A 144,179-nucleotide genomic window follows, 5' to 3' on the forward strand; every position below is an offset into this window, starting at 1 on the left:
AGTGCCAATGATTGCTTATATAGTCACAAGGACTGCTGGGCTGTAAATGACACAAGCCCTCAAAATATGCCCTGGGGTAGGGAATTGGCAAGAACATTCAACACATGAGAAATTTCCAAGAAGTCAATAAGAGGAGGGAAGTTGTACTCACTCTTTAAAAAAAAAAGGAAAAGAAAAAAAGGACATGCCTAAAGCTCAGTATAAGGAATTATTAGCCACATGCAAATTCAAATTCAAAAAGGTTTCAGCTCACTCCAGTCATGACCATCAGCAAAAAGTCTACAAACTATAAATGCTGAAGGGGTTTTAGAGAAGTGTGTACCTTCTAGCTGCTGGTGGGATGTAAAGTGGTAACAGCAGTAACTCAAACTGAATCGAGCTGCTTGAAAAGGTAAAAATTGAGTTACCATATGGTGCGGCAGGGCACCTTTTGGGCCTATAACCTAAGACCACCAGATTCGGAAAGAGAGAGGCAGGCAAATGTGCATTGCAACAATATTGAAATAGCCAAGACATGGAAGCAAAAAAAAAGGTCCATAAACAGATGAATGGACAAAGACGAAGTGGGATACGTACCAAATGGAATAGTAGCCTCGGGAAAAAAATGAACAATGCCGTTTTCAGGACTACAGTTGAGCCTAGAAATAATCATATAAGGTTAAGTAAGTCAAAAGGGTATGACAAATATCCTATGACATCTTTTATACATGTTATCCTAAGATTGCTACCAATGAACATATTTCCACAGAAAAAGACACTCACAGACTTATCAAATAAACTAATGGCTAGCCAAAATGAAAGGTGGGAGGATGGGTAAATTAGGACTATGGGGTTAAAATACATATACTAATGTATGTTAAATGTATATAAACATATAACATATGAAATATATAAATTATATAATCACCAATACCTTTAAAATATACATTCTGTAATCACATACATGCTAACAGGTTCGAAGATGAACAGACATATGTATGAATCATTGAGCAGATTCTGTACAGCCAGAAAACCACAACACTCTAATCAAATTTACTCCGATAAGAAATAGAAATTAAATTTAAAAAACAAACATAAGTTAGGAGACATAAACTTCTGGGGGCTTGTCCCAGCACATTGCACTCTAATTTACAAGCTCGGAACACTACCTCCAGGAAGACTGTGTTGTCCTAGTAACAAGACTTGAGAACGTAATAATGCTGCCGCCTTGTGGCTGCTTCCCACAACAGTAGCTTTAAACCCAGTGCCAATGGTTGCTTATATAGTCACAAGGACTGCAGGGCTGTAAAAGACACAGGCCCTCAAAAAATGTCCTGGGGTATGGAATTGGCAAGAAAATTCAACATATGAGAAATTTTCAAGAAGTCAATAAGAGGAGGGAAGTTGTAGTCACTCTTTAAAAAAAAAGGAAAAGAAAAAAAGGACATGCCTAAAGCTCAGCATAAGGAATTATTAGCCACATGCGTATCCAACCTCCAAAAAGGTTTCAGCTCACACCAGTCATGACCATCAGCAAAAAGTCTACAAACTATAAATGCTGAAGGGGTTTTAGAGAACTGTGTACCTTCTAGCTGCTGGTGGGATGTAAAGTGGTAACAGCAGTAACGCAAACTGAATCGAGCTGCTTGAAAAGGTAAACATTGAGCTACCATATGATGCGGCAGGGCACATTTTGGGCCTATAACCTAAGACAACTGGATTCGGAAAGACAGAGGCAGGCAAATGTGCACTGCAACAATATTGAAATAGCCAAGACATGGAAGCAAAAAAAAGGTCCATAAACAGATGAATGGACAAAGACGAAATGGTACACGTACCAAATGGAATAGTAGCCTCTGGAAAAAAATGAACAATGCCGTTTTCAGGACTAGAGTTGAGCCTAGAAATAATCATATAAGGTTAAGTAAGTCAAAAGGGTATGACAAATATCCTATGATATCATTAATACATGTTATCCTAAGATTGCTACCAATGAACATATTTCCACAGAAAAAGACACTCACAGACTTATCAAATAAACTAATGGTTAGCCAAAATGAAAGGTGGGAGGATGGGTAAATTAGGACAATGGGGTTAACATACATATACTAATGTATGTTAAATGTATATAAACATATAATATATAAACTATATAAATAATATAATCACCAATACCTTTAAAATATACATTCTGTAATCACATACATGCTAACAGGTTCCGAAGATGAACAGATATATGTATGAATCATTGAGCAGATTCTGTACAGTCAAACAATAAAAACACTCTAATCAAATTTACTCCGATAAGAAATAGAAATTAAATTTAAAAAGCAAACATAAGTTAGGAGACATAAACTTCTGGGGACTTCTCCCAGAACATTCCACTCTAATTTACAACCTTGGAAAACTACCTCCAGGAAGACTCTGTTGCCCTAGTAACAAGAGTTGAGAACGTAATAATGCTGCCGCCTTGTGGCTGTTTCCCACAACAGCAGCTTTAAACCCAGTGCCAATGGTTGCTTAATAGTCACAAGGACTGCAGGGCTCTAAATGACACCTGCCCTCAAAAAATGCCCTGGGCAAGGGAATAGGCAAGAAAATTCAACACATGAGAAACTTTTCAAGAAGTCAATAAGAGGAGGGAAGTTGTACTCACTCTTTAAAAAAAAAAGGAAAAGAAAAAATAGGACATGCCTAAAGCTCAGTATAAGGAATTATTACTAACATGCAATTTCAAATTCAAAAAGGTTTCAGCTCACACCAGTCATGACCATCAGGAAAAAGTCTACAAACTATAAATGGTGAAGGGGTTGTAGAGAACTGTGTACCTTCTAGCTGCTGGGGGGATGTAAAGTGGTAACAGCAGTAACGCAACCTGAATCGAGCTGCTTGAAAACGTAAAAATTGAGCAACCATATGATGCGGCAGGGCACCTTTTGGGCCTATAACCTAAGACCACCAGATTCGGAAAGACAGAGGCAGGGAAATGTGCACTGCAGCAATACTGAAATAGCCAAGACATGGAAGCAAAAAAAAGGTCCATAAACAGATGAATGGACAAAGACGAAGTGGTATACGTACCAAATGGAATAGTAGCCTCGGAAAAAAAATGAACACTGCCGTTTCCAGGACTACAGTTGAGACTAGAAATAATTATATAAGGTTAAGTAAGTCAAAAGGGTATGACAAATATCCTACGATATCATTTATAAAAGTTATCCTAAGATTGCTACCCATGAACATATTTCCACAGAAAAAGACACTCACAGACTAATCAAATAAACTAATGGTTAGCCAAAATGAAAGGTGGGAGAATAGGTAAATTAGGACTATGGGGTTAACATACATATACTAATGTATGTTAAATGTATATAAACATATCACATATAAACTATATGCATTATATCATCACCAATAGCTTTAAAATATACATTCTGTAATCACGTACATGGTAGCAGGATCCGAAGATGAACAGACATATGTATGAATCATTGAGCAGATTCTGTACAGCCAGACAATCAAAACACTCTAATCAAATTGACTCTGATAAGAAATAGAAATTAAATTTAAAAAGCAAACATAACTTAGGAGACATAAACTTCTGGGGGCTTGTCCCAGCACATTCCACTCTAATTTACAACCTTGGAAAACTACCTCCAGGAAGACTCTGTTGCCCTAGTAACAAGAGTTGAGAACGTAATAATGCTGCCACCTTGTGGCTGTTTCCCACAACAGCAGCTTTAAACCCAGTGCCAAAGGTTGCTTAATAGTCACAAGGACTGCAGGGCTCTAAATGACACCGGCCCTCAAAGAATGCCCTGGAGTAGGGAATAGGCAAAAAAATTCAACACATGAGTGACTTTTCAAGAAGTCAATAAGAGGAGGGAAGTTGTACTCACTCTTTAAAAAAAAAGGAAAAGAAAAAAAAGGACATGCCTAAAGCTCAGTATAAGGAATTATTAGCCACATGCAAATTCAAATTCAAAAAGGTTTCAGGTGACACCAGTCATGACCATCAGCAAAAAGTCTACAAACTATAAATGCTGAAGGGGTTTTAGAGAATTGTGTACATTCTAGCTGCTGGTGGGATGTAAAGTGGTAACAGCACTAACGCATACTGAATGGAGCTGCTTGAAAAGGTAAAAATTGAGTTACCATATGATGCGGCAGGGCACCTTTTGGGCCTATAACCTAAGACCACCAAAATCGGAAATACAGAGGCAGGCAAATGTGCACTGCAACAATACTGAAATACCCAAGACATGGAAGCAAAAAATGGTCCATAAACAGGTGAATGGACAAAGAAGAAGTGGTATATGGACAGAATGGAAGAGTAGCCTCGGGAAAAAAATGAACAATGCCGTTTTCAGAACTACAGTTGAGACTAGAAATAGTCATATAAGGTTAAGTAAGTCAAAAGGGTGTGACAAATATCCTATGAAATCATTTATACATGTTTTCCTAAGATTACTACCAATGAACATATTTCCACAGAAAAACACACTCACAGACTTATCAAAAATACTAACGGTTAGCCAAAATGAAAGGTGGGAGGATGGGTAAATTAGGACTATGGGGTTAACATACATATACTAATGTAAGTTAAATGTATATAAACATATAACATATAAATGATATGAATTATATAATCACCAATCCCTTCAAAATATACATTCTGTAATCACATACATGGTAACAGGATCCGCAGATGAACAGACATATGTATGAATCATTGAGCAGATTCTGTACAGCCAGACAATCAAAACACTCTAATCAAATTTACTCCGATAAAAAGTAGAAGTTAAATTTAAAAAACAAACATAAGTAAGGAGACATAAACTTCTGGGGGCTTGTCCCAGCACATTCCACTCTAATTTACAACCTCGGAACACTACCTCCAGGAAGACTCTGCTTCCCTATTAACAAGAGTTGAGAACCTAATAATGCTGCTGCCTTGTGGCTATTTCCCACAACAGCAGCTTTAAACCCAGTGCAAATGGTTGCTTATATTGTCACAAGGACTGCAGGGCTGTAAATGATACAGGCCCTCAAAAAATGCCTTGGGGTAGGGAATAGGCAAGAAAATTCAACACATGAGAAATTTTTCAAGAAGTCAATAAGAGGAGGGAGGTTGTACTCACTCTCTAAAAAAGAAAGGAAAAGAAAAAAAACGGCATGCCTAAAGCTCAGTAAAGGAAATTATTAGGCACATGCAAATTCAAATTCAATAAGGTTTCAGCTCACACCAGTCATGACCATCAGCAAAAAATCTACAAACTATAAATGCTGAACAGGTTTTAGAGAACTGTGTACCTTCTAGGTTCCGGTGGGATGTAAACTGGTAAGAGCACTAACGAAAACTGAATGCAGCTACTTGAAAAGGTAAAAATTGAGTTACCGTATGATGCGGCAGGGCACCTTTTGGGCCTATAATATAAGACCACCAAAATCGGAAAGACAGATGCAGGCAAATATGCACTGCAACAATATTGAAATAGCCAAGACATAGAAGCAAAAAAAAGCTCCATAAACAAATGAATGGACAAAGACGAAGTGGTATACGTACCAAATGGCATAGTAGCCTCGGGAAAAAAATGAACAATGCCGTTTTCATGACTACAGTTGAGCCTAGAAATAATCATATAAGGGTAAGTTAGTCAAAAGGGTATGACAAATATCCTATGATATCATTTATACATGTTATCCTAAGATTGCTACCAATGAACATATTTCCACAAAAAAAGACACTCACAGACTTATCAAATAAACTAATGGTTAGCCAAAATGAAAGGTGGGAGGATGGGTAAATTAGGACTATGGGGTTAACATACATATACTAATGTATGTTAAATGTATATAAACATATAACATATGAACTATATAAAATATATAATCACCAAACCTTTAAAATATACATTCTGTAATCACATACATGATAACAGGTTCCGAAGATGAACAGATATATGTATGAATCATTGAGCAGATTCTGTACAGCCCATCAAAACACTCTAATCAAATTTACTCCGATAAGAAATAGAAATTAAATTTAAAAAGCAAACATAAGTTAGGAGACATAAACTTCTGGGGACTTCTCCCAGAACATTCCACTCTAATTTACAACCTTGGAAAACTACCTCCAGGAAGACTCTGTTGCCCTAGTAACAAGAGTTGAGAACGTAATAATGCTGCCGCCTTGTGGCTGTTTCCCACAACAGCAGCTTTAAACCCAGTGCCAAAGGTTGCTTAATAGTCACAAGGACTGAAGGGCTCTAAATGACACCTGCCTTCAAAAAATGCCCTGGGGTAGGGAATAGGCAAAAAAATTCAACACATGAGAAACTTTTCAAGAAGTCAATAAGAGGAGGGAAGTTGTACTCACTCTTTAAAACAAAAGGAAAAGAAAAAAATGACATGCCTAAAGCTCAGTATAAGGAATTATTAGCCACATGCAAATTCAAATTCAAAAAGGTTTCAGGTAACACCAGTCATGACCATCATCAAAAAGTCTACAAACTATAAATGCTGAAGGGGTTTTAGAGGAATGTGTACCTTCTAGCTGCTGGTGGGATGTAAAGAAGTAATACCACTAATGCAAACTGAATGGAGCTGCTTGAAAAGGTAAAAATTGAGTTACCATACGATGCGGCAGGGCACCTTTTGGGCCTATAACCTAAGACCACCAGAATCGGAAAGACAGAGGCAGGCAAATGTGCACTGCAACAATACTGAAATAGCCAAGACATGGAAGCAAAAAAAGGTCCATAAACAGATGAATGAACAAAGACGAAATGGTATACGTACCAAATGGAATAGTAGCCTCTGGAAAAAAATGAACAATGCTGTTTTCAGGACTAGAGTTGAGCCTAGAAATAATCATATAAGGTTAAGTAAGTCAAAAGGGTATGACAAATATCCTATGATATCATTTAGACATGTTATCCTAAGACTGCTACCAATGAACATATTTCCACAGAAAAAGACACTCACAGACTTATCATATAAACTAATGGTTAGCCAATATGAAAGGTGGGAGGATGGGTAAATTAGGACTATGGGGTTAACATACATATACTAATGTATGTTAAATGTATATAAACATATAACATATAAATGATATGAATTATATATTCACCAATACCTTCAAAATATACATTCTGTAATCACATACATGGTAACAGGATCCGAAGATGAACAGACATATGTATGAATCATTGAGCAGATTCTGTACAGCCGGACAATCAAAACACTCTAATCAAATTTACTCTGATAAGAAATAGAAATTAAATTTAAAAAACAAACATAAGTTAGGAGACATAAACTTTTGGGGGCTTGTCCCAGCACATTGCACTCTAATTTACAAGCTCGGAACACTACCTCCAGGAAGACTGTGTTGTCCTAGTAACAAGACTTGAGAACGTAATAATGCTGCCGCCTTGTGGCTGCTTCCCACAACAGTAGCTTTAAACCCAGTGCCAATGGTTGCTTATATAGTCACAAGGACTGCAGGGCTGTAAAAGACACAGGCCCTCAAAAAATGCCCTAGGGTAGGGAATTGGCAAGAAAATTCAACACATGAGAAATTTTCAAAAGTCAATAAGAGTACGGAAGTTGAACTCACTCTTTAAAAAAAAAGGAAAAGAAAAAAAGGACATGCCTAAAGCTCAGCATAAGGAATTATTAGCCACATGCGTATCCAACCTCCAAAAAGGTTTCAGCTCACACCAGTCATGACCATCAGCAAAAAGTCTACAAACTATAAATGCTGAAGGGGTTTTAGAGAAGTGTGTACCTTCTAGCTGCTGGTGGGATATAAAGTCGTAACAGCACTAATGCAAACTGAATCGAGCTGCTTGAAAACGTAAAAATTGAGCTACCATATGATGCGGCAGGGCACCTTTTGGGCCTATAACCTAAGACCACCAGAATCGGAAAGACAGAGGCAGGCAAATGTGCACTGCAACAATACTGAAATAGCAAAGACATGGAAGCAAAAAAAAGGTCCATAAACAGGTGAATGGACAAAGAAGAAGTGGTATATGGACAGAATGGAAGAGTAGCCTCGGGAAAAAAATGAACAATGCCGTTTTCAGGACTAGAGTTGAGACTAGAAATAATCATATAAGGTTAAGTAAGACAAAAGGGTATTACAAATATCCTATGATATTATTTATACAAGTTTTCCTAAGATTGCTACCAATGAACATATTTCCACAGAAAAAGACACTCACAGACTTATCAAATAAACTAATGGTTAGCCAAAATGAAAGGTGGGAGGATGGGTAAATTAGGACTATGGGGTTAACATACATATACTAATGTAAGTTAAATGTATATAAACATATAACATATAAATGATATGAATTATATATTCACCAATACCTTCAAAATATACATTCTGTAATCACATACATGGTAACAGGATCCGAAGATGAACAGACATATGTGTGAATCATTGAGCAGATTCTGTACAGCCAGACAATCAAAACACTCTAATCAAATTTACTCCGATAAGAAAGACAAATTAAATTTAAAAAACAAACATAAGTAAGGAGACATAAACTTCTGGGGGCTTGTCCCAGCACATTGCACTCTAATTTACAAGCTCAGAACACTACCTCCAGGAAGACTCTGTTCTCCTAGTAACAAGACTTGAGAACGCAATAATGCTGCCGCCTTGTGGCTGCTTCCCACAACAGCACTTTAAACCCAGTGCCAATGATTGCTTATATAGTCACAAGGACTGCAGGGCTGTAAATGACACAAGCCCTCAAAATATGCCCTGGGGTAGGGAATTGGCAAGAACATTCAACACATGAGAAATTTCCAAGAAGTCAATAAGAGGAGGGAAGTTGTACTCACTCTTTAAAAAAAAAAGGAAAAGAAAAAAAGGACATGCCTAAAGCTCAGTATAAGGAATTATTAGCCACATGCAAATTCAAATTCAAAAAGGTTTCAGCTCACTCCAGTCATGACCATCAGCAAAAAGTCTACAAACAATAAATGCTGAAGGGGTTTTAGAGAAGTGTGTACCTTCTAGCTGCTGGTGGGATGTAAAGTGGTACCAGCAGTAACGCAAACTGAATCGAGCTGCTTGAAAAGGTAAAAATTGAGTTACCATATGGTGCGGCAGGGCACCTTTTGGGCCTATAACCTAAGACCACCAGATTCGGAAAGAGAGAGGCAGGCAAATGTGCATTGCAACAATATTGAAATAGCCAAGACATGGAAGCAAAAAAAAAGGTCCATAAACAGATGAATGGACAAAGACGAAGTGGGATACGTACCAAATGGAATAGTAGCCTCGGGAAAAAAATGAACAATGCCGTTTTCAGGACTACAGTTGAGCCTAGAAATAATCATATAAGGTTAAGTAAGTCAAAAGGGTATGACAAATATCCTATGACATCTTTTATACATGTTATCCTAAGATTGCTACCAATGAACATATTTCCACAGAAAAAGACACTCACAGACTTATCAAATAAACTAATGGCTAGCCAAAATGAAAGGTGGGAGGATGGGTAAATTAGGACTATGGGGTTAAAATACATATACTAATGTATGTTAAATGTATATAAACATATAACATATGAAATATATAAATTATATAATCACCAATACCTTTAAAATATACATTCTGTAATCACATACATGCTAACAGGTTCGAAGATGAACAGACATATGTATGAATCATTGAGCAGATTCTGTACAGCCAGAAAACCACAACACTCTAATCAAATTTACTCCGATAAGAAATAGAAATTAAATTTAAAAAACAAACATAAGTTAGGAGACATAAACTTCTGGGGGCTTGTCCCAGCACATTGCACTCTAATTTACAAGCTCGGAACACTACCTCCAGGAAGACTGTGTTGTCCTAGTAACAAGACTTGAGAACGTAATAATGCTGCCGCCTTGTGGCTGCTTCCCACAACAGTAGCTTTAAACCCAGTGCCAATGGTTGCTTATATAGTCACAAGGACTGCAGGGCTGTAAAAGACACAGGCCCTCAAAAAATGCCCTAGGGTAGGGAATTGGCAAGAAAATTCAACATATGAGAAATTTTCAAGAAGTCAATAAGAGGAGGGAAGTTGTAGTCACTCTTTAAAAAAAAAGGAAAAGAAAAAAAGGACATGCCTAAAGCTCAGCATAAGGAATTATTAGCCACATGCGTATCCAACCTCCAAAAAGGTTTCAGCTCACACCAGTCATGACCATCAGCAAAAAGTCTACAAACTATAAATGCTGAAGGGGTTTTAGAGAACTGTGTACCTTCTAGCTGCTGGTGGGATGTAAAGTGGTAACAGCAGTAACGCAAACTGAATCGAGCTGCTTGAAAAGGTAAACATTGAGCTACCATATGATGCGGCAGGGCACATTTTGGGCCTATAACCTAAGACAACTGGATTCGGAAAGACAGAGGCAGGCAAATGTGCACTGCAACAATATTGAAATAGCCAAGACATGGAAGCAAAAAAAAGGTCCATAAACAGATGAATGGACAAAGACGAAATGGTACACGTACCAAATGGAATAGTAGCCTCTGGAAAAAAATGAACAATGCCGTTTTCAGGACTAGAGTTGAGCCTAGAAATAATCATATAAGGTTAAGTAAGTCAAAAGGGTATGACAAATATCCTATGATATCATTAATACATGTTATCCTAAGATTGCTACCAATGAACATATTTCCACAGAAAAAGACACTCACAGACTTATCAAATAAACTAATGGTTAGCCAAAATGAAAGGTGGGAGGATGGGTAAATTAGGACAATGGGGTTAACATACATATACTAATGTATGTTAAATGTATATAAACATATAATATATAAACTATATAAATAATATAATCACCAATACCTTTAAAATATACATTCTGTAATCACATACATGCTAACAGGTTCCGAAGATGAACAGATATATGTATGAATCATTGAGCAGATTCTGTACAGTCAAACAATAAAAACACTCTAATCAAATTTACTCCGATAAGAAATAGAAATTAAATTTAAAAAGCAAACATAAGTTAGGAGACATAAACTTCTGGGGACTTCTCCCAGAACATTCCACTCTAATTTACAACCTTGGAAAACTACCTCCAGGAAGACTCTGTTGCCCTAGTAACAAGAGTTGAGAACGTAATAATGCTGCCGCCTTGTGGCTGTTTCCCACAACAGCAGCTTTAAACCCAGTGCCAATGGTTGCTTAATAGTCACAAGGACTGCAGGGCTCTAAATGACACCTGCCCTCAAAAAATGCCCTGGGCAAGGGAATAGGCAAGAAAATTCAACACATGAGAAACTTTTCAAGAAGTCAATAAGAGGAGGGAAGTTGTACTCACTCTTTAAAAAAAAAAGGAAAAGAAAAAATAGGACATGCCTAAAGCTCAGTATAAGGAATTATTACTAACATGCAATTTCAAATTCAAAAAGGTTTCAGCTCACACCAGTCATGACCATCAGGAAAAAGTCTACAAACTATAAATGGTGAAGGGGTTGTAGAGAACTGTGTACCTTCTAGCTGCTGGGGGGATGTAAAGTGGTAACAGCAGTAACGCAACCTGAATCGAGCTGCTTGAAAACGTAAAAATTGAGCAACCATATGATGCGGCAGGGCACCTTTTGGGCCTATAACCTAAGACCACCAGATTCGGAAAGACAGAGGCAGGGAAATGTGCACTGCAGCAATACTGAAATAGCCAAGACATGGAAGCAAAAAAAAGGTCCATAAACAGATGAATGGACAAAGACGAAGTGGTATACGTACCAAATGGAATAGTAGCCTCGGAAAAAAAATGAACACTGCCGTTTCCAGGACTACAGTTGAGACTAGAAATAATTATATAAGGTTAAGTAAGTCAAAAGGGTATGACAAATATCCTACGATATCATTTATAAAAGTTATCCTAAGATTGCTACCCATGAACATATTTCCACAGAAAAAGACACTCACAGACTAATCAAATAAACTAATGGTTAGCCAAAATGAAAGGTGGGAGAATAGGTAAATTAGGACTATGGGGTTAACATACATATACTAATGTATGTTAAATGTATATAAACATATCACATATAAACTATATGCATTATATCATCACCAATAGCTTTAAAATATACATTCTGTAATCACGTACATGGTAGCAGGATCCGAAGATGAACAGACATATGTATGAATCATTGAGCAGATTCTGTACAGCCAGACAATCAAAACACTCTAATCAAATTGACTCTGATAAGAAATAGAAATTAAATTTAAAAAGCAAACATAACTTAGGAGACATAAACTTCTGGGGGCTTGTCCCAGCACATTCCACTCTAATTTACAACCTTGGAAAACTACCTCCAGGAAGACTCTGTTGCCCTAGTAACAAGAGTTGAGAACGTAATAATGCTGCCACCTTGTGGCTGTTTCCCACAACAGCAGCTTTAAACCCAGTGCCAAAGGTTGCTTAATAGTCACAAGGACTGCAGGGCTCTAAATGACACCGGCCCTCAAAGAATGCCCTGGAGTAGGGAATAGGCAAAAAAATTCAACACATGAGTGACTTTTCAAGAAGTCAATAAGAGGAGGGAAGTTGTACTCACTCTTTAAAAAAAAAGGAAAAGAAAAAAAAGGACATGCCTAAAGCTCAGTATAAGGAATTATTAGCCACATGCAAATTCAAATTCAAAAAGGTTTCAGGTGACACCAGTCATGACCATCAGCAAAAAGTCTACAAACTATAAATGCTGAAGGGGTTTTAGAGAATTGTGTACATTCTAGCTGCTGGTGGGATGTAAAGTGGTAACAGCACTAACGCATACTGAATGGAGCTGCTTGAAAAGGTAAAAATTGAGTTACCATATGATGCGGCAGGGCACCTTTTGGGCCTATAACCTAAGACCACCAAAATCGGAAATACAGAGGCAGGCAAATGTGCACTGCAACAATACTGAAATACCCAAGACATGGAAGCAAAAAATGGTCCATAAACAGGTGAATGGACAAAGAAGAAGTGGTATATGGACAGAATGGAAGAGTAGCCTCGGGAAAAAAATGAAAAATGCCGTTTTCAGAACTACAGTTGAGACTAGAAATAGTCATATAAGGTTAAGTAAGTCAAAAGGGTGTGACAAATATCCTATGAAATCATTTATACATGTTTTCCTAAGATTACTACCAATGAACATATTTCCACAGAAAAACACACTCACAGACTTATCAAAAATACTAACGGTTAGCCAAAATGAAAGGTGGGAGGATGGGTAAATTAGGACTATGGGGTTAACATACATATACTAATGTAAGTTAAATGTATATAAACATATAACATATAAATGATATGAATTATATAATCACCAATCCCTTCAAAATATACATTCTGTAATCACATACATGGTAACAGGATCCGCAGATGAACAGACATATGTATGAATCATTGAGCAGATTCTGTACAGCCAGACAATCAAAACACTCTAATCAAATTTACTCCGATAAAAAGTAGAAGTTAAATTTAAAAAACAAACATAAGTAAGGAGACATAAACTTCTGGGGGCTTGTCCCAGCACATTCCACTCTAATTTACAACCTCGGAACACTACCTCCAGGAAGACTCTGCTTCCCTATTAACAAGAGTTGAGAACCTAATAATGCTGCTGCCTTGTGGCTATTTCCCACAACAGCAGCTTTAAACCCAGTGCAAATGGTTGCTTATATTGTCACAAGGACTGCAGGGCTGTAAATGATACAGGCCCTCAAAAAATGCCTTGGGGTAGGGAATAGGCAAGAAAATTCAACACATGAGAAATTTTTCAAGAAGTCAATAAGAGGAGGGAGGTTGTACTCACTCTCTAAAAAAGAAAGGAAAAGAAAAAAAACGGCATGCCTAAAGCTCAGTAAAGGAAATTATTAGGCACATGCAAATTCAAATTCAATAAGGTTTCAGCTCACACCAGTCATGACCATCAGCAAAAAATCTACAAACTATAAATGCTGAACAGGTTTTAGAGAACTGTGTACCTTCTAGGTTCCGGTGGGATGTAAACTGGTAAGAGCACTAACGAAAACTGAATGCAGCTACTTGAAAAGGTAAAAATTGAGTTACCGTATGATGCGGCAGGGCACCTTTTGGGCCTATAATATAAGACCACCAAAATCGGAAAGACAGATGCAGGCAAATATGCACTGCAACAATATTGAAATAGCCAAGACATAGAAGCAAAAAAAAGCTCCATAAACAAATGAATGGACAAAGACGAAGTGGTATACGTACCAAATGGCATAGTAGCCTCGGGAAAAAAATGAACAATGCCGTTTTCATGACTACAGTTGAGCCTAGAAATAATCATATAAGGGTAAGTTAGTCAAAAGGGTATGACAAATATCCTATGATATCATTTATACATGTTATCCTAAGATTGCTACCAATGAACATATTTCCACAAAAAAAGACACTCACAGACTTATCAAATAAACTAATGGTTAGCCAAAATGAAAGGTGGGAGGATGGGTAAATTAGGACTATGGGGTTAACATACATATACTAATGTATGTTAAATGTATATAAACATATAACATATGAACTATATAAAATATATAATCACCAAACCTTTAAAATATACATTCTGTAATCACATACATGATAACAGGTTCCGAAGATGAACAGATATATGTATGAATCATTGAGCAGATTCTGTACAGCCAATCAAAACACTCTAATCAAATTTACTCCGATAAGAAATAGAAATTAAATTTAAAAAGCAAACATAAGTTAGGAGACATAAACTTCTGGGGGCTTGTCCCAGCACATTCCACTCTAATTTACAACCTTGGAAAACTACCTCCAGGAAGACTCTGTTGCCCTAGTAAGAAGAGTTGAGAACGTAATAATGCTGCCGCCTTGTGGCTGCTTCCCACAACAGCACTTTAAACCCAGTGCCAATGATTGCTTATATAGTCACAAGGACTGCAGGGCTGTAAATGACACAAGCCCTCAAAATATGCCCTGGGGTAGGGAATTGGCAAGAACATTCAACACATGAGAAATTTCCAAGAAGTCAATAAGAGGAGGGAAGTTGTACTCACTCTTTAAAAAAAAAAGGAAAAGAAAAAAAGGACATGCCTAAAGCTCAGTATAAGGAATTATTAGCCACATGCAAATTCAAATTCAAAAAGGTTTCAGCTCACTCCAGTCATGACCATCAGCAAAAAGTCTACAAACAATAAATGCTGAAGGGGTTTTAGAGAAGTGTGTACCTTCTAGCTGCTGGTGGGATGTAAAGTGGTACCAGCAGTAACGCAAACTGAATAGAGCTGCTTGAAAAGGTAAAAATTGAGTTACCATATGGTGCGGCAGGGCACCTTTTGGGCCTATAACCTAAGACCACCAGATTCGGAAAGAGAGAGGCAGGCAAATGTGCATTGCAACAATATTGAAATAGCCAAGACATGGAAGCAAAAAAAAAGGTCCATAAACAGATGAATGGACAAAGACGAAGTGGGATACGTACCAAATGGAATAGTAGCCTCGGGAAAAAAATGAACAATGCCGTTTTCAGGACTACAGTTGAGCCTAGAAATAATCATATAAGGTTAAGTAAGTCAAAAGGGTATGACAAATATCCTATGATATCATTTATACATGTTATGCTAAGATTGCTACCAATGAACATATTTCCACAGAAAAAGACACTCACAGACTTATCATATAAACTAATGGTTAGCCAAAATGAAAGGTGGGAGGATGGGTAAATTAGGACTATGGGGTTAACATACATATACTAATGTATGTTAAATGTATATAAACATATAACATATAAATGATATGAATTATATATTCACCAATACCTTCAAAATATACATTCTGTAATCACATACATGGTAACAGGATCCGAAGATGAACAGACATATGTATGAATCATTGAGCAGATTCTGTACAGCCAGACAATCAAAACACTCTAATCAAATTTACTCCGATAAGAAATAGAAATTAAATTTAAAAAACAAACATAAGTTAGGAGACATAAACTTTTGGGGGCTTGTCCCAGCACATTGCACTCTAATTTACAAGCTCGGAACACTACCTCCAGGAAGACTGTGTTGTCCTTGTAACAAGACTTGAGAACGTAATAATGCTGCCGCCTTGTGGCTGCTTCCCACAACAGTAGCTTTAAACCCAGTGCCAATGGTTGCTTATATAGTCACAAGGACTGCAGGGCTGTAAAAGACACAGGCCCTCAAAAAATGCCCTAGGGTAGGGAATTGGCAAGAAAATTCAACACATGAGAAATTTTCAAAAGTCAATAAGAGTACGGAAGTTGAACTCACTCTTTAAAAAAAAAGGAAAAGAAAAAAAGGACATGCCTAAAGGTCAGCAAAAGGAATTATTAGCCACATGCGTATCCAACCTCCAAAAAGGTTTCAGCTCACACCAGTCATGACCATCAGCAAAAAGTCTACAAACTATAAATGCTGAAGGGGTTTTAGAGAAGTGTTTACCTTCTAGCTGCTGGTGGGATATAAAGTCGTAACAGCACTAATGCAAACTGAATCGAGCTGCTTGAAAACGTAAAAATTGAGCTACCATATGATGCGGCAGGGCACCTTTTGGGCCTATAACCTAAGACAACTGGATTCGGAAAGACAGAGGCAGGCAAATGTGCACTGCAACAATACTGAAATAGCAAAGACATGGAAGCAAAAAAAAGATCCATAAACAGGTGAATGGACAAAGAAGAAGTGGTATATGGACAGAATGGAAGAGTAGCCTCGGGAAAAAAATGAACAATGCCGTTTTCAGGACTAGAGTTGAGACTAGAAATAATCATATAAGGTTAAGTAAGACAAAAGGGTATTACAAATATCCTATGATATTATTTATACAAGTTTTCCTAAGATTGCTACCAATGAACATATTTCCACAGAAAAAGACACTCACAGACTTATCAAATAAACTAATGGTTAGCCAAAATGAAAGGTGGGAGGATGGGTAAATTAGGACTATGGGGTTAACATACATATACTAATGTAAGTTAAATGTATATAAACATATAACATATAAATGATATGAATTATATATTCACCAATACCTTCAAAATATACATTCTGTAATCACATACATGGTAACAGGATCCGAAGATGAACAGACATATGTGTGAATCATTGAGCAGATTCTGTACAGCCAGACAATCAAAACACTCTAATCAAATTTACTCCGATAAGAAAGACAAATTAAATTTAAAAAACAAACATAAGTAAGGAGACATAAACTTCTGGGGGCTTGTCCCAGCACATTGCACTCTAATTTAAAAGCTCGGAACACTACCTCCAGGAAGACTCTGTTGTCCTAGTAACAAGACTTGAGAACGCAATAATGCTGCCGCCTTGCGGCTGCTTCCCACAACAGCACTTTAAACCCAGTGCCAATGATTGCTTATATAGTCACAAGGACTGCAGGGCTGTAAATGACACAAGCCCTCAAAATATGCCCTGGGGTAGGGAATTGGCAAGAACATTCAACACATGAGAAATTTCCAAGAAGTCAATAAGAGGAGGGAAGTTGTACTCACTCTTTAAAAAAAAAAGGAAAAGAAAAAACAGGACATGCCTAAAGCTTAGTATAAGGAATTATTAGCCACATACAAATTCAAATTCAAAAAGGTTTCAGCTCACACCAGTCATTACCATCAGCAAAATGTCTACAAACTATAAATGCTGAAGGGGTTTTAGAGATCTGTGTACCTTCTAGCTGCTGGTGGGATGTAAAGTGGAAACAGCACTAACGCAAACTGAATCGAGCTGCTTGAAAAGGTAAAAATTGAGCTACCAAATGATGCGGCAGGGCACCTTTTGGGCCTATAACCTAAGACCACGAAAATTGGAAAGACAGAGGCAGGCAAATATGCACTGCAACAATACTGAAATAGCCAAGATATGGAAGCAAAAAAAAGGTCCATAAACAGATGAATGGACAAAGAAGAAGTGGTATACGGACAGAATGGAATAGAAGCCTCGGGAGAAAAATGAACAATGCTGTTTTCAGGACTACAGTTGAGCCTAGAAAAAATCATATAAGGTTAAGTAAGTCAAAAGGGTATGACAAATATCCTATGATATCATTTATACAAGTTTTCTTAAGATTGCTACCAATGAACATATTTCCACAGAAAAAGACACTCACAGACTTATCAAATAAACTAATGGTTAGCCAAAATGAAAGGTGGGGGGATGGGTAAGTTAGGACTATGGGGTTAACATACATATACTAATGTAAGTTAAATGTATATAAACATATAACATATAAACGATATGAATTATATAATCACCAATACCTTCAAAATATATATTCTGTGATCACATACATGGTAACAGGATCCGAAGATGAACAGACATATGTAAGAATCATTGAGCAGATTCTGTACAGCCAGACAATCAAAACACTCTAATCAAATTTACTCCGATAAGAAATAGAAATTAAATTTAAAAAAAAACATAAGTTAGGAGACATAAACTTCTGGGGGCTTGTCCCAGCACATTGCACTCTAATTTACAAGCTCAGAACACTACCTCCAGGAAGACTCTGTTCTCCTAGTAACAAGACTTGAGAACACAATAATGCTGCCGCCTTGTGGCTGCTTCCCACAACAGCACTTTAAACCCAGTGCCAATGATTGCTTATATAGTCACAAGGACTGCAGGGCTGTAAATGACACAAGCCCTCAAAATATGCCCTGGGGTAGGGAATTGGCAAGAACATTCAACACATGAGAAATTTCCAAGAAGTCAATAAGAGGAGGGAAGTTGTACTCACTCTTTAAAAAAAAAAGGAAAAGAAAAAAAGGACATGCCTAAAGCTCAGTATAAGGAATTATTAGCCACATGCAAATTCAAATTCAAAAAGGTTTCAGCTCACTCTAGTCATGACCATCAGCAAAAAGTCTACAAACCATAAATGCTGAAGGGGTTTTAGAGAAGTGTGTACCTTCTAGCTGCTGGTGGGATGTAAAGTGGTAACAGCAGTAACGCAAACTGAATCGAGCTGCTTGAAAAGGTAAAAATTGAGTTACCATATGGTGCGGCAGGGCACCTTTTGGGCCTATAACCTAAGACCACCAGATTCGGAAAGAGAGAGGCAGGCAAATGTGCATTGCAACAATATTGAAATAGCCAAGACATGGAAGCAAAAAAAAAGGTCCATAAACAGATGAATGGACAAAGACGAAGTGGGATACGTACCAAATGGAATAGTAGCCTCGGGAAAAAAATGAACAATGCCGTTTTCAGGACTACAGTTGAGCCTAGACATAATCATATAAGGTTAAGTAAGTCAAAAGGGTATGACAAATATCCTATGACATCTTTTATACATGTTATCCTAAGATTGCTACCAATGAACATATTTCCACAGAAAAAGACACTCACAGACTTATCAAATAAACTAATGGCTAGCCAAAATGAAAGGTGGGAGGATGGGTAAATTAGGACTATGGGGTTAAAATACATATACTAATGTATGTTAAATGTATATAAACATATAACATATGAAATATATAAATTATATAATCACCAATACCTTTAAAATATACATTCTGTAATCACATACATGCTAACAGGTTCTAAGATGAACAGACATATGTATGAATCATTGAGCAGATTCTGTACAGCCAGAAAACCACAACACTCTAATCAAATTTACTCCGATAAGAAATAGAAATTAAATTTAAAAAACAAACATAAGTTAGGAGACATAAACTTCTGGGGGCTTGTCCCAGCACATTGCACTCTAATTTACAAGCTCGGAACACTACCTCCAGGAAGACTGTGTTGTCCTAGTAACAAGACTTGAGAACGTAATAATGCTGCCGCCTTGTGGCTGCTTCCCACAACAGTAACTTTAAACCCAGTGCCAATGGTTGCTTATATAGTCACAAGGACTGCAGGGCTGTAAAAGACACAGGCCCTCAAAAAATGTCCTGGGGTATGGAATTGGCAAGAAAATTCAACATATGAGAAATTTTCAAGAAGTCAATAAGAGGAGGGAAGTTGTAGTCACTCTTTAAAAAAAAAGGAAAAGAAAAAAAGGACATGCCTAAAGCTCAGCATAAGGAATTATTAGCCACATGCGTATCCAACCTCCAAAAAGGTTTCAGCTCACACCAGTCATGACCATCAGCAAAAAGTCTACAAACTATAAATGCTGAAGGGGTTTTAGAGAACTGTGTACCTTCTAGCTGCTGGTGGGATGTAAAGTGGTAACAGCAGTAACGCAAACTGAATCGAGCTGCTTGAAAAGGTAAACATTGAGCTACCATATGATGCGGCAGGGCACATTTTGGGCCTATAACCTAAGACAACTGGATTCGGAAAGACAGAGGCAGGCAAATGTGCACTGCAACAATATTGAAATAGCCAAGACATGGAAGCAAAAAAAAGGTCCATAAACAGATGAATGGACAAAGACGAAATGGTACACGTACCAAATGGAATAGTAGCCTCTGGAAAAAAATGAACAATGCCGTTTTCAGGACTAGAGTTGAGCCTAGAAATAATCATATAAGGTTAAGTAAGTCAAAAGGGTATGACAAATATCCTATGATATCATTAATACATGTTATCCTAAGATTGCTACCAATGAACATATTTCCACAGAAAAAGACACTCACAGACTTATCAAATAAACTAATGGTTAGCCAAAATGAAAGGTGGGAGGATGGGTAAATTAGGACAATGGGGTTAACATACATATACTAATGTATGTTAAATGTATATAAACATATAATATATAAACTATATAAATAATATAATCACCAATACCTTTAAAATATACATTCTGTAATCACATACATGCTAACAGGTTCCGAAGATGAACAGATATATGTATGAATCATTGAGCAGATTCTGTACAGTCAAACAATAAAAACACTCTAATCAAATTTACTCCGATAAGAAATAGAAATTAAATTTAAAAAGCAAACATAAGTTAGGAGACATAAACTTCTGGGGACTTCTCCCAGAACATTCCACTCTAATTTACAACCTTGGAAAACTACCTCCAGGAAGACTCTGTTGCCCTAGTAACAAGAGTTGAGAACGTAATAATGCTGCCGCCTTGTGGCTGTTTCCCACAACAGCAGCTTTAAACCCAGTGCCAATGGTTGCTTAATAGTCACAAGGACTGCAGGGCTCTAACTGACACCTGCCCTCAAAAAATGCCCTGGGCAAGGGAATAGGCAAGAAAATTCAACACATGAGAAACTTTTCAAGAAGTCAATAAGAGGAGGGAAGTTGTACTCACTCTTTAAAAAAAAAAGGAAAAGAAAAAATAGGACATGCCTAAAGCTCAGTATAAGGAATTATTACTAACATGCAATTTCAAATTCAAAAAGGTTTCAGCTCACACCACTCATGACCATCAGGAAAAAGTCTACAAACTATAAATGGTGAAGGGGTTGTAGAGAACTGTGTACCTTCTAGCTGCTGGGGGGATGTAAAGTGGTAACAGCAGTAACGCAACCTGAATCGAGCTGCTTGAAAACGTAAAAATTGAGCAACCATATGATGCGGCAGGGCACCTTTTGGGCCTATAACCTAAGACCACCAGATTCGGAAAGACAGAGGCAGGGAAATGTGCACTGCAGCAATACTGAAATAGCCAAGACATGGAAGCAAAAAAAAGGTCCATAAACAGATGAATGGACAAAGACGAAGTGGTATACGTACCAAATGGAATAGTAGCCTCGGAAAAAAAATGAACACTGCCGTTTCCAGGACTACAGTTGAGACTAGAAATAATTATATAAGGTTAAGTAAGTCAAAAGGGTATGACAAATATCCTACGATATCATTTATAAAAGTTATCCTAAGATTGCTACCCATGAACATATTTCCACAGAAAAAGGCACTCACAGACTAATCAAATAAACTAATGGTTAGCCAAAATGAAAGGTGGGAGAATAGGTAAATTAGGACTATGGGGTTAACATACATATACTAATGTATGTTAAATGTATATAAACATATCACATATAAACTATATGCATTATATCATCACCAATAGCTTTAAAATATACATTCTGTAATCACGTACATGGTAGCAGGATCCGAAGATGAACAGACATATGTATGAATCATTGAGCAGATTCTGTACAGCCAGACAATCAAAACACTCTAATCAAATTGACTCTGATAAGAAATAGAAATTAAATTTAAAAAGCAAACATAAGTTAGGAGACATAAACTTCTGGGGGCTTGTCCCAGCACATTCCACTCTAATTTACAACCTTGGAAAACTACCTCCAGGAAGACTCTGTTGCCCTAGTAACAAGAGTTGAGAACGTAATAATGCTGCCACCTTGTGGCTGTTTCCCACAACAGCAGCTTTAAACCCAGTGCCAAAGGTTGCTTAATAGTCACAAGGACTGCAGGGCTCTAAATGACACCGGCCCTCAAAGAATGCCCTGGAGTAGGGAATAGGCAAAAAAATTCAACACATGAGTGACTTTTCAAGAAGTCAATAAGAGGAGGGAAGTTGTACTCACTCTTTAAAAAAAAAGGAAAAGAAAAAAAAGGACATGCCTAAAGCTCAGTATAAGGAATTATTAGCCACATGCAAATTCAAATTCAAAAAGGTTTCAGGTGACACCAGTCATGACCATCAGCAAAAAGTCTACAAACTATAAATGCTGAAGGGGTTTTAGAGAATTGTGTACATTCTAGCTGCTGGTGGGATGTAAAGTGGTAACAGCACTAACGCATACTGAATGGAGCTGCTTGAAAAGGTAAAAATTGAGTTACCATATGATGCGGCAGGGCACCTTTTGGGCCTATAACCTAAGACCAGCAAAATCGGAAATACAGAGGCAGGCAAATGTGCACTGCAACAATACTGAAATACCCAAGACATGGAAGCAAAAAATGGTCCATAAACAGGTGAATGGACAAAGAAGAAGTGGTATATGGACAGAATGGAAGAGTAGCCTCGGGAAAAAAATGAACAATGCCGTTTTCAGAACTACAGTTGAGACTAGAAATAGTCATATAAGGTTAAGTAAGTCAAAAGGGTGTGACAAATATCCTATGAAATCATTTATACATGTTTTCCTAAGATTACTACCAATGAACATATTTCCACAGAAAAACACACTCACAGACTTATCAAAAATACTAACGGTTAGCCAAAATGAAAGGTGGGAGGATGGGTAAATTAGGACTATGGGGTTAACATACATATACTAATGTAAGTTAAATGTATATAAACATATAACATATAAATGATATGAATTATATAATCACCAATCCCTTCAAAATATACATTCTGTAATCACATACATGGTAACAGGATCCGCAGATGAACAGACATATGTATGAATCATTGAGCAGATTCTGTACAGCCAGATAATCAAAACACTCTAATCAAATTTACTCCGATAAAAAGTAGAAGTTAAATTTAAAAAACAAACATAAGTAAGGAGACATAAACTTCTGGGGGCTTGTCCCAGCACATTCCACTCTAATTTACAACCTCGGAACACTACCTCCAGGAAGACTCTGCTTCCCTATTAACAAGAGTTGAGAACCTAATAATGCTGCTGCCTTGTGGCTATTTCCCACAACAGCAGCTTTAAACCCAGTGCAAATGGTTGCTTATATTGTCACAAGGACTGCAGGGCTGTAAATGATACAGGCCCTCAAAAAATGCCTTGGGGTAGGGAATAGGCAAGAAAATTCAACACATGAGAAATTTTTCAAGAAGTCAATAAGAGGAGGGAGGTTGTACTCACTCTCTAAAAAAGAAAGGAAAAGAAAAAAAACGGCATGCCTAAAGCTCAGTAAAGGAAATTATTAGGCACATGCAAATTCAAATTCAATAAGGTTTCAGCTCACACCAGTCATGACCATCAGCAAAAAGTCTACAAACTATAAATGCTGAACAGGTTTTAGAGAACTGTGTACCTTCTAGGTTCCGGTGGGATGTAAACTGGTAAGAGCACTAACGAAAACTGAATGCAGCTACTTGAAAAGGTAAAAATTGAGTTACCGTATGATGCGGCAGGGCACCTTTTGGGCCTATAATATAAGACCACCAAAATCGGAAAGACAGATGCAGGCAAATATGCACTGCAACAATATTGAAATAGCCAAGACATAGAAGCAAAAAAAAGCTCCATAAACAAATGAATGGACAAAGACGAAGTGGTATACGTACCAAATGGAATAGTAGCCTCGGGAAAAAAATGAACAATGCCGTTTTCATGACTACAGTTGAGCCTAGAAATAATCATATAAGGGTAAGTTAGTCAAAAGGGTATGACAAATATCCTATGATATCATTTATACATGTTATCCTAAGATTGCTACCAATGAACATATTTCCACAAAAAAAGACACTCACAGACTTATCAAATAAACTAATGGTTAGCCAAAATGAAAGGTGGGAGGATGGGTAAATTAGGACTATGGGGTTAACATACATATACTAATGTATGTTAAATGTATATAAACATATAACATATGAACTATATAAAATATATAATCACCAAACCTTTAAAATATACATTCTGTAATCACATACATGATAACAGGTTCCGAAGATGAACAGATATAAGTATGAATCATTGAGCAGATTCTGTACAGCCAATCAAAACACTCTAATCAAATTTACTCCGATAAGAAATAGAAATTAAATTTAAAAAGCAAACATAAGTTAGGAGACATAAACTTCTGGGGGCTTGTCCCAGCACATTCCACTCTAATTTACAACCTTGGAAAACTACCTCCAGGAAGACTCTGTTGCCCTAGTAAGAAGAGTTGAGAATGTAATAATGCTGCCGCCTTGTGGCTGTTTCCCACAACAGCAGCTTTAAACCCAGTGCAAAAGGTTGCTTAATAGTCACAAGGACTGAAGGGCTCTAAATGACACCTGCCTTCAAAAAATGCCCTGGGGTAGGGAATAGGCAAAAAAATTCAACACATGAGAAACTTTTCAAGAAGTCAATACGAGGAGGGAAGTTGTACTCACTCTTTAAAACAAAAGGAAAAGAAAAAAATGACATGCCTAAAGCTCAGTATAAGGAATTATTAGCCACATGCAAATTCAAATTCAAAAAGGTTTCAGGTAACACCAGTCATGACCATCATCAAAAAGTCTACAAACTATAAATGCTGAATGGGTTTTAGAGGAATGTGTACCTTCTAGCTGCTGGTGGGATGTAAAGAAGTAATACCATTAATGCAAACTGAATGGAGCTGCTTGAAAAGGTAAAAATTGAGTTACCATACGATGCGGCAGGGCACCTTTTGGGCCTATAACCTAAGACCACCAGAATCGGAAAGACAGAGGCAGGCAAATGTGCACTGCAACAATACTGAAATAGCCAAGACATGGAAGCAAAAAAAGGTCCATAAACAGATGAATGAACAAAGACGAAATGGTATACGTAACAAATGGAATAGTAGCCTCTGGAAAAAAATGAACAATGCTGTTTTCAGGACTAGAGTTGAGCCTAGAAATAATCATATAAGGTTAAGTAAGTCAAAAGGGTATGACAAATATCCTATGATATCATTTATACATGTTATCCTAAGATTGCTACCAATGAACATATTTCCACAGAAAAAGACACTCACAGACTTATCATATAAACTAATGGTAAGCCAATATGAAAGGTGGGAGGATGGGTAAATTAGGACTATGGGGTTAACATACATATACTAATGTATGTTAAATGTATATAAACATATAACATATAAATGATATGAATTATATATTCACCAATACCTTCAAAATATACATTCTGTAATCACATACATGGTAACAGGATCCGAAGATGAACAGACATATGTATGAATCATTGAGCAGATTCTGTACAGCCAGACAATCAAAACACTCTAATCAAATTTACTCTGATAAGAAATAGAAATTAAATTTAAAAAACAAACATAAGTTAGGAGACATAAACTTTTGGGGGCTTGTCCCAGCACATTGCACTCTAATTTACAAGCTCGGAACACTACCTCCAGGAAGACTGTGTTGTCCTAGTAACAAGACTTGAGAACTTAATACTGCTGCCGCCTTGTGGCTGCTTCCCACAACAGTAGCTTTAAACCCAGTGCCAATGGTTGCTTATATAGTCAAAAGGACTGCAGGGCTGTAAAAGACACAGGCCCTCAAAAAATGCCCTAGGGTAGGGAATTGGCAAGAAAATTCAACACATGAGAAATTTTCAAAAGTCAATAAGAGTACGGAAGTTGAACTCACTCTTTAAAAAAAAAGGAAAAGAAAAAAAGGACATGCCTAAAGCTCAGCATAAGGAATTATTAGCCACATGCGTATCCAACCTCCAAAAAGGTTTCAGCTCACACCAGTCATGACCATCAGCAAAAAGTCTACAAACTATAAATGCTGAAGGGGTTTTAGAGAAGTGTGTACCTTCTAGCTGCTGGTGGGATATAAAGTCGTAACAGCACTAATGCAAACTGAATCGAGCTGCTTGAAAACGTAAAAATTGAGCTACCATATGATGCGGCAGGGCACCTTTTGGGCCTATAACCTAAGACCACCAGAATCGGAAAGACAGAGGCAGGCAAATGTGCACTGCAACAATACTGAAATAGCAAAGACATGGAAGCAAAAAAAAGGTCCATAAACAGGTGAATGGACAAAGAAGAAGTGGTATATGGACAGAATGGAAGAGTAGCCTCGGGAAAAAAATGAACAATGCCGTTTTCAGGACTAGAGTTGAGACTAGAAATAATCATATAAGGTTAAGTAAGACAAAAGGGTATTACAAATATCCTATGATATTATTTATACAAGTTTTCCTAAGATTGCTACCAATGAACATATTTCCACAGAAAAAGACACTCACAGACTTATCAAATAAACTAATGGTTAGCCAAAATGAAAGGTGGGAGGATGGGTAAATTAGGACTATGGGGTTAACATACATATACTAATGTAAGTTAAATGTATATAAACATATAACATATAAATGATATGAATTATATATTCACCAATACCTTCAAAATATATATTCTGTGATCACATACATGGTAACAGGATCCGAAGATGAACAGACATATGTGTGAATCATTGAGCAGATTCTGTACAGCCAGACAATCAAAACACTCTAATCAAATTTACTCCGATAAGAAAGACAAATTAAATTTAAAAAACAACCATAAGTAAGGAGACATAAACTTCTGGGGGCTTGTCCCAGCACATTGCACTCTAATTTAAAAGCTCGGAACACTACCTCCAGGAAGACTCTGTTGTCCTAGTAACAAGACTTGAGAACGTAATAATGCTGCCGCCTTGTGGCTGTCTCCCAAAACAGCAGCTTTAAACCCATTGACAATGGTTGCTTATATAGTCACAAGGACTGCAGGGCTGTAAATGACACAGGCCCTCAAAAATTGCCCTGGGGTAGGGAATAGGCAAGAAAATCCAACACATGAGAAATTTTTCAAGAAGTCAATAAGAGGAGGGGAGTTGTACTCACTCTTTAAAAAAAAAAAGGAAAAGAAAAAAAAGGACATGCCTAAAGCTTAGTATAAGGAATTATTAGCCACATACAAATTCAAATTCAAAAAGGTTTCAGCTCACACCAGTCATTACCATCAGCAAAATATCTACAAAGTATAAATGGTGAAGGGGTTTTAGAGATCTGTGTACCTTCTAGCTGCTGGTGGGATGTAAAGTGGAAACAGCACTAACGCAAACTGAATCGAGCTGCTTGAAAAGGTAAAAATTGAGCTACCAAATGATGCGGCAGGGCACCTTTTGGGCCTATAAACTAAGACCACCAAAATTGGAAAGACAGAGGCAGGCAAATATGCACTGCAACAATACTGAAATAGCCAAGATATGGAAGCAAAAAAAAGGTCCATAAACAGATGAATGGACAAAGAAGAAGTGGTATACGGACAGAATGGAATAGTAGCCTCGGGAGAAAAATGAACAATGCTGTTTTCAGGACTACAGTTGAGCCTAGAAAAAATCATATAAGGTTAAGTAAGTCAAAAGGGTATGACAAATATCCTATGATATCATTTATACAAGTTTTCTTAAGATTGCTACCAATGAACATATTTCCACAGAAAAAGACACTCACAGACTTATCAAATAAACTAATGGTTAGCCAAAATGAAAGGTGGGGGGATGGGTAAGTTAGGACTATGGGGTTAACATACATATACTAATGTAAGTTAAATGTATGTAAACATATAACATATAAACGATATGAATTATATAATCACCAATACGTTCAAAATATATATTCTGTGATCACATACATGGTAACAGGATCCGAAGATGAACAGACATATGTATGAATCATTGAGCAGATTCTGTACAGCCAGACAATCAAAACACTCTACTCAAATTTACTCCGATAAGAAATAGAAATTAAATTTAAAAAAAAACATAAGTTAGGAGACATAAACTGCTGGGGGCTTGTCCCAGCATATTGCACTCTAATTTACAAGCTCAGAACACTACCTCCAGGAAGACTCTGTTCTCCTAGTAACAAGACTTGAGAACGCAATAATGCTGCCGCCTTGCGGCTGCTTCCCACAACAGCACTTTAAACCCAGTGCCAATGATTGCTTATATAGTCACAAGGACTGCAGGGCTGTAAATGACACAAGCCCTCAAAATATGCCATGGGGTAGGGAATTGGCAAGAACATTCAACACATGAGAAATTTCCAAGAAGTCAATAAGAGGAGGGAAGTTGTACTCACTCTTTAAAAAAAAAAGGAAAAGAAAAAAAAGGACATGCCTAAAGCTTAGTATAAGGAATTATTAGCCACATACAAATTCAAATTCAAAAAGGTTTCAGCTCACACCAGTCATTACCATCAGCAAAATGTCTACAAACTATAAATGCTGAAGGGGTTTTAGAGATCTGTGTACCTTCTAGCTGCTGGTGGGATGTAAAGTGGAAACAGCAGTAACGCAAACTGAATCGAGCTGCTTGAAAAGGTATAAATTGAGCTACCAAATGATGCGGCAGGGCACCTTTTAGGCCTATAACCTAAGACCACCAAAATTGGAAAGACAGAGGCAGGCAAATATGCACTGCAACAATACTGAAATAGCCAAGATATGGAAGCAAAAAAAAGGTCCATAAACAGATGAATGGACAAAGAAGAAGTGGTATACGGACAGAATGGAATAGTAGCCTCGGGAGAAAAATGAACAATGCTGTTTTCAGGACTACAGTTGAGCCTAGAAAAAATCATATAAGGTTAAGTAAGTCAAAAGGGTATGACAAATATCCTATGATATCATTTATACAAGTTTTCTTAAGATTGCTACCAATGAACATATTTCCACAGAAAAAGACACTCACAGACTTATCAAATAAACTAATGGTTAGCCAAAATGAAAGGTGGGGGGATGGGTAAGTTAGGACTATGGGGTTAACATACATATACTAATGTAAGTTAAATGTATATAAACATATAACATATAAACGATATGAATTATATAATCACCAATACCTTCAAAATATATATTCTGTAATCACATACTTGATAACAGGTTCCGAAGATGAACAGATATATGTATGAATCATTGAGCAGATTCTGTACAGCCAATCAAAACACTCTAATCAAATTTACTCCGATAAGAAATAGAAATTAAATTTAAAAAGCAAACATAAGTTAGGAGACATAAACTTCTGGGGGCTTGTCCCAGCACATTCCACTCTAATTTACAACCTTGGAAAACTACCTCCAGGAAGACTCTGTTGCCCTAGTAACAAGAGATGAGAACGTAATAATGCTGCCACCTTGTGGCTGTTTCCCACAACAGCAGCTTTAAACCCAGTGCCAAAGGTTGCTTAATAGTCACAAGGACTGAAGGGCTCTAAATGACACCTGCCTTCAAAAAATGCCCTGGGGTAGGAAATAGGCAAAAAAATTCAACACATGAGAAACTTTTCAAGAAGTCAATAAGAGGAGGGAAGTTGTACTCACTCTTTAAAACAAAAGGAAAAGAAAAAAATGACATGCCTGAAGCTCAGTATAAGGAATTATTAGCCACATGCAAATTCAAATTCAAAAAGGTTTCAGATAACACCACTCATGACCATCATCAAAAAGTCTACAAACTATAAATGCTGAAGGGGTTTTAGAGGAATGTGTACCTTCTAGCTGCTGGTGGGATGTAAAGAAGTAATACCACTAATGCAAACTGAATGGAGCTGCTTGAAAAGGTAAAAATTGAGTTACCATACGATGCGGCAGGGCACCTTTTGGGCCTATAACCTAAGACCACCAGAATCGGAAAGACAGAGGCAGGCAAATGTGCACTGCAACAATATTGAAATAGCCAAGACATGGAAGCAAAAAAAGGTCCATAAACAGATGAATGGACAAAGACGAAATGGTATACGTACCAAATGGAATAGTAGCCTCTGGAAAAAAATGAACAATGCTGTTTTCAGGACTAGAGTTGAGCCTAGAAATAATCATATAAGGTTAAGTAAGTCAAAAGGGTATGACAAATATCCTATGATATCATTTATACATGTTATCCTAAGATTGCTACCAATGAACATATTTCCACAGAAAAAGACACTCACAGACTTATCATATAAACTAATGGTTAGCCAAAATGAAAGGTGGGAGGATGGGTAAATTAGGACTATGGGGTTAACATACATATACTAATGTATGTTAAATGTATATAAACATATAACATATAAATGATATGAATTATATATTCACCAATACCTTCAAAATATACATTCTGTAATCACATACATGGTAACAGGATCCGAAGATGAACAGACATATGTATGAATCATTGAGCAGATTCTGTACAGCCAGAAAACCACAACACTCTAATCAAATTTACTCCGATAAGAAATAGAAATTAAATTTAAAACACAAACATAAGTTAGGAGACATAAACTTCTGGGGGCTTGTCCCAGGACATTGCACTCTAATTTACAGGCTCGGAACACTACCTCCAGGAAGACTGTGTTGTCCTAGTAACAAGACTTGAGAACGTAATAATGCTGCCGCCTTGTGGCTGCTTCCCACAACAGTAGCTTTAAACCCAGTACCAATGGTTGCTTATATAGTCACAAGGACTGCAGGGCTGTAAAAGACACAGGCCCTCAAAAAATGCCCTGGTGTAGGGAATAGGCAAGGAAATTCAACACATGAGAAATTTTCAAGAAGTCAATAAGAGTACGGAAGTTGTACTCACTCTAAAAAAAAAGGAAAAGAAAAAAAGGACATGCCTAAAGCTCAGCATAAGGAATTATTAGCCACATGCGTATCCAACCTCCAAAAAGGTTTCAGCTCACACCAGTCATGACCATCAGCAAAAAGTCTACAAACTATAAATGCTGAAGGGGTTTTAGAGAAGTGTGTACCTTCTAGCTGCTGGTGGGATATAAAGTCGTAACAGCACTAATGCAAACTGAATCGAGCTGCTTGAAAACGTAAAAATTGAGCTACCATATGATGCGGCAGGGCACCTTTTGGGCCTATAACCTAAGACCACCAGAATCGGAAAGACAGAGGCAGGCAAATGTGCACTGCAACAATATTGAAATAGCAAAGACATGGAAGCAAAAAAAAAGGTCCATAAACAGATGAATGGACAAAGACGAAGTGGGATACGTACCAAATGGAATAGTAGCCTCGGGAAAAAAATGAACAATGCCGTTTTCAGGACTACAGTTGAGCTTAGAAATAATCATAGAAGGTTAAGTAAGTCAAAAGGGTATGACAAATATCCTATGACATCATTTATACATGTTATCCTAACATTGCTACCAATGAACATATTTCCACAGAAAAAGACACTCACAGACTTATCAAATAAACTAATGGCTAGCCAAAATGAAAGGTGGGAGGATGGGTAAATTAGGACAATGGGGTTAAAATACATATACTAATGTATGTTAAATGTATATAAACATATAACATATGAAATATATAAATAATATAATCACCAATACCTTTAAAATATACATTCTGTAATCACATACATGCTAACAGGTTCGAAGATGAACAGACATATGTATGAATCATTGAGCAGATTCTGTACAGCCAGAAAACCACAACACTCTAATCAAATTTACTCCGATAAGAAATAGAAATTAAATTTAAAAAACAAACATAAGTTAGGAGACATAAACTTCTGGGGGCTTGTCCCAGCACATTGCACTCTAATTTACAAGCTCGGAACACTACCTCCAGCAAGACTGTGTTGTCCTAGTAACAAGACTTGAGAACGTAATAATGCTGCCGCCTTGTGGCTGCTTCCCACAACAGTAGCTTTAAACCCAGTGCCAATGGTTGCTTATATAGTCACAAGGACTGCAGGGCTGTAAAAGACACAGGCCCTCAAAAAATGCCCTGGGGTATGGAATTGGCAAGAAAATTCAACACATGAGTAACTTTTCAAGAAGTCAATAAGAGGAGGGAAGTTGTACTCACTCTTTAAAAAAAAAGGAAAAGAAAAAAAAGGAGATGCCTAAAGCTCAGTATAAGGAATTATTAGCCACATGCAAAGGCAACGTGAAAAAAGTTTCAACTCACACCAGTCAAATGACCATCAGCAAAAAGTCTACAAACTATAAATGCTGAAGGGGTTTTAGAGACCTCTCATCCTTCTAGCTGCTGGTGGGATGTAAAGTGGTAACAGCACTAACGAAAACTGAATGGAGCTGCTTTAAAAGGTAAAAATTGAGCTACCATATGATGCAGCAGGGCACGTTTTGGGCCTATAACCTAAGACCACCAGAATCGGAAAGACAGAGGCAGGCAAATGTGCACTGCAGCAATACTGAAATAGCCAACACATGGAAGCAAAAAAAAGTTCCATAAACAGAAGAATGGACAAAGAAGAAGTGGTATATGGACAGAATGGAATAGTAGTAGCCTTGGGAAAAAAATGAACAATGCCGTTTTCAGGACTACAAATGAGCCTAGAAATAATCATATAAGGTTAAGTAAGTCAAAAAGGTATGACAAATATCCTATGATATCATGCGTACATGTTATCCTAAGATTGCTACCAATGAACATATGTCTACAGAAAAAGACAATCACAGATTTACAAAAGAAACTAATGGTTAGCCAAAATGAAAGGTGGGAGGATGGATAAATTAGGACTATGGGGCTAACATACATATACTAATGTATATTAAATGTATATAAACATATAACATATAAACTATATGAATTATATAGTCGCCAATACATATAAAATATATAGTGACAAAACACCTACCAAATACCAAGGGAGGTCTACTCAACATTCTGTAATAACATACAAGGTAACAGGATCCGAAGATGAACAGACATCTGTATGAATCATTGAGCAGATTCTGTACAGCCAGAAAACCACAACACTCTAATCAAATTTACTCCGATAAGAAATAGAAATTAAATTTAAAAAACAAACATAAGTAAGGTGACATAAACTTCTGGGGGCTTGTCCCAGCACATTCCACTCTAATTTACAACCTTGGAACACTACCTCCAGGAAGACTCTTTTGCACTAGTAACAAGAGTTGAGAACGTAATAATGCTGCCGCCTTGTGGCTGTTTCCCATAACAGCAGCTTTAAACCAAGTGCTAATGGTTGCTTAATAGGCACAAGGACTGCAGGGCTATAAATGACACCTGTCCCCAAAAAATGCCCTGGCGTAGGGAATAGGCAAGAAAATTCAACACATGACAAATGTTTCAAGAAGTCAATATGAAGAGGGAAGTTTTAGTCACTCTTTAAATAAAAAAGGAAAAGGACAAAAAAGGACATGCCTAAAGCTCAGTATAAGGAATTATTAGCCACATGCAAATCCAACTTCCAAAAAGGTTTCAGCTTACACCAGTCAAATGACCATCAGCAAAAAGTCTACAAACTATAAATGCTGAAGGGCTTTTAGAGAACTCTGTACCTTCTAGCTGCTGGTGGAATGTAAAATGGTAACAGCACTAACGAAAACTGAACGGAGCTGCTTTAAAAGGTAAAAATTAAGCTACCATATGATGCTGCAGGGCACCTTTTGGGCCTATAACCTAAGACCACAAGAATCGGAAAGACAGAGGCAGGCAAATGGTACTGCAGCAATATTGAAATTGCCAAGACATGGAAGCAAAAAAAAGGTCCATAATCAGATGAATGGACAAAGAAGAAGTGGTATATGGACAGATCGGAGTATCAGTCACAAAAAAAATAAAACAATGGCATATGCAGCACCACAGATGAGCCTAGAGATAATCACACAATGTGAAGTAAGTCAGAATGCGAAAGACAAATGCCCTATGATGTCCCTTATGTTATCTGAAAATTCATAAAAATGAACATATTTCCTAGAGAAAGGCAATCTCAGATTGAGAAGACAAACTTATGGTTAAGCCATAGAAAAGGTGTGAGGAATGGATAAATTAGGATATTGGGGTTAACACACATATATTAATACATATAAAATATATAATCCCCAAAGACCTATGGAATACCAAAAGTGGTCTACTCAACACTCTGTAACAACCTACATGGGAAAGGACCCAAAGATCAACAGATATATATGTATATGTGTAAATGATCAAGATTCTGTACACCTAGAAAAAAAGACATTTTTCAATCAAATTTGCTCTGATAAAAACTACAACTTAAAGACACAAACAAGAATTACAGAGGCTAAAACTTACGGGGGTTTGTCCTGGCACATTCCACTCTAATCTGCAACCTAAAAGCACAACTTGCAGCAAGGTTCTGTTTGCCTAGCAAGCAGAGTTGGCAACATGGAAATGCTGCCACCCTAAGGCTGTTTCCTCAAACAGCAGCTTTAAATCTACTGCTAATGGTCACTAATATTCACAAGGACTGCAGGGCTGTAAATGACTCATACCCTCAAAAAATGTCCTGGGGTAGGGAATGGCCAAAAAAATCGAAACGTGGCAAATTTTTCAAGAAGGCAATTTGAAGTTGTAACTTTAGCTCCATCTTAAAAAAAAATGAAAAGAACATTGATAAACGCAAAACATCAGGAATTATGAGACGCATGCAAATCCAATCTACACAAAGCTATCACCTCACACCAGTCAGAATGACCATCAGCAAAATGTCAACAAACAGAGCATTAACCAAGATGGCGGAGTAGAAGGACGTGCTCTCACTCCCTCTTGCGAGAGCACCAGAATCACAACTGGCTGCTGGACAATCACTGACAGGAAGACCCTGGACTACACCAAGGAGGATACCGCACGTCCAAGGACAGAGGAGAAGCCACAGTGAGACGGTAGGAGGGCGCAATCAGAGTAAAATCAAATCCCATAACTGCTGGGTGGGTGACTCAGAGACTGGCGAACACTTATACCACAGAAGTCCACCCACTGGAGTGAAGGTTCTGAGCCCCACGTCAGGCTTCCCAACCTGGGGTTCCTGCAACGGGAGGAGGAATTCCTAGAGAATCAGACTTTGAAGCCTAGTGGGAATTGATTGCAGGACTTCTACAGGACTGGGGGAAACAGAGACCCCACTCTTGGAGGGCACACACAAAGTAGTGTGCGCATCGGGACCCAGGGGAAGGAGCAGTGACCCTGGGGGAGACTGAACCAGACCTACCTGCTGGTGTTTGGGGGTCTCCTGCAGAGGCGGGGCGTGGCTCTGTTTCACCGTGGGGACAAGGACACTGGCAGCGGAGGTTCTGGGAAGTGCTCCTTGGCGTGAGCCCTCCCAGAGTCTGCCATTAACCCCACCAAAGAGCCCAGGTAGGCTCCAGTGTTGGGTTGCCTCAGGCAAAACAACCAACAGGGAGGGAACCCAGCCCCACCCATCAACAGTCAAGTGGATTAAAGTTTTACTGAGCTCTGACCGCCACAGCAACAGTCAGCTCTACCCACCACCAGAGCCTCCCATCAAGCCTCTTAGATAGCCTCAACCACCAGAGGGCAGACAGCAGAAACAAGAAAAACGACAATCCTGCAGCCTGTGGACCAAAAACCACAGTTACAGAAAGATAGACAAGATGAAAAGGCAGAGGGCTATGTACCAGATGAAGGAACAAGAAAAAACCCCAGAAAAACAACTAAATGAAGTGGAGATAGGCAACCTTCCAGAAAAAGAATTCAGAATAATGATAGTGAAGATGATCCAGGACCTCGGAATAAGAATGGAGGCAAAGATTGAGAAGATGCAAGAAATGATTAACAAAGACCTAGAAGAATTAAAGAACAAACAAACAGAGATGACCAATACAATAAGTGAAATGAAAACTACGCTAGAAGGAATCAATAGCAGAATAACTGAGGCAGAAGAACGGATAAGTGACCTGGAAGACAGAATGGTGGAATTCACTGCTGCGGAACAGAATAAAGAAAAAAGAATGAAAAGAAATGAAGACAGCCTGAGAGACCTCTGGGACAACATTAAATGCAACAACATTCGCATTATAGGGGTCCCAGAAGGAGAAGAGAGAGAGAAAGGACCAGAGAAAATATTTGAAGAGATTATAGTCGAAAACTTCCCTAACATGGGAAAGGAAATAGCCACCCAAGTCCAGGAAGCGCAGAGAGTCCCATACAGGATAAACCCAAGGAGAAACACGCCGAGACACATAGTAATCAAAGTGGCAAAAATTAAAGACAAAGAAAAATTATTGAAAGCAGCAAGGGAAAAACGACAAATAACATACAAGGGAACTCCCATAAGGTTAACAGCTGATTTCTCAGCAGAAACTCTACAAGCCAGAAGGGAGTGGCATGATATACTTAAAGTGATGAAAGGGAAGAACCTACAACCAAGATTACTCTACCCGGCAAGGATCTCATCTAGATTTGATGGAGAAATCAAAAGCTTTACAGACAAGCAAAAGCTACGAGAATTCAGCACCACCAAACCAGCTCTACAACAAATGCTAAAGGAACTTCTCTAAGTGGGAAACACAAGAGAAGAAAAGGACCTACAAAAACAAACCCAAAACAATTAAGAAAATGGTCATAGGAACATACATATCGATAATTACCTTAAACGTGAATGGATTAAATGCCCCAACCAAAAGACATAGACTGGCTGAATGGATACAAAAACAAGACCCATATATATGCTATCTACAAGAGACCCACTTTAGACCTAGGGACACATACAGACTGAAAGTGAGGCGATGGAAAAGGATATTCCATGCAAATGGAAATCAAAAGAAAGCTGGAGTAGCTATACTCATATCAGATAAAATAGACTTTAAAATAAAGAATGTTACAAGAGACAAGGAAGGACACTACATAACGATCAAGGGATCAATCCAAGAAGAAGATATAACAATTATAAATATATATGCACCCAACATAGGAGCACCTCAATACATAAGGCAACTGCTAACAGCTATAAAAGAGGAGATCGACAGTAACACAATCATAGTGGGGGACTTTAACACCTCACTTACACCAATGGACAGATCATCCAAAATGAAAATGAATAAGGAAACAGAAGCTTTAAATGACACAACAGACCAGTTAGATTTAACTGGTATATATAGGACATTCCATCCAAAACCAGCAGATTACACGTTCTTCTCAAGTGCGCACGGAACATTCTCCAGGATAGATCACATCTTGGGTCACAAATCAAGCCTCAGTAAATTTAAGAAAATTGAAATCATATCAAGCATCTTTTCGGACCACAACGCTATGAGATTAGAAATGAATTACAGGGAAAAAAACGTAAAACAGACAAACACGTGGAGGCTAAACAATACGTTACTAAATAACCAAGAGATCACTGAAGAAATCAGAGAGGAAATCAAAAAATACCTAGAGACAAATGACAATGAAAACACGACGACCCAAAACCTATGGGATGCAGCAAAAGCAGTTCTAAGAGGGAAGTTGATAGCTATACAAGCCTATCTCAGGAAACAAGAAAAATCTCAAGTAAACAATCTAACCTTACACCTAAAGAAACTAGAGAAAGAAGAACAAACAAAACCCAAAGTTAGCAGAAGGAAAGAAATCATAAAGATCAGAGCAGAAATAAATGAAATAGAAACAAAGAAAACAATAGCAAAGATCAATAAAACTAAAAGTCGGTTCTTTGAGAAGATAAACAAAATTGATAAGCCATTAGCCCAGACTCATCAAGAAAAAGAGGGAGAGGACTCAAATCAATAAAATCAGAAATGAAAAAGGAGAAGTTACAACAGACACCGCAGAAATACAAAGCATCCTAAGAGACTACTACGAGCAACTTTACGCCAATAAAATGGACAACCTGGAAGAAATGGACACATTTTTAGAAAGGTATAACCTTCCAAGACTGAACCAGGAAGAAACAGAAAATATGAACAGACCAATCACAAGTAATGAAATTGAAACTGTGATTAAAAATCTTCCAACAAACAAAAGTCCAGGACCAGATGGCTTCACAGGTGAATTCTATCAAACATTTAGAGAAGAGCTAAGACCTATCCTTCTCAAACTCTTCCAAAAATTGCAGAGGAAGGAACACTCCCAAACTCATTCTATGAGGCCACCATCACCCTGATACCAAAACCAGACAAAGACACTACAAAAAAAGAAAATTACAGACCAATATCACTGATGAATATAGATGCAAAAATCCTCAACAAAACACTAGCAAACAGAATCCAACAACACATTAAAAGGATCATACACCACGATCAAGTGGGATTTATCCCAGGGATGCAAGGATTCGTCAATATACGCAAATCAATCAATGTGATACACCATCTTAACAAATTGAAGAATAAAAACCATATGATCATCTCAATAGATGCAGAAAAAGCTTTTGACAAAATTCAACACCCATTTATGATAAAAACTCTCCAGAAAGTGGGCATAGAGGGAACCTACCTCAACATAATAAAGGCCATATATGACAAACCCACAGCAAACATCATTCTCAAAGGTGAAAAACTGAAAGCATTTCCTCTAAGATCAGGAACGAGACAAGGATGTCCACTCTCACCGCTATTATTCAACATAGTTCTGGAAGTCCTATGCACGGCAATCAGAGAAGAAAAAGAAATAAAAGGAATACAAATTGGAAAAGAGGAGGTAAAACTGTCACTGTTTGCGGATGACATGATACTATACATAGAGAATCCTAAAACTGCCACCAGAAAACTGCTAGAGCTAATGAATGAATATGCTAAAGTTGCAGGATACAAAATGAATGCACAGAAATCTCTTGCATTCCTATACACTAATGATGAAAAATCTGAAAGAGAAATTATGGAAACACTCCCATTTACCATTGCAACAAAAAGAATAAAATACCTAGGAGTAAACCTACCTAGGGAGACAAAAGACCTGTATGCAGAAAACTATAAGACACTGATGAAAGAAATTAAAGATGATACCAACAGATGGAGAGATATACCATGTTCTTGGATTGGAAGAATCAACATTGTGATAATGAGTATACTACCCAAAGCAATATACAGATTCAACGCAATCCCTATCAAATTACCAATGGCATTTTTTACGGAGCTAGAACAAATCATCTTAAAATTTGTATGGAGTCACAAAAGACCCCGAATAGCCAAAGCAGTCTTGAGGGAAAAAAATGGAGCTGGAGGAATCAGACTCCCTGACTTCAGACTATACTACAAAGCTACAGTAATCAAGACAATATGGTACTGGCACAAAAACAGAAACATAGATCAATGGAACAAGATAGCAAGCCCACAGATTAACCCACGCACCTATGGTCAACTAATCTATGACAAAGGAGGCAAAGATATACAATGGAGAAAAGACAGTCTCTTCAATAAGTGGTGCTGGGAAAACTGGACAGCTACATGCAAAAGAATGAAATTAGAATACTCCCTAACACCATACACAAAAATAAACTCAAAATGGATTAGAGACCTAAATATAAGACTGGACACTATAAAACCCTTAGAGGAAAACATAGGAAGAACACTCTTTGACATAAATCACAGCAAGATCTTTTTTGATCCACCTCCTAGAGTAATGGAAATAAAAACAAAAATAAACAAATGGGACCTAATGAAACCTCAAAGCTTTTGCACAGCAAAGGAAACCATAAACAAGACGAAAAGACAACCCTCGGAATGGGAGAAAATATTTGCAAACGAATCAACGGACAAAGGATTAATCTCCAAAATATATAAACAGCTCATTCAGCTCAATATTAAAGAAACAAACACCCCAATCCAAAAATGGGCAGAAGACCTAAGTAGACATTTCTCCAAAGAAGACATACAGACGGCCACGAAGCACATGAAAAGATGCTCAACATCGCTAATTATTAGAGAAATGCAAATCAAAACTACAATGAGGTATCACCTCACTCCTGTTAGAATGGGCATCATCAGAAAATCTACAAACAACAAATGCTGGAGAGGGTGTGGAGAAAAGGGAACCCTCTTGCACTGTTGGTGGGAATGTAAATTGATACAGCCACTATGGAGAACAATATGGAGGTTCCTTAAAAAACTAAAAATAGAATTACCATATGACCCAGCAATCCCACTACTGAGCATATACCCAGAGAAAACCGTAATTCAAAAAGACACATGCACCCGAATGTTCATTGCAGCACTATTTACAATAGCCAGGTCATGGAAGCAACCTAAATGCCCATCAACAGACGAATGGATAAAGAAGTTGTGGTACATATATACAATGGAATATTACTCAGCCATAAAAAGGAACGAAATTGAGTCATTTGTTGAGAAGTGGATGGATCTAGAGACTGTCATACAGAGTGAAGTAAGTCACAAAGAGAAAAACAAATATCGTATATTAATGCATGTATGTGGAACCCAGAAAAATGGTACAGATGAGCCGGTTTGCAGGGCAGAAGTTGAGACACAGATGTAGAGAAAGGACATATGGACACCAAGGGGGGAAAACTGCGGTGGGGTGGGGATGGTGGTGTGCTGAATTGGGCGATTGGGATTGACATGTATACACTGATGTGTATAAAATTGATGCCTAATAAGAACCTGCAGTATAAAAAAACAAACAAACAAAACAACTAATACTAAACTTTCATTGGGTTATTTGTATGGAAATAGGTTAATATAAATGTTTCAGACATTACATGAAATTTCTAAAAATCTTATATTTGTATTTGTATGGAAATATGTATGGAAATATGTTAATATAAATGTTTCAGACATTACATGAAATTTCTAAAAATCTTATATGTTCTGGTATAATGTTATAAGTAATAATCCTAGTTATTACTTTAAAATGTATATCTCAGAAATAACTAATTTTCTTGTCAACTGCATTATTATGAACTTTCATCAAATCTTTAACTGTGGTCATTTTTAAGTCTTTTCTCATTTACAGACAGTTCTGGGTGTACTCTGATGCTTTGGCAAATATGTTCCTATTAAAGGGTTTCATCTTCAAGAAATTCATGTAAAAGACTCTGACAAGTACAAGTTTCTGGTAACTGACTGCACTGCTGAACTGAATGAATAAGCATTTTCAGAACTCTAATGAAAAACTGATGAACTCAAAAAAGTGCTAACGAAAGATCAAGATGAAAACAAAAATTAATTACATGGGACTGAGTGAACTGATGAGGATGAGTATAATTTTTGTGACTTTCTGTCTGAATTTAAAAAAAAATCCCACAAGGACTCAGAGGCAAAGAATATACAAATCAATTTTCACTGCAAAGTAAAGGAGCTGTTACAGTGGAGGATTACTGGACTGAATGTCAATATTATGACATAGTATGAGTGTCTTTCAGGTTTGGTAACTGCAATCATTGTTGCTTTTGTTGTGGTCATCCATGTACAATGCTTAGTGTCAGTCTATTTATCTCTTGTAAAAATAAAATACACTGTGTGTGTGTGAAAAAAAATGTCAACAAACAATAGGTGCTGAAGCAGTTGTGGAGAAAAGCGTAACCTCTCGGTCTAAGTGGGATGTAAACTGGTAATGGCCAAATAATAGGAACAGGACGGCAGTGCGTTTAAAGGTAAAAATTGAGTCACCATATGATCTGGGCCTGTCACCTGTGAAAGCCAGAATCAAAAAGGCACGGGATGGAAAACCGTGTATTGCAGCAGTACTTACAATAGCCAAAACATGGAAGCAAACAAAATGTCCATCAACAGATAAATGGACAAAGAAGAAGTTGTACACATACCGAATGGAAGAGTAGCCTCGGGAAAAAAATGAACAATGCCGTTTTCAGGACTACACATGAGCCTAGAAATAATCATATTAGCTTAAGTAAGTCAAGAGGGAATGACAAATATCCTATGATATCATGTATACATGTTATCCTAAGATTGCTACCAATGAACATATTTCCACAGAAAAAGACACTCACAGACTTATAAAACAAACTAAGGGTTAGCCAAAATGAAAGGTGGGAGGATGGATAAATAAGGACTATGGGGTAACATAGATATAGTAATGTATGTTAAATGTATATAAACATATAACATATAAACTATATGAATTATTTAGTCACCAATACATATAAAATATATAATGACAAAACACCTACCAAATACCAAGGGAGGTCTACTCAACATTCTGTAATAACATACAAGGTAACAGAATCCGAAGATGAACAGACATACGTATGAATCATTGAGCAGATTCTGTACAGCCAGAAAACCACAACACTCTAATCAAATTTACTCCGAGAAGAAATAGAAATTAAATTTAAAAAGCAAACATAAGTAAGGCGACATAAAGTTCTGGGGGCTTGTCCCAGCACATTCCACTCTAATATACAACCTTGGAACTCTACCTCCAGGAAGATTCTTTTGCACTAGTAACAAGAGCTGAGAACGTAATAATGCTGCTGCCTTGTGGCTGTATCCCACAACAGCAGCTTTAAACCAAGTGCTAATGGTTGCTTAATAGTCACAAGGACTGAAGGGCTGTAAATGACACCTGTCCTCAAAAAATGCCCTGGGATAGGGAATAGGCAAGAAAATTCAACACATGACAAATTTTTCAAGAAGTCAATAGGAAGAGGGAAGTTGTAATCACTCTTTAAAAAAAAAGGAAAAGAAAAAAAAGGAGATGCCTAAAGCTCAGTATAAGGAATTATTAGCCACATGCAAAGGCAACGTGAAAAAGGTTTCAGCTCACACCAGTCAAATGACCATCAGCAAAAAGTCTACAAACTATAAATGCTGAAGGGGTTTTAGAGACCTCTCATCCTTCTAGCTGCTGGTGGGATGTAAAGTGGTAACAGCACTAACGAAAACTAATTGGAGCTGCTTTAAAAGGTAAAAATTGAGCTACCATATGATGCAGCAGGGCACGTTTTGGGCCTATAACCTAAGACCACCAGAATCGGAAAGACAGAGTCAGGCAAATGTGCAGTGCAGCAATACTGAAAGAGCCAAGACATGGAAGCAAAAAAAAGGTCCATAAACAGATGAATGGAAAAAGAAGAAGTGGTATATGGACAGAATGGAATATCCGTCACGGAAAAAAATAAAAGAATGGCATATGCAGCACCACAGATGAGCCTAGAGATAATCACACAACGTGAAGTAAGTCAGAATGCGAAAGACAAATGCCCTATGATGTCCCTTATGTTATCTGAAAATTCATAAAAATGAACATATCTCCATAGAGAAAGGCAATCTCAGATTGAGAAGACAAACTTATGGTTAAGCCAAAGAAAAGGTGTGAGGAATGGATAAATTAGGATATTGGGGTTAACACACATATACTAATACATATAAAATATATAATCCCCAAAGAACTATGGAATACCAAGAGTGGTCTACTCAACACTCTGTAACAACCTACATGGAAAAGGACCCAAAGATCAATAGATATAGGTATATGTGTAAATGAACAAGATTCTGTACACCTAGAAAAAAAGACATTTTTCAATCAAATTTGCTCTGATAAAAACTACAACTTAAAGAGACAGACAAGAATTACGGAGGTTAAACTTATGGGGGTTTGTCCTGGCACATTCCACTCTAATCTGCAACCTAAAACCACAACTTGCAGCGAGGTTCTGCTTCCCTAGCAAGCAGAGTTGGCAACGTAGAAATGCTGCCACCCTAAAGCCGTTTCCTCAAACAGCAGCTTTAAATCTACTGCTAATGGTCACTAATATTCACAAGGACTGCAGGGCTGTAAATGACTCATGCCCTCAAAAAATGTCCTGGGGAAGGGAATGGCCAAAAAATTCCAAACGCAGCAAATCTTTCAAGAAGGCAGTTAGAAGTTGTAAGTTTCGCTCAATCTTAAAAAAAAGTGAAAAGGACATTGATAAACGCAAAACATCAGGAAATGTGAGACGCATGCAAATCCAATCTACACAAAGGTATCACCTCACACCAGTCAGAATGACCATCAGCCAAAAGTCTACAAACAATAGATGTTGAAGAAGTTGTGGAGAATAGCGAAACCTCTCGGTCTAAGTGGGATGTAAACTGGTAACGGCCAATAATAGGAACAGAATGGCAGCGCGTTTAAAGGTAAAAATTGAGTCACCATATGATCCGGAAGTCCCACTATTGGGCTTTTCACCTGTGAAAGTCAGAATCAAAAAGACACGGGATGGGGATTCCCTGGTGGCGCAGTGGTTGAGAGTATGCCTGCCAATGCAGGGGCCACGGGTTCGATCCCTGGTGTGGGAGGATCCCGCATGCCGTGGAGCATTTGGAGCCGTGAGCCACAGCTGCTGAGCCTGCGGGTCTGGAGCCTGTGCTCCGCAGCGGGATAGGCCGCTATGGTGGGAGGCCCGCGCACCGTGATGAGGAGTGGCCCCCACTTGCCGCAACTGGAGAAAGCCCTCGCACAGAAACAAGGAACCAGCACAGCCAAAAATAAATAAATTAATTAATTAATTAATTTAAAAAAAAATCTTAAAAAAAAAAAACGACACAGGATGGAAAATCGTGTACTGCAGCAGTATTTACAATAGTCAAGACATGGAAGCAAACAAAATGTCCATCAACAGATAAATGGACAAAGAAGAAGAGGTATACATACCGAATGGAATAGTAGCCTCGGGAAAAAAATGAACAATGCCGTTTTCAGGACTACAGATGAGCCTAGAAATAATCATATTAGGTTAAGTAAGTCAAAAGGGAATGACAAATATCCTATGATATCATGTGTACATGTTATCCTAAGATTGCTACCAATGAACATATTTCCACAGAAACAGACACTCACAGACTTATACAACAAACTAATGGTTAGCCAAATGAAAGGTGGGATGATGGATAACTTAAGACTATGGGGCTAACATAGATATATTAATGTATGTTAAATGTATATAAACTTGTAACATATAAACTATATGAATTATATAGTCACCAATATATATAAAATATATAATGACAAAACACCTACCAAATACCAAGGGAGGTCTACTCAACATTCTGTAATAACATACCTGGTAACAGGATCCGAACATGAACAGACATATGTATGAATCATTGAGCCGATTCTGTACAGCCAGACAATCACAACACTCTAATCAAATTTACTCCAATAAGAAATAGAAATTCAATTTAAAAAGCAAACATAACTAAGGAGAAATAAACTTCTGGGGGCTTGTCCCAGCACATTCCACTCTAATCTACAACCTTGGAACACTACCTCCAGGAAGACTCTTTTGCACTAGTAACAAGAGTTGAGAACATAATGATGCTGCCGCCCTGTGGCTGTTTCCCACAACAGCAGCTTTAAACCAAGTGCTAATGTTTGCTTAATAGTCAGAAGGACTGCAGGGCTGTAAATGACACCTGCCCTCAAAAAATGCTCTGCGGTAGGGAATACGCAAGAAAATTCAACACATGACAAATTTTTCAAGAACTCAATAAGAAGAGGGAAGTTGTAGTCACTCTTTAAAAAAAAAGGAAAAGAAAAAAAAGGACATGCCTAAAGCTTAGTGTAAGGAATTATTAGCCATATGCAAATCCAATGTCCAAAAAGGTTTCAGCTCACACCAGTCAAATGACCATCAGCAAAAAGTCTACAAACTATAAATGCTGAAGGGGTTTTAGAGAACTCTGTACCTTCTAGCTTCTGGTGGGATGTAAAGTGGTAACAGCACTAACAAAAACTGAACGGAGCTGCTTTAAAAGGTAAAAACTGAGCTACCATATGATGCGGCAGGGCACCTTTTGGGCCTATAACCTAAGACCACCAGAATCGGAAAGACGGAGACTGGCAAATGTGCAGTGCAGCAATACTGAAATAGCCAAGACATGGAAGCAAAAAAAAGGTCCATAAACAGATGAATGGACAAAGAAAATGTGGTATATGGACAGAACGGAATAGTAGCTTCGTGAAAACAATGAACAATGCTGTTTTCAGGACTACAGATGAGCCTAGAAATAATCATATTAGGTTAAGTAAGTCAAGAGGGAATGACAAATATCCTATGATATCACGTATACATGTTATCTTAAGATTGTTACCAATGAACACATTTCCACAGAAAAAGACACTCACAGACTTATAAAACAAACTAATGGTTAGCCAAAATGAAAGGTGGGAGGATGGATAAATTAGGACTATGGGGCTAACATACATATACTAATGTATGTTAAATGTATATAAACTATATGAATTATATAGTCACCAATACATATAAAATATATAATGACAAAACACCTACCAAATACCAAGGGAGGTCTACTCAACATTCACTAACAACATACATGGTAACAGGATCTGAAGATGAACAGACATATGTGTGAATCATTGAGCAGATTCTGTACAGCCAGAAAACCACAACACTCTAATCAAATTTAGTACTATAAGAAATAGAAATTAAATTTAAAAAACAAACAGAAGTAAAGAGACATAAACTTCTGGGGACTTGTCTCAGCACATTCCTCTCTAATTGACAGCCTTGGAACACTACCTCCAGGAAGACTCTTTTGCACTAGTAACAAGAGTTGAGAACATAATAATGCTGCCGCCTTGTGGCTGTTCCCCACAACAGCAGCTTTAAACCAAGTGCTAATGGTTGCTTAATAGTCACAAGGACTGCAGGGCTGTAAATGACACCTGTCCTCAAAAAATGCCCTGGTGTCGGGAATAGGTAAGAAAATTCAACACATGACAAATGTTTCAAGAAGTCAATATGAAGAGGGAAGTTGTAGTCACTCTTTAAATAAAAAATAAAAAGAAAAAAAAGGACATGCCTAAAACTCAGTATAAGGAATTATTAGCCACATACAAATCCAACTTCCAAAAAGTTTCAGCTCACACCAGTCAAATGACCATCAGCACAAAGTCTACAAACGATAAATGCTAAAGGGCTTTTAGAGAACTCTGTACCTTCTAGCTGCTGGTGGAATGTAAAGTGGTAACAGCACTAACGAAAACTGAATGGACCTGCTTGAAAAGGTAAAAATTGAGCTACCAGATGATGCGGCAGGGCACCTTTTGGGCCTATAACCTAAGACCACAAGAATCGGAAAGACAGAGGCAGGCAAATGTCTAAGTCTGTATCTGTTACCATGTTACCATGTCTTTAACGAGGAAATGTCAGAACTGACTTATCAAAAAAAAAGTGTTTGTTTGTTTGTTTTAATTACAGTCACGGTGAGTAAGACGTAGCTCAGAATAGCTAATGTGACTTAGTGATTCTCTCATCAGGAAATACAGTTTCTACTTCCCTGTTTATTCTCCACATCCTGTAGTAAGCAGAGTTTCAATGAAAGATAAATCTACAGGGCGAAAAGAAAAGAAAACTTACATGTGTTGATAAGATCATTTTGACAGGTTGCACCACGTATGTCAGTGTTTCTGGGGATGGACACAAGCCAGAGCTCCTTACTCTGACATTTTCACTGATGTCATTCCCCTTGATCCTCAATTTGAAAGTGGATAAAAATATTTTCTATGTTTTCTTCTTTAAGGAATTAAATAAAGAATGCTTTCTAGACATGACTCTCTAATGATTTTCAGTCAGTGGTCATCAACGGAGGTAAAGCACAGAATCTCATCACCACAGAAGGGTGACATTCAGTCAGGTAAGAAAATTCTCCCCGAAATCAGAGCTTCATCTTTAACATGAAGTCAAAGGCTTTCACAGGTTCTTCATCACTCTGCACTCAGCCCTACCATATGGGATTGGCTCTGAGAATCTCACATCAGATGACTGACAAACATGGCATAGTACACTGATCTGGTACCAGATCCTACCTCTCTTAATGATCTCCTGCAGGGACATTGGAATATTCTAGGATATTTCCTGGAGCCCTCTACTCTATACAGGTACACTTCCAAGTAGAAACAGAAGCTTTGATTTTCACTGGGACCCCTGCTCTGTCCAACCAACCTCTCTAGAAATATGATGTTCTAATCTCTCCTGATTAGAACATTTCAAGGTCTCTCCCTGTGCTAATTTAGTAAAGAGAAAAGAGAAACAAGAAAGAGCAAACTATGCAGGGAGCAATATATAAGATTCCTTTACTTAATGTATTTACCTGATATACCCAAATATTGAGAAATATAGATTCATTTCATAATGGTCAAGAAAAGAGGAGGAGGAACCTCCATGCCAACAGTATATATAAAATGGAATCAATATTGCATAAGCTCCAGCTTAAGCTTAGCTACGAGGTACTAACTCTTCTCATAAAGAAGCAATAGTTCTCCATCATTTGAAGCACACTGAGGACTCAGACAGCTGGACACTGAGGGTGCAGTCTCCTCACTCGAATTCTGTACCTGCATCACAGAGCCATGAAATATTCCCAAAGAATTATTAAGGATGAGGTGGGGAGCCGAAATAAAAAAGATGAATCCATAGTCTGCCCTACCATCTGTTCTGCTGGATATTACCACCATCTTGGCCCAATATGACATTCCCACTTCTCTCTGGGCCTCCCTACTTTCTACCTCCATCCTCTCATTATATCTTACCTACACTTGGAAACGACTCTAGTTTTTCCACTTATCTTTATCAACAAGTAATCCAAATAGCAACTGTGTATATAAATCCTTAGAAACCTCAGGACTGACTCACTAATACATGACCTTCGAAGTCCACAGTTTTCCTAATTCCCTTTATTATTTTTTTCTAATTTCCATGTACTTACACTCTCAGGACCTCCACTGTTCTCAAGTTCGTCTTCCCTGCAAAATCTGTCAACCTAGACATAGACTTAAGTACCACCATCTAAATATCTCCTAGGGAATCCAGTTTTTAAAAAAGCCTCAGCAAGCCTTATGGACTTTATTAAAGACTCTTTAAGATAACCCATGGGAGATAGCAGTACACCCATAGATATCTATTTAATACACCCTCAGAGTAATTTTTTTTTATAAAGTCTCTTCTGGCCAATGAAGACTCTCAGTTCTTCTTCTTCAACATATGCAGGGTCTCACCCTTCTGATTACTCTCTGCTCTACCCCAGGTCCACTCCCTTTCCTGATATTACATTCTTTCCCAATTGTGTATGTTGGTAAAATCAAATAACATAAAATATAACATGTTAATTATTATAAAGTGCACCATTCAGTGATATTAAATACATTCATATTATTGGGCGATCAACATCACCATTTATCTTTCTAATTCTTTTCTACGTTTTAAAACTGTAACTCTGTATCCTTTCAACATAACTTTCCTTTTTGTTCCATAACCACCTGAAAAGCATCATTACCCTCCCAATTTCTATGGTTTTGACTACACTAAGTACCCCATATAATTGAAATAAGTAGTTGTATTGTTATGACTCACTTAAAGTCACAAAAAATGGCATTTTTGGTAGCTCAATTTCCTCAAGATTCATCCATGTTGTAGCATATTCCTAGATCTTTTCCTTCTTAAGGCTGAATAATATTGTGTTATATGGGTATACCACACTTTGCTTATCCAGGAACTAGTGGATGAACACTTAGGTTGCTTTCATATTTTAGCTACTGTGATTATTACTCCTCTAAACACTGGAGTACAAATATTTCTTTAAGACCCTGATTTCAATTCCTTTGGGTATACCTCATAGTAAAATTCTTGGATCATGTAGTAATTCTATTTTTCAATATCTGAAAAATTGCCATACTCTTTTGCAAAGCAGCTGTATCATTCTACATGCCCACTGTCATAGCACAATGGTTCCAACTCCCTCACATCCTCACCAGTACTTGTTTTCTGCTTGTGTATTTGTGTGTGTATGCATGCACACAAATATATAAACATGCATTTAGTGATATGGAGCATCTATTCAAGTGCTTAGTCATTTGTACATCTTTCTGAAGAACCATCTATTCAAGTCTTTTATCCATTTTTGAAACAGGGTGTTTGCTTTTTATTGAGGTATAGGAATTCTCTGTGTATTCTGAATAGAAATCTCTTGTCAGATACATGGCTTTCAAATATTTTCTCCCATCTTGTGGGTTGCCATTTTATTCCGTTTACATTTCTTTGATACACATTTTTTTTAAATTATGTACTGCACATTTTTAATTGTTTTGTTAGCTGTACCTTTGTTGTTCTGTTGTTTCATATTGAGGAAAACACTGCCAAATCCAATGTCATAAAGCCCTTGTCCTGTATCTTCTAATAAGACTTTTTATTTTATTAGGTCTTATAGTTAGTTTCTTGATACGTTTTCATTAATTTTTGCATATGATGTTAGGTATGGGTCCATCTTCCTACTTTTGCATGTTGACAACATGACTTCTCAGCACCATTTGTTGAAAATACTATCCTTTCTACTTTGAAAAGCCTTGGCAACGTGTCAAAAATCATATGGCCATATATCAGGGTTTATTTCTGGGTGTTCTATTCTATTCTATTGGTCTTGAATAAGGGAGAAAATAGTATAACCTATCCAGGTTGATGAAGAACATAAAGAAAGACCAGGACTGAGAATTAGGAGGGCAATATAAAACAGCAGGGAGTAAAAGACAGTGTGAGAGAAGGTCTTGTATTTGCGAGTTCATGGAAATAGGATCATGCTAAAACCACTAAACGCCTGACTTTGAACAATACGGTAAATGTGCTAGCAAGAAACATAACACTTACCCATCTCTGGGAAATATAGTATGGGCATAAAGATAAACTACACACAAATATATTAAACAGGGAAGGGTTTTCATGGTGTGAAAATATTGTGGGATTTGAAATACAATTCACTTCTGTTCTACCATTGTCTCTAAAATTTATGAAAGTGTATATACAAGCAATACCAATTCTAGTAATGTGCTTGACAGGTTTATATATGAACTCCAGCAGACCAGTAAATGTACATTCATACTAGGACTCTTCCCTAAACCAAAAAACAAAACTCAAAAACTGGAAAGACTAGAGTTCACTTTGTCAACACACATACAGATGCAATGATGGTTAACGGTCCAAAAACAGAAAGTGAGCATGGGTGCAAGAGGTTAATCCCCAGGCTGGGGTGGGGTGCAGAGTTTGAGGGTAACACAGGTCGAAAAGGCTTTTGTCCTATCCTTGATTTTTGAGGTATGGAAATTCACCGGCCACTACCTTCATTTCAAACTGAATGAATGCACTATTCAATTTCTTTAAACAGGCGAAGTAAACATGAGTGATAATAAATTTCAAACTGTCGCTAATCAAATAAGATACTAAGAAAAATTAAATAATGTGATTTAAGAAAGAAGTGGACAGATTGTCCAATATGGTAGCATTCAAAGACCCAGAGCTTGATGCCTCTAATGGGGACACCAAAGTCACAACAGTTTACAGAACAGCAATTGATGAAAAAGACCGGGACCTACCGTAAAAGATGTTTTACAGCTAAAGACATAAGGACGGCACCTCGACAAGACAGGAAGGAAGGGCAAAATCTCAATAGAGTCAAGACCCATACCACCAGGTGGGTGGCCCACAAATGGGAGAATAATTACAATTGCAGAGGTGCTCCCAGGTAGCAAGGGATATGAAGCCAACATCAGGCTCTCAAGCCCAGGGATCCTGTTCTGGAAAGAAGAGTTCCTAGAAAGTTGGGCTTTGAAGACCAGTAGTGCTTATTTTCCAGAGAGCCAGAGGGTTGTGGGAAATAGAGATTCCACTCTTAAAAGATGCTCACAAAATCCCACATGATCCGAGAATCAGAACAGAAGCAGTCAGTCATTTGAAAGGATCCCGGGTCACACCTACCTCCTGATCTTGGAGAGTCTCCCAGAGAGGCAAGAGGCAACTACAGCACAGCCTCAGGGACAGAGACACTGGCAGCAGCCATTCGGGGGAGCTCCTTCTACCTCGTGGACACTGGTACCAGCAAGCATAATTTGAGAATCTTCTCTCTATCTTTTTAGCCTCAGGACCTACCCCTACCCATTTCCACCAAACTAGAGACACAAGTACTAGGATGCTGCAGGCCAAGCAACTAACTGAGCAGGGGCATAGCGCCACCCACCGGCAAACAGGCTGCCTTCAGACCCTCTCAATGCACAGCTGCCCCTGGACATGGGCCCAGCCACCAAAAGCCCCAGGACCAGCCTCCTCAGTGGACAGGCACCAGCCCCAGAGTCCCTGGCCCCTCTGACAAGTGAGTCTACTCTGGCCTTGGAGTCAGCCTCACCATTGGCAGGTGATAACTGCACAGGGACTGGATGGAGCTTGGACCTACCCAACAGCAAACCTGCTCTAGCATTGGGATCAGCCTCATACACCAACAGGCACACACCAGCTCCAGGAATACCACAGCCCAGCAGCCTGTGTGACCAGAACACTCACTTGCAGGCCAGAAGCAGCCATGGACTCAGCTGGGTCCTGACCCTGCCCATCAGAATGCCAACACAAGATTAGGGACACCCCAGACCCTGCAGATAGCTGTGTCAGGAACAGTGATCCAACACCAACTCTGCAACTCCTGGGCCCTGCAGCCAGAACTCAGGACCTGTCTCTTCCTCCCAGTAGCCAGCATAGCCCCAGGACCAGTGACTGGGCACTAACCCTGATATCACATGGACTGCAGTTCTACCCATAAGTGAACCAGCACTAGATTTGGTGTCCCCCAGAGTTGTGCAGCCAGCTGCCTTATGATTTAGTCTCACCAAGCAGCACAGACAGCCTCCATGCAAGGCAGAGCCTGGCAAACAAGCAGCCTGGGGGCAGCCAAGCCTACCAGACCACCCACAGTAGTCAGCCCACCACAACAGAAGAGCCCAAGCAGCCCACATAGGGGGTACACCTAGAACATATAGTTCTAGTGACCAGGGGACACTGGGTTGCTGGGACACATAGGACCTCTCCTACAAAAGGCCACTTCTCCAAGGTCAGGAAATGTAACGAACCTACTACATACATAGCAATAAAAACAGCAAGTTAAGAAAAATGAGGTGACACAGAAACACGATCCAAATGAAGGAACAAGATAAGAACTCAGAAGAAGATCTAAGTGAAGTGGAGATAGCCAATCTGCTCAAGAAAGAGTTCAAGGTAATGACGGTAAAGATGATCAGAGAACTCAGGAGAAGAATGGACGACCAGAGCAAGAAGTTAGAAGTTTTTTTAAAAAGAGTTAGACCATTAAAGAACAACAAAACAGAGATGACGAATGCAATAACTGAAATGAAAAATACACTAAAAGGAAACTACTGTAGACTAAATGATACAGAGGAATGAATCAGAAAACTGAAGGACAGAGTACTGGCAATCACTGAAGATGAACGGTAAAACAATAGATTAAAATGAAAAGAGGAAAGTTGAACAGACTTGTGAAACAACATCAAGTGTACTAATATTTGCATTATACAGGTCCCAGAAGCAAAAGGGAAGAGAAAGCAGTGTAGAATCTACCTGAAGACATACGAGCTGAAACCTTCCATAACCTGGGAAAGAAAACAGACATCCAAGGCCAGTAAACACAGTAAGGCCAAAACAGGATCAACCCAAAGAGGACCACACCAAGACTCACTGTAATTAAAATGGCAAAAAAAATAAAGATAAAAAGACACTATTAAAAGGAGCAAAGGAAAAGCAACAAGTTACAAACATGGGAACTTGCATAAAGTTATCAGCTGACATTTCAGGATAACCTCTGCATGCCAGAAGGGAGTGGCACGGTATATTTAAAGTCATGGAAGGGAAAAGCCCATAACCAAAAATACTCTACCCAGCAAGGCTCTCCTTCAGACTTGATGGAGAGATCTAAAGTTTTACAGAGAAGCAAAACTAAAAGAGCTCAGCATCGCCAAACCAGCTTTATGAGAAATCTTAAGGGGGCTTTTCTAAGTGAAAAAGAAAAGGCCACGACTGAAACATAAAAATTAGGAAAGGAAATTTACTAAAGGAAAAACCTCATTGCTTAAGGCAAATATTCAACAGAGGTAGTAAATCAACCATGTACACAGCTAATAGGAAGGATGAAAGAAAACAGAAATAAAACCATCTATATTCACAATAAGAAGTTAAGGGACACACAAAACAAGTAGATGTAAAATATAAGGTCAAATTCAGTAACTGTGGGGGAGGAGGGTAACAATGCATGGTTGGTAGTGTCCATGTGAAATTAAGAGCTCAGCAACTTAAATAATCACACACATACACACTCACACAAAACTGAAAGAAATCCAAACATAATATTAAAGATAGTCCTCACGTCACAGATGAAGGGAATAAACGGGGAAGAAAGGAACACTGAAGAAATTAAAGAGGGATTCTAAAAATACCCAAGACAAATGAAAATGAACACACAATGATCCAAAATCTATGGGACACAGCCAACGCAGTTCACGGGGGAAGTTACAGTGATACAAGCTTATTCTTAGGAAACAAGAAAAATATCAAATAAACAACCTAACACTACACCTGAAGGAATTAGAAAAAGAAGAAAAAACAAAACCCAAAGTTGTCAGAAAGAAAAATTAAGAAAACTATACCATATGCAATCACATCGAAAAGAATAAGAGGGCTTCCCTGGTGGCGCAGTGGTTGAGAATCTGCCTGCCAATGCAGGGGACACGGGTTCGAGCCCTGGTCTGGGAAGATCCCACATGCCATGGAGCAACTGGGCCCGTGAGCCACAATTACTGAGCCTGCGCGTCTGGAGCCTGTGCTCCGCAACAAGGGAGGCAGCGATGGTGAGAGGCCCGCGCACCACAATGAAGAGTGGTCCCCATTTGCCGCAACTAGAGAAAGCCCTCGCACAGAAACGAAGACTCAACACAGTCATAAATAAATAAATAAATAAATAAATAAATAAAAGAACGTGAATTTCTTTAAAAAAAGAATAAGATACCTAGGAATAAACACACCTAAGCAGGTAAAAGACATGTGCTCAGGGCTTCCCTGGTGGCGCAGTGGTTAAGAGTCTGCCTGCCAATGCAGGGGACACGGGTTCGAGCCCTGGTCTGGGAAGATCCCACATTCCACGGAACAGCTGGGCCCGTGAGCCACAACTACTGAGCCTGCGCGTCTGGAGCCTGTGCTCCGCAACAGGAGAGGCCGCAATAGTGAGAGGCCCACGCATCGCGATGAAGAGTGGCCCCCGCTTGCCGCGGCTGGAGAAAGCCCTCGCACAGAAACGAAGACCCAACACAGCCAAAATATAAATAATAAATAAGTAATAAATAAATTAAAGAAATCACTATAAAAAAAAAGACGTGCTCAGAAATCTATCAGCCATTGGTGAAAGAAGTTGAAGGCAACACAAAAAGATGGAAAAACATAGCATGTGCATGGACTGGAAGAATTAATACTCTTAAAATAACCATACTACCAAAGACAGTCTACAGATTTAATGCAATCCCTATCAGAATACCAAAGCATTTGCACAGAACTTGAAAAAGTAATTTTAAAATTTGTATAGAAACACAAAGGCCCCAAATAGCCAAACAATCTTGAGAAAGAACAGAGCTGGAGGCATCACGCACCTTGACTTCAGACTATACTGCAAAGTGACAGTAATCAGAGAGAATCGTACCAGAGCAAAAACAGACACAAAGATCACTGGAAGAGAACAGCGATCCCATAAATAAGCCCACACACTTATATTTAATTGATTTATGACAAAGCAGGCAATATGGAGAAAAAACTGTCTCTTCAATAAGTGGTACTAGGAAAACTGGTCAGCTACATGGAAAAGAATAAAATTAGATTATTTTAGAACACCATATATAAAATAAATGCAAAACTGAATAGACACCTAAATGTAGGACCAGAAACCATAAAACCCCTAAAGGAAAATATAGAACATTCTTCAACATAAATGATAGCAACAGTTTTAGGTTCAATCTACTAAGGCAAATGAAACAAAAGCAAAAATAAACAAATGGGACTTCACTAAACTTAAAAGATTTTGCACAGCAAAGGAAACCAAAGACAAAATGAAAAGACAACCTGCTGAAGGAGAGAAAATATTTGCACATGATAAGAGGTTAACACCAAAAAGATGACTAAGCAAGGGTTCATAGCTAAACTACAGAAAGAGCACATACAACTCAATATCAAAAAAACACCCAAAATCTTTTTTTTTAAAAAATGAGAAGACCTAAATAGACACTTTTCCAAGGAAAATATACAGATAGACAGCCAGAACTCACAAAGATGCTAAACATAGCTAATCGGCAGTAAAATGCAAATCAAAACTATGAGATATATCACCTCAGTCTTGTCAGAATGGCTGTCATCAAAAAGATCACAAATAACAAAGGTTAGTGAGGATGTGGAGAAAGGGAAACTCTTGTACACTCTTGATGTGAATGTGAATTAGTGCAGCTACTGTGGAAAGCAGAATGGAGGTTCCACAAAAAACTAAAAATAGAACTACCATAATATCCAGCAGTTTCACTCTTGGGTATATCAGAAGAAAACAAAAACACTATTTCAAAAAAATAACTGCACCCCAATGTTCAAAACAGTGTTATTTGCCATAGCCAAGATATAGAGTCAAACTAAGTGTTCATCAATAGCTTAGTGGATAAAAAAGATTTTTTATGATGACTTCAGCAAAAAATAAAATTTTGCCATTTGCAATAACATGGATGGACTTGGAGGGTATTATGCTTAGTAAAATAAGCTGCAGAGAAAACAAGCATGGTATGTTATGAGAAAACAAGCATGGTATGTTATCACTTACACATGGCATCTGAAAAATTGAATACAACAACAACAACCAAAAAACAGACTCACAGATTAAAAAACAGACTAGTGGTTACCAGCAGGGAGAGATAGGGTGGAGGAGCAAAATAGTGGTAGGAGATTTTGAGGTACAATCCACTATGTATAAAATCAATAATCTACAGTGGTGTACTGTATAGCATGGGGAATATAGCCACTCTTTTATAATAACTATAAATGGAGAAGAAGCTAAACATTTATGAATCACTGTTGTACCTCTGAAACTAATATAATAATGTAAATTAACTATAGATCAATAAAATATAAAGTAAGAAACAATAAAGGGGAGACAGATTATTAGATAGAAATCAATTAAATAAACACAAGTTTTGGAAATCAGGAATTAAAACACAACATGTAAGACACAACATTGGCATTTAAAGTGTACAATCTATTCATTTAAAAGAAATCATTTAAGTGGTAAAAAATGGTACCCATTCTCACAATTTTGTATATCTAGGATAAATTATTATCTACAAAAATATGTTACAAATATTCACTCAAAAAGAAAGAGAAAATTTGGATAAACCCATTTTAGTATACAAATTTAATATCAAAGTCTCTAGGTAAAATTGATTTGAATAAGTTCTGTTAGCCACTTCTAGTTTCTTTGTGATGTAAAATCTTTTAAAGCATAAAAATCAGCCTTTCTACATTATACCACTAGACATACATGGAAGTTAAAAGAAATGAGAAGACAGAACAATCAACCAGGAAGGTGAATTTACTGAGAAACAGTCATTCGTTCTCCCTCCTCCTTTTCTTTTCCTCCTTTTCCAGGTCTCTTTCGGTTCCAATCAAGAGAAGTCTTGAGAGTTCTGAGAATATTTCTTTGACGGCTTCAAATCACCATACCTACATCCTCTGACACAACTACACACACGGGAACAAAAATAAACCTCTGCTATCTACTCATGTAGGAGGGATTCATGCAAAATTAACTCCTACATGGAGACCAACAGGTGAGTTTTCTACCTGTTCTTTATAATGTCCTTCCATTATAGTAAATCCCACACATTATGAGGCAGAAGTGGTTACGTGAGCTTTTCCTTCAAGTCAAAAATCTTGCATTCATTTCAAGCACCTGGTGATCATAGGGTACAGCCAGGGAAGGTGCCATCCCCCCTGGGGGTGGGGGGTGGCGGTGAATGGGCTCCCACACCCATGCACCTCCTGATGTACAGATTCTGGAGAAAAGAAGGGCGATCATACCGCAGTCAGCCTGTCAGGCTGTCGGGCCACTGGGCGACCGGACCAGCCTGGAAGGGTCCCATCAGCTGCTGAAAGCAAAACTCTGTCCCCCCCCTGTGACGTCAGGCAATTTGGGCCAGAGAGTCAGAGGATAATCAAATCAGAGAGTCAGAGGACAATCAGAGGTAATCAACTCCTCCTCTCTGCTCACCTCCTTGGGGTTACAGCAACCCCATCTCCAAACCCAAATCTGACCCTGGAGTGCCAAACTGGGAGTGGCAGGTGGGCTCTGCCCGTGCTTCAGCGCCCTCTGGAGGTTGTCTGCTCTAAAGGCAACTCTCAGCCCTTCCTTCTCCTTCCCTAGTCATGGGGGCTGCCTTGGTCTCCTGCAGCTGCTGGCCTGATTTCATTCTTCTTTTTTCTCCAATTACAATGAAGTGTCTTACAGAAGTTTGGAATCTCTTGAAGAAGGAAGATCTTTTAGTCAATACACCTTAACTGTGAGAAGTTGGTATCAAGAATGAACCTGAAATACTGTATTTTTCTCCTGATGATTCCAAGGAGAGACAGCACAAGTTTTCTAAATCATAAGAAGAACCAAGGTAAATATGATATTCTGAGCCAGAGATGAAAAAGCAGTTTCTAGCACCCCTTCCTCATGTCATTTAACTGGGATTTAAATCAAACAACTGCCACTGGATTTTAAATCACATGACCCAACTTTAAATCAATCAGCTGCTTCCCTGTAACTCACGTGACTTGGCTTTGAATAGTAAGAAATGCAGAGGTATAAAAAGGATGTTCTGAACAATAAATGGAAAAACAACATTTTAGAAAGTTTTTTTCTTTTCGAATGGACCATTCATTGCCTACAGAATAAAGGATTCTCTTGTGGATTTCTTGAACTGTAAACACATACAATGTCTCCGTTGGCTTGATTGACTTAGATTTGGGTTTTTTTGTTGTTGCTATTGTTAACATATTTCTTGGAGTATAATTACTTTACCTTGTTGTGTTAGCTTCTGCTGTATAACAAAGTGAATCAACTATTCGTATACATATATTCCCATATCCTCTCCCTCTTGTGTCTCCCTCCCACCTTCCCTAACCCACCCCTCTAGGTGGTCACAAAGCACTGAGCTGATCTCCCTGTGCTATATGCAGCTGCTTCCCAATAGCTATCTATTTCACCTTTGGTAGTGTATATATGTCCATGCCACTCCCTCACTTCATCCCAGCTTACCCTTACCCCTCCCTGTGTCCTTAAGTCCATTCTCTACATCTACGTCTTTATTCCTCTGCAGCGACTCCTGCTAGGGATGGATACTTCCTTTTATGCTCAAGGAAATCCCCTAGTTTGAATATGATTTGAGTTTGATCCTGTGAAACCATCAGAACTTCCCACCAGAGATAAATGAGGAGATTCTGGCCTTTATTAGTATGCACGATGAACACGGGTGTCCTGGCTGTACTTGCCAACCCTCCTATTTACCCACCTATTTTTATCCACCTTCCTCCCTGTGAGTACCTTTGACCAACCCTGAGCTCAGACTCCTGACCTATTCCAGTGACTTTGTCAGTCTTTCTTTAAAAATGGACAGGTAATGAAATGAAATTGACCTAGAAGCAGCAGCTCAGTAAGGGAAATAAAATCATCAGAAGTTATCTAATCACAGCCACAGCCATCCAGGGCTCTGTCTTATCTCCTGGGTCATAAGAATGGTACCTTCCTAAACTTGAAGGACATCCCATCAAATAAGCAAAAGTGTTGCTCACCTCTGGCTCTTGGAGGGATTGCTAGGCAATCTACACAGTGTATACTAACTGCAAAACACTGTCATGGTTTTGAAACACCTATGATCCAGGAAAGCTTTTTGGGGTGCATGGGGAAGGTTTCTTTTAGACATCAAGCAAAAAATAAATCACCAAGCTCTTTGAGCACAGGGGTTCTTAAGAGGGCAGTAGAAGGAAGGAATGGGCAGAAAAGATGATCTCCAATGAAGTTAAGGACATTTTTCCAAAAGAGTAGGATTTAGTCTCAGTTTAAGGAGAACACTTTTAAATAGCTGGGACAGCTCCAAACTGCAGTTTAGGGAACGAGTGCTTCAAAAGAACAGTGCTTTAAAAGTCCTGGCAAGGCAGCAAGAGGATGAAGAGTTGGTTTTGCATAGTTTTGAACACAGGAGTAAAGAAGCAGAGGCATCTCTGACTAAAAGGCCCTGAGATCCTATGGCATCAATGCGTCAGTTGCAGGGGCAGGGGTGTGGGGGGCGATATTTCTCTCAATGTCTCCCAGGGCAGCCACCCCTCCCTACCCTAACCCCCAGTCCCTTCACCCTTCCTCCCTCCACTGTTGGGTCCCCAGGGACAGCACTTCTTACGCTGGAGTGCTCAGGCACCATTTCTGCAGTCTGGATTCTTCCTGGAGCCTGGCAAGTTCTGGGACAGGAAGACAGGTCTGCAAGCCCGCTGTGGTGCAGTCGGACCTGGAGGCCTGGAGAGGAACTGGAGCCCTGAAGCCCACCCACGTCCTTGAAGCCGAGGGAGGAACACATCCTCCTAACAGTACTTCTCAGGGGTCAGCATGCTCCCCACCCGATGGTGATCCATACTCACTTGAGGCAGCAAGCACTGCCTCTAACTGGCCCCCTCGATTCCGCCTTAAGGGTCCTCGCACATGTGTGATAGCGCAGGCCCCGGATCTCTTTAGTCAGCTGAGGCCAGTGCTGCCGGGATCCCTCCAGTCCCATCCCCCAGCCCCTCCCTCTCGGACTGTATGTAACAGAAGAAAGAGCACAGAGGAATAGGCTGAATCAAGGGATCTGGGAGCCTGGGTATGAGTTTGAAGACCGAGAACCTAAGGCGCAATTACATATTACTGAAAACTCTTGTGGGGTGTGTGAGGGGAGGTTAGGGGGCTGAGAGGCTGAGTCGACCTGGTGAGTCCAGCCCCAGGACACCACACAGCCCTGCCCCCCTTTCCTTGCCATCAGACAAGGGTGACGCAACTCCAGCTGGGACTCTGCACTTCCCCCTCCCTGATTCTCCAGAAGAGCAGGTGGCCCCCCTCTGAGGGCAGGGGCAAGACCACAGACCAAGTCCCCCTGCACTAAGGCACTACTGGAAGCTCTTCCTGAAAATCAGTCCTGCCTTGGAGCGAACCCGTGTACCGCCAAAGCTGGTCTCGTCCTGCAGCTGAGGGACGCAGGCTTTAAGTCAGCTGCCTTGGCTTTAAATCAATCAGTTCCCCCTTTAAGTCAGGTGACCTGATTTTAAATCCCTGTGTGCCCCTCAAGCCAGCAACTTCAAAAGTTGGGAACTTCACTTTGATCCCAGCACCTCACACACAGCTGAATGCACACTGTAGTCACCCCCAACCCTGGCTTAGAGGCAGGATATAAGGTAAGGGGATGGGCGTGCACACATGGTGATGAGGGTGTACTTCATGTACCAGAAGGGTCCAGGTACTCTGGGCACAGCAAGCAGTGCACGATACAGCAGCTCCCTGGCAAAGCTGGTGATGCACAGGGGGAGCAGGCACACCCAGGCATTCAGAGGTTCCAGGGCGGGAGCTGGGGCACAGCCAGCCGGGAGGGTGTGAAAGCGGAGGATCTGAGCCTTCTGGTGAAAGGCAGACACAGAATATGGATGAGAAACAAAGACCAGATGAAACATGGATTTGAAAAACACACCATGCTCTTGAAATTGGGGTGGGGGGCACCCCAGATTTGAGTCTTCTTACTCCCCAGTAGCTAGTGCTTTGGCATTTGCCCAATTACTTATAAAATGTGACTGATAATATCTAACCCATAGAATACAGCATTTGGAGTGGTTTGCGTGTTTATGTTTCTATAGGGGAATAAACTTTTCTACAAGAAAAATGTATATTTTCTGAAATAAATTAAAACCCCTTTTTAAAAAGTACCGTATCGGACTTCCCTGGTGGCGCAGTGGTTAAGAATCTGCCTGCCAAGGCAGGGGACCTGGGCTCGAGTCCTGGTCAGGGAAGATCCCAAATGCTGCGGAGCAGCTAAGCCCATGCGCCACAACTACTGAGCCTGGAGGCCACAACTACTGAAGGCTGCGCGCCTAAAGCTGGTGCTCCACAACAAGCGCAACAAGAGAATCCACCGCAATGAGAAGCCCACGCACCGCAACAAACAATAACCCCCGCTCCCTGCAACTAGAGAAAGCCCACACGCAGCAACGAAGACCAAACGCAGCCAAAAATAATTAAATTAATTTTTTTTAAAACTACTATATCCTTCTATACATCTTCTTGGGGAAGAACAGAGGGAAGGAGTGGGAGAGTGAGAAAGACCAATACTTAGTGCACATCCCTGATGCAGGTGCTCTGCTGGCTCAGATAGTTTTATCCCCACTTTACAAAGGAGGAAGTAAGCTCAGAGAGGTTTAGTAATTTTCCCAAAGCCAAACAGCTATTGAGTGGCAGAACCAGGATCTGAACCAAATCTGTAACCTTCAAAGCCTAAGCCCTCATCACACCAAAACTCAATTAATATTTACATTTATCGAATTACATTGCAACCTGGGGAGTTCTTGGCACAGTCCTGAATAAGAGTGAGAAAGAAAGAAATAGCGTTGTTCATCCAGTCAACCAAATTTTTTTTTTAATGCTATTCTTGTCTGCTTACATTCTTTTTATTTATGTATGTATGTATGTATGTATGGCTGTGTTGGGTCTTCGTTTCTGTGCGAGGGCTTTCTCTAGTTGTGGCAAGCGGGGGCCACTCTTCATCGCGGTGCACGGGCCTCTCACTATCGTGGCCTCTCGTTGCCAAGCACAGGCTCCAGACACGCAGGCTCAGTAATTGTGGCTCACAGGCCGAGTTGCTCTGCGGCATGTGGGATCTTCCCAGACCAGGGCTCGAACCCGCGTCCCCTGCATTGGCAGGCAGATTCTCAACCACCGCACCACCAGGGAAGCCCAACCAAAATTTTTGAAGCAGCTGCTAGATGCCTGGCCCTGTTTGGAGTTCAGCAGTGATCAAGACAGGAAGAGTCCTACTTTCATGAACCATGTAGTGGGGAGGAGAGAGAGGTGCAACTTGGGTGAGGGATTTCACCTTGCTGGGCCTCTGTTTTCTCATCTGGAAAATGGGATGGGTGTTTCTCATTTTCTGGGATTGTCCACCCCTCACATTCTCTGATTCCATAAGAAGCATTTGTTTTCCTGTTTTTTAAAATTCAATCAGGCCATGAGCTGTGATGAATGTCGTTAGCTGCTCCCCAAATCACTCTATTTCCACCCATTTCCTGTGATCAGGTCTATCCCCCAACATGACTCAAAATCAATCAAGTCACAGAAGCTAAGGGGCAACCAGCAGAAGAATTCCAACCCTGGCTTCTCAGGAGCTCTGCGGTCTACCTGGCCAGGTAAACTTCACGCACCTGGCACAAGGTGGCCATCCCTGGTTTCACATCAACATGATCTCAGGCACAAACCTCCTTGTTTTTCCATCTTTTCTTTAAGTTACTTGCTGAAACAACTGCACAAATATGAAAAAGATATAAAAATCAGGCATCCTCTGCCCTCACTGCCTACTAATAAATGATTTTCTGCCACTTTAATGATAAAGATACAATATTTCAGCATTCCGCTGCCCTTATTATTTTTCATTTTGTTGATATTTCTACTGAATACATCTTTCAATATTTTAACAATGGAACATATATTTAGGTTGTTCCACACACAGCCTTTGGTGGTAAGGGTTTTGTTGTTATATTTCTATTATGTTTCCTTTAAAAATAATTATCCTGTTTAAATGGATTATGTCAACTTTATAGGCATTTTTTATATGATACTGATGAAATTAATACATAGAGGGCAGTAGTACAAATTGATTGGAATTGAGAGTCTCTATTAGCACAGTTAAATATAAATATTATATATATATATATATATATATATATATATATATATATATATATATATATATATATGCCAAATTACATGCTGAGTGAGATTCTCCTACTCTTTTTCACTCTCTGCCCCTCAAGCCTGTAAGAAATGGAATATTTCTTGCCATATCAGTAAAAAAAGGATGTCACAGACATCAGCACTTGCAGCCCTCCAGTGTGAGCCAGCAGGCCCTGAGGAACTCAGGATATGCAAATACAGAATGCTGGCCCCAGCGAGCTGAGGTGCATATCAAAGGAATGATTTCAGTGAGCCCAGACGCTTGCATCTTCCCATACAAAGAAAAGCGCTACATTCCTCACCTTGGGAGAGCTGGTTTTCCTTAGTTAACAATCACCTTTTGATGTTCCCCATTACCTGCGCCATTCCCCTCCCCTGTCCCCTCCCCCCAGTACTTTAGCTCAGGGAGGAAGGAGCGCAGAGAGACTCGGCTGAACAAGGGACCTCCGAGCCTGGGGATGCGTTTTCAGCTGCTTTCCCCGCAGTCAGGAGGAGGGGCGCTGACGCTCCCACCGGACCCTGCGCCTCCCTTTCCCCGTTTCCCCTCAGGACGCTCAGGCCGACCCACTCCCCACGCCCACCAGGCCCCGCGAGCCAGGCCGAGGGCAGGGGCGAGAGGAGGGACCGAAGTTCCCCGGGACCAGAACGCTGGGGGCCGCTCTTTCTGCACAGCAGCGGCGGGTGGCAGCGAACCCCTGCCCCTCAGAAGCTGGTCTTGCACTGACGCCCGGGCACCAGACCAGGAGGAGGGTTGGCGTCCACTTACCCGGCCCGCGATCCCCAGGACTGTCGCGGCTTTGGCCGCCGGGGCCCCTCCAGAGCCGGCAGCCTCAGTGAGGCCGCCCTCCCTTCGGGCTCCGGGGCACTTCAGTGACGGCGGAGGGAAGAGACCCTGAGCCGGGAGTTCCAGCTCTGCGGAAACGCGGGATCCGTTCTGGGCGAGGAGGTGGGACCGCTCTGCCCCCAGGCCTTCCGGGAGGGAGGGTGGCGCCGGGGGAGAAGCCGCCTGGAGCCTCCAGGAGCCCTTCTGGGGGTCCTGGAGGGGCGGCCCGGCCTGGGGGGCCGGCCCACTGTGGCCGCAGCCCAGGCCTTTTTCCTGGAATCCTACACAAGAAAGAAAGATACACAGTCTATAGTAAATATTCACAAATGATTGTTGCTGCTGTGCTTACTATTCTATTAAAGGTGTAAAATCCATAAAACACTTTAAGTTCAAAGTTAAATATGAATTTTTACCTTTCTAATTATGTCTCTGCTATTCCCAACTGTGGTTAATGAATCAGAGACTGTGGCATCACTAGTTAAAAATGAGCTTGAGGAAAAAACAGAACTCAGGCCCACCAGACCTACTGAATCACGATCTGCACTTTTAAAATCTCCCCAGTGTACTTGTGTACCCATGAATAGTTGAAAGGTACATTTCTACCTCGACATGTCTTTTCTGTCTGAGAAATACACACATTTTATCCAGTTTGATATAAATAAAACACTCAAAAATGCATATGCCTGTGTTGAAACCATCATTCTATCATTTCTTTTCCAGATAAGTATAGTCTCTACACTGGTTTTGTGGATCACATGCCATACTCTTTTCTTGTAGTTACAAATAAGGTAGAGAAAGTTACTTTGTAAATATATATATATTAGTGGATAATTGAAGACAGTCTTCTATAATTAAAACCAGTTCTCTTAACTTGCTGTTTTCTTCTTGGGTCACATTATGAACTCTTCCCATGGCCACATGGCATGTGTACTTTTAATTTCAGGGACTGCTGCCATTCCAGGATGTGGCCATAGATTTCTCTCAAGAGGAGTGACAATGCCTGGACCAAGATCAATGGGAATTCTACAGGGGTGTGATGTTAGAGAAGTATAGGAACCTGCTCTCCTTGGGTGAGGATACCTTCCTTCCAGAATTCCTTTTCCAACCACAGGGTTTAGAGTCCTTCATTTGTAGAATGTCTCCTGGAATCTTCTGCTTCCTACAATAGGGTTTCAGATTGCAATGTTTCAGGAAAGACTGGGAGTTTGTGGGTATAATTTATCTTATTCTTTTAAAATCGCAGCCTCCCTTTTAATATACTTTGTAACTGCTTGGGATGTGTCTATATGAACTGTGTATTATATGCTTCTGTTATAGTCCTTACAATATTTTTTTGTCTTATTTTCTGTAACAATTTTCCATGGATTCTTTGGGCTTAAGGTATATTAAAAGGGAGACTGCGATTCTGGGACTTCCCTGGTGATGCAGTGGTTAGGATTTCGCCTGCCAATGCAGGGGACCCTGTTCGATCCCCGGTCTGGGAATTTCCCACGTGCCACGGAGCAACTAAGCCAGTGGGCCACAACTACTGAGCCTGCGTGCCACAAGTACTGAAGCCGGTGTGCCTTGAGCCCGTGCGCCATTTATTTTTTGGAGAATAAAACTGCCTCTGAGTGATTAAAATCTAGACCAGCTAGTCAAAATGCTTTATCACCTGTTCTTCTAAACCACTGATCAACGGAACAAGTTTTACTAGGGATAACAGAGTAATTGTATTCTGGAGTTCATATCAGCAATATGTTTTATGACCTTGATGCTGGATCACGACATTTCAATGGTATAACTGCTATTAATTGTCTGTTTGTTCAACGATTAAAGTCTCACGTGATCTGAGTTCAGACTGGAGTCATCCTGGTTGGTTTCTGTCTATTGCAGATTTCTTCCAGTATGAAAGGACAAGAGCAATACGGCTTACTTTACAAAATGTCTTCAAACTAAATGATGATATAATCTACATTCAGTTAATTTATACATACCCTACTGTAGAACAGGGTTTGTTACGGTGGCAGAGCCCGGTAATTAGGTAAAACTGAAACATTTATCTGCAGTGGTTCAAGTTCTCTTCCTAAGAATATATTTATAATCAACATTCTTTCACAAAGTACCCAATTTAATTCACCATAGCATTCCTCATATTAACTAAATGGAGAATCCTAGGCTATATACAAATCCAGAAAGGGCCAAAAGTCATCAGCCCCTATGGATTATTACAACCCATTACTGAGACATTCAAATTATTTATTAAAGAACCACCATGACCATCAACATCATCAATTTATATATTATTGCCCCAATGCTAGCCTTAACCCTGGCTCTCACAACATGAATTCCTCTTCCCATATCTTATCCACTAATTGATATAAATGTAGGCATACTATTTATATTAGCCATATCAAGCCTAGCCATTTATTCCATCCTCTGATCTGGTTGAGCTTCAGATTCAAAATACTCACTCACTGGAGCTCTACGGACAGTAGCACAGACAATCTCATATGAAGTCTTGCTGGCAGTTATTCTATTCTCAGTCCTAATGCTAAATGGATCATTTACACTTTCAACAGTAATTATTACACAAGAACACCTATGACTAATTTTCTCCTGACCCCTACCCAGAATTTGATTATCTCCGCAGTAGCAGAAATCCAATGAAGCCCCACTTGATTTAACAGAAGTAGAATCAAAACCTGTCTATGTCTTCAATGTAGAAAATGTAGCAGGCCCATTCACCCCGTCCTTCCTAGAGAATATGTCAATTTCCTTATAATAAACATTTCCACAACATTCTATTTTTAGGAGCATTCGACAATCCCTACGTGCCAGAATTATATACAGCCCAAGTCATCATTAAAACACATCTAACAATCTCCTTTCGATGAATTCGAGCATCCTACCCACAATTTTGATATGATCAACGTATACATCTCTTATAAAAAATCTTTTTACTACTAACATTAGCCCTATGTATATGAGAGTTTTCACTACCTGTCATCATACCAGGCAACCCACAGCAAACTTAAGAAATATGTTTGACTAAAGAGTTACTTTGATAAAGTAAATGATAGAGGTTTAAATGCGCTTATTCCTGGAATTGAACTTATTTCTAAGAATTTTACATTCTCCATGCTACCACATTACACCACAATGCTATATAGTAAGGTTCTCTAAGAAAGCTTCAAGGCCCATACCCCCAAAATATTGTTGTATATCCTTCCTGTACTAATAAACTCTCATTGTTTTTTACTATCATTCTACTGACCATTATTTCAGGAAATATAATTGTAGTAACAAGCTCACACTGGTTAATGGTATCCCCATTCTAATAAAAAACATGAACCCATAAGCTACAGAAGCATCCAACAAATATTTTCTAAAACAATCCACCACATCAATACTACTTATAATGGCTATTATCATTAATCTAATATACTCTGGTCAAAGAACACAATGGATTACAAAAATCTTTAATCCAGCAGCATCCACTATCATGACAATCGTCCTTGTCACAAAAGTAGGACATTCCCCATTTCACTTCTGAGTGCCCGAAGTAACTCAAGGCATTCCATGAACAGCAGGCCTGATGCTATCAACATGACAAAATTGCACCCCTATCAGTTTTATACCACATGTCACCATCCATCAACCTAAACATACTGTTAATCATAGTGATATTATAAATCATAGTTGGACGCTGAGGCAGACTTAGCCATACTCACCTGGAAAAAATTACAGCCTCCTCATCAGTTGCCCATATAGGATGAATAACAGCTATTATAATGTATATTCCAAGTATAACAATCCTAAACATACTAATTTATATCATAACAACACTATCTTCTTCCTATTTATACCCAGATCATGTACTACAAGGGTATCATTATCACACACATGAGATAAAACACCTCCCATCAGGATCCTTATCCTCAGCATTATAGTGTCATTAGGAGGTCGCCCACCATTATCAGGGTTTTGACCCAAATGAATAATTATCCAAGCGATAACAAAAATGATAACATCATTCTACCAACACTAATAGCCATCACAGCAGTCCTCAGCATATACTTCTACTTGCAGCTAACATAACCCACATCACTAACTATATTCCCTTCATTAAACAACACAAAAGTACAACAATTTGAACATACAAAACAAATAACTTTCCTATCATTACTCATCATAATAGCCACACGATTACTACCCATAACACCCATCCTATCAGTGCTGGAATAGGAATTTAGGTTAGCTTAGACCAAGAGCTTTCAAAACCCTAAACAAGTACAATTTACTTAATTTCTAAAAATAAGGACTGCAGGACTTTCTCCTATATCAATTGAATGCAAAGCAAACACTGTAATTAAGCCAAATCCTTACGAGATTGATGAGTTTTAACCCCAGGAAATTTTAGTTAACAGGCAAATCCTCTAGTCAACTGGCTTCAATCTACTTCTCCTCCCTTTGAGAAAGAAAAAAGAAGAAAAAAAAAGGCAGGAAAATCACCGGCAGAATTGAAGCTGCTTCTCTCAAGTTACAATTCAATCTGTTGATTCACCACAGGGTTTGCCAGAAAGAGGGCTCAATCTCTGTCTTTAGATTTACAGTCGAATGCTAGCTCAGTCATTTTACCTCTGTTCATACACTGCTGATTATTTTCAACAAATCACAAAGATATCGGCATTTTATCTTTACTATTTGGTGCTTGAGCTGGAGTAGCAGGCAGCGCCTTAAGTATATTAATCCTGGCTGACCTATGCTAACCTGGAGCGCTACTTGGAGATGCCCAAATCTGTAAGGTAGTCATAACAGTCCCTGCACTTGTAATAATTTTCTTTATAGTTGTACCCATTATGATTTCAGGATTTGAAAACTGACTTGGGCCACTAATAACTGGGGCACCTGAGGTAGCATTTCCCCCAGTACATCATATAAACTTTTGACTACTTCCCCCATCATTCTTACTCTTACTCATATCACCAATAGTAGAAGCTGGTTCTGGTACAAGTGGAACCCTATATTCAGCTCTAGCCTGCAATCTGGCCCATGAAGGAGCCTCTGTCGATCTAACCATTTTCTCCTTACATTTAGCAGGTGTCTCTTCAATTCTTGGTGCTATTACTTTTATTACTATAGTCTTTAATACAAAACTATCAGTCATATCCCAATACCAAACACCAGTATTTGTTTAATCTTTCCCAACTATAGCCATATTACTATAATTACCACTCTCAGTCTGAGCAGCCAGAATTGCCATATTGTTAAGAGACAGAAATCTAAACACTACTTTCTTTGACCCTGCAGGAGGAGACTGAATCCTATACCAACACCTATTCTGACTCTTTGGTCACCCTGAAGTCTGTATTCATGGCCTACCAGGCTTTGTTATAATCTCACATATCATTACATACTATTTAGGACAAAAAGTGCCTTTCAGCTATTTGGGACTAGTATGAGTCAACGTCCACTGGCTTTTTAGGATTTCTCTTGTGGGCCCATCATATGTTTACCATAGGGATAGCTGTCGACTCAGGAGCATACTTTGCATCAGCTACCGTAATTACTTCTATCCCTACAGGAGTAAAAGTATCTAGCTGATTAGCAACTCTTTATTTAAGTTTTCTTTCTCGTTTCTTTTTTTTTTTGGCTGCGTTGGGTCTTGGTTGCTGCACGTGGGCTTTCTCTGGTTGCGGTGCACGGCCTTTTCATTGCAGTGGCTTCTCTTGTTGCAGAGCACGGCCTCTAGGCGCGTGGGCTTCAGTAGTTGTGGCTTGCAGGCTCTAGAGGGCAGCTCAGTAGTTGTGGTGCATGGGCTTTTTGCTCCGCGCCATGCGGAATCTTCCCAGACGAGGGCTCGAACCCATGTCCCCTGCATTGGCAGGCGAATTCATAACCACTGCGTCACCAGGGAAGTCCCTGGTTAGCAACTGTTCACGGAGGTAATATTATATGACCTCCCACTATACTATGAGTTTTAGGCTTTAGTTTTTCTTTTTACAGTAGGTGGTTTGACAGGAATCATCTTAGCCAACTCATCCCCAGACATTGTCCTCCAGGATACATACTATGTAGTAGCACACTTCCGTGACCTAATGTCCATGGGAGCAGTCTTCACTATTATAGGAGGCTTCCTACACTGATTCCCACTATTCTCAGGTTATACAGTTAACTCAGCATGAGCAAAAATTCACTTCACAAGTATATTTGTAGTAGTAAATATGACTTCCTGCAGCACTTTCTTGGCCTCTCAGGGATGTCACTACGTTAGTCTGAGTACCCTGAGGCACACACAACATGAAATATTTTATCTTTAGGCTCATTCATCTCCGTAGCAGCAGTAATGCTAATAATCTTCATACTTTGAAAAGCATTTGCATCTAAACAAGAAGTCTTAGCAGTGGAAATTGCTACTCCTAACCTAGAATGGTTACACGAATGCCCTCCACCATATCCTATGTTTCAAGATCCTACCTATGTAAATGTGAAATAAGGAAGGACTCAAGTCCTTTTCAACCAGTTTCAAGCCAACACCATAACAATTATGTCTTTCTCAATAAATGAGATAAAAGTAAAAAGTGATGTAGCTTTGTCAAAGTTAAATCATAGGCTAAAATCCTGTATATTACTAAGGCATATCACTTTCATCTAGGCTCTCAAGATACAACATCACCGATTATGGAAGAACTTTTACATTTTCATCATCACACATTAATAGTGATTTTTAAAATAAGTTCTCTAGTCCTCTATATCATTTCACTAATATTGACATCTAAACTAACTCACTTGCATACAATAGATGCACAGGTAGAGAAAATGTGAACAATTTACTAGCCATTATTGTAATCTTAATTGCCCTATCATCATTGTGAATCCTTTACATGACACATGAAATCAATAACTCTTCCCAAACCATAAAAAACTATGGGTCAGTAATGATACTGAAGCTACAAATACACAGATTATGAAGATTTAAATGTTGACTCCTCTGTAATCCCCACATCAGAGCTAAAACCAGGAGAATAATGACTAATAGAAGTCAACAACCGAGTAGTTAGAGATAGTCATTGAATATTAGTTTCATCTGAAATTGTTGTACACTCCTGAGTTGTTCCTTCTCAGGCCTAAAAAGAGCTATCCCAGGATGCCTAACTTAAAGAATCCTAATACCAACAGGACCAGGCCTATGTTGTGGACAAGAGAACTCGTTTTCCTGAGTTCAAAGACAGGACAGAGGGATATGGCTGAGATATGGGGTGAATCTGGAGCCCATGGGGATGCACTCTCCAAGCTCCAGGATAGGAATGGGGCCTCTAGGGTCCCAGGCCACCCACCACACCCTCCCGAGCACGATCTGGACAACATTCCCTGTCAGTGATGAGGCAGCCCTAATACTGGTCATGCCCCGATGTTGTGTCCTATGTGGGCCCCATGCTCTTGGGACCACATCCCACACTCTGCAGGTCCATGCTACAGGGTCCTTCGTGCCTCAGGAGTACAGACCACACAACAAGCAGTTCCCTCCCCAACCAGCAGGAGGAGGGGAGGAGAGCAGGGGCACCAGGGAAATCTCACTCAGACAACAACACCCCAGGGGTGCCAGCGGGGACAGTGATGATGCAGATGAGGCACAGACCAAGAGATGGGACCAGAGGACCCAAAAGGCAGCTGGTCAGGTCCTGGCTCATCTGCACCCAGGACACCTTTGTCCCTCATACACCCCCTTCCTCATACACCCTCTCCTTAAATGCAGATTCTTCAGATGCAAACAGGCAGAGCTTCAGACTGAAAGTCAGCTCTTCCAAAATGACCCATCAGCAAACACTGCAGGATTCCACTCCCTGTGCTTTGTGGCTGCTTCCCACTAGCTATTTATTTTACATTTGGTAGTATATATATGTCCATGCCACTCTCTCACTTCATCCCAGATTACCCTTCCCCCTCCCTGTGTCCTCAAGTCCATTCTCTATGGCTGAGTCTTTATTCCTGTCCTGCCCCTAGGTTCTTCATAACCATTTTTTTCTTTTTTTTTTAGATTCCATATATATGTGTTAGCATACGGTATTTGTTTTTCTCTTTCTGACTTACTTCACTCTGTATGACAGTCTCTAGGTCAATCCCCCTCACTACAAATAACTCAATTTCATTTCTTTTTATGGCTGAGTAATATTCCATTGTATATATGTGCCACAGCTTTATCCATTCATCTGTCGATCCTGCCAACACTTTTACTTTACTCAATTGAGACCAATGTCAGACTTGTAAGGTAATAAATTTACGATGTTTTGAGTCACTCAATTTGTGGTAATTCGTATGAAAGCAATAAAAAAACAAATACAGAGGTCCTACAAGAGCCAGGCTATATATTTATATTTAAGTATTTCTAAAATGAATTTAACCCTGTGATTGACAGCAGCAGCAGCTTCCAAGGGATCCCACCACACACCTGAGGCGAAAGCAGCCTAATAAAGAAGCAGTGACAGCAGCAGGTCACTGTCCCACACTTGGGGTAGAGGGGGATTTGATCTACTGTAGCAGCAGCATAGCCTGAATGGGAATGCATCCTCCTGTGGCACTAGTCCCATCAGCATTAGTCTAATCTGCTAGCATCTGCTGTGCCAACAGGCCCAACGTATACAAACCCTCCAACTCAGTAGCATTAAGTGAGCCAGGCTCAGTGTTTCCTGAAACTCATATCCAATGGCACTGGAAAGCCCAGATATCACCTACTGTTATGCAAACATTAAAAAAAATAACAGAAGACTGGCAACTTCAGAAAGAAAAGGGGAACAATGGAATGGGTGAAAACAAGTGGGATAAATATAAGAGACTATCATTAGCCTCATGAGTTTCTTAAATTCCCTCTGATGGTCAAAGCAAAAATTATGACACCATCTGATGTGGTTCTCAATGTATATAAAGGAAATACTACAGAAAATCATACTTTAAAACTGGGGACTATTAAGAGACCTAAATGGAAGTAAAATTTTGAAACTTCACTTGAAGTAATAAACCACTGATTCCAGTAGGCTATGATAAGTTACATATGTATAGTGTAATGCCAAAAGCAACCACTAAGAAAACTATACAAACAGTATCCACAAACGATTATAAATAAATTAGATTAAAATGGACTTATTAAAAAATGTTTAAGTAACCCACAAGAAGGCAAAATAAGAGAAACACAGGATTGAGAAACTGAGGTAAAAGACAAAACAAAAAATAAAATGGTAAACTGCGGTGGGGTGGGGATGGTGGTGTGCTGAATTGGGCGATTGGGATTGACATGTATACACTGATGTGTATAAAATTGATGCCTAATAAGAACCTGCAGTATAAAAAAACAAACAAACAAAACAACTAATACTAAACTTTCATTGGGTTATTTGTATGGAAATATGTTAATATAAATGTTTCAGACATTACATGAAATTTCTAAAAATCTTATATTTGTATTTGTATTGAAATATGTATGGAAATATGTTAATATAAATGTTTCAGACATTACATGAAATTTCTAAAAATCTTATATGTTCTGGTATAATGTTATAAGTAATAATCCTAGTTATTACTTTAAAATGTATATCTCAGAAATAACTAATTTTCTTGTCAACTGCATTATTATGAACTTTCATCAAATCTTTAACTGTGGTCATTTTTAAGTCTTTTCTCATTTACAGACAGTTCTGGGTGTACTCTGATGCTTTGGCAAATATGTTCCTATAAAAGGGTTTCATCTTCAAGAAATTCATGGAAAAGACTCTGACAAGTACAGGTTTCTGGTAACTGACTGTACTACTGAACTGAATGAATAAGCATTTTCAGAACTCTAATGAAAAACTGATGAACTCATAAAAGTGCTAACAAAAGATCAAGATGAAAAAAAATTTAATTACATGGGACTGAGTGAACTGATGAGGATGAGTATAATTTTTGTGACTTTCCGTCTGAATTAAAAAAAAATCTCACAAGGACTCAGAGGCAAAGAATATACAAATCAATTTTCACTGCAAAGTAAAGGAGCTGTTACAGTGGAGGATTACTGGACTGAATGTCAATATTATGACATAGCATGAGTGTGTTTCATGTTTGGTAATTGCAATCATTGTTGCTTTTGTTGTGGTCATCCATGTAGAATGCTTGTTGTCAGTCTATTTATCTCTTGTAAAAATAAAATACAGTGTGTGTGTGTGTGAAAAAAATAAAATAAAAAATAAACATAAAAAAAATAAAATGCTAGACCTCATCTTTAACATAGCAATCGTTACATTAACTGTAAATGATCTAAATAGCCAAGTCAAAGACAGACATTGGAAGAGTAGATGAAAAAATCACAAGCATGATCCAACTATATACTGTCTATAAGAAGCTTACTTTAAACATCATGATATTGGTAGTTCAGAGTAAAAGGATGAAAAAGGTATATCATGTGAACATTCATCAGAAAAAGCAGAAATGGCTATATTAATATCAGATAAAGTAGATTTCAGAGCAAAGGAAATTATTAGGGGCAAAGAGGGTCATTACATAAAGATAACAGGAATAATCCACCTAGATGACCTAGTGATACTAAATGCGTGTGCACCAAACAACAGAACTTCAAAACACATGAAGCAAACACTGAAAAAGGTAAAAGGAGAAAATTTCAAATCCACAATTATTATTTGAGACTTCAACACAGCAATTTATAGAACTCCCAGAGAGAAAAATCAGCAAGGGTATGGAAGAACTGAAAACATCATCAATCAACAGGATATAACTGACATTTAAAGAACACACTCAATAAAAGCAGAATACATATTCAAGTGTCCATGGAACATTCACTCATATACCATACACTGGGTGATAAAAAAACATTAGCAGATTTAAAAGAATTAAAATCAGAGAGAGTATGTTCTCTAGCCATAATGGAACCAGACTAGAAATCAATAACTGAAAGACAACAGGAAAATCTTCAATCACATGAAAACTAAACATCACAATTCCAAATAACTCATGGGTAAAAAGTCAAGGAAAAAATTTTAAATGCATAGAATAAAAGAAAATGGAGATATAACAGATCAACGTTTGTGGAATGAAGTGAAAGCAATGCTGAAAGGCAAGTTTATAGCACTAAATTGGGAAAGAAAATATTTCAAAGAAATAGTCTAATTTTCTATATTAAAATAGTAAAAACGGAAGAGGGAAAAACACTAAACAAGCAGAAAGAAGGAAATAATAAAGATGAAACAAAAATCCATGAAACTAAAAACAGGAAAATGGGGGGGGGGGAGGAAATCAATGAAACAAAAGGCTGGTTCTTCAAAATAAACAATCTAATCAAGAAAGATGTAGCAAGACTGATAAAGATAAAAAGAGAGATGGCACAAATCACAGATATCAGAAATGCAACCAGGGATACCATGACATATCCTGCAGGTTAATAAGGGACACGTTATTATGAACAAGTCTACACTATAAATTCAAAACTGTGGATGAAATGGACCAATGCGTCTACACCCAAAATTACCAAAACTCAGCCAAGATGAAAGAGACAATCTCAATTTTCCTGTAACTATGAGAAACACTGATTTTTCATTTAAAAACTCCCAAAAGAAATATTCAGGCTTAGATGTTTCACTTTTACCCAAGACTTAAAGCATTAACACCAATTTTACATGACTTGATAAGAAACGGAAGTAGAGGGAACAGTTCCTAATTAATTTTATGAAGCCAGTATTACCTTGATACCAAAACCAGACTGGGACAGTATAGAAAGAAGAAAACTACAGCCCAGTATTTTTTATGAAATTGGCTGTAAAAATCCTCAGCCAAATATTAGCAAATTAAATCCAGAAATATATAAAAAGAATAATATACCATGACCAAGCGGTATTTATTCCAGTTATGCAAAGTTGGTTAAATATTTGAAAATCAAACAATGTAATCTACCATATCCAACAGATTAAGGGGGAAAAGTCATGTGATCCTAATCATTAATGCAGAGAAAGCATTTGATAAAATCCAATCCCATTCATGATTTTAAAAAAAGAAGAAAAAAAACTCCAAGCAAACTAGGAATAGAAAAGGAACATACTGAAACTCATAAAGATGATCTACAAACAACCTATACCGACATTATATTTAACTGTGAAAGACTGAACGCTTTCTCTGTAAGATCAGAAACAAGGCACCGATATCTGCTCTCACCACTTTTATTAAATATATTACTGGAGGTTCTAGTAAGAAAATAAAGCAAAAATAAATAAATAGATAAATTTAACAGTTAAATTTTTAAAAAGTTTATTTAAAAGATGAAAGAACTATTCCTACTATGTTGAATAGGAAGGAATATATCCTACTGAATGTTGAATAGTAATATATCCTATTATATTGAATAAGGAAAACTAAAACTGTCTATATCTGAAGATGAGATGATAATCTAAATGGAGAAAATACCAAGGAATCCACAAAAAGCTTGAGAAATAATATTCGTTTGTAAATGTTTTAGAGTACAAGATCCACACAATTTTATCAAATTACATATTAATAACAAATGTGTAGAAGCTTAAATAAAAATATGTGATGCCATTTACAACTGACCTAAATAAATACTTAAATAGAAGCCCAATAAGACATTTATAGGACCTCTATACTGAAAATTACAAAATGCTGATGAAGAAAATTTTAAAAGTCCCAAACAAATAGGGAGACATACCTTGTTCATGGATTAGAAAACACAACATAATAAAGATGTCAATTCTCCCCAAGTTAACAGGCTTAACACAATTACTCTTAAAATGCCCTCAAGGTTTTTGTGGATATAGACAAGCTTATTCTAAGATTTATATGGTAGGAAGAGGCTGAAGAATAGCTAAAACAATTTGTAAAGGAAGATTAAAATGGGAGGAATTAATCTACCCAATTTCAAGATTTCGCCATAATGATGGAGGGTAGATACACAGATCAATGGAATGGAACAGAGAACCCAGAAATAGACCGACACAAATACATTTAACTTGGTTTTGACAGCAGTGCAAAAGCTATCAGGGAAGAATAGACTTTTCAAAAAATGGTACTGAAACAGTTGGACATCCCTCGACAAAAACAAACAAACAAACAATGAACCTTAACCTAAACCTTACACATCTTACACAAAAATTAAATCAAAGTGGATCATAATCTTAAATGTAAAAGCAGGACAGTTTTAGAAAAAAAAAATAGGAGAAAATCTTTGGCATCTAGAACTAGGTGAATAATTCTTAGACTTGACACCGAAAGTATGATCAATAAAAGCAAAAACTGATAAATTGGATCTCATCAAAATAAGTTAAAAATGCTTCATAGAAGATCCTTTTAAGTGGATGAAAACTCAAATTACACAGTGGGAAAACATATTTGAAAACCCCATAGGAGACAAATGACTTGTATCTATAATATACAAAGAACTCTCCAAACAACTTAAAAAAATCCAACTAGAAAATAGTCAGAAGACAGGAACAGACATTTCATGGAAGAGAATATACACATGGCAAAGAAGCACATGAAAAGATGTTCAACATCGTTAGCCGTCAGGGAAATGCAAATTAAGACCATAATGAGATATCAGAGAATAACTAAAATTAAAGTATAGTGACAACATCAAATGCTAGCGAGTACGTAGAAAAATTATATCACATCACTGGTGGGAAAATAAAATGGTTTAGCCACTCTGAGAAACAGCTTGACAGTCTCTTTTAATCCTAAAAGTAGATTCACCCTACAATGCAGTAATTGTACTCTTGAGCATTTATCCAAAAGAAACAAAAACTTAATGAAGTTCCCACAGAAACTTACACATAAATGTTCATAGCAGTTTTATTTCTAATAGCCGAAAACTGGCAACTACCCAAATGTCTTTCAATGGGTGAATGTTGAAACAAATTGTGATAAAATCTTATGATAGAATACTACCGAGCAACAACAAGGAACAAATTATTAATATATGCAAAAATTGAAATGAACTTCAAGGGAATGATGCCGAGGGAAAATTTTTTAAAAGCCAATCTCCGAAGATTAAGTAATTCATGATTATGTTTACATATTATTCTTAAAATAACAAAACTGTGGAGATGGAGAACAGATTAGAAGTTGCCAAGGGTTAGAGATGGGGGTAGAAGGTACAGCAGGGGAACTTCGTGAGGTTTTTGTGGTCCCAGTACAAATAATACAGCAATCTTGGTTTTAATCCCTAAAGATTTTTTAAAGCAATTCCTAATAAGAGGTGTCCAGATATTTAGCAATGGCAGCAGATTAGAGGTATAGCTCCCCAACATGACAACTTCGAAAGAGATCTATACTATCAATACTAATTTAATGCATATGTTAATTTTTAAAAGGCCAGTCACAATACTTAAATGGTACATATCTTAACGATATTACTCCGGGTATCCAGCTATACCAGATGGACTAGCAGGAGTTTCTGTACATTCAATCTTATTTAAGACAGTAAATCTTATAATAAGACAGTTAAAAAAAGAAAAAGAAAAAAAACAAACCTCAACTACAGTTGGATATTCTCACAGCAAGATGAGGTGAAAATACGTAGCAGCGGTTCAAAAGCTTAAGCAGTGGCACCTAAATTTGGCTGCACATTAGAATCCTCTGAAGCACTTTTTAAAAACCCTCACACCGACGGTTGGTCATGCTAGACCAATACAATCATTTTAACTCTCCTCAGACGATGCCAATGTCTAGCCAGAACCGAGAACCAGCGGACTAAGCAGAAGGGGATGTTTCTACAAAGATCTCTTAACAATAAGTCCTCTCACCCAATCAAGATTTACCTCCCCGCAAAGGGGTAAAGGAGGCTAGATGTTGTCCATACTTGCTTAGCTTTAATTAGCACTTGTGACTTGCCCAAAACCTAGATCATGTTTCCCCTAAATTTCATGTTATTCCCTAAGTTTTTCAAACCCAAGGCTAAGGGGTTTGCCAGGATGAGATTTTAAGTGCTCACACAGGGGAAGTCCCTGGCAAACCAGGACAGCGGTCACTCTACATTGCAATGTAAAGCATCCGAAATAACCCTGCCACTGCTCCCAGATACTACTAGTCTGTGCCAACCAGTGGAGAAAAGGCATTCTCCATTACTACCATGGCAAATGCTACTGTACTTACCTTGGCTAGTCCCTATCTTTTCCAGGCGCCACTCCCCTTCACCTGCTGGTGGATGCTTTGGCCAGCTGACAATGCAGATATTTTCAAACTTTAAGGTGAATAAAAATCATCTGGAGGGTCTGTTGTAACAGAGATCACTGAGCCCCACCAGAGTTGCTGATTCCATAGGGCTGGGACCGGGCCCTAAAACTTGAATATCTAACACATTATCAGGGGATGCTGGGAAAGCTGGGCAGGTAATGGTAAAGCTGGCCAGGAAAAAGAAACCCGACGTGTCAGATCATAAAGTACGGAAGGGCAAGCCCGCCAGCAGTTCAGGCCGGTGGGGGGGGACCGGGGTCCCCAGCCCTACAGGGCCAACGGCAGACCGGCTCGGGCGACCCTCGGAAGCGCGGGGTCCCCGCGGCCGAGTCTGTGCCCCCGGCCGGCCCCGGCTCCCCTCTGCCCACCCTGCGCACGGGGGCTGGAAACGGCCGCGGAGAAGCAGGCAGGGCGGGAAGGGGGGCTCCAAAGAGGGTCTGGCGACTCGAGTCGCTCCGTTTCTCGGTGGGCTCAGCGCGCGCCCTGGGGGAAGAGAGGTGGAGGTCCAGGAAGAGGGGACGGGCGGCACTCACGTAGACCAGCAGCAGCCATGGGTAGACGGCGGGCTCGGCCACCACGGGCGACTCCAGCCTCAGCTTCTCCCCCACGTTTTCGCGCGCGGCCCCCGCACCAGGCTAGTCTGGCGGTTGGGGGAGGGGCGGGGCGCCGCCGGCGGGGGCGGGACAGGCGGGCGGGCGGGAGGCTGAGGGGAGGGAGCCTGGCCTGGGCCTCAGCCGGCGCCGCCGCCGCGCCGCCGCCGCCGCCGCCGCCGCCGCCGCCGCCGGCGGCCTGCTCCCGTCCGGCCCCCGGCTCCCTCTTTGTGGTCACAGGCCCGGGGCCTCCAGCGCTGCTGCCAACTGGGGCCGGCGTGAGGCAAGCACAATGAGCCGGGGGCCAGCTGAACCACTCACTCGCAGCGAGCGCCTCCCGCCCCGTGGACCCGCCCCCTCGCACGCACGCACGCACGTACGAACGCACGCACGCACGTACGCACGCAAGCACGCACGCACGTCTTCAGCTGCCCCCGGCCACACCCACCGGCCCGAAGTGGAGACCCGGGGAGACCCCTCGGGGCCTGGGGTGGCGGGTTCGACTCCCGCCCTTGACGTACCGTGACACCTCCCCCCCAATAATAAGACTATAATTCCTCATTAAATATGGCAGCCGGAATCCTGGCTTCTGTTCACAAAAATGCTGTGTATTTAGCCTATGCTAGGCACCAGACCTGGACGCTCAGTACTGGCAAAAAAGGAAATGCCCTGCCCTCATGGCGCTGCCATTTTAATTGGAATAGTAGTGACAATGGTCAAGGGAGAAAATAAAGTGTCATCGCCACGGGGATGGTTAATCTCATGTGCGCACTGCGTGGGGCCCCGGCAACCACAAACATTATTCCAGATGTGGCCAGGAAGGTATTTTTCAGAAGAGATGAACACTGAAATTGGACCACTTTGCATAAAGGAGATTGTCAATGCCGTGGCGTGGGTGGGCCTCGTCCATCAGTTGAAGGACTGGAGAGAAAAATGAGGTTCCGTAGAAAGAGGGAACTGTTCCTCCAATGGCCTTGGCACATCAGCTCTTCCCTGTGTCTCCAGCCCAGAGTCCTGCCCTGACTTGCCTGCCTCACGGTCACATGAGTCAACTCCTTAAAACAAAACTATATATGTAAAAATACTGAATATATACAAGCCTATTAATTTGTATATGTGTGTATACATATTATATATATGTATACACATATGTTTATATGTGCGTGCGTTTGTAGTATATGTGTAAGTACTATATACAGTATACATACAAGCCTATATATTTGTGTGTATATATTGTATACATGTATGTATGTGTATATATATATATAGTATACATATTATAAATGTGAACATGCTGTATATATACACACACCCATATATTGATTTATGGGTGTGTGTATATAGACAGTGTATGTACACTGTATGTATGTATGTATACAGTGTATATTTATATATAGGTGTGTATATCTGTTGTATACCTGCATGTGTATATGTTTCTAGGTATTATATGTATATATGAATATACTATTATATACACACTTGCGTATGAATTTATATGTGTATGTCCATGCGCATATTTACATATAGGTGTGTGTGTGTGTATACATTGTATATATGTATGTGTATATATCTTATATATATGATATATGTATGTATATATACGATGAATTTCTATATACAGTACACATATATTTTTATGCTATATGCTTTTATATGTAGGTGTATATGTGTGTCTATATGTATGTACGTGTATGTATTGCATATATTATATGTGTATGTATGTATACTGTCTATATGCACACCTAAATATCTTTGTATGTGTGTATATATGTATGATATATATGTACCTAGGTGTGTATATTGCATATGTTATACGTATGTGTACATACTGTATATATACAAACTATGCATTTTATATGTGTGTATGTATAGTGTATATGTATGTGTGTATTGTATATATTATGTGTATATGTGTGTATACATACTGTATATATACAAACTGCATTTTATGTGTGTATATATGTATGAGTTTATTGTATATACTATATGTGTATATGTGTGTACGCATACTGCATATGTACACAGCTGTATATTTTTGTATGCTTGTACATATGTACGTGTGTGTGTATATACACACACACCCCGTATGGATTCTGTTTGTCTGGAGAACCCTCACTGATACGGACACTTATGACAATTGAGTACCTGCTCTTTGCCAGCCAGGGAGCCAAAGGCTTGTCTTTCGGGGTCTCCCTTAAGTGTCACAAGTCCCAGGAGGGAAGGTGATGCTGCTCCTACCAGTTGAGGTGCCTCAGGATCAGTTAGGTGGACAGGGCAGGGGGCTGGAGCCTGGTGGAGCCCAGGTGGAGTTCTAGCAGCAGTACAGCCTAGCAGTCCCACTTCCCCGGGTGCTTCTCACAAAGACGCCGAGGGAGAGTCAGGATCTGAAGGAGGGGATGAGGAAGCTTCCGTGGGTCCGCAAGCCCAGACCAAGGCTGACTCGTCAAGAGTGTTAGAGGTCAGGACTGTGGTTACCCTGGGGGTGGGCTTACACAGAGCCATTCATATTCTGAAAAAGTATCCATTCTGCTCTTGTTTGTATGGTTACCCCCCTCCCCCAAATCTTTTAAAAACAGATTCTCTTGGTTGCTGGGAACACACATGGGGAAGTTGTGTGTGAGGGGGTATGATCCAGGGGACAGGGAGGATAAGCCCCCCACTCGTAGGGCCAGGAGTGGCTCAGCTTTGTGAGCTGAGGATGGCCCACGAGGTCCCAGAGAGAAGGGTCCCTGCTCCGTCCCTGCTCTGTGCACCCCATTCCCAGCCTGAGAAGCCCAGAGCCAACCCCCCCACCCCCCCGCTGCAACACACACACACCAGGGAGGAGAGCCAGTCACCGTGGCTCCCAGGCTCCGGCTCCAAGGCTCCCGGCACTAGGAGCTATTTTCAGCTTTCATGCCCTAGGACACGGCCAGAGCTATTGTCTCAGGAAACTCTCTGTCTGTCTCTCACCCGGCCTCCCTCCCTTCCTCCCTCCCTCCTCCGCTTCTCCCCCTCCAGCTCCACCTGTCCTCCCCTCCACCCTGCATTTCTACACAGGATGGCTCACAGACAGCTGCTCCCTGTGCCCACCTGCCACCATTCCATGGATGTCAAAGCAAGCCCTGGGGACTTCCCTGGAGGTCCAGTGATTAAGACTCCGAGCTTCCACTGCAGGGGACGCGGGTTCGATCACTGGTCAGGGAAATAAGATCCCACATGCCGCACGGCACGGCCAAAAAAAATGGATAAATAAAGTTATAGTGATGAAACAGCCCTAGTGGTGCAAGGATGGGACGTATAGCTCTATGGTATAGAATAAAGGTCCAGAAACAGATATATGAGAACTTGATATGATAGAAAGTAGGGAAATTAAGGAGTTTTCAATAAATGGCATTAGGACAATTGCATATCCATGTGGGAAAAAGTAAATTAGAAAATAAAAAAAAGCAAGCCCTGGTCAGGTGTGACCTTGGGCCCAGGGCCATTGGCACATGTTGTCATGTGGGACGTTCTTCCTTAGACTCCTCCCTCCCTCCTGTGTCACTGTCACTTCCTCCAGAACCTTCCTGGACTCCACTCCACAAGCCCGGGGTGTGCCCTCACCCGCCCTGGATCACCAGAATTCCAATCCCGGCCCACCCTTCCCTGCCAGGTAGAGAACTGTGCATGGTCAATAAGACCGTAGAGGTCATTGGCCATTGCTATTGCAGCTGGAATTGTTACTGTGTTTAGATAGGGTGACCAACACCCGCCCCCAGTTTGCCCAGGACCGCTCAGGTTTGAGCGCTGGAATTCTGGGGAAACCCTCAGTCCCAGGGGACCCCAGAAGGCTGGTCAGCCTATTTAGGACAGATCTTTCACTTGATCTCCCAACCCCCGAGAGCCAGAAAGGGAATCTCCCCCCTCCTTCCATTGTAACCTTCATTCATTCATCCACTTATCCCTGTATTCAACTCCTTTATTCAGCAAGTATTTATGAAGCATCTACTACAGAGCAGACACTATTCTAGGTGCTGCGGACATAACAGCATCCCTGTCCTCAAAGAGCTCACGTTCTAGCGAGGGCAGCAAACAGTAAACTGAGAAGGTGTGATTTATTACTTGGGGATGATGTCTCGGAGACCACTGCAGGGCAAGGGAGGTGGGAGAGGAAAGGGGCAGTTCTAAATTCAGGCGCTGACGGGATTGGGGCAGACCTTGCCCTGGGCCAGGCTGGTTGCTTCAACACAGCTGTCCTCGCCCAGAGCCATCCTGCCCCCGCCTCACCCAGTTCTTCCGTGATGTGTGTGGAAAATCTGTGGTTGTCACAACTGGGGGGGAGGGGACCCTGGAATCAAATGGGTGCGGCCAGGGATGCTGCTAAACCCCACACAGTGACCAGGAGAGGCCCTCAGCAGAGGATGACCCGCTCCGAATAAACCCAGTGCCATGGGGGATACCCTGCACTAATATTATTCAGACCCGCTGGTGCCCCCAGATTCCTGCACAGGCAGGGACTCTAACCGGGTCACCTCTGTATCCCGAGGTGACCTAGAGTGGGGCAGCCAGGAGGGCTGAGATGAGTATCGGGGGTGGGTGAAATGACAAATTTCTGTGCCCACTGTCCCCGCCGCACCCCAGGGGCGATGGCCTCTATCTCCTCCCTGTGCAGGTAGCTTTTCCCTGAGCCATTTCTTCTTGTCAAGGTCCCTGTCGCAGGTTGGGTTCCCCGAAGATGACGTTGAGAGCAAGGATTGGAGTGCAGGTGGTTGATGTGAGGCGTGCAGGAACAGATACAGCTGCCATAGGGTCCCACAATTCCACTCCTGGGCATAGATCCGGAGAAAACTCTAATTCAAAACTATACATACACCCCTGGGATTTCCCTGGTTGCCCAGTGGTTAAGACTCCGTGCTTTCAGTGCAGGGGGCATGGGTTCCATTTCTGGTCAGGGAACTAAGATCTCACATGCCGTGTGACAATAAAAGAAGAAAGAAAAAAGAAAGAAAGAGAGAAAGAGAGAGAGAAAAAAAGGAAGAAAGAGAGAAAGAGAGAGAGAGAAAGAAAAGAAGAAAGGAAGAAAGAAGGAAGAAAGAAAGAAAAGATACACGCACCCCAATGTTCATTGCAGCACTATTTACAGTAGCCAAGACATGGAAGCTACCTAAATGTCCACTGATGGATGAATGGATAAAGAAGATGTGGTACATATATACAATGGAATATTATTCAGCCATAAAAAGAATGAAATAATGCTATTTGCAGCAACGTGGATGGACCTAGAGATGATCATACTAAGTGAAGTAAGTCAGAAGAGAAAGACAAATATCATATGATCTCACTTATATGTGAAATCTAAAATACGACACAAATGAACTCGTCCACAAAACAAAAACAGACTCACAGACATAGAGAACAGACTTGTGGTTGCCAAGGGGGAGAAACAGTGAGGGAGGGTTGGATTGGGAGTTTGGGGTTAGCAGATGCAAACTATTAAATATAGGATGGATAAACTACAACGTCCTACTGTCTAGCACAGGGAACTATATTCAGTATCCTGTGATAAGCCATAACGGAAAAGAAAAAAGTTTTATTTATAGGTTCCATCCTTAACTGAGCTGGCCCATCCCCTCCCATGGTTCTAAGTGCAGCCCGAGGCTGCAGACTTCCCACCGTGGTCTTCAGCTCCAGAGCAAGCCACCTGCAAACCACCCACATCTTCCCAGGGGCTGGCAACTCTCCTTTGCTACTGATGCCAAGACACATCCAGATAGCAAAAATGTGACCATGAAAAGAAACTCAGGCATGTTCAAATCAGGGAAATAACATTCTTAGCTCTGTTCAGTACTCGCTTAATTTTAGAGCTTAGAGTTACAAAAAAGTTGCAAAGATCTGTACAGAGTGTACAGAGTGCCGTGGACCCTGACCCAGTACCCCTATTTCCAACTCGTTAGTACCTTAGTACGACATGTTTATCCAACTAAGGAACCAAGATGGATACATTGTTATTAACTAAAGTCCAAACTTTATTAGCATTTCCCTAGTGTTCCCCTAACATCCTTTTTCTGTCCCAGTCTCCTCTGGGCTGTGACATTTCTCAGACGTCGCTGGGTTTTGATACCTTGAAAGTTTTGAGGAGGACTGGTCAGGTATTTTGTCCCTCAATTTGTTTGTCTGTTTGTTTTCGGATGTTTTCTTATGGTTGGTCTGGAGTTATGGGGTTTGGGGCGGAAGACCCAGACAGAGATAAAAATGCCATTTTCCTCAGGTCACATCAAGGATACACACCATCAACGGGACTTATGACAAACGATTTTACCCTTGATCACCTGGCCAGTATCGTCTTTTTTTTCTTGCTGCGTTGGGTCGTCGTTGCGTGTGGGCTTCTGTAGTTGTGGCACGGGGGCTCAGTAGTTCTGGCTCCCAGGATCTAGAGTGCAGGCTCAGTAGTTGTGGCCCACGGGCTTAGTTGATCTGCAGCACCTGGGATCTTCCCGGACCAGGGCTTGAACCTGTGTCCCCTGCATTGGCAGGCGGATTCTTTTCTTTTCTTTTTTTCTTTTGCAACCAAAACTTTAATCCCAAGGATTCTCACAAAACATATTACAAATGACAGCATGAAAAAAAAAAATTGCACAGTAACTCAAAGTTCAGCTCTACAATATACTCTTAATCTGGCAGGACATTGGTATCTTGATAATCTCAAATTTCCAAAGAATATTACAAAGAGCTATGTATTCATGTACAGCAAACACAGAGGGGACGTATGACCTAACTCAAAGGTAAACTAACTTCCTTTAAACTTCTTAGATTTTAAACTCCCTGGACAACCTCTTGTCCAGTGTGAAGACTAGTGGAATTTTTAAACCTCTAATCTAGGGTAAGGGTGCGGCTTTCATTTTTACCTGCTGGCTTGGGTTCACAGCACCTTTTAAAGACTGCTTGCTTAACTACAGCTGCATACCATATCCCAGCTACAGAAAGTCTTTTCAATGTTTGCCAGTGTTGTTTCCATAATAGTAAACATCACACTTTAGGTGGGCAGGAGTTAGAGTTTCATTATCAGTCTAGGCAAGACCAAAAATTCAAAGCAAATTCAATTTTGCTTAAGGGAACATTGTAAGGTAACAATTCTTCATATTACATGCCTCATAGGATCCATTTCAAACCATAGAGAATGACACCTTTATGTGTCACTGTCCCAAGAGACAAACAAGTGTGAACAACTAAAACATTTAAAAAGTGCACCAAGCTTCGGAAGTCTCAAACAAAACTTGAATATTCTGTACATACTCCTGCCAAATGAAGTTATTGCCTGTACACCACTCTTCTTGCAAAGTGGTCTTCCATTTCCCTTTCATTTGACCTAGATCGGCTAGGAGACCTAGAGAAAGATCGGGATGGCTTGTGATTTCTCTCTTGGGACAGGGATCTCTCTCTTCTCCTATATCTAGAAAGGGACCTGCTCTGGCTGACGGAGAAGGCTCTCCATCTTGGAGATGTGTGGGAGGTGGAGGACTCCTCCTCCGATAATCATCTCGAGGGCGACGACCCCAAGAAGGAGGCGTCACGATTTCGACTTCTCTTTTCCCCATTCGACAGGTCCACTCTTACTCGGCAGCCACATAGTGTTCTCCCATCTAGTTCTCGGACAGCATCAGCTGCATCTCGGGGATCTTCACATTCAACAAGAGCGAAGCCAGGAGGGTTTTTAGCACCCCACACACTTCAGAGTGGTCCATAATAGCCTAAAGCTCGTTCCAATTCAGCCTTGTTACCACTGTTTCCAAGATTCCCTACATAAACTTTACAGTCCAATGGACAGGAATCACGATGCAAGACCCTCGTGGCTCCTGGGTTTCACGAGCCACAGGGTGGTCCCGGGCCTCTAGAATCTGGCAGCTGAATCTGCTTACACAAGCTATCCTGTGGGGATGCTTTCCCACCTATGTTCCAGCCCGGGGCCCTGCTGTCTTGGCCCAGCCTCCCGGGTGAGAGGGTGAACCCCAGCTCCCTGGAGCAGACACTCAGAGCCCTGGTGACCGGACTCACAGCTGACGGGGCTGGAGCAGCGGCTGGACATTTGTGGCCAGCCTGGTGGTGTTTGGCCCCGTCTGCAGTTCCAGTTCCAGCTGAGAAAGAGCCTCCCTGTGTTATTTTCTCCTGGTTGTGTAAGGATCCCCGGTGTCATTTGACAGAAGTGTAGATGGTGTGTTCTTTCTCTCTTTTCTCCCTGCTTCCTCTCCTCCCTCTATCCCTCCCTCTCTCCCTCTCCCTCTTTCCCTGTTCCACTCTCCCTCTCCCTCTTTCCCTCTCTTTCTCTCCATCTGTCTCTCCCTCTCTCCCTCCCTCTCTCCCTCTCCCTCTCTCTCTTTCCCCTCCCTCGCTCCCTCTCCCTTTCCCTCTTCCCTCTCCCTCTTCCCTCTCCCTCTTTCCCTCTCCCTCTCTTTCTCTCCATCTGTCTCTCCCTCTCTCCCTCCCTCTCTCCCTCTCCCTCTCTCTCTTTCCCCTCCCTCGCTCCCTCTCCCTTTCCCTCTTCCCTCTCCCTCTCTCCCTCTACCTCTTTCCTCTCCTTCTTTCATCTCCCTCTTCCCTCTCCTCTCTCCCTCTCTCCCTCCCTCTCCCTGTGCCTGTTTCCCTGTCCTTGTTTCCCTGTTCCGCTCTGCCTCTACCTCTTTCCCTCTCCCTCCCTCCCTCCTTCTCCCTCTCCCTCCACCTCCTTCCCTCTCTGGAGAGGGAAGGAGGTGGAGGGAGAGGGACAGAGAGCAGGAGAGGGAGGGGGAGAGGGAGAGAAAGGGGGGTAGAGGGAGAGAGTGATAGAGGGACGGAGGGAAAGACATCTCTCCCTCCGTCCCTCTATCCCTCTCTCCCTCCCTCTCTCCCTCTCCCTCCCTCCATCACTTTCCCTCCTTCTCACTCTCCCTCCCTCTTCCTCTCCCTCTCTCCCTCCCAGAGAAGGAGAGACAGAGGGAGAGGGAGAGGAGGGGAGAGAGGGACACGGAGAGGGAGGGAGGGAGGGAGACAGAGAGGGAAGCAGGCACCCTCTGTCCTTCTCCCTCTCCCTACCTCCTTCTCCGACTCCCCCTCTCCTTTGCTCCCTCCCTCTCCTCTTCCTCTGTCTCTCCCTCTCCCTCCCTCCCTCTAGGAAAGGAAGAGGAAGGGAGGGAGAGGGAGAGAGGCAGGTGGAAGGAGAGGGAGAGGGAGAGATGTCTTGCCCTCCTTCCCTCTCCCTCCCTCGCATTTTCCCTTCCTCTCTCCCTCCCTCTCCCTCTCCCTCCCTCTGTCTCTCCCTCTCCCTCTGTCTCTCCCTCTCCCTCCGTCTCTCCCGCTCCCTCACTCGCTCCCAGAGAGGGAGAGATGGAGGGAGAGGCAGAGACCAGAGAGACGGGGAGAGGGAGGGGGGAGAGAGGGAGAGGGAGAGGGAAGAGGCAGAGAGGGAGAGAAGGAGGAGAGAGGGAAAGAGAGGAAGGAAGAGACCTCTCTCTCTCTCCCTCTCTAATTCTCTCCCCTCTCTCTCTCCCTCTCTCCCTCTCCCTTGTCTCTGCCTGTCCCTACATCTCTCCATCTCTGGGAGGGAGTAAGGGAGATGGAGAGACGGAGGGAGAGGGAGAGCTGGAGGGACAGGGAGAGGGAGGAGAGGGAGCGAGGGAGAGGGATAGAGGGAGGGAGAGACGGATAGAGGGAGTGAGGGAGAGATATCTTTGTCTTTCCCTCCTTCCCTCTATCCCTCTATCCCACTCCCCCCTCTCTCTCCCTCACCCCCTCCTTCTCCTGCTCTCTGTCCTTCTCCTTGAAACTCCTTCCCTTCTCCCTCCTGGCCCTTTTAGGCCACTCAAGCAAGCAGGAAATGCAAATCAGCACTACAAAGAAGTCTCACTTCACAACGGTCAGAAGGGCCATCCTAAAAAAGTGTAAAAACCAGAAATGCAGGACAGGCCAAGTAGAAAAGGGAGCCTTGTTAGGCTGATGGGTGGGTTGGAAATTGCCAACGGCCACTCTGGAGAAGAGTATGGGCTTTCCTAAAAGATCTAAAAAACACAGCTAGAGAGCATATGGCACTTCCACTCATGGGCGTATAAATTGGGAAAACTAAAAATCAACAAGACACAGGCACCCCAAAGTATAGGGCTGCTCTGCTTACAAGAACCTCCACTTCGGTACACCTTAGATATCCCAGGAAAGAGAAAAATGGATATAGAAGTTGCGGTACTTATGTACAATGGAATATCACTCAGCCATGAAATCAATGTCATAAGGCTAGTAGCAGCGTGATGAGTGGATTTAGGCACGAAGATTCTAAGTGAAATAAGTCAAAAGGAAAAAAACACCTTTCAAAAGATATCACTTATAGAGGAAATGTAAAAATCGCTACAGATAAACTGAATTACAAAACGGAACAAACTCACACATTTAGAAAACACACTAGGGCTGCTTAATGGGAAAGCTGAGGTGGGGTGATGCATAAAACAAGGGTATGAAATTAGCACAGATACCGTTCCATAAACCAAATATGTGATAGAGAAGACCTATTCCTTGCTCAATGAACTGGACTCAACACCCTCTATTCACTGCACAAGAATATATCTGACTAGTAAGAATCTTAAAACCTATGTACTGAAATCTCTAAGTAAGAGAAGCAAGTGGGTGTAAAGCAGCATAAACACAGCATTGAAAATCAGATAAACCCCATTATAAAAATAAATTCCAAAAAAATAAAGACAGTGAAAGAGAGAGACATACTTACAAAATTCGTTCGGGGGCTGTGATGCAACCTGGATTGACCATATCTAGACCCACAGCTGAATGAGACATAAGGCTGGACACTCGTCGGGTTGCGAGGTTTGGTGAGGTTGGGTGCGCAAATGCAGACCCGTTAAAGTAATACTGCGTGGTAATCATTCCATGGGCCCAAAATCTCCAGGTTCAAGGGAATCTTCTTGCAGCAAAAACATGTATAGGAAACCCAGAGGATGGTACACCGTGTGATCGGGAAAGGTTTCTAAAACGCACCTCATTTCTCATCTCCTGGTGCTCTGGTTCGCCATTCCAGCCACTTTCCTAACAATCTCCGCACTTGGAGTATCACCACCTTTAAGTTCCTGTTTCCTACAGGTTGCAATTTGTCCTGAGGATGAATGGGAAGAGGGGGAACCAATGAGAGACTAGCTCTAGCTATTCGGACAGGCACTGCTCACTCTAATTTCTCATCAGGAAGAAGAATTAACCATAGGCTCAGCCTGCTTCCCCGAACCAGAATAGGGCCTGAAGCAATCCTGCGGTTTTGCAGCCAGCTCCCAAAAAAGCGAGTTGAAAAATGAAGCTCAGTGACACTACAATGCACAAACCTGCAGAGTTACAAATGATAACTATCGTACAAAAATATATTGAGGGAAGGCAACAAAGAGGATCTGAAAGTAAGGCAGAATTGCAGGAAACAGATTTCAGGAGGTAGATTCGAATGTCCTTTAAAGCACATGAAAAGCGGCAAAACGTTGACAATGATGCACTTGGCCAAAAAGGGCGTATGCGTTTTTTCCTGAACATATTCAGGAAAAAACGCAAAGGCCCTTTTGGCCAAGGAAGCAAGCGGGAAATGCAAATCAGCCCTACAAAGAAGTCTCACTTCCCAGCGGTCAAAAGGGCCATCTTAAAAAAGTGTAAAACCCAGAAGTGCAGGACAGGCGAGGGAGAAATAGGAGCCTTGTTACGCTGATGGGCGGGATGTAAATTGCCAACGGTCACTCTGGAGAAGTGTATGGTGTTTCCCAAAACATCTACAAAACACAGCTAGAGAGCATAGGGCACTTCCACTCATGGGCGTATAAATAGGGAAAGCTAAAAATCAACAAGACACAGGCACCACAATGTTTACGGCTGCTCTGTTTACAAGAACCTCCACTTCGGTACAACTTAAATATCCCAGGAAAGAGAAAAATGGATAAAGAAGTTGAGGTACTTATGTACAATGGAATATCACTCAGCCATGAAATCAATGTCATAAGGCTAGCAGCAGCATGATCAGTGGATTTAGGTACGATGATTCTAAGTGAAATAAGTCACACAGAAAAAGACACTTATCATAAGATATCACTTATAGAGGGAATGTAAAAATCGCTACTCATGAACTGAGTTACAAAACAGAACAGAGTCACACAATTAGAAAACACACTATGGCTGCTTAACGGGAAAGGTGAGGTGGGGTGATGCATAAAGCAAGGGTTTGAGATTAGCACAGATACCGTTCCATAAACCAAATGTGTAATAGACAAGACCTACTCCTTGCTCAGTGAACTGGACTCACCACCCCATATTCACCACACAAGAATATATCTGACTAGTAAGCATCTGAAAACCTATATATTGATATCTCTCTGTAAGTGAATCCAGTGGGTGTAAAGTGCCATAAACATAGCAGTGAAAATCAGCTAATCCCCATTATAAAAATAAATTACAAAGAAAGAAACAACGACAGTGAAAGAGAGAGAAATTCTTACAAAATTCTTTCAGGGGCTGTGATGCAAACTGGATTGACCATATCGAGGTTCACAGCTGAATGAGACATAAGGCTGGACACTCTTGGGGCTGCGAGGTTTGGTGAGGTTGGGTGAGCAAATGCAGACCCTTTAAAGTAATACTGCGTGGTACCCATTCCATGCGTCCCAAATCTCCGGGTTCAAGGGAATCTTCCTACATCGAAAACATGCATAGGAAACCCAGAGAATGGTACACCATGTGATCGGGAAAGCTTTCTAAAAAGCACCTCATTTCTTATCTCCTGGTGCTCGGGTTCGCCATTCCAGCTGCTTTCCTAACAATCTCCCCAGTTGGAGAATCAGCACCTTTAAGCTCCTGTTTCGTACAGGTTGCAATTTGTCCTGAGGATGAATGGGAAGAGGGGCAACCAATGAGAGACTAGCTCTAGCTCTTCGGACAGGCACTTGTCATTCTAATTTCCCATCAGGAAGAAGAATTAACCACAGGCTCAGCCTGCTCCACGGAACCAAAATAGGGCCTGAAGCAATCCTCCGTTTTTGCAGCCAGTTCGCCAAAAGCGAGTTGAATAATGGAGCTCAGGGGCACTGCAATTCACAAACCTGCAGAGTTATAAATGATAACTATCGTCCAAAAATATATTGAGGGAAGGAAACGAAGAGGATTTGAAAGTAAGGCAGAATTGCAGGAAACAGATTTCAGGAGGTAGATTCGAATCGCCTTTAAAGCACCTGAAAAGCGGCAAAACGTTCACAATGATGCACTTGGCCAAAAAGGGCGTATGCGTTTTTTCCTGAATATATTCAGGAAAAAACGCATACGCCCTTTTTGGCCAACCAAGCAAGCGGGAAATGGAAATCAGCACTACAAAGAAGTCTCACTTCCCAGCGGTCAAAAGGGCCATCCTAAAAAAGTGTAAAACCCAGAAGTGCAGGACAGGCCAGGGCGAAATGGGAGCCTTGTTACGCTGATGGGCGGGATGTAAATTGCCAACGGCCACTCTGGAGAAGTGTATGGTGTTTCCCAAAACATCTGAAAAACACAGCTAGAGAGCATAGGGCACTTCCACTCATGGGCGTATAAATAGGGAAAGCTAAAAATCAACAAGACACAGGCACCACAATGTTTACGGCTGCTCTGTTTACAAGAACCTCCACTTCGGTACACTTTAAATATCCCAGGAAAGAGAAAAATGGATAAAGAAGTTGTGGTACTTATGTACAATGGAATGTCACTCAGCCATGAAATCAATGTCATAAGGCTAGCAGCAGCATGATCAGTGGATTTAGGTACGATGAGTCTAAGTGAAATAAGTCACACAGAAAAAGACAATTATCATAAGATATCACTTATAGAGGGAATGTAAAAATCGCTACTCATGGACTGAATCACAAAACAGAACAGAATCACACATTTAGAAAACATACTATGGCTGCTTAACGGGAAAGGTAGGTGGGGTGATGCATAAAACAAGGGTTTGAAATTAGCTCAGATACCGTTCCATAAACCCAATACGTAATAGACAAGACCTACTCCTTGCTCAGTGAACTGGACTCAACACCCCCTATTCACTGCACAAGTATATATCTGACTAGTAAGCATCTGAAACCTTATGTATTGATATCTCTCTGTAAGTGAATCAAGTGGGTGTAAAGTGCCATAAACACAGCAGTGAAAATCAGCTAATCCCCATTATAAAAATAAATTACAAAAAAAATACAAAGACAGTGAAAGTCAGAGAAATTCTTACAAAATTCTTTCAGGGACTGTGATGCAACCTGGATTGACCATATCTAGACCCTCAACTGAATGAGACATAAGGCTGGACACTCTTGGGGCTGCGAGGTTTGGTGAGGTTGGGTGAGCAAATGCAGACCCTTTAAAGTAATACTGCGTGGGACCCATTCCATGGGTCCCAAATCTCCAGGTTCAAGGGAATCTTTCTACAGCGAAAACATGCATGGGAAACCCAGAGGATGGGACACCGTGTGATCGGGAAAGGTTTCTAAAACGCACCTCATTTCTCATCTCCTGGTGCTCGGGTTCGCCATTCCAGCCGCTTTCCTAACAATCTCCCCACTTGGAGAATCAGCACCTTTAACCTCCTCTTTCGTACAGTTTGCAATTTGTCCTGAGGATGAATGGGAAGAGGGACAACCAATGAGAGACTAGCTCTAGCTCTTCGGACAGGCACAGGTCACTCTAATTTGCCATCAGGAAGAAGAATTAACCACAGGCTCAGTCTGCCCCCAGAACAAGAATAGGGCCTGAAGCAATCCTGTGGTTTTGCAGCCAGCTCCCAAAAAAGCGAGTTGAAAAATGGAGCTCAGGGGCACTGTAATTCACAAACCTGCAGAGTTATAAATGATAACTATCATCCAAAAATATATTGAAGGAAGGCAACGAAGAGGATTTGAAAGTAAGGCAGAATTGCAGGAAACAGATTTCAGGAGGTAGATTCGAATCGCTTTAAAAGCACATGAAAAGCGGCAAAACGTTGACAATGATGCCCTTAGCCAAAAAGGGCGTATGCGTTTTTTCCCGAATATATTCAGAAAAAAACGCATACGTGCTTTTGGGCCAACCAAGCAAGCAGGAAATGCAAATCAGCGCTACAAAGAAGTCTCACTTCCCAGCGGTCAAAATGGCCATCCTAAAAAAGTGTAAAAACGAGAAATGCAGGACAGGCCAGGGAGAAATGGGAGCCTTGTTACGCTGATGGGCGGGATGTTAATTGCCAACGGCCACTCTGGAGAAGTGTATGGTGTTTCCCAAAACATCTAAAAAACACAGCTAGAGAGCATAGGGCACTTCCACTCATGGGCGTATAAATAGGGAAAGCTAAATATCAACAAGACACAGGCACCCCAAAGTTTAGGGCTGCTTTGTTTACAAGAACCTCCACTTCGGTACACCTTAAATATCCCAGGAAAGAGAAAAATGTAATAAACAAGTTGTGCTACTTATGTACAATGGAATATCACTCAGCCATGAAATCAATGTCATAAGGCTAGTAGCAGCATGATGAGTGGATTTAAGTACGATGATTCTAAGTGAAATAAGTCACACAGAAAAAGACACATCATAAGATATCACTTATAGAGGGCATGTAAAAATCGCTACACATTAACTGTATTACAAAACAGAAGAGAGTCACACATTTAGAAAACACACTATGGCTGCTTAACGGGAAAGGTGAGGTGGGGTGATGCATAAAACAAGGGTTTGAAATTAGCACAGATACCGTTCCATAAACCAAATGTGTAATAGACAAGACCTACTCCTTGCTCAGTGAACTGGACTCAACTCCCCCTATTCATCGCACAAGAATATATCTGACTAGTAAGAATCTTAAAACCTATGTATTGACTTCTCTCTGTAAATGAATCAAGTGGGTGTAAAGTGGCATAAACACAGCAGTGAAAATCAGCTAAACCCCATTATAAAAATAAATATATTCAGAAAAAAACGCATACGCCCTTTTTGGCCAATCAAACAAGCGGGCAATGCAAATCCATACTACAAAGAAGTATCACTTCGCATTCATCAAAAGGCCATCCTGGAAAAGTGTAGACAGCAAAAATGCTGGACAGGCCATGGAGAAGAGGGAGCTTTGTTTCACTGATGACGGGGATGTAAATAGCCAACGGCCACTCTGGAGAAGTCTATGGTGTTCCCTAAAACGTCTAAAATACAGAGCTACAGAGCATACATCTCTTCCACTCTTTGCCGCATATCTTGGGAAAACCAAAAATCGACAGGACACAGGCACCCCATACGTTTAGTGCTGCTCTGTTTAGAAATGCCTCGATTTGGGTACAACTTACATGTCCTTGGAAGCAATAAATGGATAACGAAGATGTGGTACTTCTGTACAATGGAACATTACTCTGCAATTAAATCAATGAAATAAGGCCAATTGCAGCAACTCGTGGAGACTGAGGTATGATCATTCTAAGTGACCTAAGTCAGACATAAAAGGAGACTTACCATAAGGTATCACTTATAGATAGTATCTAAAAATGGCTACACATGAACTCAATTACAAAACAGAAACAGTCACACATTTAGAAAACACACTTATGGCTGCTAAAGAAGAAAGGTGGGGTGGGGTGATGCATAAACCAGGAGGTTGAAATTAGCATAGATACAGTTCCATAAACAAAATAGGTATTCGACAGGACCTACTGTATAGCTCAACGAGCTGGACTCAGCACACTGTTGTCACCGGAAAAGGATATATAAGACTGGTAAGAATCTGTAAAACAATTTATTGATGTCTCTCTTTAAGTGAATCAAGTGGATAGATGCAGAGTAGGAAGAAACACAGTATTGAAAATCAGCTATACCCCATTATAAAATTAAATAACAAGAACAAAAAAAAAGACAGTGAGAGAGAGAGAAATTCTTACAAAATTTGTTCAAGGGCTGTGATGCAACCTGGACTGACCACATCTAGACACAGAGCTGGATGGGACCTAAGGCTCTACACTCGTTGGTCTAAGAGGCTTCGTGAGGATGGGACAGCAAATGCAACACTTTTAGAGTAATACTGCCTGGCCCCCATTCCATGGGTCCCATATCTCCAGATGCAGGGGACCCTTCCTACAGCTAAAACATTCATGGGACATCCAGAGGATGGTACACCGTCTGATCGGGAAGAGTTTGGAAAAGTCACCCCATCTCCACTTCTCCTGGTATTCGGGTTCCCCAGCTCCTTTCCTTAGAGTCTCCCCACTTTGGGAAGGCAGCACACTCAACAGCCAGTTTTTCACGGCTTGGAATTTTCCGGTGAAGAAGGGGAATGGGGGGATGGAATGAGACACGAGCCTTAGATGTTTGGACAGGCATATGCCACTCTAGTTTCCTAATCTGGAAGAAGAATTTCCCTAGCCTTCAGGTGCCCCAGTAACCGGAATGGGTCTGTAGAAATCCAGCCCCTTTGTGTCTGCTTCCCTAAACAACAAGTTGAAAACCGGTGCTCAGGGGCACTGCAATTCACAAACATGCAGGGTTGTAATTGACACCTCTAATGGAGCCATTTCTTCAGCCAAGTATTCCTAAAGGCCTTGTAAGCAAGGCAGAATTGCAGGAAAGGAATTTCAAGAGGTAGTTTGCACTCGCCATTAAAGCACATGCAAAGCTGCTGAACATCGCCAATGATGCAGTTTGCCAAAAAGGCCGTATGCGTTATTCCTTAATATATTCAGGAAAAACTCTTACTCCATTTTTGACCAACAGAACAGGTGGGCAATGTAAATTAATACTACAAAGAGATATCACTTCGCACCAGTCAGAATGGCCAACCTCACAAAGTGTAAAACCTGAAATGCAGGACAGGGTGTGCAGAAAAGGGAACCCTGACAAGCTGATGGTGGGAATGTAAATTGCTAACAGCCACTCTGGAGAAGTGGGTGGTGATTCCTTAAAAATCTAAAAACCAGAGCTTCAGAGCATATGGCGATACCACTCCTGGGCCTGTATCTTGGAAAAAACGTAAATTGACAGGACCCAGGCATTCCAAAATTTATGCAGCCCTGTTTACAAGAGCCTCTACTTGGAAGCTACCTAAAAGTCCTTGGAAGGAAGAATGGATAAAGAAATTATGGTAGATATGTACAATGGAATATTACTCAGCCATGAAATGAATGAAATAAGGCCATTTGCAGCCACTCGGAAGGACCTAGATACATTCATACTAAGTGTCATAAATCAGACAATGAAAAATATCATATGATATTACTTATCAGGGGAATCTAAAAATTGATAGAAAGGTACTATCTTACAACACAGAAACAGAGTCCCAGACTTAGAACACAAACTTATGGTTACCAAACTGGAAAGGTGTGTTGGAGGCATAAATCATGAGGTTGGAGTTAGTATATACATATTTACAGAGAGAAAACTTGTAATCAACATGGACCCGCTGTAGAGCACTTGGAACTCTTCTCAACACCCTTTAGTAACCTCAATGGGAAAATAATTCTAAAAAGAATATATAGTCATCTCTGTATAAATGCATCATGTTGGTGTATGTCAAAAATGAACACAATATGGTAAATCAACTATACTCCATTATAAATTTAAAATTAAATTACAGAAATGAAAAATGATCACTAAATTCGTTTAGTCGCGGTGAACGTGCTAGTGTCACATCCCTGGACACAGACCCAATTTGGTCCCAAGACTGGACTGTTGTGGGCCTGAGGACCTCGGGAGGATATGCCAGCTAATTCACCCCCCTTGAACATGTAGTACCTGGTCCCCTCTGCATGGGATCACAATCTCCAGATCTAAGTGTGCCCTCATACTACTAAATCAACCCTCTGACACCCAAAGGATGGTGGACTCTCTGGGCTGGATGACACTTGGAAAATCACCTGGTCTCAACATATCCTGGTGTTTGGGTTCCGACCTCCAGACTTCTTCGTTAGGGTCATCCCACTCTGCAAGACAGCACCCTCAACAGGTGATTTTGCAGGGGTTTGTATTTGTTCGGGGGATGAAGGGTAAGGGGGAAGAAGGAATGGGACAGAAGCCCTTACATGTTTGGTCAGGCACATTCCACTCTAATTTAAAACCCAGGAATAGGACTTTCCCTACATCTAAGGTTGTGTCAGCAACCAGACAGGGACAGTAGAAATCCTGCCGCCTTCTGTTTCCCATAACAACAACTCTAAAAACTGGACCTTATAGGCACTTCATATTCAAAATGCCTGGGGAGCTGTAAATGACAACAGCCCTCAAAAAATGTCTTAGGGTAGGTAATCGAAATAGACTTCAAAACAAGGCAACCTTTCAATAACCCTTTTTCAAGGGGTAAATTTTACTCACACTGTTCAAAAAGAAAAGCACATATGAAGATGCTCACCATTGCTTTATGTTAGACAAATGCAAATCAGATGTACAAAGAAGTATCACCTGGAACCACTCAGAATAGCCATCATCACAATGTCTACAAACACGAAATGCTTCAGATGGTGTGGGAAAAAGAGAAACCTACTACTTATTATTATTTTTTTTAATCTGCATTGGGTCTTCATTGCTGCATGTGGCTTTTCTCTAGCTGCAGCAAGCGGGGGCTACTCATCGTTGTGGTACAAAGCCTTCTCTTTTCGGTGGCTTCTCTTGTGGAGCACAGGCTCTAGGCACACAGGCTTCAGTAGTTGTGGCTCGTGGGCTCTAGAGTGCAGACTCAGTAGTTGTGGTGCACGGGCTTACTTGTTCTGTGACATGTGAGGTCTTCCCGGGCCAGGGCTCGAACCTGTGACCCCTGAAATGGCAGGCAGATTCTTAACCACTGTGCCACCAATACTACGCTATCAGTGGCAATGTCAATTGGTAATAGCCACTATGGAGCACAGAATGGAGGTTACCAGAGTGAGGGGAGGCGGCAGGGATAAACTGGAAATTGGGATTGACATATACACACCACTATATATAAAAGAGAAAACAAATAAGGGCTTACTGTATAGCACAGGGAACTCTACTCAATACTCTGTAATGACCTGTATGGGAAAGGAATCCAAAAAGGATTGGATATATGTATAACTGCTTCACTGTGCTGCACAGCAGAAAGTAACACAACATTGTAAATCAACTCTTCTCCAAAAAAATTGAAATTGAAATGAAATGAAATGAAATAAAATAAAATAGAGCTACCAGATGATCCAGCAAGTTCACTCCTGTGCGCATATCTGGAGGAAAGCATAAATCGAAAAGACACATCTTCCCCAATGTTCACTGCAACACTCTTTACAATAGCGAAGACATGGAAGCAACCAAAATGTCCATCAACATATGAATATAGGTAAAGAATATGTGATACATATATACAATGGAATATGACTCAGCCATAAAATAGAAGAAAATAATGCCAATTGCAGTCACTTGGATGGACCTAGAGATGATTGTACTAAGTGAAGTAAGTCAGACAGAGTAAGACAAATATTGTATGATATCACTTCTAGGTGGAACCTAGAAATTGATACAAATGAACTAACTTGCAAAACAGAGGCAGACTCACAGACTTGGAAAACAAACTTATGGTTACCAAAGGGGAAAGGTGGGGGGTAGGGATAAATCAGGAACTTGGGGTAAACATACGAATACTACTATATATAACATAGATAAGCAACAAGGACCTACTGTATAGCACAGGGAACTCTACTCAATATTCTGAGAATACCTTTATCAGAAAAGAATCTGAAAAAGAATGAATATATGCATATGTGTAACTGAATCACTTGCTGTGCAGCTGAAATGAACACAACATTGTAAATCAACTATACTCCAATAAAATTTAAATTACAAGATAAAGAAAATCACCTATATTTCAAAAGAAAATAAGAATCCCCATCTATTTTTATGGCTTGATAGTTTACTTTTTTAGTGCTCAATATTATCCCATTCCCAGAATATATTAATACTATATCATTTCATTCACCTACTGGAGGACACCTTAGTTTCATTCACATTTTGGCAATATTGAATTAGGTGCTATAAATATCCATATGCAGGTTTTCGTCTGGAAGTATGTTTTAAACTACTTTCAGTAAATATCCATGAGAACACTTGCCGGATTGTACAGTAAGGGAATGTTCAATATTATAGCAAGTGTCAATCAGACTACCAAAGTAGCTGTATTATTTTTCATTTCCACCAATAACAAATGACATTTCCTATTGTTCCACATCTCCTACAGAATTTGTTCTTGTCATTGTTCACATTTTAGCCATTCTAAGTGTTACATGGTGGTATGTAATTGTATTTTTAATTTGCTTTTTCATGGCAGCATGTAATCTGGATTATTCTTCTGTATACTTATATGCATAGTGTCTATTTTCTTTGGTGAGGTGTCCATAAAGTATATTGGTCCACATTTTATTTAGGTTGCTTTCATTTTTTTCTACCCAATCTGTATTTGTTTTATTTATTTTTGTGCCTTATTGCATTAGCAAGGACTTGAAGTAAAATATGGAAAAGGAGCCATGAAAGAGGACATCCTTGCTTTTACCTGAACTTAGTGGAAAAGCTTCATGTTTTTGACCATTAATCATGATGTAAGATAAAAGTTTCCTGTAAATCTTTGTTATCAACTTGAGAAAGCTCCAGTCTATTTCTTTAACTGAGAGTTTTTATGAAGAATGGGTGTTAGATTTTTTCAAAGGGCTTCTGAATCTATTGATATGCTAATGATTGTCTTTAGGGTGTTGATATGATGGCTATAATTATTTGATTTTAGAATGTTGAACCAGGCTTGCATACCTGGGATTATTCCCTCTCATTCATGATATAAAATTCTCTCAAAATATTGTTGGATTCGATTTGGTAATATTTTGTTGAGGATTTTTGCACTGATGTTCCTGAGAGATATTGGTCAGTTTTCTTTACTATTCGGATGTTCCTCTAAGTTTGGATGTTGTGGATTTAGTGTCAGACATTCATTTGGGGAGATTCTCAGTCATTTTTAGAAAATATTTTCTGTTCTTTGTTATCTTTATTCTCCTCCTGCTATACCCATTATGTATAGGTCGCAGCATTTTTCATTGTTCCACAATTATTGATTACTCTGTTCTGTTGATTTCTTTCCTGCCCATTTTCTCTTTTCTTTTGAGATTTAAAGGTTTCTCTTGATGTTTCTTCAAGCTCACAGATATTTCTCCTCAGCCAGCTCTTTGACTGCTAAAACAAAATATGAGAGACTTGGTATTTTATAAACAACAGAATATTTTTGTTTTCTCATAATTGCTGAGGCTGAAAAGTTCAAGAACAAATTACCAGGGGCTTCCCTGGTGGTGCAGTGGTTAAGAATCTGCCTACCAATAAAGGGGACAAGAGTTCGAGCCATGGTCCGGGGAGATCCCACATGCCATGGAACAACTAAGCCCACGCACCACAAATACTGAGCCTGTGCTCTAGAGCCCACAGGCCACAACTACTGAGCCCGTGAGCCACAACCACTGAAACCCGTACGCCTAGAGCCTGTGCTCCGCAACAAGAGAAGCCACCCAATGAGAAGCCCGCACACTGCAACAAAGACCCAACACAGCCCAAAAATTAATTAATTAATTTTCTAATTAATTTTTTAAAAAAAGAACAAGTTGCCAGCTGACTTAGTGTGTGGCGAGCGACCAATTTCTGGTTCATAATATGGGTCTTCTCGCTCGGCAATGAAATCATGGAATGGGCATAAGATATTCTGTGTGCTACATTTATTAGGTCACTAAGCCCATGTTTGAGGTCTCTGGCCTCATGACCTAATCACCTCCCAAAAACTCCTCCTCCTAATACCATCAACATGGGAGCTAGGTTTCAAAATTTTAAAATTAGAGGTACAAATTGTTTACACCATAACAGGGACCACAGAGTTAACTGACTTTTCCTTTCATGTTAAAGGTTTGTACATTTATATTTATTATATAATCCCCAAACCCTTGTTTTTTTTTAAGATTCTTTTTCTGTATATGCCAGTACAGACCATTGAGTAGAGTTCCCTGTGCTATAAAGCAGGTCTTTATCAATACTTATCTATTTTATATATAGTAGTGTGTATATGTCAGTCCCAATCTCCCAATTTATCCCTTCCCCACTTATCCCCTGGTAACCATAAGTTTGTTTTCTATATCCATGACTCTATTTCTGTTGTGTAAATAAGTTCATTTGTACCTTTTTTTTTTTAGATTCCTCATATAAGCAGTATCATATGATATCTGTCTTTGTGTGTCTGAGTTGCTTCACTCAGTATAACAATCTCTAGGTCCATCCATGTTGTTACAAAACCCTTAATTGTTAAGGATAACTCTCAATTTTTTCCAGTATCATCAGCAATTCTTTCTGGCAGACACGTGATAACACTTTAAACAGGGATATTGAGACCAAGGCTCCTGACCTGCAAACAAACAAAACATCATTCATATAGTGAAAACTTTGCACATAAAAGGATGAAAGCACTTGGTCTAAATCCCTTTGCACCCACTGCTGACAGAGGGCAGAGGAGTTTGATTCACTAATCTTCCTTACGTGCACTTCTTCCTAATGGGGTATTCCATGTAAAACTTATAAGAAACGGGAATGCATCATGGAACACACCAATCTCTACTACAGATTCTGAAGCAGCAAAAAAACAAAACAAAACATGATGAATCCATCCAAAGAGTTCTGTCCACATTGTTACAATAGCTTCCCTCGCACTGTGAACCCTTTTCAGACCCTATCACTTGAACCTATTTTTATTTTTTTCAACAAAAATAATGTTAATCTGCAGTCAGACACTCCAGTAATATTACACTATCCCTTGTGCAAGTATGTAGGGATTTGAGGAGCTATGTGAGTCCATCATGAGAAGTTGCCTAGAGTAATTAGGACATTTCATTTAATGTTGGCTCTTCTCCCTAAGATGTCTGCTGTCCTCTTCTTTTTGTAGCTACTAGCATTGAGAAAGTGACCAAGATAAGGCCCTTCTCTTTTACTGCCCATGAACGCAGCTGTGATTAACCCCACAGAACTTGGTGCTTCCAGAATCCCCTGAACCTACTGACCCTCCATGAATGGCATGACATAGATAAGAATGGTGACGTGTATCCTTGTACAGAGTATGCTATAAAATTTTCGACTCTTCCCTTCCTCATAATTCCAAAGAATAGATTTCTTTGGATTTCTGCTTAATGCTGCTGGAGTTGGTACATAAGTTGAGGGAGGTATCAGGGCACACCAAAAGAGAGGGTAACTGCACAGAAAACACAAGCAGATACATTTCTGTGTAGTTTCAAGCAGCTTATTTGCTATATCAACCATGGTGACATGTTGACCCTTCCTCTTTCTACTAGTAGTACAACAAACATAAAGGATATTTAGGCTGCTTGTTTTATTCCCACCTCTCACAATTGATCTGCATTAACATATAGGACAATGAAGGGCCCTTTCTACCATCTTAACCAATATTTGAGAACTAGAAAATGTCCAGATTTTTCTGGGGATTATTTTCATATTCCCCAATCAGGCCTATGAAGGAATCTTACCTATTGTGTTTAATGAAGTCATATCTCTGACAACATTCCATCATCAACAAAACTGGAAAGAAATTTGAAGGGTCTTCGATTTTACCATATTTGAAATAACAATATTTTAGCCTGACACGTTTTTGGATTTTAGAAAAAAATATTTTAAATGAGACAAAAAATCATTTTTATGGCACAAAAAGACAGCAATAGTTTTATATTTTTATCTGTTCCACTTGCACACAAGTGTCTCATGGGGTTATGTAAAGCACTCCTGTTGGGTGCTGTGCATGGTGCAAGTATGGATTAAAGCTTAGGAATCTTAAGCTTCAGTCACCTGAAACATTTAAATTAGGATGCAAGCAATCCTGTCCAGCATTTGAACAGAGCAAGACACTCTCTTTATTTTATTTGTCAGGTAATTAATCTGTCTTTTCCCCAAGGAGAGAAACAACTGGCATCTTCCATCAATGTGTTGTACAAAAATCTTTGAACAGAGAGTGCAAGCAGAGGCTGATACAAGATGTGAAAAAAAAATGAGAGACCCTTGTGGCATTTTCTCCTAACTTATTGCAATCTCCCATTTAAAATGTGGGAATAATCAATCTTCTGAGGAAAAAGGCCCAAGGAAGGTTTTTGCTTCTGTGGAATAATGGGATTGCTAAATATTTCAGGAGGCAAGACGAATTAGTGAGAATGACCATGAGAAATCAGAGAAAAGTCAGATCCATGGATGAAGTGATGTTTACCACTGTGAATCAATGAGAAGTAGGAGCAAATGAAAAGAAAACTGAATACAACATTTTCTGAATAAATGTAACATTTCAGCTGTCATAGAAAAATTAATACTCACTATGATACAACATATTTAGTTTAGAAAGTTAACTTAATTTTAAAGCTTAATAATTAGATTTATTAAAGAAACGAAAACATATTTGTGGTTTAGAATAAATAATGTGTTCTGCTACAGATAAGAAGACTACATAAATAAATAGAAATAAGACTAAATAAATAAATAAAGAAGAAAATAACAAATTAGATGTTATTAACATTAAAAACTGACACTCATCTAAAGAAAGAGAAGGAGAGACACAAAGAGAGAAGAACTCATATCAAGCATATATTAAAAACTCTTAAATAAAAAGTCTTCAGATGTTAAAAAAAAGAAGTCTTCAATAAGAAGATAATGGAATAGCAAAATGGGGAAAATATACCAAAAGATATTTCAAAAAAGAGAGTACAGAATGTTAAGTAAACATATCAAAAGATGCTTGGCTTCTTAGTAGTCAATTAAATGCAAAAACGTGATACCTGGAATTATCACTCACCAACCAGAAAGTTCAAATGAAAATGACAAGTATTATCAAGTTTGACAAGAATGTGTATAATCCTTGAATCTCATTCATTGCTGCTGAGGATGAAAAATCATACAAATGTTTTGAAAATATTTAGAAATATCTAAAAAGATAAACACAAGAAAGCTATGACTCGAAAATTTTACTACTACATGTATACTGAACAATAATTTACACACACACTGCCAAAGCTCAAGTTCTAGAATTTATATACCAGTGCTGTTCTCAATAGACACAAACTGAAAATCACTCATATTGTAATACACATTGGAATAAATTAATTAATAGTTAAATATTTACACTATGGAATCCTATGCATCAGTGGCAATGCATGATCACAACAACAGGCAACCATATAGGCATATTCACAAACAACATAAAATAAAAAAGCCCAATCCAAAAGTGATTTTACTGTGCCATAACATTTATATAAAATACAAAATACAGGTAAAGTTATCTTTTTGTTAGATACCAGAACAATATTAAACCTTAAGGGGAGTCACTAGAATGGGACCAGGGGACCTCTGAGTATCTGGCAATTTTCTGTGTCTTTATCTAGAAGCTATGTAGAGAGTGTATTCAGATGCTGAATTTTCTGAAATTTGTCATTTCCTTACAAACCATGCATGTTTTTAGTTGTTTTTTATACATAACAAAAAGTAAAAAAGATAGACTAGGGAAGGTAATTATATTAGCACTTTAATATCCATGCTTTTCAAGGTGGAAGTGAAAGGTATTAAATACTTGACATTGTGATTACTTCTTAAATGTAAGGTGAAACTTTGAGGTTAATGAATAAGACATACTTCTTCATATATAATCCTCAAAGAGGAGGGGTAGAAAGGAGTGTTATTTTTTTTTCTTTAATAAAAAGAATCGTTAAGATAGAAAATAATGAAAACAGACTAGGTTTAAAAAAGAGCACACTGGACTTCCCTGGTGGCACAGTGGGTAAGAATTTGCCTGCCAATGCAGGGAACAGTGGTTCAATCCCTGGTCTGGGAAGATCCCACATGCCACAGAGCAACTAAGCCTGTGTGCCACAACTACTGAGCCTGTGCTCTAGAGCCTGCAAGCAACAACTATTGAGCCTGCATGACACAACTACTGGAGCCCATGCACCTAGTGCCCATACTCCACAACAAGAGAAACCACCACAAGGAGAAACCCACGCACCACAACGATGAGTAACCCCTGCTTGACACAACTAGAGAAACCCTGTGCAGCAACGAAGACCCAACGCAACCAAAAATAAATAAAATTAAATCTTTTGACTTCTGAGATGACTCACTCACGTGGCTGTAGGTAAGAGGCCTCAGTTCCTTGCCACATGGATCTCTCCTTAGGGCTGCTTGAGTGTCCTCATGACATGGCAGCTGGCTTACCCCAGGATGAGTGATCTAGCAGAAACCAAAGCAGAAGCTGCAATGTCTTTTATAACTTTGGAAGCTGCACTTTGTCATTTCTGCAATTTCTTATTAGTTAAACAGTCAACCCTTTTCAAGTGCGAGGAGCCACACAGGTACATGAAGACTGGGAGATAATTAGGGGATAATTAGGGCCATCTTGGAGGTTGGCTACCAAAGTGGCTGACAAGCCGAAGTCTGAATTTTGTTTTCTTCACTTCTGGAGAGAAAATGGTCAGTGATTCTCATTGGTGGTCTTTGAGATGTACCAAAGTTACCTCTTGCTCTCACCCCCAGCCATGTGGCTGACAGGGTCTTGGTACTCCAGCCGGGTGTCAAGCCTGTGCCTCTGAGGCGGGAGAGCCGAATTCAGGATATTGGTCTACCAGAGACCTCCGGCACCTTGTAATATCAAACGGCAAAAGCTCTCCCAGAGGTACCCTTCTCAATGCTAAGACCCAGCTCCACTCAGAGACCAGCAAGATCCAGTGCTGGACGTCCCATGCCAAACAACTAGCAAGACAGGAATGCAGGCCCACTCATTAGCAGAGAGGCTGCCTAAAATCATAATAAGGTCACAGACACCCCAAAACACACCACCGGATGCTGACCTGTCCACCAGAAAGACAAGATCCAGACACACCCACCAGAACACAGGCACCAGTCCCCTCCATCAGAAAGCCTAAACAACCCACTGAACCAATCTTAGCCACTGGGGGCAGATACCAAAAACAACGGGAACTATGAATCTGCAGCCTCCGAAAAGGAGACCCCAAACACAGTCCCCAAAGCCAAATGAGAAAACACAGAAACACACAGCAGATGAAGGAGCAAGGTAAAAACCCACCAGATCAAACAAATGTGGAGGAAATAGGCAGTCTACCTGAAAAAGAATTCAGAGTAATGATAATAAAGATGATCCCAAATCTTGGAACTGGAATGGAGAATAGACAAGAAACGTTTAACAAGGACCTAGAAGAACTAAAGAGCAAACAAACAATGATGAACAGCACAATAAATGGAATTAAAAATTCTCTAGAAGGAAACAATAGTAGAATAACTGAGGCAGAAGAATGGATAAATGACCTGGAAGATAAAATAGTGGAAATAACTACTGCAGAGCAGAAAAAAGAAAAAAGAATGAAAAGAATTGAGGACAATCTGAGACACCTCTGGGACAACATTAAATGCACCAACATTCGAATATAGGGGTCCAAGAAGTAAAAGAGAAAAAGAAAGACACTGAGAAAATATTTAAAGAGATTATAGTTGAAAACTTCCCTAATATGGGAAAGGAAATCATTAATCAAGACCAGGAAGTGCAGAGAGTCCCATACAAGATAAACCCAAGGAGAAACATTCCAAAACATATATTAATCAAACTATCAAAAATTAAATACAAAGAAAAATTATTAAAAGCAGCAAGGGAAAAAACAACAAATAACATACAAGGGAATCCCCATAAGGTTAACAGCTGATCTTTCAGCAGAAACTCTGCAAGCCAGAAGGGACTGGCAGGACACATTTAAAGTGATGAAAGGGGAAGAGCTACAACCAAGATTACTCGACCCACCAAGGATCTCGTTCAGATTCGACAGAGAAATTAAAACCTTTACAGACAAGCAAAAGCTAAGAGAATTCAGCACCACCAAACCTGCTTTACAACAAATGCTAAAGGAACTTCTCTAGGCAGGAAACACAAGAGAAGGAAAAGACCTACAATAACAAACCCAAAACAATTAAGAAAATGGTAATAAGAACATACATATCAATAATTACCTTAAATGTAAATGAATTAAATGCTCCAACCAAAGACATAGACTGGCTGAATGGCTCCGAGAACACGACCGGTATATATGTGGTCTACAAGAGACCCACTTCAGACCTAGGGACACATACAGACGGAAAGTGAGGGGATGGAATAAGATATTCCATGCAAATGGAAATCAAAAGAAAGCTAGAGTAGCAATTCTCATATCAGACAAAAAAGACTTTAAAATAAAGACTATTACAGGAGATAAAGAAGGACACTACATAATGATCAAGGGATCAATCCAAGAAGAAGATATAACAATTGTACATATTTATGCACCCAACATAGGAGCACCTCAATACATAAGGCAAATGCTAACAGCCATAAAAGGGGACATTGACAGTAACACAATCATAGTAGGGGACTTTAGCACCCCTCTTTCACCAATGAACAGATCATCCAAAATGAAAATAAATAAGGAAACACAAGCTTTAAATGATGCATTAAACAAGATGGACTTAATTGATATTTATAGGACATTCCACCCAAAAACAACAGAATACACATTTTTCTCAAGTGCTCATGGAACATTCTCCAGGATAGATCATATCTTGGGTCACAAAGCAAGCCTTGGTAAATTTAAGAAAATTGAAATCGTATCAAGTATCTTTTCCGACCACAACGCTATCAGACTAGATATCAATTACAGGAAAAAATCTGTAAAAAAATACAAACACATGGACGTTAAACAATACGCTACTTAATAACCAAGACATCACTGAAGAAATCAAAGAGGAAATAAAAAAATACCTAGAAACAAATGACAATGGAAACATGAAGACCCAAAACCTATGGGATGCAGCAAAAGCAGTCCTAAGAGGGAAGTTTATAGCAATACAATCCTACCTCAAGAAACTAGAAACATCTTAAATAAACAAGTTAACCTTACACCTAAAGCAATTAGAGAAAGAAAGAAAAAAAAACCCCAAAGTCAGCAGAGGAAAGAAATCATAAAGATCAGATCAGAAATAAATGAAAAAGAAATGAAGGAAACAACAGCAAAGATCAAAAAAACTAAAAGCTGGTTCTTTGAGAAGATAAACAAAATTGATAAACTATTAGCCAGACTCATCAAGAAAAAAAGGGAGAAGACTCAAATCAATAGAATTACAAATGAAAAAGGAGAAGGAACAACTGACATGGCAGAAATACAAAGGATCATGAGAGATTACTGCAAGCAACTATATGCCAATAAAATGGACAACCTGGAAGAAATGGACAAATTCTTAGAAAAGCACAACCTTCCAAGACTGAACCAGGAAGAAATAGAAACTATAAACAAACCAATCCCAAGCACTGAAATTGAGACTGTGATTAAAAATCTTCCAACAAACAAAAGCCCAGGACCAGATGGCTTCACAGGCAAATTCTATCAAACATTTAGAGAAGAGTTAACACCTATCCTTCTCAAACTCTTCCAAAATATAGCAGAGGGAGGAACTCTCCCAAACTTATTCTATGAGACCACCATCTCCCTGACACCAAAACCAGACAAAGATGTCACAAAGAAAGAAAACTACAGGCCAATATCACTGATGAACATAGCTGCAAAAATCCACGGCACAATACTAGCAAACAGAATCCAACAGCACCTTAAAAGGATCATACACCATGATCAAGTGGGGTTTATCCCAGGGATGCAAGGAGTCTTCAATACATGCAAATCAATGTGATACACCATATTAAAAAGCTGAAGGATAAAACCATATGGTCATCTCAATAGATGCAGAAAATGCTTTCGACAATATTAAACACCCATTTATGATAAAAACCCTCCAGAAAGTAGGCATAGAGGGAACTTTCCTGAACATAATAAAGGCCATATATGACAAACCCACAGCCAGCATCGTTCTCAATGGTGAAAAAGTGAAACCATTTCCACCAAGATCAGGAACAAGAAAAGATTGCCCACTCTCACCACTATTATTCCACACACTTTTGGAATTTTTAGCTACAGCAATCAGAGAAGAAAAAGAAATAAAAGGAATCCAAATCGGAAAAGAAGAAGTTAAGCTCTCACTGTTTGCAGATGACATGATACTATATATAGAGAATCCTAAAGATGCTACCAGAAACCTACTAGAGTTAATCAATGAATCTGGTAAGGTTGCAGGATACAAAATTAATGTACAGATATCTCTTTCATTCCTATACATTAAAGATGAAAAATCTGAAAGAGAAATTCAAGAAACACTCCCATTTACCACTGCAACAAAAAGAATAAAATACCTAGGAATAAACCTACCTAAGGAGACAAAAGACGTTTACTCAACAAACTATAAGACACTGATGAAAGAAATCAAAGATGACACAAACAGATACAGAGATATACCATGTTCTTGGATTGGAAGAATCAACATTGTGAAAATGACTCTACTGCCCAAAGCAATCTACAGATTCATTGCAATCCCTATCAAACTACCAATGGAATTTTTCAGAGAACTAGCACAAAAAAATTTCACAATTTGTATGGAAACACAAAAGACCCTGAACAGCCAAAGCAATCTTGAGAAGAAAAACAGAGCTGGAGGAATCAGGCTCCCTGACTTCAGACAATACTACAAAGCTACATTAGCCAAGACAGTATGGTACTGGCACAAAAACAGAAATATAGATCAATGGAACAGGAGTGAAAGCCCAGACATAAACCCATACACATATGGTCACCTTATTTTTGATAAAGGAGGCAAGAATATACAATGGAGAAATCACAGCCTCTTCAATAAGTGGTGCTGGGAAAACTGGACAGCTACAGGTAAAAGAATGAAATTAGAAGACTCCCTAACACCACACACAAAAATAAACTCAAAATGGATTAAAGACCTAAATGTAAGGCCAGACACTATAAAACTCTTAGAGGAAAACATAGGCAGAACACTCTATGACATCAATCACAGCAAGATCCTTTTTGACCCACCTCCTAGAGAAATGGAAATTAAAAAAAAAAACATAAACAAATGAGACCTAAGGAGACTTAAAAGGTTTTGCACAGCAAAGGAAAATGTAAACAAGATGAAAAGGCAACCCTCAGAATGGGAGAAAATATTTGCCAATGAAGCAACTGACAGAGGATTAATCTCCAAACTTTACAAGCAGCCCATGCAACTCAATATCAAAAAAACAAACAACCCAATCCATAAATGGGCAGAAGACTTAAATAGACATTTCTCCAAAGAAGATATACAGATTGCCAACAAACACATGAAAGAATGCTCAACATCATTGATCATTAGAGAAATGCAAATCGAAATTACAATGAGATATCACCACACACAGGTAAGAATGGCCATCATCAAAAAAATCTACAAACAATAAATGCTGCAGAAGTGTGGAAAAAAGGGAACCCTCTTGCACCGTTGGTGGGAGTGTAAATTGATACAGCCACTATCGAGAACAGTATGGACGTTCTTTAAAAAACTAAAAATAGAACTACCATATGACACAGCAATCCCACTACTGGGCATATATCTGGAGAAAACCATAATTCAAAAAGAGTCATGTTCCACAATGTTCATTGCAGCTCTATTTGCAATAGCCAGGACATGGAAGCAACCTAAGTGTCCATCAACTGATGAATGGGTAAAAAAGATGTTGCACATCTTCAATATAAAATGGAATATTACTCAGCCATAAAAAGAAATGAAATTGAGTTATTTGTAGTGAGATGGATGGACCTAGGGTCTGTCATACAGAGTGAAGTAAGTCAGAAAGAGAAAAACAAATACTGTATGCTAACACATATATGTGGAATCTAAAAAAAAAAGAAGAAAAAATGGTTGGGAAGAACCTAGGGACAGGACAGGAATAAAGACGCAGACATAGAGAATGGACTTGAGGACATGGGGAGGGGGAAGGGTAAGCTGGGACGAAGTGAGAGAGTGGCATGGACTTATACATACTACCAAATGTAAAATAGCTAGCTAGTAGGAAACAGCTGCATAGCACAGGGAGATCAGCTCAGTGCTTTGTGACCACTTAGAGGGGTGGGATAGGGAGGGTGGGAGGGAGATGCAACAGGCAGGAGATATGGGGATATATGGATATGTATAGCTGATTCACTTTGCTATAAAGCAGAGACTAACACACCATTGTAAAGCAATTATAGTCCAATAAAGATGCTAAAAATAAATAAATAAATAAATAAATAAATAAATAATTTATGCCCCCCCAAATTAAATCTTTTTAAAAAATAAATAAATAAAAAAGAGCACTCAATGACATGGAACTCTAAACCGAAGTATTTTCAGTACTATAGTAAATGTAAATGGATTAATACCTCCTATTAAAGTGTAATTTTTTATATTATGTGCAACTAAATTTTCTTCACAATATACAGGTAAAATAAAAGAACTACATTAGAAAGGAGAAAACATTCCATGTTTTTAAAAATAATAAAACAATAAGCATATAATATGCATCTTAGATATAAGTAGTCTTTAAGTTCAGAACAATTTGTCATTATTGTAATTAGTATTATTATACCAATTTCTTAAAAACATTTCAATACTTTTTGTATTCGAAAAAATATTTTAATATTTTTTTCTTCACTCTTTTGTGGTCTAATACATGGTAAGTATTTAGATGCTAACATAACTTAAAAATATATTTTGTTTTTTTACAGCTGAACAAAACTGAATCAAGAGGAAATAGATAACTTGAACATACTGATCACTAAAAGCAAAACAGAGGGCTTCCCTGGTGGCGCAGTGGTTAAGAATCTGCCTGCCAATGCAGGGGACATGGGTTCGAGCCCTGGTCTGGGAAGATCCAACATGTCGCGGAGCAACTGGGTCTGTGAGCCACAACTACTGAGCCTGCGCGTCTGGAGCCCGTGCTCCGCAACAAGAGAGGTCACGATAGTGAGAGGTCCATGCACCGCGATGAAGAGTGGCCCCCGCTCGCTGCAAATAGAGAAGGCCCTCGCACAGAAACGAAGATCCAACACAGCCAAAAATAAATAAATAAATAAATAAATAAAATTTTAAAAAAATAGAATCTGTAATTTTAAAAAACTCCCTACCAACAGAAGTCCAGGATCAGATGGTTTCACAGGCAAATTCTACCAAATATACAAAGCAGAACTTACACTGATTCTTCTCAAACTCTTTGAAAAGACTAAAGAGTAAAGAATACTTCCAAAGACATTCTATGAAGCCACTATCACGCTGATATCAAAAACAGATGGGGGGGGCGACTTCCCTGGTGGTACAGTGGTTAAGAATCAGTCTGCCAATGCAGGGGACATAGGTTCGAGACCTGGTCTGGAAAGATCCCACATGCCACGGAGCAACTAAGCCTGTGTGCCACAACTACTGAGCCTGCGCTCTACAGCCCACGAGCCACAACTACTGAGCCTGATAGCCACAACTGCTGAAACCTGTGCACCTAGAGCACATGATCTGCAACAAAAGAAGCCACTGTAATGAACAGCCTGCACACCACAGTGAAGAGTAGCCCCCGCTCGCCTCAACTAGAGAGAGCCCGAGCACAGCAACGAACGCCCAATGCATCCAAAAATAAATAGATAAAGAAATTTACTTAAAAAAAACAAAATAAAACAGATGGGGACTTTTCTGGTGGTCCAGCAGTTAAGACTTTGCCTTCCAGTGCAGGGGGTGCAGGTTCGATCCCTGGTTTTGGAGCTAAGATCCCACATGCCTCACAAACAAGGAACCAAAACATAAAACAGAAGCAATATTGGAACAAATTCAATAAAGACTTTAACAAAAAACACAGAGGAAGACACTACCAAAAAAGAAAACTGCAGGCCAATATCTTTGATAAATATAGATGCAAAAATTCTCAACTGAATATTAGAAAACTGAAACTGACATCACAGAAGAGGATCATACACCATGACCAAATTTGATTCATCCCAGTGTCACAAAGTTGTTTCAACATATGCAAGTCAATCGACATGATACATCCCGTCAACAAAGGAAAAACACAAAACAAACGATCATCTCAATAGATGGCGAAAAAACATTTGAAAAACTTCAACATCCATTCATGATAAAAACACTTACCAAAGTGGGTATAGAGGAAACATATCTCAACATAATAAAAGCTATTTATGACAAACCCACAGCCAATATAATACTCAATGTTCATAAGCTGAAAGCCTTCCCACTAAAATCTGGAACAAGACAAGGATGCCCACTCTCACCTCTTCTCTTCAACATAGTACTGGAAGTCCTAGCCACAGCAATCAGACAAGAAAAAGAAATAAAATCCAACCAAATTGGAAGGGAAGAGGTAAAGTTGTCATTATATGTGATGACATGATAATATATATAAAGGAAACCCTAAAAATTCCACACAAACACTACTAGAACTGATAAACAAATTCAGCAAAGTAGCAGGATACAAGATTAACATACATAAATTGGTTGCATTTCTTGGTTTTTCTTTCTTTTTTTAAAATTTATTTCGGCTGCATTGGGTCTTCATTGCTGTGCACGGGCTTTCTCTAGTTGTGGCCAGTGGGGACTAGTCTTTCGTGTGGTGCACAGGCTTCTTATTGCAGTGGCTTCTCTTGTTGTGGAGCATGGGCTCTAGGCACGCAGGCTTAAGTAGTTGTGGCACACGGGCTCAGTAGTTGTGGCTCTCTGGCTCTAGAGTGCAGGCTAAGTAGTTGTGGCACACAGGTTTAGTTGCTCCACGGCATGTGAGATCTTCCTGCATCAGGGCTCAAACCCATGTCCCCTGTATTGGCAGGCAGATTCTCAACCACAGAGCCACCAGGGAAGTCCCTGGTTGCATTTCTTTATACTAACAATGAAATATCAGAAAGGAACTGTAAACAAGCAATCCTTTTTTAAATGGCATCAAAAAAATAAATTCTTAGGAATAAACCTCACCAAGGAGGTGAAAGACTTATATGCTGAGAACTACAAAACGTTAGTAAAGGAAACTGAAGATGATTCAAAGAAATGGAAAGACATCCCACGCTCTTGGATGGGAAGAATTAATACTGTTAAAATGGCTATACTACCCAAAGCAATCTACAGATTTAATGTGATCCCTATCAAATTACCCATGACATTTTCCCCAGAACTAGAACAAATAATCTTAAAATGTATCTGGAACCATAAAAAGTCAGAACTGTCAACACAATCCCCAGGAAAAAGAACAAAGCAGGAGGCATAACCCTCCTAAACTTCAGACAATACTACAGAGTTACAGTAATCAAAGCCACATGGTATTGGCACAGAAAGAGACACATGGATCAATGGAATGGAATAGAGAACTAAGAAATAAACCCACACACCTATGGTCAATTAACATTTGACAAAGGAGGCAAGAATATACAATGGGGAAAAGAGAGTCTCTTCAGCAAGTGGTGTTTTGAAAGTTGGAGAGCCGTATGCAAATCAGTGAAGTCAGAACATACCCTCACACCATACACAAAAATAAACTCAAAACGGCTTATATGCTTAAATATAAGATAGGACACCTTATAACTCCTAGAAGAGAACATAAGCAAAACATTCTCTGACATAAGTCATACCAAAGTTTTCCTAGGTAGTTCTCCTTAGGCAGTACGAATACGGTAAGTCACCTACATACGAACCTTCAAGTTGCAAACTTTCAAAGATGCAAACGTCCATTTGCATGTCAAATCATGTAAGTTAGTTCACGTGTCTGGCATACATTGTCACGTGCGTGCTTCCTCTATATGTGGTTGTGCTTTTGTGTACTTTACAGTACTGTATAGAGTACAGTAGTACAGTATCTTTATTTCAAGCCCAAGATGTCTGGAAGCAAGCGTAAAAGCAGAGGTGATGTAGCTGGTACTGTTAAGAAGCGCCAAGCGATAATGATGGAAACAAAAGTGAAAGTAATTGAGAGAGTGGAGCGAGGCAAAAAGATGTTAGACATTGCTCATTCTTATAACATGAATCATTCAATCATTGTCAGGAATCTAAAGAACAGGGACAAGATCATGGAACATGTGAAGTCTGCTGTGCCGATGATGTTGACAAAATATCGAAGAAGCATGGAAAAGTGATGGAGGAGATGGAGAAACTTCTCAGTGTGCGGATGCAGGATCAACATCAGCGCTGAGTCCTGCTCAACTTAACACTGATTCAAGAGAAAGCTAAAAGCCTTTATGAAGACTTGAAGAAGAAACACGGCAAAGAATCAGAGGGCACATCTTTTAATGCCAACCATGGCTGGTTTCATCGGTTCAAGGCTAGAGCCAACCTTCACAATGTAAAAGTAAGTGGAGAGGCAGCAAGTGCAGATAGGGTAGCTGTCCAGGAACATCCAGAAACACTTTGAGAAATTATTGATGATGGTGTGTATTTACCCAACCAGGTTTTTAACGTGGATGAGACACAACTGTACTGGAAGAGGATGCCAGACCGACGTTACATCAGTAAGGAGGAAAAGTTGATGCCGGGCTGTAAAGCAGCAAAGGACAGGCTAACTGTTGTTTGGTGGCAATGCTTCCAGTGAATTGAAGCTGAAACCTCTCTCAGTTTATCATTCAGAGAACCCAAGAACCCTTCCTGTTGTGTGGAAGCGTAACCCCAAATCCTGGATTACACAGGCCACATTCCAGGACTGGTTTTGCCACCACTTTATCCCAGATGTAGAGAAATATTACTTGGAGAAGGACGTTCCAGCAAAACATTCTGTTGCTGCTTGACTATGCTCTGGGCCACCCCCCATTCATGGATGACTTTCATCCCAACGTCAAAGTACTGCATCTGTCACCGAATACTACGTTGCTCATCCAACCTATGGACCAGGGAGTTATAACGACTTTCAAGAAATATTATTTATGTCACACTTTTTGTCAGGCAGTAAAGGTAAGTAACAAATCAGGAACAACCTAGGGACAACTTTGGAAAGACTATAACATCTACAAGACCATAAAAAACATTGACTTTGCATGGTGTGAGGGTATGGCGGTCACCATGAATAGGGTTTAGAAGAACTTCTGCCCACAGTTTGTTCATGATTTTTGTGGATTTGAGAAGGTAGATCAGAAGTCCAAAGAGGTCTTCAGCAACGCAGTGAACCTCAGTGAGAAGCTGGAGCTAGATCTGCAAGAGGATGATTCCATTGAACTCCTTGCTGTGCAACATGAGGAGCTTACTGATGGAATTGGAGGCCCAGAGAAAGGATGAAGAGGGACAGGAGAAAGAAGAAGTAACTGAAGAACTGAAGAGATTCACGACACAGAAAATGGCAAGGGAATCTTCGTTATTTGAGGAAACACTGTTAGTTTTTGAGGCACAGGACCCGAACCTAGAATGGGACCCAAAGGTGGCAGCAGCCATTCAGAATGCAATCCAGTGCTACCTTGTCATCTATGATGAGAAAAAAAGAGCTACTACCCAGACATCAATGGATCATTCTTTCAAGAGGGTAGATAGAATTAAATCCAACAAGGAACCAGAACATTTGCCATCAACGTCAGGTATGAGTGAATTTGAAGCTTGCCCTCTGTCTCCTACTACTGATAATCCTTCACCTCTACCATCTCCCACCTCCTCTCCCTCTTGAATCAGTAACTCTTCTCGCCTATTCCCTCGATGCCAGCCCGAGTATGCCAGCTGTTGTACTGTATTACTGTAATTTTCAAGTTACTGTACTGTAAGATTAAAAATGTTTTCTTTGTTTTTGTGCTTGTTTTTAATGTATTGTTTGCATGAAAAGTATTATAAACCTATTACGGTACCATACCATATAGCCGACTGTGTAAGTTGTGTACCTAGGCGAACTTTGTTGGACTTACAAACAAATTGGACTTACAAACGCACTCTTGGAAGGGAACTTGTTCATATGTAGGGGACTTACTGTAAAAGCAAAAAAGAAACAGGAACTAATCAAACTTATAAGCTTTTGCACAGCAAAGGAAACCATAATCAAAATGAAAATACAATCTATGGACTGGGAGAAAATATTAGCAAATGATGAGACTGACAAGGGCTTAATTTCCAAACTATACAAACAGCTGATACAACTCAATAACAAAATAACAAATAACTCAATGGAAAAATGGGTAGAAGATCTAAATAAACATTTCTCCAAAGAAGACATACAGATAGCCAATAGGCACATGAAAAGATGCTCATCATCACTAATTATTAGAGAAACGCAAATCCAAATTACAATGAGGTATCACTTCACACTGATCAGAATGGCCATCATTAAAAAAAATCTACAATTAACAAATGCTGGAGGGGATATGGAGAAGAGGGAACGCTTCTACACTGTCAGTGGCCATGTAAGTTGGTGCAGCCACTGTGGAAAACAGTATGGATGTTCCTCAAAAAAACTATAAAGAGAGTTGCCATATGATCTAGCAATCCCACTTGTGGACAAATATCTAGACAAAACTATAATTCAAAAAGATACATGAAACCCTATGTTCATAGCAGCACTATTTATAATAGCCAAGACATGGAAACCACCTAAATGTTCATTGAAAAATGAATGTATAAAGAAGGTGTGATATAAGTATACAATAGATATTACTCAGACATAAAAAAGAATGAAATAATGCCATTTGAAGCAACATGGATGGACCTAGAGATAATGATACTAAGTGAAGTAAGTCAGAGAGAGAAAGACAAATACCATATAATATCACTTATATGTGGAATCGAAAATAGGACACAAATGAACATGTCAGCGAAACAGAAACAAACACACAGATATAGAAAACACAGTTGTGGTTGCCAAGGAGAGAGTGAAGGAAAGATTGGGAGCTTTGGAATAGCAGAAGCAAACTATTCTACATAGGATGGACAACCCACAAAGACCTACTGTTTAGCACAGGAAACTATATTCAATATCCTGTGATAAAACATAATGGAAAAGAATATATATACATATATAGATATACATATATATAGATATAGATATATATCTATATATCTATATATATATAAAACTGAATCACTTTGCTGCACAGCAGAAATTAATACAACAATGTATAAATGCTGCAGAGGGTGTGGAGAAAAGGGAACCCTCCTGAACTGTTGGTGGGAATGTAAACTGATACAGCCACTATGGAGAACAGTATGGAGATTCCTTAAAAGCTAAAAATACAACTACCATATGACACAGCAATCCCACTACTGGACATATACCTGGAGAAAACCATAATTCAAAAAGATACATGTACCACAATGTTCACTGTAGCACTATTTACAATAGCCAGGACATAGAAGCAACCTAAATGTCCATCGACAGATGAATATATAAAGAAGATGTGGCACATCTATACAATGGAGTATTACTCAGCCATAAAAAGGAACAAAATTGAGTTATTTGTAGTGCGGTGGTTGGACCTAGAGTCTGTCATACAGAGTGAAGTAAGTCAGAAAGAGAAAAACAAATACCGTATGCTAACACATATATATGGAATCTAGAAAAATGGTACTGACGAACCTAGTGACAGGGCAGGAATAAAGACACAGACGTAGAGAACGGACTTAAGGACACAGGGGGGAAGGGGAGACAGGGACGTAGTGAGAGAGTAGCACTGACATATATACACTACCAAATGTAAAATAGCTAGTGGTAAGCTGCCTCATAGCACAGGGTGATCAGCTCGGTGCTTTATGTCCCCCAGAGGGGTGGGGTAGGGAGTGTGAGAGGGAGGCTCAAGAGGGAGGGATGTGGGGAATATATGTATACATATAGATGATTCACTTTGTTGTAAAGCAGAAATTAATACAGTATTATAAAGCAATTATACTCCAATAAACATGTATTTTAAAAACCCACAACATTGTAAATCAACTACACTTGAAAATATTTCTTAACTGCAAAAATTTTCTGAATGTAAGTTTTATTGTGTGTGTGTGTACCACAGGTTCAATATATGTGAATTATGTCAAATTGATTACATTGCTTTGCAAAATAAAGAATTTTTGATATTTTACATCAGCTTCATATTATAAATGCAGAAAAACTATATTATTTGTTTCTAACGTTCAGAAATAGCCATTTTGCTCATTTGGTATACTATAAACCAATAACTATTAAAAAGGGATTCGTGACCTCTTCCTTCCAAAGAAATATTTCTCCACTCACACAAGTTTAATAGAATGTTCCGCCATGAACTGACTTCCCACCTTAGAGACACGAGATTTGCATCCTGAAATCTCTTTCTTGCAAAAATGTCCAATTAGCATCCTAGCATTACAGAAAAGAAATGCTTTTTTTCCAGATCTCAAATTCCATACAACTTTAGTCAAGAAATCATGTATGCTTTTTTTCACACACACACACACTGTATTTTATTTTTACAAGAGATAAATCAACTGACACCAAGCATTGTAAATGGATGAGCACAACAAAAGCAACAATGATTGCAATTACCAAACACGAAACACACTCATACTGTGTCATAATATTGACATTCAGTCCAGTAATCCTCCACTGTAACAGCTCCTTTACTTTGCAGTGAAAGACATCATGTATTTTTAAATTATCAGCACTCACCTGAGGTCTTTAAAAATCAACAAAAACATAATTTTGTGTTCTCTTTCATTTATTCTGGTTCTAAGTGGTCATTTCTAAACGAAAGTATTTAAGTATGTTAACGTCATCTTATAACATCATATTTCCAATGACTACCATGTCTCCAAAGATGAAATATGAGGAACTCACAATTAGGCTCTACAAAGTTTTACTCTCTGAATCTGTATGACCCTTCTGCTGAACTCCACACTGTTCATTATTCTGTGAGAATATTCTTTTTCTTGTATGGCCATCTCACGTGCTCTTTCATTTCATGAAGTTTTTTCCTACAGTTTTATGCCTAGTTTACTTCTGAGAAAATGCATTATTTCAGAGTGATATTTATAGACACAAAGACTTCTCTATAATTCCCTCAGAGTTTCAAGAACTCCTTCTTTTTTTTTTTTAATACCTAGATTTTGAAGCTCTCCACAAAGCATTACTAAACTTGCATTTACATAAGTATCTACATATTAATCACACATTAATGCATTTACAATTGTATTATGATTTATTGCTAATTTTGGAGCATAAATGTAGCTGTCTTATTTACCACCCTCTTGGAAATCACTTTAATATTTGCACTTAGGACTTGAAAGAGAATGGATAAATAAAAACCGGAAGAATATGCAAATACATTTTATATATTTCTCATAAAATTAGGTGATTATCTAACCTTTATCCAGAAAAAAAGAAGAGCCCAGATACTCGGCAGGCATGATACTCGAGAATGTGTGGTCTTCCAGCAGGAAAACATGCAGTAATCCATGTGGCAGAGTTTACCTGTGAACAGCTGGGATTAGTGACCTATGCATTCTTTACATGCAACATATCAGGAGTGGAAAAAGGGAATTTGTCAGTTGTGTCAATAAGTATAATGAAGATTTGTAGCAGGTCATGCTCATATATTCAACACAGGTAAAATCAAAAATTTGCTCAATTCTGGTAGATCTAAGTCTATATCTGTTACCTTGTCTTTAACGAGGAAATGTCAGAACTGACTTACAAAAAAAGTATTTTGTTTGTTTGTTTTAATTAGAGTCATGGTGAGTAAGACGTAGCTCAGAACAGCTAATGTGACTTAGTGATTCTCTCATCAGGAAATACAGTTTCTACTTCCCTGTTTATTCTCCACACCCTGTAGTAAGCAAAGTTTCAATGAAAGATAAATCTACAGGGCGAAAAGAAAAGAAAACTTACATGTGTGGATAAGATCATTTTGACAGGTTTTACCACGTATGTCAGTGTTTCTGGGGATGGACACAAGCCAGAGCTCCCTACTCTGACATTTTCACTGATGACATTCCCCATGATCCTCAATTTGAAAGTGGATAAAAATGTTTTCTATGTTTTCTTCTTTAAGAAATTAAATAAGGAATGCTTTCTAGACATGATCCTCTAATGATTTTCAGTCAGTGGTCATCAACGGAGGAAAAGCACAGAATCTCATCCCCACAGAAGGGTGACATTCAGTCAGGTAAGAAAATTCTCCCCGAAATCAGAGCTTCATCTTTAACATGCAATCAAAGGCTTTCACAGGTTCTTCATCACTCTGCACTCAGCCCTACCATAAGGGATTGGCTCTGAGAATCTCACATCAGATGACTGACAAACATGGCATAGTACACTGATCTGGTACCAGATCCTGCCTCTCTTAATGATCTCCTGCAGGGACATTGGAATATTCTAGGATATTTCCTGGAGTCCTCTATTCTACACAGGTACACTTCCAAGTAGAAACAGAAGCTTGGGTTCTCACTGGGACCCCTGCTCTGTCCAACCAACCTCTCTAGAAATATGATGTTCTAATCTCTCCTGATTAGAACATTTCAAGGTCTCTCCCTGTGCTAATTTAGTAAAGAGAAAAGAGAAACAAGAAAGAGCAAACTATGCAGGGAGCAATATATAAGATTCCTTTACTTAATGTATTTACCTGATATACCCAAATATTGAGAAATATAGATTCATTTCATAATGGTCAAGAAAAGAGGAGGAGGAACCTCCATGCCAACAGTATATATAAAATGGAATCAATATTGCATAAGCTCCAGCTTAAGCTTAGCTACGAGGTACTAACTCTTCTCATAAAGAAGCAATAGTTCTCCATCATTTGAAGCACACTGAGGACTCAGACAGCTGGACACTGAGGGTGCAGTCTCCTCACTCGAATTCTGTACCTGCATCACAGAGCCATGAAATATTCCCAAAGAATTATTAAGGATGAGGGGGGGAGCCGAAATGAAAACGATGAACCCATAGTCTGTCCTACCATCTGTTCTGCTGGATATTACCACCATCTTGGCCCAATATGACCTTCCCACTTCTCTCTGGGCCTCCCTACTTTCCACCTCCATCCTCTCATTATATCTTACCTACACTTGGGAACGATTCTAGTTGTTCCACTTATCTTTATCAACAAGTAATCCAAATAGCAACTGTGTATATAACTCCTTAGAAACCTCAGGTCTGACTCAGTAATAATACATGACCTTCGAAGTCCACAGTTTTCCTAATTCTTTTTATTTTTTTTTCTAATTTCCATGTACTTACACTCTTAAGACCTCCACTGTTCTCAGGTTCGTCTTCCTTGCAAAATCTGTCAACCTAGACATAGACTTAAGTACCAACCTCTAATTATCTCCTAGGGAATCCAGTTTTTAAAAAAGCCTCAGCAAGCCTTATGGACTTTATTAAAGACTCTTTAAGATAACCCATGGGAGATAGCAGTGCACCCATAGATATCTATTTAATACACCCTCAGAGTAATTTTTTTTTAATAAAGATTCTTCTGGCCAATGAAGACTCTCAGTTCTTCTTCTTCAACATATGCAGGGTCTCACCCTTCTGATTACTCTCTGCTCTATCCCAGGTCCACTCCCTTTCCTGATATTACATTCTTTCCCAATTGTGTATGTTGGTAAAATCAAATAACATAAAATATAACATGTTAATTATTATAAAGTGCACCATTCAGTGATATTAAATACATTCATATTATTGGGCAATCAACATCACCATTTATCTTTCTAATACTTTTCTACGTTTTAAAACTGTAACTCTGTATCCTTTAAACATAACTTTCCTTCTTGTTCCATAACAACCTGAAAAGAATCATTACCCTCCAATTTCTATGGTTTTGACTACACTAAGTACCCCATATAATTGAAATAAGTAGTTGTATTGTTATGACTCACTAAAAGTCACAAAAATGGCATTTTTGGTAGCTCAATTTCCTCAAGATTCATCCATGTTGTAGCATATTCCTAGATCTTTTCCTTCTTAAGGCTGAATAATATTGTATTATATGGGTATACCACACTTTGCTTATCCAGGAACTAGTGGATGAACACTTAGGTTGCTTTCATATTTTAGCTACTCTGATTATTACTGCTCTAAACACTGGAGTACAAATATTTCTTTAAGACCCTGATTTCAATTCCTTTGGGTATACCTCATAGTAAAATTCTTGGATCATGTAGTAATTCTTTTTTTCAATATGTGAAAAATTGCCATACTCTTTTGCAAAGTAGCTGTATCATTCTACATTCCCACTGACATAGCACAATGGTTCCAACTCCCTCGCATCCTCACCAATACTTGTTTTCTGCTTGTGTATGTGTGTGTGTGCTTGTGTGTGTATGCATGCACACAAATATATAAACATGCATTTAGTGATATGGAGCATCTATTCAAGTGCTTAGTCATTTGTACATCTTTTTGAAGAACCATCTACTCAAGTCTTTTATCCATTTTTGAATCAGGGTGTTTGCTTTTTGTTGAGGTGTAGGAGTTCTCTGTATATTCTGAATAGACATCTCTTGTCAGATACATGGCTTTCAAATATTTTCTCCCATCTTGTGGGTTGCCATTTTATTCTGTTTACATTTCTTTGATACACATTTTTTTTTAATTATGTACTGCAAATTGTTAATTTTTTTCTCAGCTGTACCTTTGTTGTTCCTTCGTTTCATATTGAGGAAAACACTGCCAATCCAATGTCATGAAGCCCTTGTCCTGTGTCTTCTTCTAAGACTTTTTATTTTATTAGGTCTTATAGTTAGTTTCTTGATACGTTTTCATTAATTTTTGCATATGATGTTAGGTAAGGGTCCATCTTCCTACTTTGCATGTTGACAACATGACTTCTCAGCACCATTTGTTGAAAATACTATCCTTTCTACTTTGAAAAGTCTTGGCAACTTGTCAAGAATCATTTGGCCATATATCAGGGTTTATTTCTGGGTGTTCTATTCTATTCTGTTGGTCTTGAATAAGGGAGAAAATAGTATAACCTATCCAGGTTGATGAAGAACATAAAGAAAGACCAGGACTGAGAATTAGGAGGGCAATATAAAACAGCAGGGAGTAAAAGACAGTGTGAGAGAAGATCTTGTATTTGCGAGTTCATGGAAATAGGATCATGCTAAAACCACTAAACGCCTGACTTTGAACAATACGGTAAATGTGCTAGCAAGAAAAGTAACACTTACCCATCTCTGGGAAATATAGTATGGGCATAAAGATAAACTACACACAAATATAGTAAACAGGGAAGGGTTTTCATGGTGTGAAAATATTGTGGGATTTGAAATACAATTTACTTCTGTTCTACCATTGTCTCTAAAATTTATCAAAGTGTGTATACAAGCAATTCCAATTCTGGTAATGTGCTTGACAGGTTTATATATGAACTTCAGCAGACCAGTAAATGTACATTCATAGTAGGACTGTTCCCTAAACCAAAAAACAAAACTCAAAAACTGGAAAGACTAGAGTTCACTTTGTCAACACACATAAAGATGCAATGATGGTTAACGGTCCGAAAACAGAAGGTGTGAGCATGGGTGTAAGAGGTTAATTGCCAGGCTGGGGTGGGGTGCAGAGTTTGAGGGTAACACAGGTCGAAAAGGCTTTTGTCCTATCCTTGATTTTTGAGGTATGGAAATTCACAGGTCACTACCTTCATTTCAAACTGAATGAATGCACTATTCAATTTCTTTAAACAGGCGAAGTAAACATGAGTGATAATAAATTTCAAACTGTCGCTAATCAAATAAGATACTAAGAAAGCTTAAATAATATGATTAAGAATGAAGTGGACAGATTGTCCAAGATGGTAGCATTCAAAGACCCGGAGCTTGCTGCCTCTCATGGGCACACCAAAGTCACAACTGTTTACAGATCAGCAATTGATGAAACAGGCCGGGACCTACCGTAAAAGATGTTTTACAGCTAAAGATATAAGGAAGGCACCTCGACAAGACAGGAAAGAAGGGCAAAATCTCAATAGAGTCAAGACCCATACCACCAGGTGGGTGGCCCACAAATGTGAGAATAATTACAATTTCAGAGGTGCTCCCAGGTAGCAAGGGGTATGAAGCCAACATCAGGCTCCCAAGCCCAGGGATCCTGTTCTGGAAAGAAGAGTTCCTAGAAAGTTGGGCTTTGAAGACCAGTAGTGCTTATTTTCCAGAGAGCCAGAGGGTTGTGGGAAATAGAGATTCCACTCTTAAAAGATGCTCACAAAATCCCACATGATCCGAGAATCAGAACAGAAGCAGTCATTTGAAAGGATCCCGGGTCACACCTACCTCCTGATCTTGGAGAGTCTCCCAGAGAGGCAAGAGGCAACTACAGCACAGCCTCAGGGACAGAGACACTGGCAGCAGCCATTCGGGGGAGCTCCTTCTACCTCGTGGACACTGGTACCAGCAAGCATAATTTGAGAATCCTCCCTCTATCTTTTTAGCCTCAGGACCTAGCCCTACCCATTTCCACCAGACTAGAGACACAAGTACTAGGATGCTGCAGGCCAAGCAACTAACTGAGCAGGGGCATAGCGCCACCCACCGGCAAACAGGCTGCCTTCAGACCCTCTCAATGCACAGCTGCCCCTGGACATGGGCCCAGCCACCAAAAGCCCCAGGACCAGCCTCCACACCTCAGTGGACAGGCACCAGCCCCAGAGTCTCTGGCCCCTCTGACAAGTGAGCCTACTCTGGCCTTGGAGTCAGCCTCACCATTGGCAGGTGATAACTGCACAGGGACTGGATGGAGCTTGGACCTACCCAACAGCAAACCTGCTCTAGCATTGGGATCAGCCTCATACACCAACAGGCACACACCAGCTCCAGGAATACCACAGCCCAGCAGCCTGTGTGACCAGAACACTCACTTGCAGGCCAGAAGCAGCCATGGACTCAGCTGGGTCCTGACCCTGCCCATCAGAATGCCAACACAAGATTAGGGACACCCCAGACCCTGCAGATAGCTGTGTCAGGAACAGTGATCCAACACCAACTCTGCGACTCCTGGGCCCTGCAGCCAGAATTCAGGACCTGTCTCTTCCTCCCAGTAGCTAGAATAACCCCAGGACCAGTGACTGGGCACTAGCCCTGATTATCACCTGGACTGCAGTTCTACCCATAAGTGAACCAGCACTAGATTTGGTGTCCCCCAGAGTTGTGCAGCCAGCTGCCTTATGATTTAGTCTCACCAAGCAGCACAGACAGCCTCCATACAAGGCAGAGCCTGGCAAACAAGCAGTCTGGGGACAGCCAAGCCTACCAGACCACCCACAGTAGTCAGCCCACCACAACAGAAGAGCCCAAGCAGCCCACATAGGGGGTACACCTAGAACATATAGTTCTAGTGACCAGGGGACACTGGGTTGCTGGGACACATAGGACCTCTCCTACAAAAGGCCACTTCTCCAAGGTCAGGAAATGTAACGAATCTACTACATACATAGCAATAAAAACAGCAAGTTAAGAAAAATGAGGTGACACAGAAACACGATCCAAATGAAGGAACAAGATAAGAACTCAGAAGAAGATCTAAGTGAAGTGGAGGTAGCCAATCTACTCAAGAAAGAGTTCAAGGTAATGACGGTAAAGATGATCAGAGAACTCAGGAGAAGAATGGACGACCAGAGCAAGAAGTTAGAAGTTTTTTAAAAAGAGTTAGACCATTAAAGAACAACAAAACAGAGATGACGAATGCAATAACTGAAATGAAAAATACACTAAAAGGAAACTACGGTAGACTAAATGATACAGAGGAATGAATCAGAAAACTGAAGGACAGAGTACTGGCAATCACTGAAGATGAACGGTAAAACAATAGATTAAAAGGACATGAGGAAAGTTGAACAGACTTGTGAAATAACATCAAGTGTACTAATACTTGCATTATACTGGTCCCAGAAGCAAAAAGGAAAGAGAAAGCGGTGTAGAACAAACCTGAAGACATATGAGCTGAAAAGTTCCTTAATCTGGGAAAGAAAACAGACATCCAAGTCCAGTAAACACAGTAAGGCCAAAACAGGATCAACCCAAAGAGGACTACACCAAGACTCATTGTAATTAAAATGGAAAAAATAATAAAGATAAAAAGACACTATTAAAAGGAGCAAAGGAAAAGCAACAAGTTACAAACATGGGAAATTGCATAAAGTTATCTGCTGACTTTTCTCGATAACCTCTGCATGCCAGAAGGGAGTGGCATGGTATATTTAAAGTCATGAAAGGGAAAAGCCGATAACCTAAAATACTCTACCTAGCGAGGCTCTCCTTCAGATTTGATGGTGATATCTAAAGTTTTACAGAGAAGCAAAACTAAAAGAGCTCAGCATCGCCAAACCAGCTTTATGAGAAATCTTAAAGGGGCTTTTCTAAGTGAAACAGAAATGGTCACGACTGAAACATAAAAATTAGGAAAGGAAACTTACTAAAGGAAAAAGCTCATTTGCTAAGGTAAATATTCAACAAAGGTAGTAAATCAACCATGTACACAGCTAATGGGACGGATGAAAGAAAACAGTAATAAAATCTATATTCACAATAAGAAGTTAAGGGACACACAAACAAGTAGATGTAAAATATAAGGTCAAATTCAGCAACTGTGGGGGAGGAGAGTAACAATGCAGGGTTGGTAGTTTCCAAGTGAAATTAAGAGCTCAGCAACTTAAATAATCACACACACACACACACACACACAAACACAAATACACAAAACTGAAAGAAATCCAAACATAATATTAAAGATAGTCCTCACATCACAGATGAAGGGAATAAAAGGGGAAGAAAGGAACACTGAAGAAATTAAAGAGGGATTCCAAAAATACCAAAGACAAATGAAAACGAACACACAATGATCCAAAATCTATGGGACAGAGCCAACACAGTTCACGGGGGGATGTTATAATGATACAAGCTTATTCTTAGGAATCAAGAAAAATATCAAATAAACAACATAACATTACACCTGAAGGAATTAGAAAAAGAAGAAAAAAAAAACCTCAAAGCTGTCAGAAAGAAAAATTAAGAAAACAACACCATATGCAATCACATCAAAAAGAATAAGATACCTACGAATAAACACACCTAAGCAGGTAAAAGACATGTGCGCAGAAATCTATCAGCCATTGGTGAAAGAAGTTGAAGACAACACAAAATGATGGTAAAATATAGCATGTGCATAGACTGGAAGAATTAATACTCTTAAAATAACCATACTACCAAAGACAATCTACAGATTTAATGCAATCCCTATCAGAATACCAAAGCATTTGCACAGAACTTGAAAAAGTAATTTTAAAATTTGTATAGAAACACAAAGATCCCAAATAGCCAAACAATCTTGAGAAAGAACAGAGCTGGAGGCATCACGCACCTTGACTTCAGACTATACTGCAAAGTGACAGTAATCAGAGAGAATCGTACCGGAGCAAAAACAGACACAAAGATCACTGGAAGAGAACAGAGATCCCAGAAATAAGCCCACACACTTATATTTAATTGATTTATGACAAAGCAGGCAATATGGAGAAAAAACTGTCTCTTCAATAAGTGGTACTGGGAAAACTGGACAGCTAGATGGAGAAGAATAAAATTAGATTATTTTAGCACAGCATATATAAAATAAATGCAAAACTGAATAACCACCTAAATGTAGGACCAGAAACCATAAAACCCCTAGAGGAAAGTATACAACATTCTTCAACATAAATGATAGCAACAGTTTTAGGTTCAGTCTACTAAGGCAAATGAAACAAAAGCAAAAATAAACAAATGGGACTTCACTAAACTTAAAAGATTTTGCACAGCAAAGGAAACCAAAGACAAAATGAAAAGACAACCTGCTGAAGGAGACACAATATTTGCACATGATAAGAGGTTAACACCAAAAAGATGACCAAGCAAGGGTTCATATCTAAACTACAGAAACAGCACATACAACTCAATATCAAAAGAACACCCAAAATCTTTTTTAAAAAAATGAGAAGACCTAAATAGACATTTTTCCAAGGAAAAAATACAGATAGACAGCCAGAACTCACAAAGATGCTAAACATAGCTAATCGGCAGTAAAATGCAAATCAAAACTACGAGATATATCACCTCAGTCTTGTCAGAAAGGCTGTCATCAAAAAGATCACAAATAACAAAGGTTAGTGAGGATGTGGAGAAAGGGAAACTCTTGTACACTCTTGATGTGAATGTGAAGTAGTGCAGCTACTGTGGAAGGCAGAATGGAGGTTCCACAAAAAACTAAAAATAGAACTACCATAATATCCAGCAATTTCACTGTTGGGTATATCAGAAGAAAACAAAAACACTATTTCAAAAAAATAACTGCACCCCAATGTTCATAACAGTGTTATTTGCCATAGCCAAGATATAGAGTCAAAATAAGTGTTCATCAATAGCTTAGTGGATAAAAAAGATTTTTTATGATGACCAGCAAAAAATGAAATTTTGCCATTTGCAAGAACATGGATGGACTTGGAGGGTATTATGCTTAGTAAAATAAGCCGCAGAGAAAACAAGCATGGTATGTTATGAGAAAAAAAGCATGGTATGTTATGAGAAAACAAGCATGGTATGTTATCACTTACACGTGGCATCTAAAAATTTGAATACAACACAAACAACAACAACAAAAAAAACAGACTCACAGATTAAAGAACAGACTAGTGGTTACCAGCAGGGAGAGATAGGGTAGAGGAGCAAAATAGTGGTAGGAGATTTTGAGGTACAATCCACTATGTATAAAATCAATAATCTACAGTGGTGTACTGTATAGCATGGGGAATATAGCCACTCTTTTATAATATCTATAAATGGAGAAGAACCTAAACATTTATGAATCACTGTTGTACCTCTGAAACTAATATAATAATGTAAATTAACTATAGATCAATAAAATATAAAGTAAGAAACAATAAAGGGGAGACAGATTATTAGATAGAAATCAATTAAATAAACACAAGTTTTGGAAATCAAGGAATTGAAAAACAAAACGGAAGACACAACATTGGCATTTAACGTGTACAAATCTATTCATTTAAAAGAAACTATTTAAGTGGTAAAAAAATGGTACCCATTCTCACAATTTTGTATATCTAGGATAAATTATTATCTACAAAAATATGTTACAAATATTCACTCAAAAAGAAAGAGAAAATTTGGATAAACCCATTTTAGTATACAAATTTAATATCAAAGTCTCTATGTAAAATTGATTTGAATAAGTTCTGTTAGCCACTTCTAGTTTCTTTGTGATGTAAAATCTTTTAAAGCATAAAAATCAGCCTTTCTACATTATTCCATTAGACATATATAGAAGTTAAAAGAAATGAGAAGACAGAACAATCAACCAGGAAGGTGAATTTACTGAGACACAGTCATTCTTTCTCCCTCCTCCTTTTCTTTTCCTCCTTTTCCAGGTCTCTTTCGGTTCCAATCAAGAGAAGTCTTGAGAGTTCTGAGAATATTTCTTTGACGGCTTCAAATCACCATACCTACATCCTCTGACACAACTACACACACGGGAACAAAAATAAACCTCTGTTATCTACTCATGTAGGAGGGATTCATGCAAAATAAACTCCTACATGGAGACCAACAGGTGAGTTTCCTACTTGTTCTTTATAATGTCCTTCCATTATAGTAAATCTCACACATTATGAGGAAGAAACGGTTATGTGAGCATTTCCTTGAAGTCAAAAAACTTGCATTCATTTCAAGTACCTGGTGATCATAGGGTACAGCCAGGGAAGGTGTCATCCCCCTTGGGGGGAGGGGCAGTGAATGGGCTCCCACACCCATGAACCTCCTGATGTACAGATTCTGGAAAAACAAAGGGCGGTCACACTGCTGTCAGCCTGTCAGGCTGTCGGGTCACTGGGCAACCCGACCAGCCTGGAAGTGCCCATCAGTTGCTGAAAGCAAAACTCTGTCCCCCCTGTGAAGCCAGGCAATTTGGGTCAGAGAGTCAGAGGAGACCGGTAATCAACTCCTCCTCTCTGCTCACCTCCTTGGGGTTACAGCAACCCCATCTCCAAACCCAAATCTGACCCTGGAGTGCCAAACTGGGAGTGGCAGGTGGGCTCTGCCTGTGCTTCAGTGTCCTCTGGGGGTTGTCTGCTCTAAAGCCAAACTCTCAGCCCTTCCTCCCCCTCCTTCCCTAATCCTGGGGGCTGCCTTGGTCTCCTGCAGCTGCTGGCCTGAATTCATTCTTCTTTTTTCTCCAATTACAATGAAGTGTCTTACAGAGGTTTGGAATCTCTTGAAGAAGGAAGATCTTTTAGCCAATACACCTTAACCGTGAGAAGTTGGTTTCAAGAATGAACCTGAAATGCTGTATTTTTCTCCTGATGATTCCAAGGAGAGACAGCCCAAGTTTTCTAAATCATAAGAAAAACCAAGGTAGGTAAATATGATATTCTGAGCCAGAGATGAAAAAGCAGTTTTTAGCACCCCCTTCTCATGTCATATGACCAGGACTTAAATCAATCAACTGCCACTGGTTTTTAAATCACATGACCCAACTTTAAATCAATCAGCTGCTTCCCTGTAACTCACGTGACTTGGCTTTGAATAGTAAGAAATGCAGAGGTATAAAAAGGATGTTCTGAACAATAAATGGAAAAACAACATTTTAGAAAGTTTTTTTCTTTTCGAATGGACCATTCATTGCCTACAGAATAAAGGATTCTCTTGTGGATTTCTTGAACTGTAAACACATACATTGTCTGCGTTGGCTTGATTGACTTAGATTTTGGGGTTTTTTTGTTGTTGTTGTTAACATCTTTATTGGAGTATAATTGCTTTACCTTTTTGTGTTAGCTTCTGCTGTATAACAAAGTGAATCAACTATTCGTATACATATATTCCCATATCCTCTCCCTCTTGTGTCTCCCTCCCACCCTCCCTATCCCACCCCTCTAGGTGGTCACAAAGCACTGAGCTGATCTCCCTGTGCTATATGCAGCTGCTTCCCAATAGGTATCTATTTCACCTTTGGTAGTGTATATATGTCCATGCCACTCTCTCACTTCATCCCAGCTTACCCTTGTCCTTCCCTGTGTCCTCAAGTCCATTCTCTACATCTACATCTTTATTCCTCTGCAGCGACTCCTGCTAGGGATGGACACTTCCTTTTATGCTCAGGGAAATCCCCTAGTTTGAATATGATTTGAGTTTGATCCTGTGAAACCATCAGAACTTCCCACCAGAGATAAATGAGGCGATTCTGGCCTTTATTAGTATGCACGATGAACACGGGTGTCCTGGCTGTACTTGCTAACCCTCCTATTTACCCACCTATTTTTATCCACCTTCCTCCCTGTGAGTACCTTTGACCAACCCTGAGCTCAGACTCCTGACCTATTCCAGTGACTTTGTCAGTCTTTCTTTAAAAATGGACAGGTAATAAAATGAATTTAACCTAGAAGCAGCAGCTCAGTAAGGGAAATAAAATCATCAGAAGTTATCTAATCACAGCCACAGCCATCCAGGGCTCTGTCTTATCTCCTGGGTCATAAGAATGGTACCTTCCTAAACTTGAAGGACATCCAATCAAATAAGCAAAAGTGTTGCTCACCTCTGGCTCTTGGAGGGATTGCTAGGCAGTCTACCCAGTGTATACTAACTGCAAAACACTGTCATGGTTTTGAAACACCTATGATCCAGGAAAGCTTTTTGGGGTGCATGGGGAAGGTTTCTTTTTGACATCAAGCAAAAAATAAATCACCAAGCTCTTTGAGCACAGGGGTTCTTAAGAGGGCAGTAGAAGGAAGGAATGGGCAGAAAAGACGATCTCCAATGAAGTTAAGGACATTTTTCCAAAAGAGTAGGATTTAGTCTCAGTTTAAGGAGAACACTTTTAAATAGCTGGAACAGCTCCAAACTGCAGTTTAGGGAACGAGTGCTTCAAAAGAACAGTGCTTTAAAAGTCCTGGCAAGGCAGCAAGAGGATGAAGAGTTGGTTTTGCATAGTTTTGAACACAGGAGTAAAGAAGCAGAGGCATCTCTGACTAAAAGGCCCTGAGATCCTATGGCATCAATGCGTCAGTTGCAGGGGCAGGGGTGTGGGGGGCGATATTTCTCTCTCAATGTCTCCCAGGGCAGCCACCCCTCCCTACCCTAACCCCCAGTCCCTTCACCCTTCCTCCCTCCACTGTTGGGTCCCCAGGGACAGCACTTCTTACGCTGGAGTGCTCAGGCACCATTTCTGCAGTCTGGATTCTTCCTGGAGCCTGGCAAGTTCTGGGACAGGAAGACAGGTCTGCAAGCCCGCTGCGGTGCAGTCGGACCTGGAGGCCTGGAGAGGAACTGGAGCCCTGAAGCCCACCCACGTCCTTGAAGCCAAGGGAGGAACACATCCTCCTAACAGTACTTCTCAGGGGTCAGCGTGCTCCCCACCCGACGGTGATCCATACTCACTTGAGGCAGCAAGCACTGCGTCTAACTGGCCCCCTCGATTCCGCCTTAAGGGTCCTCGCACGTGTGTGATAGCGCAGGCCCCGGATCTCTTTAGTCAGCTGAGGCCAGTGCTGCCGGGATCCCTCCAGTCCCATCCCCCAGCCCCTCCCTCTCGGACTCTATGTAATAGAAGAAAGAGCACAGAGGAATAGGCTGAATCAAGGGATCTGGGAGCCTGGGTATGAGTTTGAAGACCGAGAACCTAAGGCGCAATTACATATTATTGGAAACTCTTGTGGGGTGTGTGAGGGGTAGCTTAGGAGGCTGAGAGGCTGAGTCGACCTGGTGAGTCCAGCCCCAGGACACCACACAGCCCCGCCCCCCTTTCCCTGCCATCAGACAAGGGTGCCGCAACTCCAGCTGGGACTCTGCACTCCCCCCCCACACCCCCGATGCTCCAGAAGAGCAGGTGGCCCCCCTCTGAGGGCAGGGGCAAGACCACCGACCAAGTCCCCCTGCACTAAGGCGCTGCTGGAAGCTCTTCCTGAATAGCATTGTTGGCTTGGATAGAACCCGTGCACCGCCAAATTTGGTCTCGTCCTGCAGCTGAGGGACACAGGCTTTAAGTCAGCTGCCTTGGCTTTAAATCAATCAGTCCCCCCTTTAAGTCAGGTGACCTGATTTTAAATCACTGTGTGCCCCTCAAGCCTGCAACTTCAAAAGTTGGGAACTTCACTTTGATCCCAGCACCTCACACAGCTGAATGCACACTGTAGTCAACCCCAACCCTGGCTTAGAGGCAGGATATAAGGTAAGGGGATGGGCATGCACACATGGTGATGAGGGTGTACTTCATGTACCAGAAGGGTCCAGGTACTCTGGGCACAGCAAGCAGTGCACGATACAGCAGCTCCCTGGCAAAGCTGGTGATGCACAGGGGGAGCAGGCACACCCAGGCATGCAGAGGCTCCAGGGCGGGAGCTGGGGCACAACCAGCCACGAGGGTGTGAAAGCGGAGGATCTGAGCCTTCTTGAGAAAGGCAGACACAGAGGATGGATGAGAAGCAAAGATGGATGAGAAGCAAAGACCAGATGAAACATGGATTTGAAAAACACACTCTGCTCTTGAAATTGGGGTGAGGGGCACTCCAGATTTGAGTCTTCTTACTCCCCAGTAGCTAGTGCTTTGGCATTTGCCCAATTACTTATAAAATGTGACTGATAATATCTAACCCATAGAATACAGCATTTGGAGTGGTTTTGCGTGTTTATGTTTCTATAGTGGAATAATCTTTTCTACAAGAAAAATGTACACAATCTGAAATAAATTAAAACCCCTTTTTAAAAAGTACTATATCGGACTTCCCTGGTGGCACATTGGTTAAGAATCTGCCTGCCAAGGCAGGGGACATGGGTTCGAGCCCTGGTCAGGGAAGATCCCACATGCCGCAGAGCAGCTAAGCCCATGCACCACAACTACTGAGCCTGCAGGCCACAACTACTGAAGCCCGCGCGCCCAGAGCCGGTGCTCCACAACAAGTGCAGCAAGAGAAGCCACCGCAATGAGAAGCCCACGCACCACAACAAAGAGTAGCCCCCGCTTGCCGCAACTAGAGAAAGCCTGTGCATAACAACGAATACACAACGCAGCCAAAAACAAATTAATTAGTTAGCTATTTTAAAAGAGTACTATATTCTTCTGTACAACTTCTCTGGGAAGAACAGAGAGATGGTGTAGGAGAGCGAGAAAGACCAATATTTAGTGCACATCTCTCATGCAGGTGCTCTGCTGGCTCAGATAGATTTATCCTCACTTTACAAAGGAGGAAATAATCTCAGAGAGGTTTAGTAATTTTCCCAAAGCCAAACAGCTATTGAGTGGCAGAACCAGGATCTGAACCAAGTCTGTTACCTTCAAAGCCTAAGTCCTCATGACAACAAAACTCAATTAATATTTACATTTATCGAATTACATCGCAACCTGGGGAGTTCTTGGCACAATCCTGAATAAGAGTGAGAAAGAAAGAAATAGCATTGTTCCTATAGTCAACCAAAATTTTTGGAGCAGCTGCTAGATGCCTGGCCCTTTTTGGGGTTCAGCAGTGATCAAGGCAGGAAGAGTCCTGCTTTCATGACCCATGTAGTGGGGAGGAGAGACGGGTGCAACTTGGGTGAGGGATTTCACCTTGCTGGGCCTCTGTTTTCTCATCTGGAAAATGGGATGGGTGTTTCTCATTTTCTGGGATTGTCCCACCCTCATATTCTCTGATTCCATAAGAAGCATTTGTTTTCCTGTTTCTATAAAATTCAGTCAGGTCACGAGCTGTGATGAATGTCGTTAGCTGCTCCCCAAATCACTCTATTTCCACCCATTTCCTGTGATCAGGTCTTTCCCCCAACATGACTCACAATCAATCAACTCACAGAAGCTAAGGGGCACCCAGCAGAAGAATTCCAACCCTGGCTTCTCAGGAGCTCTGCGGTCTACCTGGGCAGGTAAACTTCATGCACCTGGCACAAGGTGGCCATCCCTGGTTTCACATCAACATGATCTCAGGCACAAACCTCCTTGTTTTTCCATTTTGTCTTTAAGTTACTTGCTGAAACAACTGCACAAATATGACAAAGATATAAAATCAGGCATCTTCTGCCCCCAGTGCCTACTAATAAATGATTTTCTGCCACTTTAATGATAAAGATAGAACATTTGAACATTCTGCTGCCCTTATTATTTGTCAATTTTGTTGATATTTCTATTGAATACATCTTTCAATATTTTAACAATGGAACATTTATTTAGGTTGTTCCAGACCCAGCCTTTAATGGTAAAGGTTTTGTTGTTATATTTCTATTATGTTTCCTTTAAAAATCATTATCCTATTAAAATGGATTAAGTGAATTCTATACGCATTTATCGTACGATATTGATGAAATTGATACATAAAGGGCAGTAGTACAAGTTGATTGGACTTGAGAACCTCTATTAGCACAGTTAAGTATAAATATTATCTATATGTAAACCAAAGTACATGCCGAGATTCTTCTACTCTTTTTCACTGTCTGCCCCTCAAACCTGTGAGAAATGGAATATTTCTTGCCATATCAGTAAACAAAGGATGTCACAGACATCAGCACTTGCAGCCCTCCAGTGTGAGCCGGCAGGCCCTGAGGAACTCAGGATATGCAAATACAGAATGCAGGACCCAGAGAGCTGAGGTGCATATCAAAGGAAGGATTTCAGTGAGCCCAGACGCTTGCAACTTCCCATACAAAGAAAAGCATTCCATTCCTCACCTTGGGAGAGCTGGTTTTCCTTAGTTAACAGTCACCTTTTGATGTTCCCGATTACCTGCGCCATTCCACTCCCCTGTCCCCTCCCCCCTGTACTTTAGCTCAGGGAGGAAGGAGCGCAGAGAGACTCGGCTGAACAAGGGGCCTGCAAGCCTGGGGATGCGTTTTCAGCCGCTTTCCCTGCAGTCAGGAGGAGGGGCGCTGACGCTCCAACTGGACCCTGCGCCTCCCTTGCCCCGTTTCCCCTCAGGAAGCTCAGGCCGACCCCCCTCCCCACACCCACCAGGCCCCGCAAGCCAGGCCAAGGGCAGGGGCGAGAGGAGGGACCGAAGTTCCCCGGGACCAGACGCTGGGGGCCGCTCTTTCTGCCCAGCAGCGGCGGGTGGCAGCGAACCCCTGCCCCTCAGAAGCTGGTCTTGCGCTGACGCCCGGGCACCGCACCAGGAGGAGGGTCGGTGCCCACTTACCTGGCCCGCCGTCCCCACGACTGTCGCGGCTTCGCCCGCCGGGGCCCCTCCAGAGCCGGCAACCTCAGTGAGGCCGCCCTCCCCTCGGGCTCCAGGGCAGTTCCGTGACGGCGGAGGGAAGAGACCCCGAGCCGGGAGTTCCAGCTCTGCGGAAATGCGGGCTCCGTTCTGGGCGCAGGGGGTGGGACGGCTCTGCCCAGAGGCCTTCCGGGAGGGAGGGGGACGCTGGGGGAGGGAGCCGCCAGGAGCGTACGGCCTCAACGGGGGTCCTGGAGGGGTGGCCCGGCCCGGGGTCCACGCCCACTGTGACCGCAGCCCAGGCCTTTTTCCTGGAATCCTACACACAAAAGTTAGAAAGATACACGGTCTATAGTAAATATTCACAAATGATTGTTGTTGCTGTGTTTACTATTCTATTAAAGGTGTAAAATCCATAAAACACTTTAAGTTCAACATTAAATATGAATTTTTACCTTTCTAATTATGTCTCTGATATTCACAATTGTGGTTAATGAATCAGAGACTGTGGCATCACCAGTTAAAAATGAGCTTGAGAAAAAAATAGAACTCAGGCCCACCGGACCTACTGAATCACGATCTGCACTTTTACAATCTCCCCAGTGTACTTGTGTACCCATGAATAGTTGAAAGGTACATTTCTACCTCGACATGTCTTTTCTGTCTGAGAAATACACACATTTTATCCAGTTTGATATAAATAAAACACTCAAAAATGCATATGCCTGTGTTGAAACCATCATTTTATCATTTTTCCAGACAAGTATAGTCTCTATACTGGATTTGTGGATCACATGCCATACTCTTTCTTGTAGTTAGAAATAAGGTAGAGAAAGTTACTTTGTAAAAAAATAAAAAATATATGTATATATATATATGTATATATATTAGGGGATAATTGAAGACAGTCTTCTAAATTAAAACCAGTTCTCTTAACTTGCTGTTTTCTTCTTGGGTCATATTATGAACTCTTCCCGTGGCCACATGGCATGTGTACGTTTAATTTCAGGGGCTGCTGGCATTCCAGGATGTGGCCATAGATTTCTCTCAAGAGGAGTGAGAATGACTGGACCAAAATCAATGGGAATTGTACAGGGATGTGATTTTAGAGAAGTATAGGAACCTGCTCTCCTTGGGTGAGGATACCTTCCTTCCAGAATTCCTTATCCAACCACAGGGTTTAGAGTCCTTCATTTGTAGAATGTCTCCTGGAATCTTCTGCTTCATACAATAGGGTTTCAGTTTGCAACGTTTCAGGAAAGATTGGGAGTTTGTGGATATAATTTATCTTATTCTTTTAAAATTGCAGCCTCCCTTTTAATATACTTTGTAACTGATTGGGATGTGTCTATATGAACTGTGTACTATATGCTTCTGTTATAGTCCTTACAATATTTTTTGTCTTATTTTCTGTAACAAATTTCCATGGATTCTTTGGGCTTAAGGTATACTAAAAGGGAGACTGCAATTCTGGGACTTCCCTGGTGATGCAGTGGTTAAGAATTCTCTTGCCAATGCAGGGGACCCAGTTCGATCCCCGGTCCGGGAAGATCCCACGTGCCACGGAGCAACTAAGCCAGTGGGCCACAACTACTGAGCCTGCGCACCACAACTACTGAAGCCGGCGTGCCTTGAGCCCGTGCGCCATTTATTTTTCGGAGAATAAAACCGCCTCTGAGTGATTAAAATTTAGACCAACTAGTCAAAATCCTTTATCACCTGTTCTTTTAAACCACTGATCAACGGAACAAGTTTTACTAGGGATAACAGTGTGATTGTATTCTGGAGTTCATATGGGCAATGTGGTTTATGACCTTGATGCTGGATCACGACATTTCAATGGTATAACTGCTATTAATTGTCTGTTTGTTCAACGATTAAAGTCTCACGTGATCTGAGTTCAGACTGGAGTCATCCTGGTTGGTTTCTATCTATTGCAGATTTCTTCCAGTATGAAAGGACAAGAGCAATTCGGCTTACTTTACAAAATGTCTTCAAACTAAATGATGATATAATCTACATTCAATTAATTTATACATACCCTACTGTAGAACAGAGTTTGTTACGGTGGCAGAGCCCGGTAATTATGTAAAACTGAAACCTTTATCTGCAGTGGTTCAAGTCCTCTTCCTAAGAATATGTTTATAATCAACATTCTTTCACAAATTACCCAATTTAATTCACCATAGCATTCCTCATATTAACTAAATGGAGAATCCTAGGCTATATACAAATCCAGAAAGGGCCAAAAATCATCAGCCCCCATGGATTATTACAACCCATTGCTGAGGCATTCAAATTACTTATTAAAGAACCACTATGTCCATCAACATCATCAATTTATATATTATTGCCCCAATGCTAGCCTTAACCCTGGCTCTCACAACATGAATTCCTCTTCCCATATCTTATCCACTAATTAATATAAATGTAGGCATACTATTTATATTAGCCATATCACACCTAGCCATCTATTCCATCCTCAGATCTGGATGAGCTTCACGTTCAAAATACTCACTCACTGGAGCTCTAGGGACAGTAGCACAGACAATCTCATATGAAGTAATGTAACAGTTATTCTATTCTCAGTCTTACTGATAAATGGATCATTTACACTTTCAACAGTAATTATTACACAAGAACACCTATGACTAATTTTCTCCTGACCCCTACCCAGAATTTGATTATCTCCACAGTAGCAGAAATCCAATGAAGCCCCACTTGATTTAACAGAAGTAGAATCAAAACCTGTATATGTCTTCAATGTAGAAAATGTAGCAGGCCCATTCACCCCGTCCTTCCTAGAGAATATGTCAATTTCCCTATAATAAACATTTCCACAACAATCTATTTTTAGGAGCATTCAACAGTCCCTAGGCGCCAGAATTATATACAGCCCAAGTCATCATTAAAATACATCTAAAAATCTCCTTTCTATGAATTTGAGCATCTTACCCACAATTTTGATATGATCAACATATACAACTCTTATAAAAAGTTTTTTTACTACTAACATTAGCCCTATGTATATGAGAGTTTCCTCTACCTGTCATCATACCAGGCAACCCACAGCAAACTTAAGAAATATGTCTGACAAAACAGTTACTTTGATAGAGTAACTCATAGAGGTTTCAATGCTCTTATTCCTGGAATTGAATTCTTCCAAAGAATTTTACATTCTCCATGCTACCACATGACACCACATGCTATATAGTAAGGCTCTCTATGTAAGCTTCAGGCCCATACCCACAAAATGTTTTTGTATATCCTTCCTGTGCTAATAAACTCTCATTGTTTTTTACTATCATTCTACTGACCATTATCTCAGGAAATATAATTGTATAACAAGCTCACACTGGTTAATGGTATCCCCATTTTAATAAAAAACATGAACCCATAAGCTACAGAAGCATCCAACAAATATTTCCGAAAACAATCCACCACATCAATACTACTTATAATGGCTATTATCATTAATCTAATATACTCTGGTCAAAGAACACAATGAATAACAAAAATCTTTAATCCAGCAGCATCCACCCTCATGACAATCGCCCCTTGTCACAAAAATAGGACTTTCCCCATTTCACTTCTGAGTGCCTGAAGTCACACAAGGCATCCCATGAACAGCAGACCTGATGCTATCAACATCACAAAATTGCACCCCTATCAGTTTTATACCACATGTCACCATCCATCAACCTAAATAAACTATTAATCATAGTGATATTATAAATCATAGCTGGAGGCTGAGGCAGACTTCGCCATACTCACCTGGAAAAAATTACAGCCTCCTCATCAATTGCCCATATAGGATGAATAACAGCTATTATAATGTATATTCAGATTATAACAATCCTAAACATACTAATTTATATCATAACAACACTATCTTCTTCTTATTTATGCCCAGATCATGTACAAGAGTATCATTGTCACACACATGTGATAAAACACCTCCCATCACAATCCTTTTCCTCACCATTATAGTATCATTAGGACATCACCCATCACTATCAAGGTTTTTAACCAAATGAATAATTATCCAAGAGATAACAAAAATGACATCATTCTCCCAACACTAATAGCCATCATAGCAGTCCTCAGCATATATTTCTACTTGCAGCTAACATACTCCACATCAATAACTATATTCCCTTCATTAAACAACACAAAGACAAAACAATTTGAACATACAAAGAAATAACCTTCCTATCATTACCAATCCTAATACCCACACGATTACTACACACAACACCCATTCTATTGGTGCTGGACTAGGAATTTAGGTTAGTTCAGACCAAGAGCTTTCAAAACCCTAAACGAGTAAAATTTACTTAATTCCTAAAAATAAGGATTGCAAGACTTTATTCTACATCAATTGAATGTAAAGCAAACATTGTATTTAAGCCAAATTTTTACGAGATTGATGAGTTT

At 40.0% G+C, this 144,179-nt stretch overlaps 1 protein-coding gene and 1 pseudogene across 2 annotated transcripts; both read right to left on the reverse strand.

Moving 5' to 3' along the window:
* Positions 1-44,825: 44,825 nt before the first annotated feature.
* On the reverse strand, positions 44,826-84,974 carry LOC309650422 (uncharacterized protein; the record flags this gene model as incomplete). Its single annotated transcript, XM_082478435.1, has 3 exons — positions 44,826-46,612; positions 80,686-81,099; positions 84,926-84,974. The coding sequence occupies 3 exons, from the start codon at positions 84,972-84,974 to the stop codon at positions 46,578-46,580; spliced, it is 498 nt and encodes a 165-aa protein (XP_082334561.1). The 3' UTR covers positions 44,826-46,577.
* Positions 84,975-88,011: 3,037 nt separating this feature from the next.
* LOC309650427 (serine/arginine-rich splicing factor 3 pseudogene) lies at positions 88,012-88,563 on the reverse strand (annotated as a pseudogene). The gene has a single exon. The product of its transcript is annotated as a serine/arginine-rich splicing factor 3 pseudogene (transcript).
* Positions 88,564-144,179: the final 55,616 nt, after the last annotated feature.

Source organism: Balaenoptera physalus (assembly GCF_965194825.1).
Source record: "Balaenoptera physalus genome assembly, contig: SUPER_1_unloc_11, whole genome shotgun sequence".
Taxonomy (NCBI): domain Eukaryota; kingdom Metazoa; phylum Chordata; class Mammalia; order Artiodactyla; family Balaenopteridae; genus Balaenoptera; species Balaenoptera physalus.